The sequence below is a fragment of the Eleutherodactylus coqui genome, chromosome 1 (genome assembly GCF_035609145.1).
Source record: "Eleutherodactylus coqui strain aEleCoq1 chromosome 1, aEleCoq1.hap1, whole genome shotgun sequence".
In the NCBI taxonomy this organism is placed as follows: Eukaryota; Metazoa; Chordata; class Amphibia; order Anura; family Eleutherodactylidae; genus Eleutherodactylus; species Eleutherodactylus coqui.
The window spans coordinates 164,061,351-164,205,529 of NC_089837.1; the positions used below are offsets into that span (position 1 = coordinate 164,061,351).

A 144,179-nucleotide genomic window follows, 5' to 3' on the forward strand; every position below is an offset into this window, starting at 1 on the left:
CTTAAAACCTCCAAATTTTATACATAATCTCAGACCACTTTCAATAAATCAGAAAGCCTACGTTTACAGAAGGAAAATGTGGCTACTACGGTAGTACAGGAACTAATATATCGAAATAGTATTCAATTAATCAAAAAGTAGAAAACAGGAGAAAAGACTGCAATAGAAAGCTGCATGGAGGCCAGGGAATAGACTAATCACTAAATTACTGGCATCTATAAAAGTGCATCTTCAAACATTCAGAACTCGGGAAATTCAGGAAAACTTCTATGCTATATATAAATGTAGCAATACAAGTCCTAATAAACCCCGTTGTCTACCTTGGGTCATGATGCTAATCCTGGGAGTGCCCAGGACGAACACTATGACACATGTCGCCTATCCAGGCTTTGGCAGCCTCCTAGGACTCATATTGTTATATTTAGATATTGGATACAAATTTTCCTGTACATTCCCTGCGTTCTGGATGTTTGAAGAATTTTATAAATATGTACTTTAATAGATCCCAGTGATTTATTGATCGGTTTATGTCCAGCGCCCTCGCAGCTTTTTATCGCGGTCTGTCTTTTTTCCTGTGTTATCTGATATGTCTTTTGGTTAATTGAATAGAAGTCTTTATATTGGTTCCTGTATTAGTGACCATATTTTCCTCCTTTTTTAATGTAGGCTTTCCAGTCACTTCCAAAGGGCCACAATTAGAGATGAGCGAGCATACTCGCTAAGGGCAATTGCTCGAGCGAGCATTGCCCTTAGCGAGTACCTGCCCGCTCGAGAGACAAGATTCGGGTGCCGGCGCAGGGGAGCGGTGAGTTTCGACAGTCAGCAGGGGGAAGAGAGGGAGAGAGAGCTTTTGGACCAATGTGCGATGTCCGTGTGGATGCGAGGCGTTTTTGTGTTAACGCCTTGCATCATTTCGGGGAAGTAGCGATCCTCTGCTTTAGCTTTAACTGTGGCAGAAGATTGCAGAGTGTTTCCAATTGTTTTTAATGGGAAACCTTGCATAGCACAATGTGCAATGCCTTGCTGGCCCCATAAACATCCAGCGATTGTTTGTTTTGGTTTTTTTGTTTGTTTGTTTTTTTTATTTAAATTATTCCACCCACCCCAGTACCGTAATGAGAGAAAACAAATTGCTTGTGTATGACCCCACTTAAAAGAACATGGTTCATAATCGTGCAAGATTCCTGCATATCGCAACACACACCTCTTTGAATTTTCTTGACCGTGTGAAAGCGGATAACAGAAAGTTGTGCATCTAGTCTTTCAAGGTCAAGGCAGCGTCTTTTTTTTTTTTTTTTTAATAGCCATGTATTGTCCTTTTAGCTAGCCCCAGCTTTAAGACATTGAGTAAAAAATTTCGTAAGACCTCTCTGAAGGAAGTTTTATTTTTATTTTTTTTTTCTCCCTGTATCTCACATGCACAGTAATGAACTTTGGCTGTGCATTTTAATGGCAGATATATGTATAAACTTTTCATCACCTGCTGAATTTGTTCTTCACTGCCTGCAAACAAAAACGGGCTTTACAGGTCCGAGTTTAGTGCACAAGGTACATACTTGCTGGTACTCAAAACCTATGAGCCCTATGTCCTTGCTGTACTTGGCTTAAAAAAAAGGTCTCAGCAGTTTTGCATGGGCTAAACTGCTGATGGTGCTAGGTAGGACATGTAATCATACCTGTGCCCATGATTTTATTAGAAGGAGCACAGAGTCAAGTGTTAATTGCTTGTGTGCAGTCGCAAGTGCTAGAAGGGTGGCATTTATTATGGAAAACCACTTGCTCTGTCCAATGAAAACCTGCAGCATACTCATGTTTCCACACTAAATTTTAGTCGCTGTGGTTGGGGTTTGGAAGGCCCATCCACACTTGGTACTGTAAACTGATGTTAGACTTATCAGTTCCGACACACCAATGGACAACAAGATGTGCAGCTTCCCACATCTTTTATTCTCCATTTCTCATTTTGGTCATTGGCTCTATGATCATTGGCCCTTTGATGCGGCCTGGTTGGGCAAATAGATGTTCTCTCCCGATCTCTGGCTGTGTAAAAAGCCCTTAACTAGAACTGTATTGTACACTGCTCTACTTTACCATTGTTCTATAAATGTACATCACTTTGTGGGAATGACTTCCTGCAAGTGATGTAAATGTACAACAGAGGCCAAAAATGGGAATGTATCATTAAAAATCGCTATATTGCCTTATTGATCTCTCGTTACATTATGTTCACAAATTCCTGCAACAGCAATCTGTTCTAAACAATTGGGGTGATTTTTGCAGAGTTTATAGCATGACGCTAGTGGCCTATGCACTATTACACTGGTTTCCTGAAGTCCTCAACCACTATCTGCACACTTACAATGTAGCAAGTAATGTACAAATGTTATGATGTGAAGGAGCAAAGTAATCTGCATTCCTGTCTATACTTCCCTACCTTTACCAGTATGAGCTCCTCTTGGTTCCAGCTCCCAACGCTTGCACTGACAAATAGGTGGTCCCCCACCTATTTGCACTGTGGCATTACATCATAGTGCAGGAGCGATTTGAAGCCTCACTAGTTGTGGTCCCCTTGGAGGAATAAAAGAAAATCTAAAAATAAGAATAAAGTTTAATTCATTATTTACTCCGCACAGTGAACATCGTCCGAAAAAAAATAAATAATGCCAGAAATGTGCTTTTTTTTTTTTTTTGGTCACCCTGTCTCTAAGAAAAAAATGTAATAAACGATGTCAAGGTCGTATGTATTCAAAAATGATAGTAATCGTATTGACCCACAGAATAAATTGGTCATTTCTGTTGCAGCTTGTGCACTGTAGAAACAAGACACAACAAAAGGTGGCAGAATGTGGGGGGGGGGAGGTGTTTTTATTTCTAAAATTTTAGAATTTTTAAAAAGTTTTTCACTACATTATACATTACAACTTATCCCACAAAAAACAAGCTCGCAGACAGCGACGTTGAGGAATAAATAAAGAAGTTATGATTTTTTTTTTAAAAGGGGGAGGAAAAAACAAAAAGCCCTGTCACTAACGGGTTAAATATTTACGCTGTGCTAGTTAATCACTTTATTTTCATGTTTCTATTACAGAATTTTTGTGGGTTAATAAAAATTATATTGACCATCAGCGCGGGGAACGCAGTTAAAATTCGCCCATGGACAGCACCGCTCTGGAGAGCACAGCCACAACGTCTCTGAGTGGAGAATCATAGCGATTCTCTGCTCGGGGGATTCAAATCGCGGCATGCTGCGATTCTCTGCAGCTAGCCTGACAGCTCGTCCCCCGCAGCGGAATATTGCTAGAGGGGGGTGTGGATAGGGGGCCTTAACCCAGAGCTGCACAATGACGATATGTACTTGATTGTTGCACACTCCAAGGGAGTCAGATCAGATGTTTTTGCTCCTTTATAGGGGGTTGCAGGTATCATCCATCTGCAATTTATGGACACACAAAATGTGACATCGGACCATAAAACTGAAGGATGTACCTCATTGTCCCCTGTTCCATGAGTTAAGTAATGACTATATGCCCTAGTTTTCACTGAACATTTTCTTTTGCATGGACCCCTTGCCACCTTTTTATATTAGCCTGCCAATATGTAGTGCCACAAAGTGTATTCCTGCAGTATCCATTGTCTCATACCCTGAACTGCTTAACAGGATAATATTGCAAAGACACTGTCACTGCACAAATTATGGCAGATACAGGCTGCAACCATTTCAGTCTACAAGGTAGAGGGGGAATAATGGTTTGTCTTCTGCCCAACAAACTTGCATCTGCTATTTAAGTTGAGTAGCATATTTAAAAAAAAAATCTTGTATGATTCAGGAATGACCGACTGCAATGTACTAAGATTCTGTTCAGGTTGTCAGGCAGGTGCCTGCTGCTCTTTGCACAGGATGTAAGTATTAGTGTAATATGTCTCTACCGAATGTATGGGAGGAGACATGGGTTGGTATTCCAATGTAGGTAATATCCAGAATGGATGCTGCTTTTTCCTCCCAAAAGCCAACAAGTTTCAGGTGCTTTCCATTTGAACTAACCTTTTATTAGTAAAGAAAGAAGTGCTTGATTAGTACATACCTGCCGTATTGTAGCACTCAACATAGAGCATTAGTATTGTGCAATAAACTTCCTGTGTACACGGAAACTTTTAGCAGATGTTAAAGGGAACCTGTCAGGACATTTGTGCTACCCAAACCCTGAGCAGCATGAAACCCTGATGGGTGCCCACATTACAGACAACTATGGTTTAGGCCTCGTTTAGATGTCAGTGTTTTGCAACAGTGTTTGTAAGCCAAAACCAGAAGAGAAACCTAAAGAGAGAAGGAATAATAAAGTTATCATTTCATGTATTTTTGGCACACTCCTAGTTTTGACGCATAAATAGTGAGCAGAATACTTCAGCGGCAATGGAGTCTTAGTCCGAGATGCTGCAGCATTTCAAAAAAACTGCGTAACCCGTTCCCGCAACAGGGCGTAATCTTACGTCCTGGAGATCCCGCAGCGGGAGCTGGCTGTTAGTCACAGCCGGCGCCCCCCGCAGTTAACCCCTTCCCTGCCGCGATCTAAGTAGATCGCGGCAGGGAAAGAGTTCACAGAGGGAGCGGACTCCCTCTGTGTCTCCGGCCGGAACTCGCGATGTCATCGCGAGAGCCCGGCTTGTCACCATGGCAACACTGGCGTCCTGTATTGCCTATGCCTATGATCGCTGTATAAGCGATAAGGCATGACAGAGCAGTAGCTTTGCCATGCCTTATGACAGCGATCATCAGGGCAGGGGTTAAAGTCCCTCAGAGGGACACAAACAGTGTAAAAAAAAAAAAAAAAAAAATTAAAAATATGAATAAAAAAAACATTTTTTGTTTTTTCTCAGATTAGCATAAAAAAAGTTAAAAAAAATAAAACCCCACATATTTGGTGTTGTCGCGTCCGTAACAACGCGTACAATAAGTTGCACATGCTTTTGACTGTGCACGGAAAAAACGCTAAAAAACAGAGGCAAAATGCTAATTTTTAGCATTTTCCCTCACTAAAAATGCAATAAAAGTGATCAAAAAAGCCGTATGTACCCCAAAATGGTACCAGTAAAAACTACAGCTCGTCTCGCAAAAAATAAGCCCTCATTGGGGGCGCCGTAGATAAAAAAAATTAAAAAGTTACGGGACTTTGAATGCAGCAATTTAGAATAGAAAAAAGATTTCCAAAAAAAAGGGTTTTTATTGCAGAAAAGTGGGAAAACCTAAAAAAAAATGTAAGAATTTTGGTATCGTTGTAACCGTACCGGCCCGCAGAAAAAATGGAATGTCTCATTTATGCTGCATGATTAACGCTGTAAAAAAAAAAAAATCTATGCCAGAATTGATGCGTTTTCTCTCCCTGCTATCATAGAAAAAAAAAAAAAGTTTTGCAATATAATCTATGTACCCAAAAGTGGCACCGATAAAAACTACAGCTCGCCACGCAAAAAACAAGCCCTCATACGGCCGCGTCGACGGAAAAATAAAAAACGTTTTGACTTTTGATAAACGGAGAAGAAAATCCACCAAAAATTGTTGCGTCCTTAAGCCCAAAATAGGCCATGTCATGAAGGGGTTAGGGCTCCCACACACTTGCATTTGCGGTTTTTGTTAACACGATTGTCAATGAGACTTTCTAATGTTAAAAAAGCAACTCAACGCAATGCACCAAAAACGCAGTTGCGTGCGTTGTGTTTTTAACATTAGAAAGTCCCATTGACCATCGCGTTAACAAAAACGCAAGTATGTGGGAGCCCTAAGGGCTCCTGCCCACAAGCGTTTTTCTTGCGTTCTTTTGTTCACGCAATTGTTAATGGGACTTTCTAATGTTAAAAACGCAACGCAAGTTGGTGCTTTGTAATTTTTGTGCGATGTGTTTTTAACATTAGAAAGTCCCATTGACAATTGCGTGAAAAAAACGCAAGAAAACCGCAAGTGTGCAGGAGCCCTAAAGGGGTAATCTGGGCTCTTGTCAATTGATGACCTATCCTTTTGAATAGACTAGTAGTAGTTGATGGGCAGGGGATGCAGCGGCCCACAAATTGTCATCAGGGGAGAAAGTGGGAGCGCCAGCTTCATTCCCATTGAAATCAGTGTGAGTGCTGCACTTCTATTGCACTTCCTGCTCCTGTTATTGACATCCTGTCATGGGCAGGAAGTAGAATAGCAGTGCAGTGTTCCCATTAAGGTCAATGGGACTGAAGCTGGTGCTCCCATTTTTTTCCTCTTTGTGCTGCTGACAACGTCCGTCCCGTTAGCCTGGACAGTGGGCCAAACAATTAGCTGATGGATGGGGATCACCACCGGTGGAATGTAGTCAATCAACTACTGATGACCCAGCTAGAGAATAGGTCTTCACTCAAAGAAGAGCTTGTACTACCCTTTTCAAAGGGAGTTATGAACGTGGAAAAGTTTCATGAGGCTTGTCTTTTCTGGCTTGTTGGGGCGTGACTCACAGCCCAATATTGCACTTGCCAGTGTGAAGGAGCCCTAACACTTTTCTACAGTGTCTCATAGCGTAAAACCTAGATCTCTGGAAAGAGGGTGCCTGTTGGAATTTCATGCCACCTGTGCTTAAAGCAACATAAGTTTAGTGACCTGTTTCCTTTAAAGAGATTGCTGAGTTGTAAACTAGGGATGGCCTATCCTTAGGGTCAGCTATTCTCTGGGCCAGAGCGTTCATACACTTAACTGATTTCTGCAGGAAACGGACAGCTTTGTTCCGACGGCAGTGGGCCAGCTTGGTATTGCAGGCTGAGTTTGTACTGAAATGCGTGAAAACGTGGCCTGTGATACAAAGCCAGGTCAGGGGCTAACCACGCTGACACTTGCTACATCCTTTTCACATATGGACTTTGGAAGTGTGTCCTGGGCTGATGGTGTGTACGATGGATGCTCTGACTTCAGGGGTGGAGATACATGGTCAGGTCTGAATGTGAAAGAGCTGTAGCCAAAGTCATCTATCCTGATCCCAGACCATCAATTGTTTACAACTGGACAACCCTTTGAAGCTAAGACTGCATAGGAAACTCCTATTTAAAAGCAAATGTAAAAATATAGCAGTAAAACAGCAATTCTATTCGGGTTAATTTGTCCATTTTCTTAACTGTTCTAAAGGAAAAAAAAGTTGAAATTTGATTGGTTGCTATGGGCCCAATTGGCATAGTTTTTCTTACCTTCAATACCACTCAATTAAAAATAATATATGTTTAAATGGGTATCACAATGGCTCAGTGGTTAATGCTGCTGTCATGTATCACCGTGGTCCTGGGTTTGAATCTGAATGAAGACTTCTGCGTGCAGTTGCATGCTCTCTTTCGGTAGGTGTGTTTCCTTTGGCATATATTTGCTAACTACATAAAAATGCAAAACTCACGCCATATTTTTTTTTTTAAAAAACAAAACATTTTATTGAACAATAAATATACCATATAGTATATAAGTAGATAACTTTGGATCCAACATGCATTCTTCAAGTTAAGGGAGAATTACACAGGTACATTGTCTATTTCTGATATATAAGTACAATGCACTAGTACATTAGGCTTCCATAACAGTAGAATTTAACAGCTGGCATCCATTTTACTGGTCAGATCTAGGTACAGCCCTATTCCACAAGCCTTGGAGGAGGTCCCGCGTGGGATTTGTGTCTAATGAGCCACACCGCCTCCCCCACACACTGTTAAATTTCTCTGGCCATTTTTTTATTTTTGTTGACTTATCGATCGCAAGAATCTGCCCTTTTCTCACTGTGGACACGCTAAAACCGCTCACTGTTGCCCTCATCCACTCTCAGCTCGATTATTGCAACTCGCTGCTGATAGGTCTCCCCTGCTCCAGGCTCTACCCCCTCCAATCCGTCCTGAATGCGGCAGCCAGGCTCATCTGCTGGTCAGTGCACTGGCTGCCCCTCAAATACAGAATACAATTTAAACTCGCTACCCTCATCCACAAAGCTCTTTACAGCACAGCACCACCCTCCATTGCTTCTCTCATCTCAATTCACTGCGCCCTCCGCTCTCATTCTCGCCTCCAAGACATCTCCAGAGCAGCACCTGTCCTCTGGAATGCACTACCCCAAACTATCCGGGCAATCACTGACACCCTAAACTTTAGGCGTGCTCTAAAAACGCACCTCTTCAGGGATGCATACAATATATCCTAAACCAAACCCCTTTGTATGTTGTCCGATAACATGCTCCTTGTCCTACCGACTGCAGTTGCTGCTAGCCGTAATCAATCAGCACCTGACTATTGTCTATGTGTTTAGCATCTCTCCCTCTCTACCTCGCCATACCATGCACATCTCCAGCCCCTTTACCGTCTGTATCAACCCAGTACTTTTATAATGTAAGCTCGTTGGAGCAGGACCCTCACTCCTAATGTTTCCATCAATTGATTACTTCATGTAACCGTGGTCTTGTTTTATTTCCCTTGTCTTGTAAGCGCTGCAGAATGTGTTGGCGCTATATAAATAACTATTATTATATATAGGTGAAAGCCTTCACTGACTGACTGACTGGCCACTAATTCTCTAACTTCCCGGTGTCGTACAAACATGAAGTTTGGCACAACCATTCTTTAGGTCCTAAATAGGAAAAGTAAGTTGGTCACAACTAGATTATTTAATTCTAAGTACAAAAGTATTGGCACCCCTATATAATGTACTTTGCGGTATCATACAAGCATGAAATTTGGAAAGAGCATTCTTTAGGTCCTAAATAAGAAAAGTGGGTCACAACTTGATTATTCAATGGTAATTGCAAAAGTAAGTGCATCCCTATGTAACTTCCTGGTGTTATACAAGTGTGAAATTTGGTACAAGCATTCTTTACATCCTAAATAGGAAAATTAAAGTGGTCACAACTCGATTATTCAATGCTAATTGAAAAAGTAAGTGCACCCGAATGTAATATAACTTCCTGGTGTTGTACAAGCGTGAAATTTGACACAAGAATTCTTTAGGTCCTAAGTGAGGAGAATGGGAGGTGTGGCACATTCTGCAGAGGGAGAATCTAGTGCTCCTCTATGTGTATACATATTTTATTCCTCGATTCCTCTAAAGTAACCACAATTTCACAACATTTTTCTGTGCGAACAACACGTAAACAGCTGTATCAAATTAACTCAGGCGATATATCCGTGTATATCAGCTAGTCTTTTGATATGGCAATGTGGAATTAAAAATGTTCTGTCACTTTGAGAACGTCGGGGGACGTCTATCCATCCATCTTAAAGCTATCGTCTTGCGAGCCAGAAACAGTGCCTTAATAGGAAATATCTGATCATGAATTCCCAGCAATATCTGGAATATTGTGTAAGGAGTGCTGATTTATATTACAGCAAGCTTAGAATGATTATGAAACAGTGCTAAACCTGCAATGAGAGGTAATTATGTCCATTTACTGAGGGTAATGAGCCTTAAAGGGGCTTCCAGGGTTTGAAAAACATGCTGCTTTCTTCCAAAAACAGTGCCATCCTTGTCCATAGTTGTGTGTGGTATTGCAACTCAGCTCTACTGAAGTGAATGGGACCTGAGATGCAACTACAAAAGCTTAAGTGGGAGCTAGAGAGAAATAGTATGATGGATATATTTGTATCTCCTCCATATTTTGGACCTACTCCTGGTTTCGGGATATAAATGCTGCTGGCGGAATAGGGTTTTAGTAAGAGAGCCTGGAGGGCGCAGGCACAGGGCTGCATTATGCATGTGTGATAGAGCTTTATTATTTTGTTCCCATAGACATCAAAAGGCTCCTATGCATTTTTTCCAACTCTTGAATAGGAGGAATAAGTCCTGTGGCATGCGTAGCAAGCTACAACAATTCTTTTTTAAGTTTGAACATACCCTTTGTGTCACCTCACAATAAAAATGTCAGATACCAGTTCTACTCAGATATGGTGATTACGATGCAGTTACCTCCAGTTATAACAGGTGACATTATCTGAGATTGGCATCATCCATTTTCATCTTTGTTCTCTGGGCCCAGACCCCCATGTAGACTTCTTCCAGCCATGATTTGTCTCTGCACAATCTCCTCATCCTACTGCTACGTACTGCGCTCTTTACAGTCTTGCCTGAAACTTTTCCCTGGTTCCAGATACAGAGTACTCTAAGAGCCAGAGAGGGGGAGGAGTTGGGCTAGGCTATACAGAGCACAGTGTTCAGTGCAACTTAGAACAAGTGAAGAAGAGGCCTTTCCCTGCAGTTAATGTACAGAGCTTTGGGAGTTGGGGAGCAGCAATGGGGTGAAATTGAAACACGTCCTTAGGAACTGTACTGCTGAATTTGGGACATTTTGGTGGCCTGGATTAATCGCTGGGGGTCTGACTGCCGGGATGCCCCTATGGTCATGAGAACTGTGCACCCCAAGTTCGCCTGGTGAATAGAGCAGAGAATATGCGCATGTGATCACCACTCCACTCACTGAAATAGCCGATTACAAGCCCACGCAAGTGGATGGATCTGATATCATGCATGTGCACCACCACTCCATTCACCCAGAAGACTTAGGGTGTGCCATTTGCATGATTGCAGGGGGTCCTAATGGTCAGAAGCCCAAGCAACCAATCATTTATCTACTATCCTGTGGATAGGTAATTATTTTTGTGGAATAACTCCTTTAAGATTTTCCTGTCTCTCATGGTAGGAAGCAGTAGTCAGACGTTGTGGTTTCCTTCGTCAGCATGACTACAAGTAAAACCATATATATAATCAATGTTGCAATTTTCATATAAATTAAGTAAGGCTAAATTCAACCATTTCTGAAATGTAATTTTCCATATGGTGAGTCACTTTAATGTTCTGAGTTGCATGTTGAATTACATAATATGATCTGACCTCACCAGCTACCCTGCTTGTAAATGGTTTCCAAGTTTGGATAGATTTTTTTTTCCCCACATGGCATAAAATAAAAACAAATTGAAAAGTAGATGAAAACAACAATAAAGAAACAGATATGTTACAAGAATGGTAGACCTTACATTTACTGTCTGTAGTCAATGGCAAACGTGTAGCTTCACCCTAGAACATTGAGTTCATTTTCAGATACTTTGCTTTCTGTTATTTTGTTCTGGCTTTAAGTTATATATCATGTATTTTTTTTATTCATACCTATCGCTTCTTTCAAAATTCTGCTAGTTGCAGTGACTCCTTCTCACAGCTCGGCTCTGACACAAAGCTCAGAATATAAAGCACAAAATTCAGATTTTAAATTATATTTAGCAGAGATATTTAATAGAGAAGATAATATAATATACTAGCCCGGGTACCCGATACAGAACGTGTGCAATACAAAAGGTGACATTTTAAGAAAAGATGATATTAAAACACACGCATATGTCAAAGCACACCTTTGCTGATTAATGCTATGTTAATGTATTGGGTATATATTATACTGCTGAGGTAAAATTAAAGCTGTGCTGTGATTGGTTGCTATGGGCAACAGTTTTCAATCCTCAGTGCTGTGGGAAAATGAAAGCTGCTCTGTGATTGGTTGCTATGGTCAACAGTTTTCAATGCTCTTAGTGCTGAGATAAAATGAAAGCTGCTCTGGGCAAAAGTATTTAATCCTCTTAGTGCTGAGGTAAAATGAAAGCTATGCTGTAATTGGTTGCTATGGGCAACAAAAAGTATTTTTTACTATTTGTTGATTTACTGTTAGACAGTTTTGATAAATGAGGGCAGGTGTTCGTAAATTTGCTCCATGTACTCCTGTCTGGGGACATATCATTTCCTGAAACACAAATTGTCAGCGCTCAGTCTGACTCTTCTAGTGGGAATTACTTGTTGGAAATAACCAGGAATACTAAATTGAGTACGTAGAATCCATTGGTGAAAGCAAATTTGGGGGTTGCTGCATTAAAATTTAAGCAAAGACAAAAAATTGCAAATAAGGTTGCCAAGACAACAAATTTTTTAGAATTGTTTTAGACTAAGCTTCTCCGGGTTGAGATTATACTGTGTGCAAAATTTCATGTCAATCGGTTGTATCGTTTGTGTGTGATGCTCAAACAGACCAACAGACTGACAAATATATAGAAGATAAGGTGATTGTAAAGCAACGTATCTGCAAAATAACTCAACTTGTATGTATTGTTCTTTCTTATGTGTTTAAGAGGGTGTCTGCTCTCGAAACCTCCCTTTTTATTTTCAAACACCCCATTATCACATGAGTTAAAGGAGTTGTCTGGAATCAACAAAAAAAGGTGTTAACTGTGGAGAATGCCATCAAATAAAAGAAGCAGTACTTACCTACTAGATCCCTTTCAGTTGAAGATGGCAAGGGATCTAAAGCTATAATTACATTTACATAGCAGATCTGGAATAAAATCCTGGATGAAATAGAAAAGTATGTTGCATTATTTCTCTGTGAAAATCCTGGGCACCATGCTGAAATCCGGACAGACTCCATTATGGTTAATGGGGTCTGGTTGGCACCATTTGGGTCCTGAATTGAAGTGAAGAGGATTCAACCTGCAGAACCAAACGAGCCCACTGTGCAATGTATGTGGTTGTCTGTGTCCTGCAGCAAAACAACTAGAAGTGGGACAGCCAGTTTAAAATAAAGTTTTGGTACCGTGTTAGCTAGTAAAGTTTGATTTTTCTCAGTAAGAGAAACCAGGTAATCTTGTAGATATGATACCTTTTCATGACTAACAAAAATTACATGATGTTACAGCGAGCTTTCAGGTTCTTCTTATTGACCCTTCATCAGTCTAATAAACTGGTTTATATGGGACACAAATATAACATACAAATGCAGTGGGGGGGGGGGGAGGACACCCTTCTTGATGTAAATAAATGTTTACACACAGAAATGTGAGACTTAAAATAACACCAGACAATCTGAGCAAAGAGATAAATACTTAATCAGTCCACTGAGCTGAAGAATGTGACAGTTTTATGATGTCTGTTATCTCTACTTTACAAACTGCAAATAGAAGGCAATGGAAACACTGCCTCTGCAGCACCACCTATTTGATGGCAACATTCTTACAATCAATTTCTGAATTTTTATGAAAAAAAAACAAACAAACAATGATTGGGAAGAGGACCCCCGTCTTGACTTCCTTCAGACCTTTCATATTCTCCACTTATGCAAGAATCCCGGGCTGAGGTTCATTCCATTATTGAGGATATCAACATGGCCATAAACTTATACTCCAAAATTCTTCTGTGACGCTGTGATTTGTAGTTGCCCTTCAGTATGATAACTGTCATCTGCTCTATGCTATGTCTGTGACCACAAAAATGTTTTGCCACAGGTAATACTGTCTTTTCCTCTCTAATGGAGTCCACCATGACTTCTGCTTGGAACAGCAAAAATAGGAACAAGAAGGTGCCTCTAAATATCAAGTTCATAAATGGTTCATCTATTTTAAAGAGACCCTCTTGTCCCAAGGGTGTTTATATCACCTACTTTTGGTTTTCTGTGCTGTTGTCCCTCCAATCATCTGGTTCCAAGCCTCGTTTTCAGGCCACAATCTTCTAACTACCTAACAGACTCTGTGCAATGTTCTCTGATTGGCTAGCAGTGATCATGTGTAGTACATTGATAGTCTAGCACTACTAGTCCACTGTATGGTTTAGGTAGCCAGAAGATTGCAACAGCCATCTTGAATAACTGGAAATGGGGCCCAGAACCAGGGAGCGGGGAGGAACGGGGGTAAGATCTTTCTTTCTCTTTTCCTGCTTCCCCCTGCTCGACCCCGCCAGCACCCGAATCTTTTGAGACGAGCGGGCAGGTACTCGCAAAAGGCAGTATTCGCTCGAGTAATTTGCCTTAGCGAGTACGCTCGCTCATCTCTATTAGCAAGTGTTTCCAATTGTTTTCAATGCTGGTACGATGCTTTTGCCAGACCAACTGAAAACAATGGACGAGGCAATGTGCCCAAAGATAAGACATGCTGCGCTTTTTCTTCTCACGCCGCGATGCTGAAAAAAATTAGCTCATATGTATGACCCCGTTCAAAAGAATGGGGTTCATATTTGTGCAAGTATTGTTCATCTTGCAACGCACAAAGCTTGCATGATTATCTCTGCCGTGTGAAAGTGGCCTAAGGCCTCCCTCACACAGGCATTGCGGTAAGCGTGGAGATTTAAATCACGGCGCTTTACCGTGTTTTACTTTCGTTTTTAGCATTCATCATTGATGAGGAATGCTAAACCCTCAAAAATAGAACACACAGCGCTTGAAAATCACGATGCTGAAAAGTGCTGTGATCGAGCGGCTGTTTGAGCGGTTCCATTGAAAACAATAGGAGCGTTATATCACGATTAGGGCTTATTCCGACGTGTGTATATCGGCCGGGTTTTCATGCCCAGCCGAAATTACGCTGTCTTTTCTCTGCAGGGGGAGGAGGCGGGCCGGGAGCAGTGCTCCACCCCTCCCATTGCAAATAGTGGAAAGGGGGCAGGAGCTCAGTGCACTGCTCTCGGCCCGGCCCGCCTCCTGCCCCTGCAGAGAGGGACAGCGTATATCGGCCGGGCGTGAAAACCCGGTCAATATACGCATGTCGGAATAAGCCCTTAGCATGGTGCTGAAAGCGCCGCGCTAATTGCAATAAAAAACGTCTGTGTGATGGAGGCCTAAGGGTTTACTTTCTGGCTTGTTGTGGAGTATTTTTAATGCTATATATTATGTCCGTCTGTGGCCACCGGCAAACTAATATATTTGGGACCATATACAGTCTGTGTTAATTCACTAACCGCACACAACCACATTATAGTCTATGGGTAATGCACATTAATGGTTTTTCATATGGACCTATAAAATAACTAATTACGTGACCTATTCTTTTTCATATTATGGATGAGAAACGCCAATGCTTGTCTCTGTGCTGAGTCCGTGTGAGTCGGCAGTGCGTACCTGTTCACACAGGGAGATATGCTGCAAAGAATGAGGCATTTTTCTTGCTACACAAATGATACAATCAGCGACAGATTACATCTGATTGTAGCTATATTTACACAGGCAATAATCAGATGAACATTGGTCTGTGTAAAAGAGTCTTAAATGGGTTCTCCCATTCACATGGGGCATTCACCCAAATTTTACAGGGTTCAAAACTAAAAGGTCAAGGTGAGGAATTGTTAGGGTGCCTTCACACTGGCGATGAAATCGCACGATTTCCCAGTGTTGCGAGGCTGCGAGAAATCGCAAAATGAAGAATCCAATGGCTACCAATGGCTCCATTCACATGTGCAATGTTTTAACACTTGCGATGCAGCGTGAAAACAAAATCGCAGCATGTCCATTCTTTTTGCAATCTCGCCCATTGTCTCCAATGGACCGGCTGGAGCAGCGCAGGCCCTATTTAAATCAATGGGAGATGATCACAATCCTCTGCCACTGTTGTGACAGCAGTGGCAGGGGACTCCCTGTGGAGAGGATTTTCGGAGGGGGAGAAGGGCTTGAAATATAAGCCCTACCTTGAAAATAATCCGTAACTGTAGGAAAAAATACATCACCTTAAAAGTGTTGTCATCTCCAGCGCGTCTTCTAGCAGGTTCCCGAAACTCTTCTTCAGCTTTTCTTCTGGACGGGGATTGAAAAATCCCCGCCTCCTGAAAGCGATGTCTCTAATTGGCTGAGCGCTGTGACCAGTCAGAGGTAGCGCTCAGCTGTCAATTTTTCAATCCTCGGCCAGAAGGGAAGCTGAAGAAGAGTGCTAGAAGAAGCATCGGAGATGACAGCGCTTCGAGCCCTGCTGGGAAATGCCTTACATCCAGTGATCTGGATTATGGTTTTCTCCAGCAGGTTTCGGGGTATTTTGTAGCTTCCAAATTGTATAGTGTGCACACATCATCGACCAGATCAGACACAAGCTATCAGTCTCATATCCAAAATGGCTCTCTGGGCAGAAACACCCAGACAGCCCCTTTTATTGTAAAGCATAACACCTGCCCTTTAATGGGCGTGCAACAGATTACATCAGTAACATATAGGATTCTCATTTGTCGGATCATATAGAATCCCCCCTCCTTCCTGCCCACCTTCTCTCAAGTCCAATGTATAAGCAAGTCTTTGTCTTACAAACATGTGCTCGAAACTGAAACTGAAAGCAAGTATCTTTTTGTTGAAGAAGATTCTGTGTGGGGGGATGGGGAAGGACTGGGAAAACACTCAAGATGAACACAAGCAATAACATATAACACTGTGATTTAACTCTTTCCTTATGCAGCAGAGTTCCACATTAGGCTGAAGTCACAAAACACATATCTTTTCACCATGCCATTGTCCGGCAATTACTATAATGAAATTATGCAGTCATTAGCCTCTAAGAGTTAAAGTCACTACAGCTGCGTAATACCTCTAGTTTAGTACAAATCAATAGACATTTTACACTGACTAATCATCATGTCTATCACACCAGGGCTTCAGAAGGATTGCCAGAGCAAAATCGGGGCGTCAATCACATCCCAATATCACTCCCGCCAGTGTGCTGGAGCCCTTAACCCCTTAAGGACATGGCCTATTTTGGGCTTAAGGACGCAATGATTTTTGGTGGATTTTCATCTCGAAAACCATAACTTTTTTATTTTTTGTTGACGCGGCCATATAAGGGTTTGTTTTTTTCGAGGCGAACTGTAGTTTTTATTGATGCCATTTTTGGGCACATAGACTATATTGTAAAACTTTTATTTTATTTTTTTTATGATTGTAGGGAGAGAAAACGCATAAATTCTGCCATGGATTTTTTGGAGTTTTTCTTAAAGCGTTTAGTATACAGCATAAATGACACAATACATTTTTTCTGTATACCAAAATTCTTTTTTTTTAGGTTTTTCCATTTTTCTGCACTAAAAACCCTTTCTTTGGAAATCTTTTTTTTCCCCGAATCTCTGCATTCAAAGTCCTATAACTTTTTTATTTTTTTATGGACAAAGCTCTGTGAGGGCTTATTTTTTGCGAGACTAGCTGTAGTTTAATTTGTACCATTTTGGGGTACATATGGCTTTTTTGTTCACTTTTATTGCGTTTTTTGCCTAAGTTTTTTCGCTTTTCTTAATGCTTTTTGCCGTGCAGGATAAAAAGAATATTCAACTTATTGTACGCATCGTTAGACACGACGATACCAAATATGTGGGATTTTTTTTTCATGCTAATATGAGAAAAAGCACAAAAAGTTTTTTTTTACATTTTTATTTTTTGTACATTATTTTCATCATTTTTTTTAACATGATTTGTGTCCCTTTGGGGGACTTACACCATAGCACCTATGATCACTATGATAAGGCATTGCAGGACTTCTCTCCTGCAATGCCTTATCGCTTCTTACAGCGACCATAGGCAAGGGTAATACAGGACGGCTGTAGGTGGCATCCTGTTACCATGGCAAGCAGCCAGGCTCTCTGCGATTACATCGCGAGCGCGCTCCCTCTGTGAACCCTTCCCATGCCGTAATCTACATAGATCGCAGTGGGGAAGGGGTTAACAGCAGGGGTCCAGCTATCAGTGACAGCTGGCTCCCGCTGCGGGATAGCGCGAGATTTCTTCTGATCTCGCGCTATCCACATGATGTAAGGGTACGTCCAGTTGCTGGAAGTACCCCACTGCCAGGACGTACTCTTACGTCCTGGAGCAGGAAGGGGTTAAAGAGTTAATTGAACTGAAAGATCACTTCCCGCTCTGCTTCTGAGAATTTCAGTGCTCTCATTACTAGTATCCAAGTGTTGATCTCAAATTTGTGGATGACATTCAAGACTTATGGACTATGTACAAGAAAGAACTTAAGAAGATGGGGGCTTCGCAGAAGTCTGGAGCTGGTGTGGAAGCAGCGCCATAACTGGAAAAGGCTGAACTCCGTAGCAGACTTTTGAATGGGCCAAAGGCTTAGCATGAACATTAAAGGGGTTGTCTTGCGCCGAAACGTTTTTTTGTTTTTTTTCCATAGGCCCCCCGTTCGGCCAGGACAACCCCAATGGATGTGTTAAAAAAAAAAACATATTACTTACCCGAATCCCCGCTCTGCGACGTCTTCCTTCTTCCTACTTCTTCCTTCACCAAGATGGCCACCGGGATCTTCACCCACGATGCACTGCGGGTCCTTTCCCATGGTGCACCGTGGGCTCTGTGCGGTCCATTGCCGATTCCAGCCTCCTGATTGGCTGGAATCGGCACACGTGATGGGGCGGGGCTACGATGACCAGCTCTCCGGCACGAGCGGCCCCATTCACCAGGAAGAAGACCGCACAGCGCAAGCGCGTCTAAAAACGCCAGAAGAAAGCGAAATTAGACGGATCCATGGAGACGGGGACGCCAGCAACGGAGCAGGTAAGTGAATAACTTCTGTATGGCTCATATTTAATGCACGATGTATATTACAAAGTGCATTAATATGGCCATACAGAAGTGTCTAACCCCACTTGCTTTCGTGAGACAACCCCTTTAACCATTTATGTTCATTCTACCTTTATTATACAAGTCGTTACAATTCTGTCAATTCTGCATATGTGCATTTTTGCAACACTTTTGCAAAACGAAAAAGGTTGTGGTCTCACATTGCCCCACAAAGTATAGTGGCCCATCTACCCCAAGTCCCAATTAATAGTAGTCCCTCTGCACCCACAAACAAAAATAACAGTGGCCTCTCTCAGTCCCCTTACAAAGCAATAGTGGTTTTGCGATTTGCTATGTTTTGTAGCCCATGTTTCCCTATGGAGCCTTCCTTTGTGTTGCATCACATTGCACAAAAATGCAGTTTTTATGTGGAGCAATGCAACTTTTACAGTAGGAAATTCTACGGTTTTCCCTAAAATAAACCCTAGCTGCATACAAAAAAAACAACAAAACAATACATCACCTAACAGGCGCTGTCTCCTTCTGAAGCTCCGCGGCACTTGTCTGTAGTCTCCAGCCAGCGCTTCCTGGTCAGGGGGTTCAAAAATCCCGCCTTCAGGAAGCACTGGCTCTGATTGGTTCTCGAGCGCTGCAGCTTAGCCAATCACTACAGAGCTCAATGAACCAATCACAGGCATTGCATTGAATGGCTGTGATTGGTTGAGCCACGGCGCTTGAGAACCAATCAGAGCCAGCGCTTTCTGAAGGCGGGATCTTTGAACCCCCTGACCAGGAAGCTGAAGACTACAGACAAGTATAGCACAGCAGGGATTATTCTGTGTGTAAAACTCAATAAAAAGTATAAGGCTGGGCTCATACTGAGCAGAATTTCCATGCAGACCCTCCACATGGAAAAAAAAACGCTGCATTTACAGTAGCAGCAAAGTGGATGAGATTTTCAAAACTGGATTTGGAGACAGGCTTTCCGCGGCTGATCTGCATGGAATGCCTGCTGCGGACACTACGCTGAAAATCAGCCCTGTGGGAGCGCAGCCTAAAGAAACTTTTATTAATAACGTGTTCACTTGGAACAGCTGTGTCTGCAGTGTAGAGAACAGTGCAGGCACAGCCGGAGCGCCCTCTACTGGCTCTGCTATTCAGTGAGGTAAAGATGGAATTCCCTAGCAATAGCAGAAAAGGGGTTGTGGAGGAAAAATGTACAGAATAGACTCATAAAACATATTGCAAAAATGCTTAGAATCCCCCATTCTGTACATTAAGAAACATTTAGATGACAATTACACTCTATGAGCGGCTTCACACAGGAGTATGTATTTTTGTGCGCAACACAGTGCAATGTAGGAGTCTTTTTTCACGCATTTCGGCATATTTTACTGTCCTCTTTGCATTAACAGGACATGGTTTTTCTGCATACGGGACACAACCACGCCCAATTTAAATGGCCATTTAGCCTAATGAGTTCCAGATGTGTGCTTTTTCTCCGAGGAATAGCACAGTGTATTGTGCATACCATTGCATGTATTTGCGCACTCACCATAGGCTTTCATGGGGACCTCTGGTGCGCAAATGCTCACTTGCATACCAATTCTTTTCTGCGCAAGCAAAAATGCGTACACAAGAAAGGGGATGAGAACTAACCCACTGAGATCATCTCGGTATATGGCACACATAAATTTTGCGCACGTAAATACGTCCATATGAATTCGCCTTAAGGCGCCAACGAGGGACAGAAGGACTTAGGTCAAAAATAGGGACTGTTTCTCCAAAAGACACTTAGATATACATATGCTTCTGATTTTACAATGACACAGAGAGGTCGTTCTGCTGCTTCTCACACTCTGCATTGTGGAGGTTGCATATAGAGTGCACACGCAGTCTATAGCTATTTGCAATATATATGTATATACACAGACACTATGGACGGTCCTCTCCACATCACGTAACATGAGCTGATCGGTCACGTGACCGCGCGAGCTCCGCCCTGTACTGCGCCTGCGCACACCCGCAGCCTCTCGTGTCCTGGTCTCAGAGTCAGGAATTTAACGCAGCTGCGCGCTGACGTCATCACTGCGGAAAGGAGCGGGAGGAGGAGGAGGGTCGGCCATCTTCCACTCCGAGGAGCTCTGGGGTCGGGAGCAGGTAGGCGGCAATGACAGACGGCGGCTCCTGGAGACCGTTACTGGCGGTGGTCCGGGCGTCGTTCTAAGTACTACGGGCCGTGTGGTTTCTTCATCCCGTCATGTCTGCGCTGGAGGGTGCAGCTGGCACAGTCGCCGGGCGCGGTCACAGAGCTGCTGCCTGTCAGTCGTGACTGCTGGAGTCGTTCTGCTCCGCCTTGTGATGGAGGCTCCGGCCGTCCGACGGCAGCCATATCGTCTCCACAGAGCTGTGAGGAGAGCGCTCTGGTACCCACAATGCACCGGGCGCTGTAATGTCACCCCACAGACCTCCCGGGTGTGCCCACCTGTATGGTGGCTCCTACCCTTACCATACTACTAGTAGGTGCCCAGAGGCTGCCAGGAGAGGAGCCCACCTGTATGGTGGCTCCTGCCATTAGAGTAGTACTAGTAGGTGCCCTCAGGCTGCCAGGAGAGGTGCCCACCTGTATGGTGGCTCCTACCCTTACCATATTACTAGTAGGTGCCCTCAGGCTGCCAGTAGAGGCGCCCACCTGTATGGTGGCTCCTGCCTGTACTAATAGGTGCCTGCCTGTATGGTGGCTCCTGCCATTAGAGTAGTACTAGTAGGTGCCCTCAGGCTGCCAGGAGAGGTGCCCACCTGTATGGTGGCTCTTGCCCTTACCATATTACTAGAAGGTGCCCAGAGGCTGCCAGTAGAGGCGCCCACCTGTATGGTGGCTCCTGCCTGTACTAATAGGTGCCTGCCTGTATGGTGGCTCCTGCCATTATAGTAGTACCAGTAGGTGCCCTCAGGCTGCCAGGAGAGGTGCCCGCATGCTGCCCCGCCCCATAATGGGGGGGGGGGATGGTATTGCTTTGTCGGTGTTCTCGCGCTGGCTGTAGTGTGTTGCGCTGTATTTACACGCGGCAGGAACATCTGTGACTGTTCCGTCCCCCGTGTGGGACCTGCAGGAACCGCTGCGCTCGGCCCCAAAACTGCCTTGTTCAAATGAACGCATCCTGTATTTGGTCTGTGCCGGCTCTGCCGCAGGCGAATACCACCCGCTGCTGGCCTCCTCAGGTGTGCCGCGTACACTTGGCAACCTGGGGCGGGATATAGGGGTTGTTTTTTTTTTTGTTTGTTTGTTTGTTTTTTTTCTTCCCCAAACTTGTGAATGTAAAAGTGGCGCAGGTGGGATGTCGTCATGTGACTGGCTTAATCTGGAAAACCCCTGTAAAATCTCACCTTCGCCTCCCTATTCTCTGATGAGGCCCTGTTCCTGCAGGACTGGTCTTTGTGAAGGCTTGTTGGTCCCTCACGGCTTTGTCACTGCTTGCTTTGCCTGCAATAAAGGCTCTGTTTTCCTTAATTGTGGCCATTAACTATTTAGATGCAGTTGTCAATTTTGACAGTGACAGCGGAGTCCGTCCGGTGACCCTGCGTACGGCACTAGGCTATATTGCATATGGCTGCGGAGCCTCGGAGGTGGTCCTACTCAGTACAGGTGTTTTTTAGGTGGCTACCCACAGCCTATATGTAGTGTTAATACGGGCAGCTTCCGTTAACATCAATGGAGTCGTCCACACGGAATCCACGTTAAAATAGAGCATGCTATTGTTTTTCTTCCGCTCACAGAATACATGATTTATACCTGAGTGTGAGAAGGGAAAACCTGAAAATGCATGCCTTTCAATCCTGCATCTTACTATAGTTCGTCCGTGAGGGCAGTGCGCGCAATTCACAACTCAAGTCCAGGCGTGTGAGATTGGCCTAAGGACTGACAAGTGAGCAATTTCTCACTCAGTGGCCACATGTACATGGGACGACTATCACTTCTCCATAGAGAGAAGTGGCCGCAGCAGAAACAGCGATAAAATTTACATGCCGCGGCTTTGAATTCCGCACGGTATGTCAATTTCGGCGCGGACTGGCCGCAGCGTGTGGATGAGATCTTTGCAAATCTCATCCACTTTGCTACTTTATCCCAGGATAAAAATTGCTGGTGGAGTTTCCGTGCAGAAACCCCCCCCAGCCTCAGGGCTCCGTGCACAAGGTCTGATTATGTAGAAAAATGAAACTTTGAGTGGTGTTACTACAGCATGTGTCCATGTAAGGTTTTTAATAAAGAACCGGTCAAGAAACCATGTCAAACAACAAGCAAACAAAAAAGTTATTGTTTTGACGTTGTTTCTTGACCGGTTCTTAATTATAAACCTTACGTGGACACATGCTAAATGGCAAATTATGAACCCATGTCGTGTGTTTTTCTTTCTTTTTTAAGGATTGAAATGTGAATCCGCCTTTCAGGTCCCATTGCTATATCTTCTCTTATCGTGGCTCGCAGCATTCTTGTGGCCTTCCATCTCGGTAAACAGATGCTGTGCTGCACGCTGCTCTTATACTTGGCACGTCGCTTTTTTTCTCCCTACACATTATTCTGCTGTCTATATACTAATATTTGGCCCTGTTCATAATGGATTATTTTTGCCTTAGTTTAGATGTTTTCTTTGTTAAAAAAAAAAAAAAAAAAAGTGTGCATGCATCCTTTATAGGAAAGTGCAGAAGATGTCTCTTAGCCAGGGAAGAAAAGAGCACACATGCTGTGACACTATCTGAGCAGAGCCCAAAGTTTATCCTCAGGGCTATCTACTAAATAGATACACAGAAGATGAAGTGCTCTCTGACATGTTGTGCAGAAGACAGGTCTAATTTCTGCTATTGCAAACCTAATTGAAGTAATTTAGAAGAACATACTGTACATGCACGGACCATCCCCCACTTCACAGAATTCCAGAGTTTGTAGTCACTTTCATCTGGAAGGGTTTGGTGTTTTGCTCTCTGTATTGTGTGATACAGCTGTACCCCCCCCCCCCCCCCCCCCCCCACCTGCACTTATTACTCATGTAATATGACCTATGGTTTCTGTGCACCAATGTGTAAGCTCAGCACTTCCAGTTCCTCAGCAGTTTCCTCTGAATTCAGCATTTTCCCTTGAACTTGCTGTGAGGCTCCTGCCTCTTCCTTCCGCTGATCCTGGCAGCAGTGCTGACTGTTCATTGTTGGGGATCTGGGAAGAGACTTGTTATCCCTGCTGGTATGAAGCATCCTTCTGTGCCGCTCCTGCCTTCCACCCCCTCCGTGTCATGTGCTGTAGGCCTACAAGAGCTGACATCCTCTAGTCACTGCTTATCAAACAGTATATAGTTTTCTCTGACGGCTGAATGAATGTAAAAGCTGCAGGTAGGCTGGGGCAAGGTGAAGGGCAATGGTTGGCATGCTGTCTCAGATGTGCAGTAATATACAGGATTACAATGTGTTTCCTTATATGTACTTTCTAGACAATCTGCAATTATGGTTACATTTATGGGTCTCTTGCTTGGTTATATTGGGCAACCATATTCCTAAACCCAGTTTTACTATGATGACCTGGACTCTGGTGCTGATTCAAACCTATTTTATTTATTTATTATTCTTATTTATTTTTTATCCCATCTATCTTAACAGATCTGTTTTAATCATCATGGGAAGAGCAAACTGAAATAAATCCAACATGATCGGAGGGCTATTCATCTACAATCACAAGGGAGAGGTCCTCATTTCCCGGGTGTACAGAGATGACATTGGGTAAGCAGCTTTTATTTATTTATTTTTTCTCAAAGCTGCTTTAACTGGTTGGTGTTGTGTAAAGTCAAAGGCTTTGTTTCACCAAGACAACCCTTGTCTAAGGCCGCCTGCAGACGGGCGGAAATCCCGCAGCGGGATTTCCACCACTAAAAGCCTGCATAGGAGTGCATTACAATACTCACTCCTATGCAGACAGCCGCGCGAAATGTCGCACGGCAAACAAACCGCGGCATGTCCTATTTCTGTGTGGGGCTCGCAGAGCCTCGCACAGAAACGTCACTCACCCGGCGGCCGGCTCCGGTCTGCACATGCGCCGGCACATGAAAGAGCCGAGGCCGCCGGGCGCGGGTGAGTACGCGCTCCTCCCTGCAGGCACTCGGGTCTGGTCCCGCGGCGAGAATTCTCGCCGCTGGATCCGACCCGCCCGTCTGCAGGCGGCCTAAAATGAAGTTTGTACTAATTGCTGTGGTTCTTCTCTCCCTTTGATCAGCAGTCATAGTATTTTCTGGCCAATCATTTCCCCTGCATTATTGCACAGCATTCGTGGATGAGCTGGGTCCACCAGCATGGGGTTTCCAAACAAGCTTCAAGTTTTGTATTTACCCTCCTGCACTTTGTTACATTTGTGACATGTCTTTTTGCATTACAAACAAAGCCACAAGACAAAATGTTTTGCATTGTACCATAGACTATAAAGTGATAGTTGGCAACAAAATGACTATTAAAGATGCTTCAAAAAAGTTAATCTAGCCAGCCTTTTTTTTTTTTTTAACTTGTGCCCTTGCTCTTTGTCCATAGCAGGTTATAAGTGCTTTCAAATAGTGGGAAATGGTTTTCTGATTTCTATTTTTGAGGTTCTAGGCTTTGACATTTTTGTGTATAATACTTTTTATTGCTGGTACGTAAACAGCGAGTGTTTTCCCCATAGTTATTCTATAGCTACAGGGTTGATGCTTTCTGATCCCTTTTGCAATGTATTCTGCAAGGTCACATCTTGCTTCTAAAATCTTCATTAAGGTGGAAAACGTTTAATCCAATAAATCCTCTTCTCTCAACCTCACCCTTCATCCTTCTCATCCCTTGGGGGATATGTAGTTTAGCAGATCCATTTTATAAGGACTGTTATGTATTTTTAGAGCTTTAGACTTGATTTATAGTATGTTGTTCTGTATTTCTTCATTCATAAGCCTTGTCAAGCATTGTTATACTATAAAGTCAAGTTTTGAGACTGACACACATTTTGGTTTTCATAAAGTTTTCTGCTTCAGCTTTTATGGTGGTAATTTGCATTAACTGTAGATTGTTATGAAGAGTGATCAGATGAATTGCAATAAACTTCACTCATTCCTTGCCATCCAAATTAACTTAATCACAAAAACCTGTTTGCACTGAATTTCAGCCCTACAAAAGAATGACCTGACATAATTTCAGTGATCCTTTTGTAGACTCAGGAGAAGGACAAGGCAGCTGATATAATTCAATCAGCATGACAGTGATAACGGCAGATTGGATGCTTTAAAAGGAAGGTGCCTAAAATCATTGCTTTCTGTTAACCATTGTTGCCTCCAAGGAAACAGTCGCTATTGCTTTGCATCGAAAAGGCTTTACAGACAAGGACAATCGACCATTTATCAGATCATCAAGAACTTCAAAGAGAGATGTTTAATTGCTGTGAAGAAGGCTTCAAACTGCCCAAGAAAGTCCAGCAGGTGCGAAGACCATCTCCTAAAGAGGATTCAGCTATGGAATCAGTTCAGCACCAGTGTAGTTTGCTTTTGGGAATGGCAGCAGGTAGGTGTCGTTGCGTCTGCACACACAGTGAGGCAAAGGCTAATGGAGGCTAGCCAGGTGTCAAGCAGGGAAGCAAAGAAGCCACTTCTCCAAGAATCAAAAACAGACCGACATTCTGCAGAGATCTGAGTTGGTTATTGTTCTCTGACGAAGCCCTCTTCAGACATTTGGAAGAATGATTGCCCGGGATAGAAAAGGTGAGCGCTATCATGAGTCCAACAGTAAAGGTGCCTGAGACCATCCATGTTTGGCGTTGCTTTTCATCCAAGGGAGTGACCTCACTCCAATTTTATCTAAGAACGCTGCCATGAATAAATAATGGGATCTAAACAACCTCTAAGAGCAACTTCTCCCAACCATCCAGGAGCAATTTCCAGCATGATGGAGCACCATGTCACAAGGCAAAAGCGATGCTTAAGTTGCTCAGTGAACAAAAGATTGAAATTTTGGGTCCTTGGCCAGAAAACTACCCAGCTGTCAATCATATTGAGAACATGTGGTCAATCCTCAAAGTCGGTGGACAAATAAAAATGCAGAAATTGTGATAAACTGCAAGCACTGATTAAGCAAAATGGGTTGCCGTCATTCAGGATTTGGTCCACGGCAAATCACAGAAGTCTAAGAGGAAATGGGGGGATTCGACACTAAATATTGAATCTTTGTCTAAACTTAATTTATTTGTCAATTTTAAAAACCTAATAAAAAACATATAATTCAATAACCATAGAATCATCTGATTAAGAAATCTAAAAACGCAGAAACACCAAACTTTGTAAAAGTCAAACTTTGGCCGCGACTGTACACTGCATGTTTGTTTGCCGTATTGACTTTCTGATTCTCCATCCTGTCTAACTGCTGAGTAGAGTTCATTAAAGAGCATTTGTAGCACTTGGGTAAAAAGTGTTCCTTATTGCTTGATGCATATAAAAGGGTATGGTCTATGGGAACTGATTTCTCTTAACAGCAGTGCCTTAAAGACAATATTTAACTAGCTTCGCTGCCTCACCAGATTTTTGCGATGCAGAAGATGAACCGGCAGAACCATGCATTTACTGTTTCTTTACACCCTGCATTACAGTCAATAAGGCCTGTTTTGGCACCGTTCAGTTTCGTCATCTAATGGATGTTTTGCCCAGGGAATTCCCCTTTCCTGCTCCCATAATGGAACGGGAAAACTGAATCCTCGAATGCAGATGTGGACGTAACCTAAACAGAAAACTGGTGCAACTCGCTTAACATTGGGTTTCTATGGGATGTATGTTTCAACATTTTTATTCCAGTTCTGCAGCTTTTGGGCCCAATGTCCACAGGCAAATTTCGTTTGCGGAATCCACGTAGGAGATCTGCAAAGCAAACCTTCCATTAGAGAAGCATGGATGTCTGCAAATGGATTAAAAGCATGTGGATTTGATTTGCAGACCTTTTGGTCTGGAAAACAAATCGCAGCATACTCCATTTTTCTGCAGATACCGCAGGGACTGCTTTCATTGGAAGCTGTCTGATCCGCAGGAAGAGTTAAAAAAAACTGTACTGCGCATGTCCGCCAGTGAGCTGAGAGGACTATACGCAGTACAGCGAACCTGGAAGTGAAGGGATCCACACGGATGCCGCTGCTGGGGAAATTGGGTAAGCGGGGCTCACTGGGTGCTGGCGGATTCGGTGCACGGAATCTGCACGTGCCATGGACATGAGGCCTAAATGTGCAATTGTCATCTACAAGTGTTAGAAACTGCATGCATCTTACTGCACATGATCCTATTTATTTTTTTAAATCCTGTTCTAAGTGAAGCCTGTAAAGTTCCACAGCTGAAATCGGGCACCACAAAGCTGATGATTCTTGCTGCAAGGAAAAAGACGCATGTCAAATTTCGTAAAACTGGTATAAATATGTGGATAAAAGCCATGTGGAAACTGTCTTAAAGGGTTTGTCTCAAGATAGACTTTTATTCCCTATCCTATGTATAGGTGACTAGTCTGATTGGGTGGGTCCCTCAGTGATCACAAAAAATCAGGTTCCTGTCTCCAACTTCTTCCCTGCGGTTTCCCACGACACCTGCAGCATTGCTTTTGTCTTTTCTATTGGGCATTGCAGCAGCGATGATTATCTGTATGCCTGATGTGACTGCTGCTACAGCCAAATTGCTCGCTTCAGTGGTATATAATATGAGACTGCTGAGGCGAGGGATCATCTGCTGCAGTCACATGGGGAATACGGAACGGCGCCACTGCAGCCATATAAATAAAGCATGACTGGGAAGACTGAGGTGTGTGTGTGTGTGTTGTTTCACTTTCTGTATTTGCATAATTGTTGTAGTAACTCTGCCAACCCTTTTAAAGGCATTTAGAGATGCTTTACAGCAACATTGGATTGTGTAGTTTAGAGAGGTTTGTCCTCTAGGAAGAGTGTTCTGTGACCTGCAGGTGGGAGGAGGAGGTAAGCTATGACCAACTATTTGTGACTGGTTGATCTGATGTTATCCATATATAGGTGTTACCTTTCTTTTGTAATCTGCCTGTGATAATGAGGTGATTGCTAATATCTTAGCGAGAAATGGAGGACACTATAGAGAGCTTACTGGGCAGTGTAGCTGGTGATCCCCCCCTGCTGTGAGAAAGTGATACACTGGAGCACCATCTCTGTATGTCTCTGGTTCTCTCACTTGGCAGCATGTCATCTGAGCAGCCAATTAGTTGTTTTTTTTAGGTGACTGGAGGAAAGAAGTCTAATAAGCTGAGAGAGAAGCATTTTTCTTTTAACATGTCAGATTCTTAGATTCATTTGTAGTATTAGTCACTTGGCTTTCATAAATTAATATAAAAACTTGATTTAATTTAAATTGATGTTTTGGTCAGACATTCCCTTTATGGGGATTTCCAGCTTATAAAGTGATGGTATATTACTAGGATGCGCCATCACTTTAAGATCTGGGAGTTTGATGACTGGGACCCCCATCAATCCTGAGAATGAGATGCTCTCCCTGCACAATGGAGCTCACAGCTGCGCAGGAAGTTGCAATTGCCCAAATTCACTTGAGAAGATGGGGAAGCCCTTTAATAAGCCTCTTGGGCATCACTTGCCCAACGGCCAGATTACTCAACTCTTTAACCTGTGACATTATTGGGATTGAGCTGAGAGCAGAGAAAGAGGGTCCGGGCATGGCTGTACTGTCACTCTTTACAGGGAATTTTTTTTTTTCTTTCCCTTTTGGTGAGGTTTTTTTCTTTTTTGTGCTATTAGTGAGATCTTTGGTATACTGTAAGTGGCGAAGCTCTTTAACTTCTGCGACTGTGGCATGCATCTGGCATGGGCATTGCTTTAAGATGCTATACTGTGCAGTGAGGATGTCTGCAGTATTCGGTGTGCGCTTCTTTGGGGTCTTTGCTGGAGTGCTATGTTCTTTTAGTATTTTATTTCTAACCCTTTCTTTCATTGCTGTCACTGTCCTTTTCCTTGCTGGTGCCATCTCTTTCCATCTCATCACTTCATTGGCTGCTGTAGCAATAGGTAAGATCTTACTGCTGCGACTTGCCTTGTAGTGCCAGCTTCAACTCTGTGCTTATACCAAATCTGCTGCAGTCTTTACTTTAGAAGCTTCCATTCTCTAACCAGTTTAACTAAAATGTTTTGTGGCTTGAACAAAAGTATTGTAAGTTACTAGCTTCACCCCCCTCCCACTAATTATGTTCTACCTCTGCTAGAGACCTATGAATTGTCCAGCAAATGATGGATTTCTATAGCTATTGGTTGGGTTAGCACACAGTCAAGTTACTAGCTCGCATATTGCACTGAGCTAATATGTCGGTCTCTAGTAGGGAACCTATTGAATTTGCTGTGGTAGTAACAATCATTACTGGTAGCGTTCTTGTCCTTTTGATATCTATTTGGGTGTATTACTGCTAACACATCTTAAAGGTGGTAAATTCTAATCTACTTGGCTTTAAATGTTTGGGTTTTTTCTTTTTCGGTTAATCTAATTTCCATTGCTAACAGTATAAACTTGCAACTTTATAGTTAAATGCTTATTAAGGGGAACCAGTCATGTCCTTTTGGGCACCATAAGGTAAGTTTAAAGGCTCAGAGCAGGGGCCATGAAGTCTGTGTGTGGTTCCTTTTTTTTTTTTTAAATTTATTTTTTAAAGATATATTTATATTCTTACCTGGCAACAATTCCTTTGCTGGACGCCAGGACGCCACTGGTCAGTGTCTGCATTGGACCAAGCAGTGGCTTCCCTGGTAGACGGTGAGGAATAAAGAGCCAGGTAAGTATTTAAAAAAAATCCCCGCATTCCATGGCTCCTGGCCTGTGAGGGGTGTAAGCTTGGTGTATGGTGCTCATGGGGCCTGACTGGTTTCCCTTTAACAATGTGTCTATATAGTCTCCTTTTTCTGTCAATGCTGCCAAAATTGACATTATTGGAGCTCTATCTTCTGTGGACAGATATGGTGATTAAAGTTATAGGCTGTAAGCTTTGATGGCTTGGGCTTGTAACAAAGGTTCATACCTGGGCATAAAGGTCATGAAAAATTATTTTACTTTTAGTGCATGCTTGAAGGACCCATTGGCTCTCCTGACAAGTCTGTTTTAGGACTATTTCATTAGTTAACAATTAGATGGATCTATTAGAAATTTCTGAGATGAAAGCTGGGTGTTACCAGTTGGTGTCCTTGCTCATTCTGACATTGTCCAGTCATTGCCATCTGTCACAGGACACAACACTCTGACAAGTGAAATGGCAACACCTAGTTGTCAGTTTAGTCATGCGTATCCTGGAGGAATAAAAGGAACAACTCTTACACTTTATTTTTTTTAATTGTCTAGAAGTCTTTCATTGGACATGTCTGTTTTTTAAGAACATACTTGTAAGAAGAGCCAAGGATAGGCCCACTTACTTTATTTTGAGGAATGAAAATATATATATTTTTTTATTTTTTTTTTTCTCTTACCATCCAGAAGCCACTTAGTCTGAAGTACTCTCCTATCGTGGTCTTAATGCTTGTATTATGTTTTGCCTTCATGCAGGAGGAATGCAGTGGATGCTTTCCGTGTCAATGTCATCCATGCCCGGCAGCAGGTGCGCTCTCCTGTCACCAACATTGCTCGTACCAGCTTCTTTCACGTGAAGCGCTCAAACATCTGGCTGGCAGCAGTCACCAAGCAAAATGTCAATGCTGCTATGGTATTTGAGTTCCTTTATAAGATGTGTGATGTCATGACTGCTTACTTTGGAAAGATCAGTGAGGAAAACATCAAAAACAACTTTGTACTGATCTATGAGTTGCTCGATGGTAAGAGTCCAAATAGTTCTTTGGTTGATGTATCTTATGACTGATTTATGTTTTTCTTAATGAGCAAGTTGCCAACTAGTCACTTTCTTTTTTTTTTTTTTTTTTTTTTTCTTCTTCTCTCTTCCTTCTGTAACAGAAATCCTGGACTTTGGCTACCCACAGAACTCTGAAACTGGAGCACTGAAAACCTTCATTACCCAACAAGGGATTAAAAGCCAGGTAATTGGCTGCCACAGTCCTCCACATGGAACTTTCCCGACACAAATTGATTTGTGGATTAACAGCATGTTAATTTCTATTTCTACATTGAAAGAGGTTACGGTCAGTTAAGAGTCCAGAGCCCTGGCACAGGTGTGAAAGGGGCCATACACTTGCAGATTTTGCTTTGGCTTCACCGCAGAAAAATTTGCCACCTGTGGACTTGGCCATATCTTTGTAAGATCAGATGTATAGTTGGAATCAAAATCATTCAATTCCTGTTGCAAATTGGGTTTATCTGCCGAATTTACAAACTTTCAGTTGTTTACAAAAACCAAACAACGTGAATAGTTCAACACAGCTAATAAAGTGGCTTTTCCAAATTCAACACAAAAAGCCGCTTTTAATGATTACTACAGTCTCTATTCTATCTTCTGTATAGAATGTTTGCACACATCTGCAGTGCAGGTGTTCTCAAGCACACCTGTTGCAATTAATGATGGTTGCATCAGTCGTGCATGAGAGAAAACATCAAATACTCTGACTAGCTAGGCCTTTGAGGGTGCATTCACGTGGGCGAGAATATTTGTGTAGCGAGACGCACAAATACAACACATTATTTGCAATGGTTGTATTTACGTGACTGACTTTATACTTTTTTTTTATTTTTTTTTTATTTTTTCTCCCGCAGTGATGCTGGGTGACAGAAAAATCGAAACGTGTTCTATTTTCATGCAAGTCTCGCACAAGAATAGAACATGCATATGTGTGGTCCTCCTGCAGATAAACGGGGTCTTCATGCATTGTGCGATGCGAGTCACTTCTGAGGGCATGACTCTCTGTCGCTCGTGTGAATGCACCTTTATTATGATTAATTCTTGTCTAGTGTGTTTTTGACTGCCGGGAAACACAACCACATATGGTCTTATACATAGGCTGCAGTCACATTTAGCGTCTCTTATGTTTTTGTTTTTGTTTTTTTTGCAAAGGTTTCTGAAAAACTGAGAGATGGTTAAACTGGTTTTCCTAGTACTTAAAATTGCTGCACAAGCACTCTGTTCTTCCTGGTTGCTGTCGACCGGGAAATGTGATTTTGGCTGCAGCAGTCATGTGTCCTGGTCAGCAGCAACTAGGAAGGACGAAATGGCTGTGAAGCCATTTTAAGTCCTAGGAAAACCCCTTTAAGTCAAGAGAATGGTCCAAAAAGTTAGAGCAACCCTACAATCCTGGATAAGCAGAGATGGTCAAGCCAATTCTGACTGTCTGTCTGATGCACTACAACTGCTTTGATTGGCGAGTCCTGCCCATGGGAGCGGCATTGGCCAGTCAGATCAGCATGTAGTGTCTTAGACCAGGGGTCCCCAACTCCAGTCCTCAGGGACTACCAACAGGTCATGTTTTCAGGATCTCCTATAGCAGGAACACCTGTAGCAATGTCTGAGGCACCAACAAAAATTACATCACCTGTGTAATACTGAGGAAATCCTGAAAACATGATCTGTTGGCAGTCCCTGAGGACTGGAGTTGGGGAACCCTGTCTTAGACTACCAATGCACAGTGTAGTCGAAGCTGTGCGCCATTTTTATTTGTCGAAGACCATAGTGTCTGTTAAAGAGAAGAGATCATTGCCTTTGAACAAACATGGATAAGGATACTAAAGGGCCCTGGAGATGCAGTTGGAAACGGTTCACTAGCTCAAAGTTAAAGGAACTGCCTGCATATTGCTGAAAGAGGAAGCTATTCCCGGCTGCCACCAGATTCCTGAGGAGGCAAGCAGTTAAAAGACCTTTAGCAAGACTTGGTGGCTGAAAAGTCTGCTCAAAACCATGCAAATAAGCCACGGAAGTTTTGATCTTCTGTTCTGTAGAGTGATTAAACAAAACCAGACTCTTTCAGAACTATAGATCAGTGGTATATCTGGAGGAAAAAGAATGCTTACACTGAAAATGACCACCTGTCTACAATGAAGCATGATAGTGGCTCGGTGGTGATCTGAGGCTGCTTTGCTTTCTCTGGCACTGGAAACCTGCAACATGTGGAGGACAAGATGGATCCAATCAAATGAGGAAATTCTAGGAGAAAACGTCATGCCTCCAGTGGGAAAGCTGAAGCTCGGAGTCATTGGACCTTCCAGCAGGACAATGATCCTATGTATACTTCAAAATCCACCAAGGCTTTGTTTCAGAAGTGGTCCTGGAAGATCTCTGGTGGGATTTCAAGAAGGTTGCTACAGCATGCACACCACTACCTGTGAAGGAGGGTAATATTCTTCAGGAACACTGTCAGACGCTAGTATCTGGTTATGCATCACATTTGCAGCAAGTCATAACAGTAAGGGTATTTTCACATGTACCAGAAATAGAGGTTTTCTGCAAAAAGTCAAAATCCACACAGTGTTCATACTGACACAAAATTCTTTTGTGGAAATGCTGTGGATTTTTCCTTGAGTTCTCTGCCGCAGAACTTCTGCTATGTGTGAACATGCCCTAAAAGGGTATTCTACAAAGTACAAAGACGCCTGTCATGAAGGGATTAAATAAATTTGAAACTGAAGTAGTCAGAAGTGGCATGATGAATTTAGAGAGCGCAACACAACTAATAGAACAAGTGCTATCTAAATAGTTTGAAACGTTTGCAAAAAGCCAAAAAACAGTTTGTGAATTTGGCAAATAATAACTTGCAATGATTGAATAATTTTGGTTGCATTACAAAGGTCTAGTCTCTTCATCCTAGCATCATGGCTTGCATTCAAAACAGAGCTGTGTCAATCCTACAGATGCACACAGGCAGTGATGAAGCCCATTAACTGTCGCCTACAAATCGGGAGCTAATCTCTAATTCTGCGCTGTATCTGAACACGATACTGATGTTACACAGAAATGCACAACTGCAATATTTTCCATTTTTTTACTGAAGTACAACTGGCATTGCAGTAATGTTAACCTATTCCCAGTCTTCTCTTTTGAGCTTTGTCTGCTCTCTTATATATTGTCTTTCAAGGTTCTGCTGTCTTATCTGTGGTGTCTTGCTTTTTATGTTGTGCCTTTTTGTAGTTTGACATACTAACTGCGCTTAGCTGCCACCCTAGACTTCAACTCAACTTTTCTTGTTTTTATCCCTACGTTTCCTGACCTGCTTGTCCGCTCTTCCTGCGTTTGCCTACCACATTGCTTCTCCTCTGCTTCATGTGGCTGGACATGTAGCACCAGGTAGGAGTGAATGGAATATTGCTGGTGATTATCTGTAGGGAAGGGGGGGTGGTAAATTTTTAAAAATATTTTTGCCATACAAAGTCTAGTGGTATAGACTCACTGAAAAACATGGGTGCTCAGTAGCTCTGTAATGTGTGATTGTTGGAGGGGGTCCCAACTGAGACCTTTTTCCCCACCAGGTGAGGCAGCCACTGACTACATGAAGAGCTTGCTTAGCACTTTCTACAATTCCCATAAACTTGATGGGGTGAACCATGCACATGCAAGCCAATCTCTCCATTCTTGTGGCTGCATGCAGCCATTGCTGGCCACTTTGCCTATAATTTTGTGAGATGGGAATAGCCATTTAATCCCTACTTACTGGGTAGCTAACATTGTACTCATTTTTTTTTTGCCTAAAAAGCCTTGTTAGCTTTAATCAGAGAAGGGAAAACGGGGATTTCTTTTGTATCATGTGTAATCACATGTATTTGAAATTAAATTGTACTAATAAAAGCATGAATACATCCCTGATAGCTTCCAGCTGGTAACATAAATCTTTATTTGTGTTCTGTCAGACCAAGGAGGAGCAGTCTCAGATCACCAGCCAGGTGACTGGTCAGATTGGCTGGAGACGTGAAGGCATTAAATATCGTCGCAATGAGCTATTCCTGGATGTTTTAGAAAGTGTTAACCTACTAATGTCCCCTCAAGGTAAGTACAGCATAGTGACTGGTTAAGTTGTAAATTGGGGGGGGGGGGGGGGGGGTGTTAACTTGGTGCTTCTGACTTGAATGTATCAATGTTTGATTTTTCTCCATTGACAGGTCAGGTACTTAGCGCTCATGTGTCTGGACGAGTGGTTATGAAGAGCTACTTGAGCGGCATGCCAGAATGCAAGTTTGGAATGAATGATAAGATTGTAATTGAGAAACAAGGCAAAGGAACAGCCGATGAGACAGGCAAAACGTAAGTGTGGTAAAGTTCTGGAGTACTTATGTACACTAGATACATCATCTTTCCACCTCTATAGATAAATCTATATATGCATGTAAGAAATGGTCCTTTCATAAATATCCCTTATTGAAGACTTGATTTGATGGTAAGTTTACGTGTGATAATTTGTTGTAGAAACCTGTGACTGACATTAGTTTCTATTTACCTGAATGGGTTTGTCTGCAGAATGTGCAGAGATTTCTGCAAACTCCATTCAAATGAATAGGAAAGTAGCTTAAATCAACTCTGCTGCATCTACACTTAGGCCTCATTCAGATGGTCGCATTGTACCTGAGACTCTCGGGCGCAACTTGCATCAGACGGCACACTTACAGGTGTCCATGTGCTGTCTGATCTGCAGGGATCCTGCACGTTTGTTGTATGTCCTATTCTCGCCATGGCTCTGTATGCTGTATGAACTATGCTTAAAAATACACCCGTCTGAATAAGCCTGAACAGGGTTTTACAGCAGTTCTCGGGTCTTCCAGTATTACATGCAGTTACATGAGGTTTTTTTTTTTGGTTTTTTTTTTTTGTGGTATACATTACTCTTTTATTTTGCAGTGGAAAACAATCCATTGCTATTGATGACTGTACATTCCATCAGTGTGTTCGTCTCAGCAAGTTTGATTCGGAGCGCAGTATCAGCTTTATTCCACCTGATGGAGAATTTGAATTGATGAGGTAAAATTTATTAAACTGCTTTTAAACCTCCTTAAAATGAAATGCAAAACACGAAGTTGACTTTTTAGGTAGAATGTCTTTATCTACGGTTCTCTGCACGCTTTTTGTTTCTGAAAATGTAAATACAATGACTGTTTTTAAAGGGGTATTCTGGTATACAAAACATGACTTCTAGTGAAAGTATGTGCTACAAAGTGAAAATCCTCAATGTATAGAAATTAAAACTTTTCAGTAGTTTCCCACATAATCACTTGCCCCCTGGTAAACTAAAATGTGTGAGCTTAATTATTATATTCACCTTAATAAGCTACAGACCAGATCTATACAGTCAGGAGGATTAGCTGTGTTCTCCTCTATTAGAACTGTGTGACAGGAGCAGTGTGAACATCAGTAATTGTGACAGAAATCTGTGTACCCCTGTAGGCAGTTTCTGAGGTAAGTCAGTTTCAGCCTGTGATGCTTTTACATTCACCTAAAATAAGAACAGAACCCCCAAGTAGCTCAGAGCTTGTCAGAACTGAAATCACATGACCATCTGAGGGGGGGGGGGAGGCGGAGTGTTTCAGACAAATAGCTAGCCAACGTAACATTAGCTCACTTGTATATACGGGGCCAGCTTTAGAGAAAGTGTGGCCCTGGGCAAAACTAACGATGGGGACCAAAATACTGAATATCACATTCAAGTTACAAGCGAGTGTGGTCAAGGACCTTTCACAAGAGTCTGCAAGAATCTCCTAAAGACCAAGAAAAGTCTGCACAAAAATCCACATATATACATGTGGATTATATAGCAGAAATCCACAGCAGGGCTGTGGGCGCGTTGCACACGAAGCCCACTGAGGGGTTTTCAACAGATGACAGCTTGGGCCTACTGCAGCGACAGGAAAAAGGCAGCACTTTGTCATTTGTAAGTTTGTGTTAGTGGTGAGGGGGTCCTTTTGGACCCTCCTAGTTTATGGACTCCCAATTTCAACCCCTAATGCTACACCACTGCTCAGGGAGGGTGCTGCAATTGCCCAGTTTGTCTTCCCATAACACCAGCCCTGCTTAGAAGTACTGTGTGCTAGCTACATAATGGGGGTGGGCAGGTGGAGAATCATTGTAGTGGCCCTTTTAAACTAACATTTTTTGTTTCTTAATTTCATTTTTGTTTTCTGATTTATTGTAGATATCGAACCACAAAGGACATAATCCTTCCATTCCGTGTCATCCCACTGGTTCGTGAGGTGGGCCGTACTAAACTGGAGGTTAAGGTGGTCATTAAATCCAACTTTAAACCTTCCTTGCTGGCTCAGAAAATTGAGGTGAGGGATTCTGCAGTGTGGAAAATACTAAGGGAAAGACTTAAAGGGGTTGTCCCGCGAAACAAAGTGGGTCTATACACTTCTGTATGGCCATATTAATGCACTTTGTAATGTACATTGTGCATTAATTATGAGCCATATAGAAGTTATAAGAAATTTTTCACTTACCTGTTCCGTTGCTAGCGTCCTCGTTTCCATGGAGCCGTCTAATTTTCAGCGTCTAATCGCCAAATTAGACGCGCTTGCGCAGTCCGGGTCTTCTTCTTTTCTCAATGGGGCTCCGTGTAGCTCCGCCCCGTCACGTGCCGATTCCAGCCAATCAGGAGGCTGGAATCGGCAATGGACCGCACAGAAGCCCTGCGGTCCACCGAGGGAGAAGATCCCGGCGGCCATCTTCAGCAGGTAAGTAAGAAGTCACCGGAGCGCGGGGATTCGGGTAAGCGCTGTCCGGTGTTCTTGTTTAACCCCTGCATCGGGGTTGTCTCGCGCCGAACGGGGGGGGCTGTTGAAGAAAAAAAAACCCGTTTCGGCGTGGGACAACCCCTTTAAGCAAGTATCTCTGACATTTCTCCTTCATTCATGTCACTTGCCACCCAAAGTACAAAAGATGGGACTACTTTACTTTTTACAGGCATGCTCAAATCGAATATATATTTTATATGTATTGCTTAGAAACCCTCCAATCGGATACTTATCACCTATCTTGTGTAAAAGTTGGCAGAACCCCTTTAATGCTGTTTTCTTTACAGGTTCGAATCCCCACACCACTCAACACAAGTGGTGTGCAAGTCATTTGTATGAAGGGAAAAGCCAAGTACAAGGCCAGTGAAAACGCCATTGTCTGGAAGTGAGTGATTGTAACTGTTTTATATGGACCTCCTGCATTTCTTGAAGCAAACAAATCTGATATGTGCTATTGTGTGTTGTGACACTTCATATAATTTTTCATCATTCAGGATAAAACGGATGGCTGGAATGAAGGAATCGCAGATTAGTGCTGAGATTGAACTTTTGCCAACCAATGACAAGAAGAAGTGGGCACGCCCTCCTATTTCTATGAACTTTGAGGTAAGGTTGCTTTTGTGATCTCACTTTTCAGGGTTATTAATTTAGGGCTCTTTTACACAGAACTAGCATTCCAAAAAATCGCTGGGTAGTGTGAATTTAAACAATAATGGTTCAGTGTAAACCTGGTCAACGACTGAACAAATTTTTTTTCCCACCTCGTTTCTTTTATGCAGACATAATCATTGTTTAGTAACACAGTTACATGTAAACAGTGATTGTTTAGTCATTCACATGCGCTGCTACAATGAATGTGAATGACTGAACAATTTATCAAGCTGCATGAGTGAACTTTCATCGTTTGCTTGCGAGACCGATTAAATCGCCCCGTGTAAAAGAAGTCTTAGTTGGAGTGTTTGCTTAAATTAAAAAAAAGCCTATTATCCAAATGACAATTATAGGCGGTCATTGCAGAAATCTAATTCCAAGCGATTCATTCACTTTTCTTGCAATTGTATTTGTCTTGGGCCTATAACAGCACTGTGGAATATGTTGGCGCTATATAAATAATACCTGTTAAAAGGTTTGCAACCACTCATAAATCACTTATGGAAAGTGTTAAGACTTATTAGCATAATCACAGAAAACACTAATGTTAGCGAATTACATGAAAGCTTTTAACACTTCTTTTCATTCTTCCCTAGGTCCCCTTTGCTCCGTCCGGCCTTAAAGTTCGTTACCTGAAAGTATTTGAACCTAAGCTGAACTATAGCGACCATGATGTGATAAAATGGGTGCGATACATTGGCCGCAGTGGAATCTATGAGACACGTTGTTAATGCATCAATACTTAGAGAGGAGGGAGCCACTTCCATTATTAATGCTGCCCCCCATTGCAGTACATTCCGATGGGGTGAACCCAAGTCAAGAGGCCATTATCTCAGGCTCTAAAGAGTGGAAAATGCTCCTTTCCTTTCTCGCTTCTTCCGCCCGACCATTACAGCCATTTGGCTCATTAACCCCATTCAGTCTGGAGGCTCTGCACAAAGATTTGGCATTGGAAAGGTTAACCACAGTTAGAGATCTAAACGTATAGGGGATCTCCCTGTCCACCTTGCTGCTATGTGGGGGTTTTTTTTTTCACATGCAGCTGCCCCTAACCTTGTATACCACCACAGTGTCTGTGAATATTGCTGGCAGATAGTATTTCTGAATAGTGTAGTGCTTCCTGCACGCTTCCCATCACATCCCTCTTACCAGTAGGTAGCAGCGTCATGTTTACTGTGTTCGAGTATTTTAAGTCATTAACTATTAACGCTGTCGCAGGCCAGCTCGACACCCTGAAAGAATTGGTGAGTTTTAACATCAAAATATGGGATGAGTGATTCAGAGAAAAATCTCTGCTTGGAGGAGTGATTACATCTGGATTTTTGAGGGGGTTTAGTCTGCAATGTTTATGACCAAATGTAGGGGAGGTTCAGTGACTCAGGCCCTTTCACTACTCATTAGTGAAGAAGAGGAGTAAAAGACCACATCATAGACGTCACAGAGAATTCTTTGTCATGGAGTGCAAAAGAATAAAACATATCACTGCCAATGAGCAGTCCCGACTCCTAAAGCAGTATGGATGGGATCCTGTAGCTTCCACTGATGTGGTTTGTGTGGCCCTGTGACTTCTCTCCTCCCTGTCCTCCTTGTGCTGTGATTTTTGCTCTGTTTTTTTTTCTTTGTGATGGTCGAATCATAAATCTAATAAACAGTGTAGAAAACAAAACTGGTGGTCCTGATTTATTTTAAACCCCTTAATGTTGCACGTGTTTCTGACATTAGAGGGGGTTTTGAGTTATTGTTTTTTTTGTTTTTTAAATATAGTTTTGGACCCCAAGTGCTAGTTCAGCACCACAGCATCTGACTGACATTCCTGGGCAAAAGGACTGGTGACCTTCCATAAGCCTGTCACTTAGGCCTCTAATGGAGAAGCCCCAAGGCAGGTTTACAGGACGTCCTTGTCTTGGCCTCTAATTGGCTGCAGCAGTCATATGGGTAGACAACCTACGTGACCGTTGCAGTGCCTGTAAATAGACTGAAGTACAGTGAGCGATGTCTGGTAAGGGGAGTATTTTTGTTTTTTAATATAGTGACCACCCTCACTGCCACCAATGTTGCTGGTACTCAGAACACCCGTTTAAAGGGTTATCCTGCTATCTATTATTATTCCCAATAGCCCAGTACACTCAAGTTCTGAAAACAGTGCCCCATGCTATTGATCCTCTTTTTATCTATATTGATCCTCTAATCTCCCAGTCCTGCAGCCGCCTTCAGAGCAAATGGGGCTGTCCTGCGGCTCCTGTCACCACATGATCTCTGCGTCTTAGGCTGGTGACACACCACCACATTTCAGCCGTGTTTTTGTCTATAATACTGGCATGTAGGTTGCCTGACTTGAACGCTAAGCATTATTGATTCCTATGATAAGAGTTTGGGTCAGGACATACTTCTGTATTACAGATGCAAAAAACGCAGTTGAAATACAGTGGTGTCACCAGCCTTACTGAATACTAAAAGCTCCTAGGAGTGTCATCTCCTCCAGGCAGCATAGTCATTGGTGGATGTTCTGGCCGGGCTTGACTTCTGCTGCATTTTGGGCCATTGGTAACAAATAAAGCTGCTCAGCTGGTAAAAACTCCCTTCAGAAATTATACATACATACTTGCCCCAGCTAGGAAGGGTGATTGTAGTATGGGAGTAGATCTAATTCTCCATTCAGTGCGCTAGTCATGGGGGGGGGGGGGGGGGAGAGAATCAGAATTTCTTAATGTCCAAATTTATAGAAAAGATATATACATTCAAAATTCATTGAAAGTGACCCTGCTTGCTGGTATACTGATACAAAACACTAGGGCAGCAGGTATACACACTCTATTCCAACAGCATACAGATAGGTATAATTACTATGGGGAGGAGCATTGTACAGGAACAAGATACTGACGAACAACCGCTCACATACCTGGCACATTGGGGGGCAATGACTGCTTAGTAGTATACTTGCACATAGATAAGACAGAGAAATGGGTCCAGTCCCAGCAATACGTGCTGTTTACTATACCGGCTTTATAGCCAATTAACAATGCCCTATATGATAAATCCCAGCGGGGTGCCCTGCACCTCTAAGTGATCCACACTGATTCTGACACCCCAGGCTTGGCAGCACTTACAGCCAGACTGCTAAATTTTGAGGTACTGGTTAATATTTTGGCCAAATTATGTAAACCTAATCCATGGAGTGACCGAGGGTCGGTGATGCCCAAGTGCTAGGTTTACATGGATACTCGCTGAACAAATAGTGACAGACATGCTGATTTCTGTGCAGTGTTTTTTTTTTTTTAAGAACTTGCAGCTTGTGCCTAGGAAGAGATGCGTCTAGTGTATTCAAGAAGTGCTGATAGCCCCAACCATCCTCCGAAATCAGCATTTCTGTCACTACTTTATGCTGCCCTCCTTGAAAGCAGCATCGAGGACATGGCAGGTTCCCTCTAAAGCATCACTGTTGTAGCGGGTAATATGAATGGGCTTCTAGTAGAGAACAAGGCAGGATGGCTCCAGCGACCCTGTTTCCCTGAAAATAAGACCTAACAGGAATTTTCAGGATTTTTGAGGATGCAGAATGCTTTTTTAGGATTTTTGAGAATTCTTGAACAATTAGCTGTACTCCAAAATTAAGTTAGTTAATTAAAAAAAGTACATTTAAATTATGTCCAGGCAGCTATATATTTAAAAAGAGAAATCTTCTGGAGCAAAAACTAATAAAGACACTGTCTTATTTTCGGGGAAACAGTAGTTATGGATGTGCTTGAATCGGGCATGGACTTCACATGCTGTAAGTAGGGAAATAAGGGGTGGTGGTAGAGAGGCAAAAGGGAATTTTATGGAGGAAGATTTGGAAGTGGAATTGCCTTGGTGTAATGAATTCTGGCCAGGTAGGTTGGGATGTTACATAAAGCTCCTAATGTTTTGTGGTTGGCTACAAATGTTTAATGCTTAGGCCTCATGTCCACGGGGAAAATCAGATCCGCTGCAGATTCTACATGGAGAATCTGCAGCGGGTCCCTCCTGCCCCGCGGACATGAGCGCTGAAAATAGAAATTTAAAAGCATTTACCTATCCGTAGCGGGCGGCGAAGGTCAGCTGTTCCTCACGGCCGGATCTTCATTTTCGGCCGGCGGATGAATTCCTGACGCCGGCGGCACGTCGCCGGCACGTCGTCGACGTGCCGCGCGCTTGCGCCGGGCACATCCGCCGAGCCGAAGCAAGGGAGATGCGGCCGTGAGGAAGAGCAGAGCTTCGCGGCCCGCTGCGGGTGAGTAAATGCTTTAAATTCCTATTTTAGGTCTCCCGCGGATCCGGACGGCTTCCATAGGCTTCAATAGAAGCCCGCGGGAGCCGTCCCCGCGGGAGACCCGCATGAAAATGGAGCATGGTCCAGATTTTTTCATGCTCCATTTTTTTTTTTAAATGCCTTTTATTGACGATCCGCGGGTATTTATCTACCCGCGGGTGGTCAATGCATCCCTATGGGGTGCAGATCCGCGCGCGGGAGATCCGCTGCGGATTTTAAATCACATTTTGCCCGTGGACATGAGCCCTTATAGACCACAATTAATATGGGTGAAAAAAAAAAAAGCATTCGGACGCTACAACTGTCTAAGCTATATAGCCCATAACACATATATGGAGAAAATAGAAGTACATGGATGCCACATGTCTTGTTGTCTCAAGCTGTGTGGTTTTGGTTTGTTTTTTTTTTTTACTCGGCCTTGTTAGACAGAAAATGATGCCCCCTAGGCCTTAGCAAGAGGTTGCCCACTTCTAGCCTGGAAGGCAAGCATACAGCAATGGTCTATAAGTAGCAACTTATCCTTTTAGGCCCAATGTCCACGGTCACGTTTGATTTGCTGAATCCGCGCAGGGCAACCATAAATCAATTCGCCCATAGGGAAACATGGGCATCCGCAAAATAAATGAAGCATGCAGATTTGATTTCTGGATCTTTTGGTCCGGAAAACAAATCACAGCATGCTTCCCTTATAGTCAATAGAAGCAGTCTGATCTGCGGCCTGTCTGCAATTGAACTGCGAATGGGCCATAGATTCCGTGGGAAAACAGGAGTTAAGAAAACGACGCACTGCCATGCCAGCGTGTGGCCAGCACATCCACAGACCAGGAAATAGAAGACTTAGGCAGGTAATGCAGTGCCATCGGCCACGGTAGGCAGGGTCGGATTCTGCTGCCTGCTCCCACATGCGGAATCCGATCCGCCTGTGGACATCGGGCCTTAACGTACCCTCCTCCCCACTTATTTATTTTTTTAAATCACTGCAGGCTGTATAGATGCTCTTGATGTAATAAGCGAAGTGGCTTCAGGATAAATGGCCCACAATCAAACATGCACACAGGATAAAGAAGCCAGGGACTTCACCTAGTGCTATACTTTGTAAGAGTGCATGCTTGTCAGTGAGAAAACTGTATCCATAACGTATTCATACAGCTACATGGCTAGAACATCCCCTCATATTAGACAAAACCTGTATGGGTGCCGGCTACACAAAATCCTGTTGTATAGGATGATACCTCAACCTTAAAGGGGTTGTCCCGCGCCGAAACGGGGGTTTTTTTTTTTCAATAGCCGCCCCGTTCGGCGCGAGACAAACCTGATGCAGGGGTTTAAAAAAAACAAAACAAAACGGATAGGACTTACCCGAATCCCCGCGCTCCGGTGACTTCTTACTTACCTTGTGAAGATGGCTGCCGGGATCTTCACCCTCGGTGGACCGCAGGTCTTCTGTGCGGTCCATTGCCGATTCCAGCCTCCTGATTGGCTGGAATCGGCACACGTGACGGGGCGGAGCTACGAGGAGCCACTCTCTGGCACGAGCGGCCCCATTCAGAAGGGAGAAGACCGGACTGCGCAAGCGCGTCTAATCGGGCGATTAGACGCTGAAGATTAGACGGCACCATGGAGACAGGGACGCCAGCAACGGAACAGGTAAGTGAATAACTTCTGTATGGCTCATATTTAATGCACAATGTACATTACAAAGTGCATTAATATGGCCATACAGCAGTGTATACCCCCACTTGCTTTCGCGGGACAACCCCTTTAAGCACATATGCTGCCTCTGAATGCACTGTATAGACAGCACATCTTCACTGGGATGAGGGGATTCTATATATACTTGATATCTGGCCCCATGAATGCTATCTGAATTCTGCTCCTTCCCCCATAAATAGTTGTCCATGATCCATACAGGCACATTTTCTTTGATGATGATTCCTTGGTAATGATATCACCCAAAAGAGTAAGACCCTGGTTTCCATATGGTTATACAAATGTATAGTTCTGTAACATTGTTGCTTTAGCAGCTGCATATACTATCATGGGTCATTAAATATGACTTTTGTACTGTTACTTAACAAAATGCACTGTATAAAGATCAATATTCCCAATAACTACACCTACATAGTGACTAAATAATAGTACAATATGGCTGTCGGTGTACAAATACCCAAATGACCACTATATAGTGGTAGACACTAGTTCTATAGAGGAGCTCTACAGGCCATGTCTTCTACTCGCCAACTCCTTGCCATCTGGCTCAGGTTGGCATGAAGACTTCAATCCATGACTTGTGTCTGCTTTCCATACATCTGTTGTCTTATTTTTTTGCACCTTCTTGTGTTGCAGAGTGCCTCCAAATATTTACTTCAGGCATAATGGCTCCTACCCAGATCATACTATACGTAGCCTTACAGCCCCCTGTCCACACGCATGATTTCGCTGGCAATTTGCGAATCACGCCGTCTGAAGCTTTCCATAGCGTTGCTATGGAAAGCGCCGCCCCCCCCGTCCACGAGCGGAGAATCACTGCGATTCTCCGCTCGCGGCCGGCAATTCGCGGCAATCGAAAGGCCTGTGGAACACCTTATTACTCTGGCAAAATCGCGTCTTTGTTCCCGTGGTTATTGGGCGTCAGCAATGTTTTTTTTTTTAGAATAAGCTTTCATCACATTGCTGCCACCTGCAATAAAATCGTGCAATTGGTTTTTGGGTTTTTTTTAAATCGCAAAAGCCAATAGCACTTTCAATAGCTAAAATCACACCGCAACACAAGTTTGTTGCGATGCAATAAAAAGGAGTCTCCATAGGTAAACATGGGAGATAAAAAACAAAGTCAAGCATCGCAAAAAGATAAAACCTGTTATGATTTTCTTTTTTTCCCCCCATTGTCTCAACATCGTATCAGTGAAAACATCGCAGATGGGAAGGAAACTATTGTAAATCATTGGTTTCATAATCTGCCTTTTTACTGACTATCGCAGCAGGCGAAAAACACTAACTTGTGATGTTTGAGGCAACATTGACCCATCCAGATGTCAAAATCTAGAAAAAGCAGCAGCACACTATTGGCGGTATATCTACTTCTGTACTGCCAGGACATTTGGAATTTGCAATTAATCAAATGAAACATGATGTAGAACTCCCTGACCCTATAAGGATGTCTAGCCCCTCTAACTTTATTTTTTTTTTTCTCCCTGTCTTGTGTGCACTAGTTCAGCTGGTTGCATTTTCATTTCTTGGAGGAGACGGCGCTCTTTTTTTGTGTGTGCGTGTGTGCGTGCGCGCGCATATTTTACTTCTATGAATGTGAGTCAGTTGTTAGCACTGTTGCCTTTCAGCGCTGGGGTTCTAGGATCAAATCCCATTAAGGATAACATCTGGATGAACTTTTAAAAACTCCATTCAGATGTTGACCTTGGTCAAATTTGAACCTATAACTCCAGCCCTGCAAAGCAGTAATGCTAACAATTTAACCACCACACTTGTTCCCTCCCTAGTTACATACTAGTACTTTCTAATAAACACAAGAGGTGAGATAGACGTTAAGTTAATTAGTGCTTAATAGAGATGAGCGAACGCGTTCGTCCGAGCTTGATATTCGTGCGAATATTAGGGTGTTCGGGATGTTCGTTATTCGTAACGAACACCATGCGGTGTTCTGGTTACTTTCACTTCCTTCCCTGAGACGTTAGCGCGCTTTTCTGGCCAATTGAAAGACAGGGAAGGCATTACAACTTCCCCCTGCAACGTTTAAGCCCTATACCACCCCCCTGCTGTGAGTGGCTGGCGAGATCAGGTGTTCGCCTAATATAAAAGTCGGCCCCTCCCGCGGCTCGCCTCAGATGCCTGGTGAGTTAGATGAGGGACAGTGCTGTTTATACCGGAGCTGCTGTAGGGAAAGAATTGGTAGTTAGTGTAGGCTTCAAGACCCCCCAAAGGTCCTTATTAGGGCCACTGATAGCTGTGTGTTGGCTGCTGTTAGCAGTGGCATTTTTTTTTTCTCAAAATCGGCTCTGCAGAGCGTTGCACCTGGCATTAGGGACAGAAGTGCTGCATAGGCAGGGAGAGTGTTAGGAGTGAGTGTAGCCTTCAAGAACCTCAACGGTCCTTTCTAGGGCCATATTTATCCGTGTGCAGTACTGTCCAGGCTGCTGTTAGCTGTGCTGCATTTTTTTTTGGGCTTCTCAAAATCGCCTCTGCAGAGCATTCCACCCTCCATTGATACTGCAGGGAAAGAATTGTATAGGCAGGGCCACAACACAGTTATTATTCATAGAATATACGCAGTGCTGCCTTTTGGTGGAAAAACAAGTGAAAACAAATCTATTTGTCCAGCCTCTGTCCGTCCTTACGGGCGGTGGACACGTGTGAGCTGCGTGAAAAACATTGCTAAATCATACGCACCCAGCTACGCTTTACTGCTGGCTTCGCCATTTGCTTTCCTTAATTGGGAAAAAAAATACCTGCTCTGCCAGAGTTATAATAACTCTGCTACCCTCACGTTCTGTGACACATTAGCAGGGACACAGCACAGTTATTAAACTTCTCATGTTCATTGAATATACGCAGTGCTGCCTTTTGGTGGAAAAACAAGTGGAAACAAATCTATTTGTCCAGCCTCTGTCCGTCCTTACGGGCGGTGGACACGTGTGAGCTGCGTGAAAAACATTGCTAAATCATACGCACCCAGCTACGCTTTACTGCTGGCTTCGCCATTTGCTTTCCTTAATTGGGAAAAAAAATACCTGCTCTGCCAGAGTTATAATAACTCTGCTACCCTCACGTTCTGTGACACATTAGCAGGGACACAGCACAGTTATTAAACTTCTCATGTTCATTGAATATACGCAGTGCTGCCTTTTGGTGGAAAAACAAGTGGAAACAAATCTATTTGTCCAGCCTCTGTCCGTCCTTACGGGCGGTGGACACGTGTGAGCTGCGTGAAAAACATTGCTAAATCATACGCACCCAGCTACGCTTTACTGCTGGCTTCGCCATTTGCTTTCCTTAATTGGGAAAAAAAATACCTGCTCTGCCAGAGTTATAATAACTCTGCTACCCTCACGTTCTGTGACACATTAGCAGGGACACAGCACAGTTATTAAACTTCTCATGTTCATTGAATATACGCAGTGCTGCCTTTTGGTGGAAAAACAAGTGGAAACAAATCTATTTGTCCAGCCTCTGTCCGTCCTTACGGGCGGTGGACACGTGTGAGCTGCGTGAAAAACATTGCTAAATCATACGCACCCAGCTACGCTTTACTGCTGGCTTCGCCATTTGCTTTCCTTAATTGGGAAAAAAAATACCTGCTCTGCCAGAGTTATAATAACTCTGCTACCCTCACGTTCTGTGACACATTAGCAGGGACACAGCACAGTTATTAAACTTCTCATGTTCATTGAATATACGCAGTGCTGCCTTTTGGTGGAAAAACAAGTGGAAACAAATCTATTTGTCCAGCCTCTGTCCGTCCTTACGGGCGGTGGACACGTGTGAGCTGCGTGAAAAACATTGCTAAATCATACGCACCCAGCTACGCTTTACTGCTGGCTTCGCCATTTGCTTTCCTTAATTGGGAAAAAAAATACCTGCTCTGCCAGAGTTATAATAACTCTGCTACCCTCACGTTCTGTGACACATTAGCAGGGACACAGCACAGTTATTAAACTTCTCATGTTCATTGAATATACGCAGTGCTGCCTTTTGGTGGAAAAACAAGTGGAAACAAATCTATTTGTCCAGCCTCTGTCCGTCCTTACGGGCGGTGGACACGTGTGAGCTGCGTGAAAAACATTGCTAAATCATACGCACCCAGCTACGCTTTACTGCTGGCTTCGCCATTTGCTTTCCTTAATTGGGAAAAAAAATACCTGCTCTGCCAGAGTTATAATAACTCTGCTACACTCACGTTCTGTGACACATTAGCAGGGACACAGCACAGTTATTAAACTTCTCATGTTCATTGAATATACGCAGTGCTGCCTTTTGGTGGAAAAACAAGTGGAAACAAATCTATTTGTCCAGCCTCTGTCCGTCCTTACGGGCGGTGGACACGTGTGAGCTGCGTGAAAAACATTGCTAAATCATACGCACCCAGCTACGCTTTACTGCTGGCTTCGCCATTTGCTTTCCTTAATTGGGAAAAAAAATACCTGCTCTGCCAGAGTTATAATAACTCTGCTACACTCACGTTCTGTGACACATTAGCAGGGACACAGCACAGTTATTAAACTTAGATTATTCATTCACTAGAGGCAGTGGGGCCTTTCGTTTTCCAAAAAGGGAAAAAATTATATTTGGCCTACAGTCTTGCGCCAATTTATTTCCTGCCTGTGAAATCAAATCACTGGTAATACAGCATGCTGAGGGGTAGGGGTAGGCCTAGAGGACGTGGACGCGGCCGAGGACGCGGAGGGCCAAGTCAGGGTGTGGGCACAGGCCGAGCTCCTGATCCCGGTGTGTCGCAGCCGACTGCTGCGCGATTAGGAGAGAGGCACGTTTCTGGCGTCCCCACATTCATCGCCCAATTAATGGGTCCACGCGGGAGACGGTTATTAGAAAATGAGCAGTGTGAGCAGGTCCTGTCCTGGATGGCAGAAAGTGCTTCGAGCAACCTATCGTCAACACGCAGTTCTGCGCCGTCCACTGCTGCAAATCCGAATCCTCTGTCTGCTGCTCCTCCTTCCTCCCAGCCTCCTCACTCCACTACAATGACACCTGCTCAGGAGCGGGAACACTCCCAGGAACTGTTCTCGGGCCCCTGCTTAGATTGGGCAGCAGCGGTTCCTCTCCCACCAGAGGAGTTTATCGTCACTGATGCCCAACCATTCGAAAGTTCCCGGGGTCCGAGGGAAGAGGCTGGGGACTTCCGCCAACTGTCTCAACAACTTTCTGTGGGTGAGGAGGACGATGACGATCAGACACAGTTGTCTTGCAGTGAGGTAGTAGTAAGGGCAGTAAGTCCAAGGGAGCAGCGCACAGAGGATTCGGAGGAAGAGCAGCAGGACGATGAGGTGACTGACCCCACCTGGTGTGCAACGCTTACTCAGGAGGACAGGTCTTCAGAGGGGGAGTCAAGGGCATCAGCAGGGCAGGTTGCAAGAGGCAGTGCGGTGGCCAGGGCCAGGGGTAGAGGCAGGGCCAGACCGAATAATCCACCAAGTGTTTCCCAAAGCGCCCCCTCGCGCCATGCCACCCTGCAGAGGCCGAGGTGCTCTAAGGTCTGGCAGTTTTTCACAGAGACGCCTGACGACCGACGAACAGTGGTGTGCAACCTTCGTTGCGCAAAGCTCAGCCGGGGAGCCAACACCAACAGCCTCATCACCACCACCATGCGCAGACATATGATGGCCAAGCACCCCACAAGGTGGGACGAAGGCCGTTCACCGCCTCCGGTTTGCACCCCTGCCTCTCCCCCTGTGCCCCAACCTGCCACTGAGATGCAACCCCCCTCTCAGGACACAGGCACTACCGCCTCATGGCCTGCACCCACACCCTCATCTCCGCTGTCCTCGGCCCCATCCAGCAGTGTAGTTCAGCGCACCGTTCAGCCGTCGCTTGCGCAAGTGTTCGAGCGCAAGCGCAAGTACGCCGCCACGCACCCGCACGCTCAATTGTTAACCGTCCGCATAGCAAAATTCATCAGCCTTGAGATGCTGCCGTATAGGGTTGTGGAAACTGAGTCCTTCAAAAGTATCATGGAGGCGGCGGCCCCGCGCTACTCAGTTCCCAGTCGCCACTACTTTTCCCGATGTGCCGTCCCAGCCCTGCACGACCACGTCTCCCGCAACATTGTGCGCGCCCTCACCAACGCGGTTACTGCCACGGTCCACTTAACTACGGACACGTGGACAAGCACAGGCGGGCAGGGCCACTACATCTCCCTGACGGCACATTGGGTGAATTTAGTGGAGGCTGGGACAGAGTCAGAGCCCGGGACCGCTCACGTCCTACCCACCCCCAGAATTGCGGGCCCCAGCTCGGTGGTGGTATCTGCGGAGGTGTATGCTTCCTCCACTAAAGCACCCTCCTCCTCCTCCTCCTCCTCTGTCTCGCAATCAAGATGTGTTAGCAGCAGCATGTCGCCAGCAGTCGGTGTCGCGCGGTGTGGCAGCACAGCGGTGGGCAAGCGTCAGCAGGCCGTGCTGAAACTACTCAGCTTAGGCGATAAGAGGCACACGGCCCACGAACTGCTGCAGGGTCTGACACAGCAGACCGACCGCTGGCTTGCGCCGCTGAGCCTCCAACCGGGCATGGTCGTGTGTGACAACGGCCGTAACCTGGTGGCGGCTCTGCAGCTCGGCAGCCTCACGCACGTGCCATGCCTGGCCCACGTCTTTAATTTGGTTGTTCAGCGCTTTCTGAAAAGCTACCCACGCTTGTCAGACCTGCTCGTAAAGGCGCGCCGGCTCTGCGCACATTTCCGCAAGTCCCACACGGACGCTGCCACCCTGCGCACCCTGCAACATCACTTTAAGCTGCCAGTGCACCGACTGCTGTGCGACGTGCCCACACGGTGGAACTCTACGCTCCACATGTTGGCCAGGCTCTATGAACAACGTAGAGCTATAGTCGAATACCAACTCCAACATGGGCGGCGCAGTGGGAGTCAGCCTCCTCAATTCCTTTCAGAAGAGTGGGCCTGGTTGGCAGACATCTGCCATGTCCTTGGTAATTTTGAGGAGTCTACCCAGGTGGTGAGCGGTGATGCTACAATCATTAGCGTCACCATTCCTCTGCTATGCATCTTGAGAAATTCCCTGCAAACCATAAAGGCAGCTGCTTTGCGCTCGGAAACGGGGGCGGGGGAAGACAGTATGCCGCTGGATAGTCAGGGCACCCTCCTGTCTATTTCTCAGCGCGTACAGGAGGAGGAGGAGGAGCATGAGGAGGATGAGGAGGAGGGGGAAGAGACAGCTTGGGCCGCTGCTGACGGTACACCGGCTGATTGCCTGTCATCCTTTCAGCGTGTATGGCCTGAGGAGGAGGAGGAGGAGGAGGATCCTGAAAGTGATCTTCCTAGTGAAGACAGCCATGTGTTGCGTACAGGTACCCTGGCACACATGGCTGACTTCATGTTAGGATGCCTTTCTCGTGACCCTCGCGTTGCACGCATTCTGGCCACTACGGATTACTGGGTGTACACACTGCTCAATCCACGGTATAAGGAGAACCTGCCCACTCTGATTCCCGAAGAGGAAAGGGGTTCGAGAGTGTTGCTATACCACAGGACCCTTGCGGACAAGCTGATGGTAAAATTCCCAGCCGACAGCGCTAGTGGCAGAAGGCGCAGTACCGAGGGCAAGGTAGCAGGGGATGTGCGTAGATCGAGCAGCATGTACATCCCAGGCAGTGCAACAGTCTTTAAGGGCCTGGCCAGCTTTATGGCTCCCCACCAAGACTGTGTCACCGCTCCCCAGTCACGGCTGAGTCGGCGGGAGCACTGTAAAAGGATGGTGAGGGAGTACGTAGCGGATCGCACGACCATCCTTGGTGACGCCTCTGCCCCCTACAACTACTGGGTGTCGAAGCTGGACATGTGGCCTGAACTAGCGCTGTATGCCCTGGAGGTGCTTGCTTGTCCTGCGGCTAGCGTGTTGTCGGAGAGGGTGTTTAGTGCGGCTGGGGGAATCATCACAGATAAGCGTAGCCGCTTGTCAACCGACAGTGCCGACAGGCTAACACTCATCAAGATGAACAAAGGCTGGATTTCCCCAGACTTCTGTTCTCCACCAGCGGACAGCAGCGATACGTAAGCAATACGTAGGCTGCACCCGCGGATGGAAGCTACGTTCTCTCTCACCATCCAAAACGGGGACATTTCTGCTTCATCAATCTGTGTCTAATATTCCTCCTCCTCCTCCTCCTGCTCCTCCTCCTGAAACCTCACGTAATCACGCTGAACGGGCAATTTTTCTTAGGGCCACAAGGCTCACTCAAATAATTTTTCAGAACAATTTTTATAAGTTTCAATGCGCTTAAAAGCATTGGAACTTTAACTTGAACCAATTTTTCGTTACACTGGGCTGCCTCCAGGCCTAGTTACCACTTAAGCCACATTAACCAAAGCGATTAATGGGTTTCACCTGCCCTCTTGGCTGGCCATGGCCAATTTTTGGGATGTACATTAGTACTGTTGATACAGCAATTTTTGTGGGCCCTCGCCTACAGTGTAATCAAATTAATTTTTAGGCCACCTGCATTACAGCTGACGTTACCTCAGCTGTGTTGGGCAATGCAATGGGATATTTTTGTGTACCGCCGGTGGGTTCCAGGGAGCCACCCATGCTGTAGGTGCACACTGAGTTTTTAATACATCTGTACACTTCTAAAGAACCCGTCTGACTGGGGCATGCAGTGTGGGCCGAAGCCCACCTGTATTACGCACGACATTACTACCTCAGCTGTGTTGGGCAATGCAATGGGATATTTCTATGTACCGCCGGTGGCTTCCTGGCACCCACCCAGGCAGTGGGTCCACAGGGAGTTTAACCTACATGTGTCCACTTGTAAAGAACCCCAGTCTGACTGGGGCATGCAGTGTGGGCCGAAGCCCACCTGCATTAAGCACGACATTACTACCTCAGCTGTGTTGGGCAATGCAATGGGATATTTTTGTGTACCGCCGGTGGGTTCCAGGGAGCCACCCATGCTGTAGGTGCACACTGAGTTTTTAATACATCTGTACACTTCTAAAGAACCCGTCTGACTGGGGCATGCAGTGTGGGCCGAAGCCCACCTGTATTACGCACGACATTACTACCTCAGCTGTGTTGGGCAATGCAATGGGATATTTCTATGTACCGCCGGTGGCTTCCTGGCACCCACCCAGGCAGTGGGTCCACAGGGAGTTTAACCTACATGTGTCCACTTGTAAAGAACCCCAGTCTGACTGGGGCATGCAGTGTGGGCCGAAACCCACCTGCATTAACCCTTTCCAGTCCACTGTGTGACCTGTGAAGACATTAGGGTTTAAGGCTGTACAGCTCCGTTGTTGGTAGACGTCCGTCGGGGTTCTCTTACTGTATATTGCCAGCCTCTCTGCTGTCGGAGCCTATCCTACGTGTCAGCTCATGCAGTACTGGCTTTAGCCAGCATATAGCGCCGTTGTATAACAGCAGAAAAAGAGTAAGCCCCCTAGGAAAACCATGTACAAATTGGATTGGAAAGGGTTAAGCACAACATTACTACCTCAGCTGTGTTGGGCAATGCAATGGGATATTTCTATGTACCGCCGGTGGCTTCCTGGCACCCACCCATGCTGTAGGTGCACACGGAGTTTTTACTACATCTGTACACTTATAAAGAACCCCAGTCAGACTGGGGCATGCAGTGTGGGCCGAAGCCCACCTGCATTAAGCACGACATTACTACCTCAGCTGTGTTGGGCAATGCAATGGGATATTTCTGTGTACCGCCGGTGGGTTCCAGGGAGCCACCCATGCTGTGGGTCGACAGGGACTTCACAATAGGGAGTTGTACCTGCCTGTGTCTATGAATTAAAAAGCCCGGTCTGACTGGGGCATGCAGACACCTTGACAGAATGAATAGTGTGTGGCACATAGGTTCCCCATTGCTATGCCCACGTGTGCAGCTCCTGATGGCGGTGGCACAGGATTCTATTTCTCATTGCTTCTGTACAGCATTGTGGGCTATCGCTCCGCCACTTTTAAAGAGGGTCGCTGCCTAGCCGTGCCAACCTCTGCAGTGTGTGCCTGCGGTCCCTCGTCATGGCAGACGCAATTCTAAATAGACATGAGCGTGGTGTGGCATGAGGGCAGCTGAAGGCTGCCCAGGGACACTTTGGTGTGCGCTGTGGGGGGGGAGGGGGGGCGGTTGGGCAGCATGTAACCCAGGAGAAGTGTCAGTGGAGTGTCATGCAGGCAGTGATTGTGCTTTGTTGGAGGTAGTGTGGTGCTTAGCAAAGGTATGCCATGCTAATGAGGGCTTTTCAGAAGTAAAAGTTGTTGGGAGGGGGAAGGGCCCACTCTTGCCGCTATTGTGGCTTAATAGTGGGACCTGTGAACTTGAGATGCAGCCCAACACGTAGCCCCTCGCCTGCCCTATCCGTCACTGTGTCATTCCCATCACTTTCCTGAATTGCCCAGATTTTCACACATGAAAACCTTAGCGAGCATCGGCGAAATACAAAAATGTTCTGGTCGCCCATTGACTTCAATGGGGTTCGTTGTTCGAAACGAACCCTCGAGCATCACGGGAAGTTCGTTCCGAATAACGAACACCCGAACATTTTGGTGTTCGCTCATCTCTAGTGCTTAACTCACCATTTGTCCTAAAAGTACACAAGAAACTGAAGACAAAAAATAGGTGGGTAGAGCCAGACATGTGCCATCAGCCAGAAGGTGGAGTGCTAACAACTGAGCTACCACACTTGTCTGCTGCTCCAGAGGAGGAGAAGAAAAACAAGAATCATCACAAAGCGAACATAAAAACCCCAGCCAGATATTTCCTTTGGTCAGATTTGAACCTACAGCTCTAGCATTATAAAGCAGCAGCTGCCACCAACTGAGCCACCACACTTGACTGTTCTGCCCCATAGGACTAGGAAAGAACACTGCCTTGCAATGCTGGAGTTGTAGGTTTAAATCTGACCAAGGACATCCGAGCTCTTAAAATTTGTCTGAACCAATTGTGTAAAAAGTGGTCCTCCCAGGCAACAGATTCTGGAAATGATTCCAGATATGAAAGCTGCCTCAGAATACGTGTGATATGTCATTTGACATGTAACTGTCATCTAAGCAGCTTGCTCAATCTAACACCAGGTGAGTAACCTCGAATGGTACCATGACGTTGGAAAATAATTTGGGCTCATTGCCTTTTTCAGCCAGATCATCTATTCGGAGAACAATTGACTACGATCCTAAATTCTTGAATTAATAGAAGGATTTTTTTTCCTAGGTTCTTCAAGAAAAACCTTTCCCTTCTTAGAGAGATGACTTGTTCAATATACAGTAGAATGTGGCGTATCTTCTCCACCTGGTACACAGATTGTAATATTTCTCCTGCAGGAATTCCTTACAAGCAGGCCTAAATGTAAAACACTCTGAGTGCACTTCTCCGCTATAAATGCCTGCCTGGCATTCGAGTTCTCGAATAACCAACTAATTAAATGCTTATTCAAGTGTATTAGAATTTTAAGGCCAAATATGAGATCTCCCTGCCCTGTATGGGATATGACCTGAGGCAGATAACAGCTACACTGTTTAAACCTCTGTAGGACATCAATCTTAAATTTCTGACCTGGAAAGTCCTCTTATATGTAGCTTCTAGTCGTTGCCAAAAGACATGGGGAACTGCAAGCGCTCTCCTCCTGTGAGCCTTATGTTAAATTACTCTCAGACTGTGTTCGGTTAAGAATTATTCCATCCTTCTTACCAAAAGTACTGTCACATTACGATCTAAACCAGGAAATATACTTACTTTCTTTTGCTGTATCTAACTTAGGCCCCCTGCATACGGGCGGAAATTCCGCAGCGGGATATTCCGCAGAATTTCCGCCCGTGCACGCCTGCATAGGATTGCATTAGATAACGCAATCCTAGGCAGACGGCTGATAACACACACGGAAAACAAATCGCGGCATGTTCTATTTCTGTGCGGGCCTGATTCCGCACGCGGGAGCCCTCAGCGGAATCCATCTCTGTGCCCAGCCAGCATCTGCGTGTACCTATCATTTTTAAACCCTTGCTTTTCAAACGTCATCTAGCGATGATGTGGAATCTGCGACCTTTCCACAATGACAATTGCGAAACCGGCTGCAGGATTGGACGGCTTCCATTGACTTCAATGGAAGCCATCCACGTGGAATCCGCTTAAACATAGAACATGCTGTGATTTTTCCTCGCAATTGATTTCCGCTCGTGTGCAGGAATAAGTATTTTTCAATAGCATGCTATGCATGGTATTTGCTGTGGAATCCGGAGGCGGACGCCCGCTCCGGATTCCGCAATGTAAATCCGGATTGTGTGCAGCCAGTGTAATATTGTATTTTCCTTAGCTTATTAAAGTCAAATGGGCTTTTCTCAGCTGACACAGTGCTGCTCACTTACATGGGATTTAGGCTGCATTGAGACGAACGTATATCGGCTCGGTTTTCACGCCGAGCCGATATACGTTGTCCTCGTGTAGGGGGGAGGATGGAAGAGCCAGGAGCAGGAACTGAGCTCCCGCCCCCTCTCTGCCTCCTCTCCACCCCTCTGCACTATTTGCAATAGGGAGGGGTGGGGACAGGGCTAATTCTCGAAACTTAGCCCCACCCCCGGCCCGCCTCTCCCCATTGCAAATAGTGCAGAGGGGCGGAGAGGAGACAGAGAGGGGGCGGGAGCTCAGTTTCTGCTCCTGGCTCTTCCATCCCCCCCCCCCTCCTGCACACGAGGGCAACGTTTATCGGCTCAGCGTGAAAACCGAGCCGATATACGTTCGTCTGAATGCAGCCTTATTGTAGCGTGGACAATTTATTCAGATCTTTATTGGAAAGAAACAAAAGCAAGTAAATATTTGGACTTGGGATAAAACAAATCAGAACTTTCTTACGTAAGGTTCAGATCTGTAATATGTACAATGCTTGCATAAAATTAATACACAAATAATGCTGTTATTGGAATGATGAGCCGGATGCTCGGATAGCAATTGTTCAATATTTGGCTTCAAATTAGTGAGGTATAATCCCAAATCTCCACCTCCAGTGATTTGCAATCAATTTATTTTTTCATAAGAAGATTGGCAACCGCACTAAAATCCCTTTCCACAAGGCATGAAGATGGAAAAGCTATCAAAAACTTTTTTGCAATAGTCCATAATGCAGGATAAGCCACAGGTACGCGCGCGATGCGTTACTGCCGGTATGAAAACTTGTAAACACTTGCACATGAACATAGCACACCAGAAAGTAGATAGGTATAGTTCGCACAAAACTTCTTGTGCTCTGGCGATCACGTGAAAACAATGCGCGGTAGAACTTAATAGGTAAATTAGATGCTGCTCGGGTCTGTTTTCTCTATAGCCAGAGCCCAAGAAGATTTGCGCGAACTCTACATAAACAATTTTATGAAATATCAAAGAGGTAATTTCTATGTCTATTTATACGTATTATGTACACAATCTGTGTAAAGTGTATTGTGTCATTTATAGAATGCCATGATGACCTGCCTAAATGGAGTCCGCTCACATAGACCCCCATTTACATCTCGTGCACCCCCCCCCCCCCCAAAAAAAATTCTTGCTGACACACACCCTCAGCAAGTCTGCTGGGGGCCCATATAGACCACTTTGGGAACCACTGCTCTAGAGGTTCCAGTGTTAGAAGGCATCCAAAATGTGATTGTTCTCAGTAAGAGAAACAAAGTAATCTTGAAGTTATCATACCTTATAATAGAAAGAAGTGGTGTTACAGCAAGCTTTCAAACCTACTTAGGGTTCTTTATCAGGCTTATTAGGATAACTCTGAAGGTGTGTGCGTGCGTGCGTATATATGCATATATAATATAAATATATACACACACACATCTATAAAGAGGCACAGACATGGTGTAATTCATTTGCACTTAAAACAATAACAGAACAGGATGAGCAGAAAAAAAATACACTTAATTAGTCCACAGGTAAGGATGTGAAAGCTTTATGATCTCTAAATTGGTGTTAGGCTCCTTTTCCACCTAACAAGAACCTAAGGATTCTCGTTTGGCCTTTCTAGTGATGTTATTACCAGGTCTTTCACGCTCGGGCATCCTATTTAGACAGGCAAATCATTGTGGGGAATCATGAACTTCTAGTTCACTTATCATTTAGTGTTTCACATTCCTATGTGAAACACTGAACAATCAGTGTTTAAACATAATAAGAAGCCAACGAGCTGACAATGATATTTATGCCGGCTAAAACTCAACTACTTAATAATAGCTTATTAGCGCACAAATAAAGTCTTTAGCTGAATGCAGTTAATAGCTGGAGGGCTCTTATCTGCATTCAGCTCGTTTGCTCTCCACCAGGTGAAATAGCTGACACAATGCTATCAGCACTATCCGCAAAGAACTCTGCCTGCTGTCCTGATAAGATCGCACAATGATTTTTAGGCTGGTTTAAATTTAACGATCAACTGGCAGTGTACGAACAGTCCACGATGGCCGCGCGCTTAGACACAACGATTATCGCTCAAAAGATCGCTTTTGAGCAATCATCTCTCCACGTAAATGGGCCTTAACACCGATTTAGAGAGATTAAAACTTTCGCATGCTTATCAGTGGACTAATTACCGTAAGTATTTGCTCCTCTGCTCATCCTGTTCTGCTATTGTTTTAAGTGCAAATTAATTAAACCATATCTGTGTCATTTAAATGTGTGTGTATGTAAATATATATATATATATATATATATATATATATATATGTGTGTGTATATATGATTGTGGCAGTGTCTGCGTGAGGGGTGGGGTCGGCGAAGACATAGTGTCTCAGTCATAAAAGCCCATCCAAGTTTTATTTTTCTTGTTTTTTTCAGCCAAATGTAAGGAAAACCCAGTGGAAAACACAGCATGCGCTGGCGGCACACACACTTAAGTGTGGCAGACAAAAATAAAACACTTGCCCGTCAAGGTGCTTACTAAATATAGGATGCTTTCCTATCTAACATGGCCTAATGTCTCAATACACCATGGCATTGTCCTTCGTACCATACCCATCCAGGGTGTCAGTCTAGGGGGCGTCTTTCGCCGCCAGACTCCTGGTATTACCACAGCCTGGTCTACACCAGACCTTAAACTTTCAGCCTCCGCCCAGCTTCTCTCTCAGGAAGCTGATTACCCGTCGTTGCTCGTGTATTTTATTTTTAGACACAAAAAAATGTAAATATGCGTGTGTATATATATGTGTGTACTGATTTAATATATTAGTATATGAGGAGGAAGAGGTCATCTGTGTAATATATTACTGCATGAGGAGGAGGTTGTCTGTGTAATAGTATTTGAGGAGGAGGAAGTTGTCTGTGTAAGATATTATCTGAAGAGCGGGAGGTCTGTGTAATACTGGCGTAATTAAAAATCCAAAACTCACCGAGTTCCCCTGTAATTTTTTTTGCCAATAGCAACCAATCACAGCTCAGATTTCACTTGTTATACTGCTGAGGTAAAATGAAAGCAGCGCTGTGATTGGTTGCTATGGGCAACACAGATTTCCTTTTGGACAGCTTTCATAAGAGTGGGTGCTGGGCTCATTTCTGTGTGGTACACAGTGGCTCAATGCTGGTGGGAAGCTGTGTGGTAGTTGAAGCAGAGGAGGAGGTTGTCTGTGTAAGATATTATTATCTGAGGAGCAGGAGGTCTGTGTAATATTAAAGTATTTGAGGAGGAGGAGGAGGTCGTCTGTGTAATAGATTAGTGTATAATGAGGAGGTCGTCTGTATTAGATAAGACTATGAAATAAAAACCATCTGCTCAAGTGCAATTCCAGCATTCCCTTGTGTAGTGTCCCAGAACATCATCCTGGTCCCCTCCATAAATGTCATACATGTTTGTCTTATGTGGATGCACTCTGCAAAGTCTGTTTTATCATATCCAGTGTGTGTGTGTTGCACAGCTGCAGCGCTTGAGAGGTTAACTTTCATAAAATCATAGCATGTAAATGTACCAGTCTGTCATGTCATGTGGTGTGAGTGAAGATATAAATAGGAGTGATTGAGAACGGTAAAGTTCCATCTTGTCTGCTGAGAGTCTACAACACAGAGCCACATGGAAGCACTTTCAGCTTCCTTGTGGTGAAGATGGAAGAGGAGGAGAGACTTCCTGTAGCAAGTGGAGTGAGCCCCAAGTCTAAGAGCAAGCCCTCGTAAGTAATTCTGTAAGACGGACCCAGTGCAGAGGTACTAATCTAAGTCCTTGTTTTCCGTCCAAAGTCAGGATCCCCGCGTAGAAGTACTCTCCAAGTCACATCCACGTGTCTCTAGTGCGGGGTGCAAATCCTAACAAGTTAATAAGTACTATCAGAGTGTCTGTGGAGTGACCCTACCCCCTTCCTCCTCCGGAGTGCTCCCTGTCCAGGAGTGGTACCGTACAGATAACATGGACTGTAGGACCGGTTTCATCCTGTGTATCCTACCTGACCTCTGACCTCTCTTTTTACCTGCACTGTGAAGATTGTACCTGCGTTACCGTGTGAAATCTGTTTGTTCTACAATATTTTCAAGTAAAGTTCATTCTGGGCCCTAAGCGTTCCTGGGAACCTGAGGCACTAGAAATCTATGTCTGTAATTATTCTCCGCTGTGTAGCATACCGATGTGTAGGAACGGTGGTGTCACCCATGACAACTACTACCGCCATCATCCTGTTTATTGGCATTCCCTATCCTAGGGGTGTCAGCTTTGGCCTGCAGTCCTGCTCTGGCCTTGGCTACGTGTCATCTCTCTGGGAAAGGAGCCTGGTAAGTGCCACCATGACAAGCCAACAGTTAACCCTCCCAGCTCCCCACATTTGTCAAGTATCCAGGGTAACCCTCTGGGGTGCTGCACCCTCCTCCGCCCCAGGGGTAGGCGGCTGTCTTATCCCCCCCCCCCCCCCAATTTGTCTCCATGGGATGAGTTATATATGTACCAAGTCTGGTTGATATCGCTCCAGGTGTTCATGAGTTATGGTGGCACATACACATACATACATACATTCAGATAGCTTATATGTAGAACCCCTAAGTAGGTTCGAGAGCTTGCTGTAACATCATCTCTTTTTATTAGCTATTTAACAATATAATTTCTTCTAGATTACTTTGTTTCTCTTACTGGGAACAATCAGATTTTGCTCTACTGGCTAACATGGTACCAAACCTTGTGCTTTTTACCATAATGGATCCATGCTCACTCCACTAGAACCACAGTAGAATAAGAGTTCTTCAATTCATATGTCAAATGGCATGCTGGGCCTCAATATTAACTTTCCTGACGCACTACCATCTGGACATCCTTTCTTCTGAGTGCTCAGCTTTTGGTACAAGAATTTTCAGTAAGGCATTACAAAATTTCTGGCCCTCATCTTCGCTATTTAGCATTTGTGCTATCGAGAATGATGAGGAAAAATAAAATTTACTCACCTAAAATTTTTTTCTTAAATCCAAGGCAGCAAATGCCGGCCCTCTATATCTTTTCTTCAACATTTGCTTGTGTATTATTTCATCTGGACGGGTTGTGCGGTTTGTACAATTAACGTTTTGCTTCCTACTTTGTAGTATGTTCTGTTCAAGATTGTGTTGGAACCAAAGATGCTTTTGTGCTGCCTTTAACACACCTTAATTGTTCTTCTTCTTGAATTCATATTCCTCACTTGTTTTATGGTTGCAATTCTTTTTCCTGCTTCAAAATGGATTATCTGAAGAATATCCAAGACACACTAAAACTTTATCATAATCTTATTATTTGTTTGTGACACGTTTCTATTGAGGTACCACAGACGGCTGGCCTGTGACAGTGGCTCTGCTCTTTTTTCTACACCAATCATAAAGATTAGTAAGTAGTTAGCCTACTGTGATGTAGCTATCAAGGGGAAAATGTCACTAGTACACTGTAGCTGCGGCTCATGGACATTGTTTGTGAATACATAGTATGTGAGGCTGAAAGAAGACAATGTCCATTTTGTTTAGCCTGTTTCTATCCCCTTTGTTGATCCAGAGGAAGGCAAAAAAACCCTAATGAGGTAGAAGCCGATTTAGCCCATTTTTTTGGGGAAAAAAAATCCTTCCCAACACCATAGTGGCAGTCAGAATAATCCCTGGATCAACATTTGCAAAATTCCTACTTGACTACAAGACCCGAATCAACAACCCCGCTGTTTATTTAATGTCTATATCTTGTAATATCGTAGTGTTCTAAAAAAACATCTAGTCCCCTCTTAAACTCCTCAATTGATTTTGCCATCACTACGTCCTCAGGCAGAGAGTTCCACAGTCTCACTGCTCTTACAGTAAAGAACCCTCTTCTATGTTGGTGATGAAACCTGCTTTCTTCCAGACGTAGTGTTACCGTCACAGTCCTGGGTGTAAACAGATCATGGGAGAGATCCTTGTATTGTCCCCTCATGTATTTATACATAGTTATTTTGATTGCCTCTCTGGGTATTCCAGTCCCCCCATTCCGTTTATTAATTTAGTTGCTCTTCTATGGACCCCCTCAAGTGCAGCAATGTCTTTCCTGAGCACCGGTATCCAGAACTGTACACAGTATTCCATGTAAGGCCTGACAAGTGCCTTATATAGTGGAAGAATAATGTTCTCATCCCTCACCCCTATACCTCTTTTAATTTTTTTGCCTTTTCAGCAGCTGACTGGCATTGATTGTCCAGTTAAGTCTACAGTCAAGTAGTACCCCCAGGTCTTTTTCCACATCACTTCCCCCTAGCAGTACCCCATTTAGTGTATATTGGTGACATCCGTTTCTCCTGCCCATGTGCATAACCTTACATTAATCAATATTGAACTTCAGTTGAATAGTGTAGTATGACTGGCACTAATGGTAGCACGGTAGCTAGAACGTATATGGAGGTGGCTGACACTCATTATTATGAGCTCTCACTCACTGTTAAGGGCGCCCACCCACTGGCGATTTTTTTTCCCTGCGAAATTCGCAGCATTTTTTTCTCTGCAGGGGTCTATGGGACTTGTAATGTTAAAATCGCGATCGCGCAAAATCGCGATTTCGCGGTAAATTGCGATTTTGCGCGATCGCGATTTTAACATTACAAGTCCCATAGACCCCTGCAGAGAAAAAAATGCTGCGAATTTCGCAGGGAAAAAAATCGCCAGTGGGTGGGCGCCCTAAGGGGGTGTTATGAAGGTTCTCTAGCTGACAGGGTGTGGGGACAGCACAGGGGGAATGTATTGCAGAAGCAGTACAAGATAACTAATGCAATTTATTTGTAAATTTACCTAACTGTTTATGTACAAGATTATATCTATATTATCTACATATTAAATATGAAATAATGTTTTATGATGGATATATACGTTAATGTAAATGCTTCATTTTCTGTGCTGTAAGCAGTATAGACGGTGTTAAATGTAACATATGGTTATAAATGGCATATTGGAATCTAAGACAAAGAACGGGTTGTTCATCTCTCCACGTGTCCACTAACAAAATACACATGAGTTCTGCAGCCCTTCACTTACTCTTGCACTTTCCTCTTTCGCACTATATTATGCATGCCAGCTTAAGTTTTAGAACTCAGACTTTTATCTATATTTCCTTCCTCCTTCAAACATCCTTGTTCCCTCCTGCTGTAGGATATTTTGTCTGCTTGATCTCCCATCTTTCATCCATATTTTTTCCTGCTTGAGTTTTGATATCGCTGCAATGATAGTGGGATACTCAACAGGAGCATAGCAGCTTGCACTTGACTCTGGTGTCTTTCATATACCTAGAATGGGTTGGATATTTATTGATGGCATGTCTAGTATGTCTATGTATGTTATCACTGGTGCTTCCCTTCTTTTGCTGAGCTTTGGCATTTGGCATCAGCAGGAATCTGTACATGATATGCTGGTGAGTACTGGTGTTCATACTGGCATTTATGATATTGGAGTTATAAAAGAAGTAGATGTATACATCATTTTATGTTGCGTATTAGATATGTTGCTGCTAGATAAGCATCGTCAATAAATTGCCACGCTATACAGAGCTGATCATCATACATGTAGTCAGGAAGGAATTTCTTCTCTTAAATGGGTAAAATTGGCTTCTACCTCATTGGTTTTTTCTTGCATTCCTCTGGATCAACATTGGGGGTAATATGCTGAACTGGATGGGCATCTGTCTTTTTTCGGCCTTACATACTATGTTACTGTGTTACTATATCAGTTCCTGTTCCCATGGTTATTCTTGTACAGACACAGGATGAAAGACAAACTTGTGGTGTTGTCTTTCCATCACAGAGTGGGAGATGGAAACGTTATACTATAAATCCACTGGGACATAAGTGGGATCATTTGAACCTGACGTACAGGTGAGTTGATTTTTCTTTAACTTTTCCTGGAATATACATAAAGTCAGTGGTGCTCAAGGTGATACAGCCTATTAATAGTATATGAATGAGTCATTTCTGCCTCTAAGTAGGCTGAAATATTAGCACATTTTCTGTTGCTGAATTATAAATAATACAATGATATAATGATTGCAGATTTATATTCCATGTTTGCCTATTTTTTACAGGATTGTCCAGTATCCCAATACTTTAAACAGATGGGACACAGATAAAGCATTAGAGATTGCCTTTGGCATGTGGAGTAAAGTTTCCGCTCTAACTTTTCAACATGTACCCCATGAACACAAGTCGGACCTTAGCATTGGTAAGCATTGTCAACTTTGTACATAAAATATATTATCGAGTTGTGTTGATCCCTGTTATTTACCTATACAAAGGTTCTTGACTGTGGAGCAAAATTTGACAACTTTCTTCCATCAACTCTCCACCAATAGTAATGTATTTTTTTGCACCTTGAACAAAAATGTTTACTTACACTAGCATCGTTTTGGAGCACATTCAAAATCTGTCATGTCCCGGTGTCATAAGCTGTTCATTTTAGGTTCTCAGTCATTCTTTTTGGTAGGACACAGTGCAGCGTCCCATAGGGAGACCCCAGACACCTGACATACGTGGGGAGCTGGGAGGGTAAAACGTTGACTTGTCATGGCAGCACTTACCAAACTACTTCTGGGAGGGACACACGCAGCCAAGGCCAGAGTATCGTTGCAGGCCACCGGGGACACCCCTAGGATAGGGAGATGCCCACTAAACAGGATAACAGGAGTTGTAGTTGTCACGGGTGACGCCACCGTTCCTTCACACACCAGTATGACCCTCAGCGGAGAATAAATGCAGCCACAAACATTTCTTGAGTACTACAGGTCTCTAGGAATGGTTAGAGCCCGGAATAAACTTTACTTTAGAACATTTTAAACAGAGAATACAAGGTAGCTCACTTAGAATCTTTGCAGTGCAGACAAGACTAAAGATTTGAGGTCAGGGAGGACACTCAGGATGACACTGCTCCTGCAGTCTACATTATCTGCCAGGAACTGCTCCTGGAAGGAGAACACTTAGGAGGAGGAAAGGGGTAGGGTCACTCCACAGACACTCTGACAGCAATTATTAGCTTGAAGTACCTCCACCCAGCCTTGGAGACGCATGGGTGTGACAATTAAAGGGTGTACCTCTACGCGGTGAACCTGGCTCTAAACAGCCACATAGGAAAATTAGAGGATTTATTAGTATCTCTGCACTGGCCTTGAGAAGAAGTAGCTACTTACAAATGCTCTCTCACTCCATTCACATCCAGAACACAATCAGCATAGGAAATCTCTCCTCCTCTTCCATCTTCACCACAAGGAGACTGAAGGTGCCTCCATGTGGCTCTGTGTTAGGTGGAACTCACGTAGCAGACAAGATGGAAGACCTCTTCCAGCTCTCGAGCACTTCTATTTATACCTTCTATCATAACACATGACATGACAGACTCGATACATTTACATGCAGACTTTGGATTTGATTAAACACCTAACCCTTCTAGCGCTGCAGCTGTGCAATAGAGATGAGCGAGCGTACTCGGCCACGCCCCTTTTTCGCCCGAGCGCCGCGATTTTTGAGTACTTCCGTACTCGGGCGAAAAGATTCGGGGGGCGCCGTGGGTGAGTGGGGGGTTGCAGCGGGGAGTGGGGGGGGGGGGAGAGGGAGAGAGAGGGCTCCCCCCTGTTCCCAGCTGCTACCCCCCGCTCCGCCACACCTCCCCCCGCCCCCCAAATCTTTTCACCCGAGTACGGAAGTACTCGAAAAGCGCGGTGCTCGATCGAGTAATTACTTGAAACGAGTAGGTTCGCTCATCTCTACTGTGCAACACACACACTGGAAATAACAAGACAGCTTTGCACAGTGCATCAACATAAGACAAACATGTATGACATTGATGGAGGGGACCAGGATGATGTCCTGGGCCACTACACACAGAGCCTATGAAAAGCATTCCTCCACCTTGCATGGTTTCATATTTAATTGTTGTAAAACTGAAACAGTGGCTTGAAATAGGCTTTTTTATACCAATTAACAGAAAAGTACTGTTTCAACTGATATTTCAATGCAAAAGCTGAAAAACCCAGGTCTCATTCTGAGTGGGGCCATAAATGGTTGTTCACTTTTCACATTATAATTAGAGATGAGCGAGTATACTCGCTAAAGGCAATTGCTTGAGCGAGCATTGCCTTTATCGAGTACCTGCCCGCTCGAGATGAAACGTTCGGGTGCCGGAGCGGGGGAGCGGTGAGTAGCGGCTGTCAGCAGGAGGGAGGGGGGGGGGAGAGAGGAAGAGAGAGATCTCCCCTCTGTTCCGCTCTCCCCCTCAGCTCCCTGCCTGCCGCCGGCACCCGAACGTTTCATCTCGAGTGGGCAGGTACTCGGTAAAGGCAATGCTCGCTCGAGCAATTGCCTTTACGGAGTATACTCGCTCATCTCTAATTATAATATATTTGAGTGTATGCATTACATGGGTAGATTTGGGGTTAGCGAAGGGCTTTAGTTATATACATATGGTAGATATTTATATATATCGATGTAGCACCCCTAATGCATCTCACATTAGCATGCTGCAGCAAAAGTGTGATGTGACTAAGCTATTTCTGTAAAGTCCAGAAAATAGTAGAGAGCGCCACAGGTTGGTATGATCCAAGGCTGATGGAATATGTATAGACAATCACGGTGAATCCTTTCCTCAAAACTCCGATCCTCTGAGTCAAAGGAGAGCTGCAGATACAAACCGGGGGGTCTGGAACCAGAACTCCCCCAGGTATAACAGAAAATAGGATGTCAGGAAAAAAAAAATCTGCGCTCAATATGGAGTAAAAGCTGAGGACAACTTCACGTACAAGGAATGGTTTGTTATAACACTTACTTGGAAGGAGGGGGGTATGATGCACAGATGCCCCCTCCTATGAGTGTCTTCCACAAAGTACAGAACTATGTTCCAGGGCACATAGTGAAAAATGGGATACTTTAATCAGGCAACGCGTTTCAGTGCAATATACAGCACCTTTCTCAAGCCATACAAACAGATAAGTATACAATACATACATTTATACATAATAAACAATGAGAACATACCCTTCACATGTTTGTCTGTGCCGTGTTCCCGGCGTCTCGGAGGGTAGGCGTATACTGATGACGTCAAGATCGTCATATAGCATGGGGGCGGTGCTCCATGACGTGTATAAGATCTCCGTGCACTATAATGACATATTTGGGCTTCCATGAGGCGGGATGACCCCTATTTACGTGGCCCTAGTAAATATATCATATAAAAGTTTGCTCAATGCTATACACCCCAGACGGTGAAAGCACTGTCCGATCGCCGAGCGGAGGGGGTGGAGTCACGTGACGCGTTCCGCGTCATTATATCACCTAATCATCCTCTATCAACAGTGCCGAGGACAGGGGGCGGGATTTCATGACGCTCCCCAGCATCATTGTGTCACCTGATCATAGGACACGCCCCTCAGATGACATTAGACTAAATAGTTATGATTGAAGGGCTGTGTATTAGCGAAACGGATGTGTTTTAATGCAAATCGCATCCCTGAGCCACCCTGGTGTACCAATAATGGCCAAAGGATGATCATGTGGGGTTGTGTGATATTGACTCACATGACGAGGGGGGTGTGTTTAAGAAACGGCATTAAGACACGTGATTAGTCAATCGCGCCCTTAAGGTGACGTTAGGCCGTGTATTCAGAGCTCACAAGCAGCTTCATGTTGCCATGGCACCCATCATGTGGTGCCGATCATGTGATCCTATCAATTAAAAGGATACTAGCAGAGCGGCTAGATTTATATATTACTAGTCCCGGCTACAAGTAAAGCTCTAATATAGTGACCATTTATAAATAATTATTATATAAATAGTAAATATATATATATATATATATATATATATAAAACCCAAATGTTATATGAATAAATAAAGTTCCATTGTTGAAAAGTATAGAGATGCATGCGTAATCACTCTATAACCAGTGTTCTCATAATAAATAACAATAAATTTTCTAAATACATTAATACATCCCCTCACAATATCATCTATGCAAAAAATAATAATAAAATATGACATATCTCTCTAAAATGAATTCAATTAAATTAATTAATCTAGAAACACATAAGTTAAAACTGTAAAATTTATATAAAAGGCCTCTGGTACTGGTCAAATCTTCTCTAAAACTTCGTTGAGGCCATTAGGCATTAGTGTTTTTAATTTAAAAATCCAGTACATTTCCCTGGCTTTCAGAAGTGAAGCTGAGCCTATTTTTATCTTTTCCACTGGTGTGACCCTGAGACCCGAAGGGTCTCTATTGTGTTTTTCCAGAAAATGTCTTGATACGCCATGTTTCAAGAAGCCCTTTAGAATATTACAACGATGCTTATTAAGTTGGATACGTAGGGGGTTTATAGTGCGGCCTATATATCTGAGGCCACAGGGGCATTCAAGGAGGTATATAATATAAGAACTGCTACAATTCAAGAAGGAACTAATTTTATATGCAGGTTTGTCCGGACTGATCGCGATTTCTTTTCTCGCATGTACGATGGACTGACAGCACTTACATCGAGAGTGACCACATTTATATGATCCTTTCAAAGAACTTAAGTTCGAAAATTTAGATTTTTCAATATTCATTCCTTTGGTTTTCTTTCTGTACGGGCAGGAGGGGGCTACCATATTTTTTATAGTTCTATTTCTCCGGAAGGTAATGCAGGGATTAGTGGGTAAGATCTTCTGTAAGAAAGGATCTTCTTTTAAGAGGTTCCAATGTTTATATAGAATTTTACGTGTATGACTATGTTGATTATTGTACTTGGTGATGAATCTAATAGTTTTCTTGCCCTTTTCATCTATATCACCCTCACTACCCTTCTTCTCTTTTACAATTTTTGTTGGTATACTGTGTACAAGAGCTTTCTCGTATGCTGCTTCAACGAGACTCATTGGGTACCCTTTCTCTATAAAACGCTTCTTCAGGGTTACTGCTTGTCTTGCGAAGTCTTCTGTTTTGGTACAGTTCCTCTTGACTCTTAAGACCTGCCCAAAAGGGATGTTATTTTTCCAGGTTTTAGCATGACAGCTCTTATAATCTAAATAGCTGTTCATATCTGTTTTCTTAAAATGTGTAATCATCTGGATTTGATTGTCATTGATAGAGATGTCAATATCAAGGAAAGTAGCAGAAGTTTCACTATAATTAGCCGTAAACTGCAGACCGCATTCATTGTTGTTCAGTTGAGAAATAAAGTGTATCAGATCTAACTCATTACCCTTCCATATAAGGATGATATCATCTATAAAGCGCTGGTAGAATACAATGTTTTGTTTGTCTATACTTTCTTCGAAGGCCCCCATAAACAAATTCGCGTAAGCCGGTGCGAATTTGGTGCCCATAGCGGTCCCCCTCTCTTGGATATAAAATTGTTTATTGAACGTAAAGTAATTATGATCCAAAATAAACTTAATGCCCTTCAGAATAAAGTCTTTCTGTCTGGCGGGCATTCGGTTTTCCTTCGCAAGGAATGAGCCCACTGCTATCAACCCTGCATCATGTGGGATATTCGAATACAGTGATGTAACATCTAAGGTACAGAGGATATAGTGCACGGAGATCTTATACACGTCATGGAGCACCGCCCCCATGCTATATGACGATCTTGATGTCATCGGTATACGCCTACCCTCTGAGACGCCGGGAACACGGCACAGACAAACATGTGAAGGGTATGTTCTCATTGTTTATTATGTATAAATGTATGTATTGTATACTTATCTGTTTGTATGGCTTGAGAAAGGTGCTGTATATTGCACTGAAACGCATTGCCTGATTAAAGTATCCCATTTTTCACTATGTGCCCTGGAACATAGTTCTGTACTTTGTGGAAGACACTCATAGGAGGGGGCATCTGTGCATCATACCCCCCTCCTTCCAAGTAAGTGTTATAACAAACCATTCCTTGTACGTGAAGTTGTCCTCAGCTTTTACTCCATATTGAGCGTAGATTTTTTTTTTCCTGACATCCTATTTTAAGCTATTTCTGTAGCGCAGCCAGCCATTCAAACTGATGGCAGCAGCTGCGCTATACAATTTGCATAGGAACATTCGCACTCCAAATGAACGTTTGTGGTGTGACAAATGTTTGTCATAAGATGTTACATCTGTACTGTTTGTATGTTTTCCTGTGATGTTGTCACTTCATACTGCGGCATTCCATCTCTTTTTATATGTACATTTTTAACCCCTTAAGGACCAAGCTGTTTTGTACCTTAAGGACCAGACACTTTTTAGGGATTTTACCCATGTGGCGGTTTTACTGCTCTATTTTTTTTCCCTTTAGCTACCAAAATTATTTTTGCTGCGTTTTTCCGTGACATATAGGACTATTTTTTTTATATCTTTTTCACTGACTTTTTTTCCCGTTTTTTAGTTTTATTGTGGGTAAGAAGCTTAAAAAAATCATTTTTTTAACATTTATAATTTTTAAAAAATAATTTTTATATTTACACTAAAATAAAGTATGGGAACGGGTTCCTCTATTTGTTTCAGACATTTTGATATATAGTATGTATGGTTTTGGTTTACAGGGCGCATACGGCGACGGTTTTTGTTGGCGTCGGCTTTGTATTATTTTCTTTCTTATGTATATATTATTGTTTAATTCTGTTATTTTGTTTTACTGATGTATGTAATTGTGTTTTTTACTATCTATGTCCCCCATGATGTCATACAAGACCCCTGGGGGACATTCACATATTTTTTTTTCTTTATTTGACACTTTCCCACTGTAGCTGGGGTGTCCATAGGAGCCCTAGTTACAGGGGAAAGCAACCCCTGTGGTGACATTAGTCACCTGCAAAGCTGCCAGAGTCTAGTCTGACCCTCCAGCTCTGCAGTAGCAGGGAATCCCAGGAGGTCACATGACCCCCCGAGGCTCCCGTAGTGAAAGTACATGTTACTTTCACTTTCCCCATCCAGTGCTCATTGAGCAGCACTGTATATCGGGGAAGCAGAAGGCAGGAAGGGTTAAAAACCCCTCCTGCTTTCTGCTCCGGGTTATCAGCTGTCACTAATAGCTGATACCCCGTTCCTACCTCTGACTGATTGCTGAGGCAGGAGACTTGAAGCACCACCGTAATTTTACTATCGGCGGTGCTCTAAGCCCAGGACCAGCCGCCGTAAATTTACGGTGGCTGGTCCTAAACGGGTTAATATAATGAAATGAATATTTCATATTCCTAGAGTACTCATTCATACTTGTGATTTTCTTTTATGCACAAGTTTGGGATTCTTTAAGATACACAATAGTAATGGGAAGATGCCACACACATCACTATGGCATACATTCGTGTGATCGCTAAGGCATATGTTTGTTTCTGTTGAACATTCGTATGAGGATGTTGGCTCCAGTCTCCATCCCTTGATGATGCTTTGCTTATGAATGCATAAACGAGTAATATCTTCATTGTATTAGATGTATTGCACTTTACTGATGCTAATGCATGGACACAACACAACCATGTTTAATGGACGTACACTACAAGCACTAAGCACTTTGTATTTACAGTGATATTTTATGTGGCTTATGCCTTCATTGATTGTATTTAAGCAACTATGAACAAAACTTTAACACTAGAGATGAGCGAACCTACTCGGCCACGCCCCTTTTTCGCCCGAGCGCCGCGATTTTCGAGTACTTCCGTACTCGGGCGAAAAGATTCGGGGGGCGCCGTGGGTGAGTGGGGGGGTTGCAGCGGGGAGTGGGGGGGTGAGGGAGAGAGAGAGGGCTCCCCCCTGTTCCCCGCTGCTACCCCCGCTCCGCCACGCCCCCCGCCCCCCGAATCTTTTCACCCGAGTACGGAAGTACTCGAAAATCGCGGTGCTCGATCGAGTAATTACTCGAAACGAGTATATTCACTCATCTCTATTTAACACCCCTTACAGTCTCGTTAAAATTGGAAAAACCTCCCCAAAAATGTCACTTTTTTAAATTGTAGATTTTGAATTTATGTCTCATGCAAATATATTCGGCACAGAACTCGCCTTAGGTGTATTTTAACCCCTTAGTGAAATTACTAATTTTAGCCTTAAGAGTCAGTAAATTCTATCCTCTTTTTGTGTTCCAGCAGTCATAATTCTTTCATCAATGTGAATATGACATCTTGTATTCAGTATTCCTGACTTCACTTCAAATGGCTGTAGTTCTGTAAGTGCTACTGACATGCTGTTATTTGGAAGCCAGGAATCTTAGCATTAAATGGCTCCAAAAGCATGTTTCAGGGGCGTAGCTATATAGGGAGTGCAGAGGTAGCAGTTGCTACTGGGCTCTGGAGTTCCAGGGCGCCCAAAGACCCTTCTATCACATAAGAAAACGCGAGCATTATAAATAGTACATGTGTAGTGGCCCAGAGTTGGGTCCCCCACATCACTTATTCAGCTACCTCATGTGGAATGTCTATGTGTGTCAATGTGAGTATGTCAGTGTTATCTAACTTGTATATGGCTGTACCCCTATCTATCTATCTATCTATCTATCTATCTATCTATCTATCTATCTATCTATCTATCATCTATCTATCTATCATCTATCTATCTATCTACAGTATCTCTATCATATCTATCTCTCTCTCTCTCATGTCTATCTATTAATCTATCTCTGAATCTCTCTCATCTATTTATCTATCTATCTATCTCTGTCATATCTATGTATCTATCTCTCTCTCTCTCTCTTTTAGGCCTCATGTCCACTTGCATGCACGGATTTCACTTCTGAATCCCACAGTGATATCCGTGTGTGCCCAGGGCCATGAAGAGGGAAAATGCATTATACTCACCTCTCCGGATGCTGCGGGGCTCTCCTCTGTGCAGGCCGGATCTTCTTTCTTCCGGCCGGCGGATGTACTCGGCACACCGGCAGCGTGTCGCGTGCATGCGCCATGCACACAATTTTTTTTTTAATCTCCCGCTCTTCCGCATATCCACAGCACAGCTGTGCTTCTGATACGGATGGCTTCCATAGGCTTCAATAGAAGCCACGGGAGCCATCCGTGTGGCAGATCCGCAGGAAAATGGAGCATGCTGTGATTTCTTCCCGTGCGTGCGACATGCACGCCAGGAAGTAATCCCATCTGCATGCTTTTAGCTGCCCTACTGATGCGAATGCATCTCTATGGGCAGCAAGACACATGGGGGCCACGCGCTGATTTTATAAATTAAATCCGCACGTGGCCATTGGCCCTCAGGTATAGGTATGGGGGGAGGGGGAAAAGGGCCTGGGGGGGCTAGCTGAACTTTTGCACCCGGGCCCCTGAGCCTTTAGGTACTTCCCTGATCCCTGCCTAATTGTGGAAACAAGCCAGAGCAGACTCCGGGAAGGAGGGCAGGCCTAGAGATCGTGAGTGGATATTATTCCAGCTAGGTCAGAAGTTGGCGCGTCTAGTAAAGCAAGTGAGAGACCGTTAGCTTCCCTCCATTCCTTAACGAACAACCGTCTAAAACAGCCACCAGATAACTTAGACTGGTGGGCACAACTTCCCAAACAGAGAGAAGTTAAAGGGGTTGTCCCGCGCCGAACGGGGGGGCTATTGAAAAAAAAAAACCCGTTTCGGCGCGAGACAAACCCGATGCAGGGGTTTAAAAAAAAAAAAACCGGATAGTACTTACCCGAATCCCCGCGCTCCGGTGACTTCTTACTTACCTTGCGAAGATGACCGCCGGGATCTTCACCCACGGTGGACCGCAGGTCTTCTCCCATGGTGCACCGTGGGCTCTGTGCGTTCCATTGCCGATTCCAGCCTCCTGATTGGCTGGAATCGGCACACGTGACGGGGCGGAGCTACGAGGAGCAGCTCTCCGGCACGAGCGGCCCCATTCAGAAGGGAGAAGACCGGACTGCGCAAGCGCGTCTAATCGGGCGATTAGACGCTGAAATTAGACGGCTCCATGGAGACGAGGACGCTAGCAACGGAACAGGTAAGTGAATAACTTCTGTATGGCTCATAATTAATGCACGATGTACATTACAAAGTGCATTAATATGGCCATACAGAAGTGTATAACCCCATTTGCTTTCACGGGACAACCCCTTTAAGGAATTAATACCTGATATGAGTGTTACCAGCAAATCTGCTGAAGTTGTCGTTGTCTGTAACATCTGCAAAGTGTGAACTGTTTCATAATATTTCAAGTGTCAAGTAAACCGTGTGCCTTCGCTTTTACCAAAGTTTTTTGAGTCTGGATTCTTTATTTTCCTCATGACTGGATACTCACAGGCACTGGCGTCACATGAAACTTTTACTACTGTGGTTTCTAGCCACCCTTGTCACATTCGTCTACTGTATGGGCCTTCGTTCCATGCAGAGTAGCCACCACCATGACTAGGCCTGAGGTATGACAAACTGCTTGAGTTACATCTGCCGACTCCAGCTCGTTGCACATGGATGGTTGAAGGGCCATGTTACAGATTTTGCATTGGGGACCCTTACATTTAGCCTCTTCCTAATCTTTGAAGATTCTAGAATTGTCCCCGCCTGCTGCTGTTGCATTGACAGGTTTCTTATTGTGGTATCCCTGTCTGGTTGTTTCTTCGATAGTTACAAGCTATCTGCTGTATGCTTTTTTGGTTACTTTAAACCTTATCTTAACATAACTCTTCATTCTCCAGGATTTTACTCCTTTAATCACAGTGACTGTTGGGAATCCCCATTGCACCCCTGCTTTGATGGTCTGAATGGAGAATTAGCTCATGCTTTTCTGCCACCAAGAGGCGAGATTCATTTTGATAACCATGAGTTCTGGGTACTTGGACCTTCCCGATTCAGCTGGAAGCAGGGTAAAATCTCTTTCATTTTTTAAGTATAGGTAATGTGACCCAAGCAGTATAGGAATTATATCTTAGAAGCCTGCAGAAACCAAATGCCTTGTATCCTATTAATAAATACACTGAAAACCGACACACTTGGAAATTAATATACAAAGTTAATGAAACGTGTATTATTGAAAGCAAGCTGTAGCGTAATCAGAGACGTAGGCCTCATTCGCACAGGCAAAACCCATGTCAAAAAAATTTGATGCGGATTTGCCCCATAATTCCCATACAGCTGATCGGCAGACCCCCACTGATCTGATATTGATGATCTATTCTGAGGATAGGTCATCAATATCTTAATCCCCCAAAATACCTTTTAATCACAATATCTACCTTTGAAAATATTCTCTTTCTTATGTTTATTTTGAAATAATTTCAACTTCATTATAGTTCTTGTTTGCTATTATTGCTTTCGTTATCTGCTCAGCTCCTTCTCTTCTCACCTTTTTCTTTATCACTCAACAGGTGTCTGGTATAATGATCTAGTCCAGGTGGCAGCACATGAGATTGGTCATGCTCTTGGCTTATGGCACTCTAATAATGTCTTTGCACTGATGCATCCTAATGCTACATACACACGGACTCGGAGATTGGCGCGAGATGATATTTTAGCAATACAGCATCTGTACGGTAACTGTATACTTCTGTGTCGTTTAGTACAAAATTTCGTTAGGGTATGTTCCCTAAGTCCAAAGGACTGAATCGCAATGGAAAATTCCTACCCATATAAAATCTCACTCTATGGTGATTTTTTGTGGATTTTTTTCCAAACCATACAGATGAGATTTGTTAAAATTTCACCTACATGGTCTGCACTGTAAGTACTGCTGATTTTGCTTGCAGCATTTATGTCACATGGGAACATAGCCTTACTATTCCAGGCTTTTTATAATATTGACATCAACAGCTTGTTTTTCCAAGTTTTTATACATCCTAACTAAGGATAAGCGAGTATACTCGCTAAAGCACTACTCGTCCGAGTAATGTGCTTTAGACGAGTATCTCTCTGCTCGTCCATAAAGATTCGGGGACCGCTGCGGCTGACAGGTGAGTCGCGGCGGGGAGCAGGGGAGAGCGGGCGGGAGAGAGGGACAGAGAGATCTCCCCTCCGTTCCTCCCCGCTCTCCCCCGCAGCTCCCCGCTCCGCAGCGGACCTGAATCTTTAAGGATGAGCAGAGAGATACTCGTCTAAAGCACATTACTCATCCTTAATCCTAACCATTGGTAATCCATGACCGTTCATCAAGTTAATGGGGAGATGGAATTCCAATAAAGTCAGTAGCTTGTCAAAAAAAAGTGAAGAGTATAAACTTTGACTTAAAGGGGTTTTCCAGGGAAATAATATTGATGATCTTGATCAGTCGTGCCTGCAGTTACACATGTCGGCCACTACATGGGAGGTTGGCGCGGAGACTTCTGCTACAAATACACATATGTCGGAGCAGAATCCTCCGCGCCGACCTCTGTATAGTGGCCAGCACTTGTAACAGCAGGCACAGCTCCTATTGAATTCAGCGCAGACAGCATGCGACCGCGCAGCTGATCGGTCAGGGTTCCAAACGATAGACCCCAGCTTATCAACTACCGATGACCTATCCTGGTGATGGGTCATCAATAGTATTTCTCTGAAAAAAAAACCTTAAGCCGCTTTCAGGCAAATTTATTTTAACTCCGTATTTGGTCCATTTTTTACGAACCATAATACAGAGCTAATGTAAATCTATGTATCTATTCACATGGCCATTTTTTCTTACATGCTGCATGACCTATTTTTGCCCATTTTCACTTCTACATTGGTATTCTTTTCTAATAGGCTAATACGGATCAGTAATGCTTTTTTTTTGACAGGCTGTCCAGTATCAATATCTAGCTGTGAGGCGCCAAAAGATCAGCAAAGCTGTGGGTTACAGAGTCCATGTTACCAAAAGTGTAATGGTTGTAAGGGTAAGGAAATATTCAATAGAGCTCTCACATACTCCAAACTCATCTGTCTTTGAATCAGTTTTACAAGGTGATTTTCATTTCTTTCTATTAAGAGATGTCTGAAGAAGGTCCAAAATCGCACAAAGTCAAGGTGAAGACATTTTATACTTCTATAGGCAAGACTGTCAACCTCAGCTGTTCCCAAAGAGCATCACAACCGCGCCAACGAATCAGGTAAGATAGGCATGCCTAAGACATAGATTGGCATAGAATTCCTGCAGGAACAACCTATGAAGTTACTTAGGCTGAAGACCTATATTCATTGTATGGAACCATTCATTTAGAATGTCTGCCATGAATTTCTGTAAGGTGGAGGGTAACATTTCTGTGGCCCACACAAATTTAGAGAATGTGTTTTTGCTCAGCTGTTTCAGTAACTTCTGTAGACTTTAATGCAGAGAGCCGTAGACATGCACAGCTATCTCCTAGTTCCTGCATGCATTGGCTGCCTTGGCTTTCCCCAATTCTCCTGATTGATGACCATCACAGATGTAGGACTCCCCCTCTGTTTATGCTTTAAATGTCTACGGTAGTTATTTCAGCTGCAGATAGTTCTCTCAATTTAAAGTACCCAACAGTGACCCCTTTCCAAATTCGATACTTCCCTTCCCAAAGTTAACAAAATAAAAGGGGGAGGAGCTTCTGATATAGCAAATGACATACACATGATATGGAACTAGTAAGAAAACTTTTAAACAATTAATAAAATCACATACACAATATACCCCAAAATATACTCTTTGTCAAAAGAAATCAAGCACCTAGAAGACGTTGCCATTTTGCTGCAAAACTCGGTATGCAGTTACATCTCAGGCAGATATGCTAATTATTAGAGTTGTGACATGACTAGATGAAAAGTCTTGCCACCTTAGGCCCTAAATGTGGTTCCATTCTTGGTCTATAAACCGAGGTTACTTTTGTGTAGTGGACCTATTTTTCCTACTTGTGTAGAACTTGCTTACCGCTAGATGTCCCTATGACATAGAGAAGAAATTTCGCCCAGTTAACAGAGTTTGAGAGAAATGTGAGAAACTGGATGGCCATATCGATGAATTGCCTGTCACCTAGGCCATTCTATCGACACTGTTAGAAAGTGTTGGAACCAGTTGATGTGTGAGGGTGCACACATAAGGTGCCCAGGCTCAAGAAGCCCTCGGCAGACCACCAGTAGAGCTCCAAATGTTTCGTTGTCCGACATCTAGAGATAGATGGAACCATCATTAGACAGGCCCTGTGTCAGTCGGAACTATTTCCAGGCACTTGGCTGAAGGACATTTGGTCTCATGGCGCCCATTACATGTACGGCCTTTGACACGCACCGTTGCCTCCATTTAGAGTGGTATTGTGAACTACAAAACTGTACTGCTACAGAGTTTAACTGGGTTGCCTTCAGCAAGGAATTCAGGTTTAGTTTAGGCACTGACGACAGCTGTGTTTATGTGTGGAGACCTAGGGGTGAGCACCTCAATCCTGCCTTTGCTGTGGAGCAGCACACTACCCCACAACTTTTTTGATGGTCTGGGGGGCCATCACATACCACAATCGGTCATCCCTAGTAATGGTATGAGGGACAATGATAGCTCAACAATATGTTCACCGATATGGACCGATATGATGCAGGACACCATTCGGAACCTGTATGCCTTAATGTCTGCCCGTATCACATCTTACATCCAAGCAGTACAACAGGGTACTAGAGCCTCCCTTCAAGTGTTCAGTTCTTCGCAATAAATTATGCCTTTGCTCTGATATTTCAATCACTTACTTATATCAACGTTACAATCACACAGAGAAAGTTTAATTTGATTCCAACAACTCTCTCTAGGCACTTGATTTTTTTTGACAATAAGTGTACCTGCGGCCTGAGCTAGAAAATCTGGTTGATGGAAAATATGCATTACAATAATCGTCTACAGAAGAAAGTTGTTGCTTCACACTTTTTTTTAAAGATATAACACATTATAGATGTATTGATCTTCACAAAGGGCCAAATAAAATAAGTATTTAAATGATTGCTGTCATTTCAACAAGCTTTGCATAAATGGGATAGTACAAGCAACTGTAAAAGTTTTTAAAATATAATTTATAAGAAAAAAAAAGCCCCTTTTTCCACTTATCAGACTCCTTCACTCCTCCCTCTAAACTATTCACTCACTCTGAATTCACTGCTATATCCATTTTAAAAGACAAAATGGACTGACAGCTCACTGATGGATCAGGTTACATGCTGCTAATAGAAGTCTATGGGAAGGAGTGAGCTGCAGAGTGAGAGGCATAGAGATACACCCAGATGATGCTGCAGCTAATAATGTTTCACTGTTTCACAACTACTAGAATCGCATCTATACTGCTTGGTCCTACTGAAAACTGTCCTCCATGATGCTGCTGTATCTGAGGGTGCACTACGGAGAGATACGGGAGTAGGATCTTCTCTTCTCTATTTTTGTAGTTCATGGGAGACATCGTAGCAACTAGTCTACACCCACTATCTCAGGGAAACATGACAATTAGAGATTGAGCTTGCACAGGTGAAAACTGGTGAAAAATCCAATATTCAAGTTATGTAATGGCCAGCAATAATGTTCTTCCTGATGAAAACTCACATGACAGTTTATTCTAAAAAGTCAATGGAATTGACAGAAACACTTGTGCCAGGGTTAAAATTTACTTTGTATCCACAGGATAGCAGATATGTTTCAGATCAGTGAGGATCTGACCACTGGGACCACCACCAATTCGAAGAACAGGGTGGTAAGGACCGTTACACATGACCGGTCACATTAACCTTTCAAGCCTTGGGTTCCAAATTAGTTTGTACCTGGATGTATCAAGGAGGCCAAAAACTATATAATTTATAGTTATTAGTTCCCACAGATACGTAGAGTTGAGCCGCGGCAGATATACAGCTCACTCTGCTTAAGGCGTGCGTACTCTGAGCGTTTATTGACTTGGTATAGTTCTAATACAGGAAAGGAATACGTCATTAGTCACGGGGTTAATGTCATTGGGTTAGAAAAACATTAAGAAACATGCATTGTTTAACAATCAGTGTAGTGAGAATATATCTGTTATGTTCTGTTTCTCTTCAGCGTTATCTCGTCCTCCCTGGTCCTCCCTTGTATTCACTTTGTTATTCAGGTGGTTGTAGCACAGTCAGTTCCCTTGTCCAAGTCTCTCTGGAGGTGTGGGAGGGCTTTTTCTGATAACAGCTGTGTCCAGGCTTGGTTCTCATGAAAAAGAACAGAGAGACACATCATTAGACATTGCACTGAATATCCTGCTCTAAAGCTATTTCTGCTTGAATTATTGTTTCACTACACACAAGCTTATTTACATCTTATAATGCTCCATTTTGTATCTAGCGGCCATTTTGAGACAGATTCTTCCATTTTATGAGCCTGTACTTTCTCAAGGGTTTCCAAAGGTCCCTGCATGAATAGAGTGGTAGTCAAGCAGGTGCACTGCCACTCCATTCATTTTAGTCGGACTGCCAGGGATAGCACTTGGCTACCTCTGGCAGTTGCATTGAAATAAATGGAGTGGGGATTATCCACTGTGGATAGGTTATACTGAGGATAGTTCATCACTATCTGATTGGTGGAAGTCTGCCGCCCACGACCTCGCTGATCAGCTGTCTGAAGAGGCTGCTGTGCTCATGTGAGCGCTGAGGCCTCTTCTATGCTAACATGTCAGAACAATCCTGTTCCTACTCAAAATGCCATTCTTTTTGCAGCATTGTCCCATTGAAGTAGTACTCAGAACTGCCACCAGGAATTATATGGTGTTCTAAGTATGAACAGGATTGTACTTGCATGTAAACATTGAAGAGGCTGCAGGTCTCACAAGAGTGCTACAGCCCCTTCAAACTACTGATAGGCCATCAATTTGTGTAAACTAGATAATTCCTTTAAAGTGAAAACATACCTTGTAAATAGGGGGCCATTTTTTAATCCTGGCACATCCCATTTAGGGCTCTGTTCATACCAGTATCATAGCTGCCATTCACAACCGAGCCATGATAGGTATAACAGATTAGACTACACTATTTGTTCTAGTCGTAAACACTCAAATTTAAACATGGTTCTAAAAAACTAATAAAAACTTTGGTATTTAATAATCCCTTTGTTTTACAAACATAGCACCCATAAAATATATATCAGTAAGAAGCATGGTGATATAGGTGTTAAATTATTTTTTAATACCTTCATGTCTGATTTTACTTTTATCCCCCATTCTATTACAGTTGGTACAAGGATGGCAGCCGTTTAAATTTGTCAGCCCCAGGAGTGGTCAAAAAGTCTTCAAGTAGACTGCTTATAGAAGCACAAGAATTTACTCAAGGACGTTATACATGTGTTATTCGCCAGGGAATAAAGATCCTGGGGGGAAAGTCATGGAATCTCCATGTCATCTAGCATGTCCACAACCTGACCATGAAGATCATAATTAAACTTATGATTTCAAACAAGCAAGAGTTTGTTCCAGCTAACCTGCCGTCTCCATGTCACCTTCTATCTAACCAAAGTATAAGGCCATGTCCATGGTGAATCCACAGCACAAGGTCGCTCTCATGCCACCAAAAGAGCTCTGACTCATCAATGCGTGAGTTCTGCCAGACTCAAGTCGAAGTCCCATGCACCACTTGATTTACTCTGTGCTTCACTTGTTTCAGTCCTTCACCATACCTTCAGAATAGCCTAGCATAGAGAATCCAAGGCACCAGAGATCTCAATAAAACTTGTATCTGCCCTGGTTTATGCATGGAAAAGTCTCATTTTTGTGTATTTTTTAAGATGACATAAATATTCAGCTTTTATTGAAATTTCTGGTGCCTTGGATTCTGTGTGCTGGACTCTACAAGACCTCTGAAGGTGTCCACTATTAAAGGGGTTTTACAGACAAAATACTATTGCTGATCTATCCTCAGTAGTTGATCAACTAGGATCCATCGCTCAGACTCCGCTGTCAGTGCCGCAATACACAGGGCTCTGACCTCTGTATTGTTGAAATCAATGGAAGTTACATCTGCAATTACAAGCATTAACCACCACTTACACAGGTCAGAGCAGCAGCTTCCAAACCGACCCCAGTATATTGTGGCACTGACAGCGGGCGTCAGATCAGCTGATCGCCTGGGTTCCCAACTGGTTGATTCCAGCCGATCAACTATTAATGATCTATCCTGAGAATAAATCATCAATAGTATTTCGCCTGGAAAACCCACTTAACTATTTCAGCAATTTCTGCTACAGTAGCTCTTTTGTGTGATCAGATCACTCCCCACATGCTTCAATGAGCCTTGAGCACCCATGACCCAGTCGTTGGTTCACCAGTTGTCCTACCTTGGACCATTTTTGGTAGCTACTAACCACAGTATACCCCACAATATCTGCCATTCTGGAGTTACTCTGACCCAGTTATCTAGCCTTCCCAATTTGACACTTGTCAAAATCGCTCACACCCTTACACTTGCTCATTTTTCCTCCTTCGAACACATCAACATAAATAAGCCAGCCCGTAAAAAAATGTAAGATAAAAAAATTGTAATATTGTGATATTGTCAGTATTACCTTCATGTCCCACAGTGCCAATCACTTCTGGTTCCTGTTAAGCTATGTATGAACCAGGCCTCAATGAGGTTTTATTCATAGTGACAGAACATCATGTAGCTACAATGTCCAATCCTTGAATTAACTTCTTACGTTAGTATGGCGACGTTTCTGAGGTCTAGTGTATTTACAGGACCGTTGGGGACAGAAAATATGCGGTTGCATGTGAATGTCAATGTACATGTAATTGTATATTAACATTCAGTTTCTTTATATCTAAAAATGCTTTTTTTGTATTTCAAGGACATATAAAGGAGATCTAATTCAATAAATATTATTTTACCTACAACTCATTTAGTGATACACAAAATCCCTTTACTGCATAATTGCACTACGGTAAAAATAATCATGAAGGCTGTCAGACAGTCCTGACATCTGCTGTTGAGGACAAAGTGGACTGCAAATGGGAATATAGACTTGCAAACCTACTTTTCTTAGTGTAAAGAAGAAACGCAGGTGAATCTTTGTTCTAGTTACAGTCTTGGGTAAAAATAGATCATTACGCAGATCTCTGTATTGACATACACTGACATGCCAAAAGTCATGGGACAGAAACTAATACTTTGTAAGACCCCCTCTAGCCCAGCACAGAGCAGCAATTTGATGTAGCATCGATTTCTCAACTAGACAGAAGACATCTGGAGGGATGTCCTTTGAGCCATTCCACGTGGATGGACAGCAATGGCTCCATGGTATTTGTAGGCGCAGGATCTCAGGGGCAAATGGACCTCCCTACCACGTTCCATAAATGCTCAATTGGGCTTATGTCGGGCAATTGTGCAGGCCACACAATTTGTAGGAACTCTCCAGAATGCTTCTGGAAAAATTTTGCACAACATGGGACTGATGGCAAGGGACATTATCCTGCTGGAATATCTAATCACTACAGGGGTATATGAAGTCCATAAAGGGCTGATATGTTTGGGCAGACCAGTGGACCCAACCCATACCATGAGAACACATCTCACACCAGTAAGGAACCATCACCATTCTGCACAATGCCTTTTTGACAACTGGGGTCCATGGCTTCATGGGGTCTGCACCACACACAAACCCTACCGTCAGCCCCAAACAATTGGTACTGTGCCTCATTGGACCACACCACATGTTGGCAGTCTTCCAGTTCACAACCTCACAAGCCCAGGTGAAGCACTGCCCGGTGTTGTGGTGATAACAGAGGCACTCTAGAGGTTCTGTTGCCATATCCGATGGAAGTGTGAGAGTGGCCTTAAGATAAAACCTCACAACTTATACATGTGTGGACGTTCCCAAGCCGTCACCTAAAGGAACGCCACTTCATAATCAATTTACATACTGCTATCCCATGACTTTTGGCAAGTCAGTATATTAATACATAGTTTTAGGTCACCCTCAGGCTTCTCTCACGTGTTCGGAAAAAAACCACGTCCAAAACCATGGCATTTTACCACGATTTTGCACTGTTTTCAAATGCATTCTCAGCATTTGACAACGTTTTTTAGCACATCAGACAGTAATACAGCAGACAGTGATCAAAAATCACGGAGTTAGAAACGCATTCATACGCTAGTCTGCGAGGCCCCATTGAAATCAATGGGAGCGTTTTACAGCGCTTAGCACAGAGCTTGAGATGCTGTGCTAAACACTGTAAAAAGCGGGCTGTGTGAGAGACGCCATCAGCCTACTCTCACACAGCCAGCTATTTACAGCGGCCTCAGTCAGCTCTCACACAGCCTGTTTTTCACAGAGTCTCAAACGTCGCACTAAGCGCTGTAAAACGCTCCCATGGATTTCAATGGGCCCTCGGAGACTAGCGTCCGAATGCAGTGTTTCTAACGCCGCAGTTTTTAATGCTTTCTGCTCTATTTTCGTGCATTTTAGCACTTTTTAATGCACCTCAATACCCATCACAATGATGGGGTGTGTTTAAAAAAATGCTGTCAAACACTATAGAATGCGTTCGAAAATGCTATGCAAAATCACAGTAAAACGCTGAGTTTTGCGAACGCATGTGTGAGAGCGGCCTCAGGTGTTCTTTTCCTCCAAACATAATATCATGTTATATTAATCTAATGTTGATCATCTTTCTGGGTACTGCAGTTCACCAATTCCATTACAGTGATGTTTCAGTTGCAGCCACTGAAAGAGACAACCAATAGAGAAGGCAGAGTCGTCTTTTACCACCTCTGCCTTTCTGATCACTATATACAGCGAGTGCTGTGTACACAATAGAGTAAGGGTGGTTTCACACCTGCGCTCGGGGTTCCGTTTTCCTGCTCCGTACGGGGATCAGGAAAGGGGAATCCCTGCGAGCCGAACGGCTCCGTCTCAGAGTGGAACGAACAGTGACAAATGGACCCCATTGACTGTAATGGAATCCCTTTTGAGCTGAATCTGCGATGAAACTCTCGGCCGTAGGTTCCAACGCAGATATGAAACCTAAGCGAATGCCATTTACTACATCCAGTCCCAGTGATCAGGTGATCGGTGAGTGATCTTTAATAGCTGAAGCTGCTATGTCTATGCAAACCTGCTAGAGCTCAGAAATGTAAGAAGCACAGTTGTATTTTTCCTTAATTAAAATATCTTTAAGGGGGATCTGTCAGTATTATTGTATCTTGACGCCACCGGAAGCCAGGGGTTTGACAGGGCTTCCATGCAGGAACGCCCCTGTCACACCCCTAGCTCCCAATTGAATCAATTGCACCATGTCCTGGAAGCTGCACAGCAACATACAATAATAGGCATACACCCCGTCGCCGCCATGCTGCGGGTCTGAGCGCTGTGTTTGCCCCACCGGGTCTCTCAGTTGCCTTCTTCCACACCTTCAGGAGCCACATAGACGCTAGGAGTGCAGACATTTGCCCACTGCTGGCTGTCTGTGCTGCCATGCATAAGGAGCCACAGCGAGGCTAGTAATTTAACAGTGGCCCAGCTACAAGCAGCGGAGGTGCCACACTACCACCGCTGGGGAAGCAGGAGCAGCAGTAGGCCAACGGCGCTCAGCAGCACTGACATGTGGGGAGCGGCAGGTCTCTCGGATCCTCCTCCCACACCATCAGGAGCCGCACCAAGGCCAGCAGTCTGACAGCGGCCCAGCTACAAGCAGCGGAGGTGGCACACTGCAGCCGCCGAGAAAGAAGGAGCAGCAGCAGGCAGGCTGCGAAGCCTGCGAGAGGGGCCGGGACCTGGGACTGGAGATCAATACTCGGCTGCCAGCGGGGACCTTCAATCAGGGCCAGGAGCCGGGACGGGAGGCAGCACATAACAATCATAGTGGCCTGTCAGGATTTGCAGAGGAACCTTCTGTGCAGCCAATGAGGTACAGAGGGCGTCACCCCTTTGTCACTTGTCTCCACCAGGCCTTCCTGGTGGCGTCAAGATACAATAATACCGGATCTGTTACCAGACTTCCCAATAAAAAACTGTATACATTAGTAAATAAATCAAATAAATCTGTTAGATCTGATCAGGCTGATATTTAAAGGGAAATTGTCATCAGACTTCATGGGCAAAGGTGGCTAGTAGGCTTTAAGAGGCTGATGAGAAGGCAATCCGGCCATGACCTGAATAATCTCTTCATTCTGGAGAATCCTGATTTACCAGATCAGCGGGCTGGCCAGTGAGTAGTGTGCCCTGCCTGCAAAACTACTGCAACGGCACCGCACAGGTAGAGGCTAAGAGGAACCAGACCGGGCACCACAGCCACTAGGACATGTCAGGACAGGTACACGGACATTATCCTGGCTGATGTAACTACAGATTCATGAGCCGAGTTGCAAAATTTCAGCTTGGAGACTGCAGACAGTAAATCTATAAAATAACTTTTATTATGCAGGAGGCTCAGGTGCAACGGCTCAGCTCTAATAACCCTCTAAATAATGCAGTCGCCATACAAATGATACCAGATCTACACAGAGATAGTGATTCAAATGCAATTACATCCAGTGATCGCCGGTGATGTCTTCTCTGAATGGTGTCATTCCTTTTCAGTTTTCTTCTCTATCTGGGCCCAGACCACCATGACAACTCCTTACAGACATAGCTTGTTTCTGCACATACATTTCAGGCTCATAATTGTAGACAATGAAGGGCCAGCAGTGCACACACGAGCACCATGGCCCCTTCAATTAGCTGTTCGCCAGGGGTCCCAAGTGATGACCTCCACCAATCAGATATAGATGATCCTTATCTTGAGGATAGGCCATCAATATTTAATTGCTGGATAACATCTTTAAGCCAATTCTACACAAATCTACCCTTACAAAGAAGAGTGGTTTAGCTCTGTTCATAGGATAAGCATATGGGCAGGAGGTGCAGGTGTTTGTTTTATTCAAAGAGGGTTAAGGGGTGTCAAACTCATTTTCACAGAGGTTGCCTTCAAAGGGGGGTTGTTTATAAACGCTCATTCACAGGAGGCTTATTTGCACTCCATATTAGGCCGGCTGCACACGGAATTCCGTGGCGGAGCCCGTCACGGCACCCCCCAGAGACCCCAATACTTACCTGCGGATCCGGCGTCATACGTCCCGCAGGACACTTCGGCGTGACGCGCCGCAGCGTCATGTGACACGCCGGCCATGTCACATGACACGCCCACAGCGTCACATGACGCGCAGGCCGCGTCATATGACGCGGCGGCGGTAGGTGGGGAAGCGGTTTCACGCTATCTTCCGCTGTGCAGCGGAAATCCGTCCGTGGGAAGGAGGCCTTACTTGCACATTTTTATGTGTGTAATATGGACAGCTTAAACACCATTGATTTGCATTGGGGTATTTAGACATGCGTTTTTCACACATGTATTTTACACAGCATGTCCTATTTTGGTCCATTTTACGGTCCAAAATTGTCCATTGAAGTCAATAGAATCATGGAAATACGAGGTGAATATACAAGATACATATATATTTATGTATGAAGGCAGGAAAAATCTACAGGACCTTCTTGAGGTTTTTTGCACACATGAAAAATACAGAAAATTTGTGCCAAAAAAAACACAAGGTCCAAGTACGCACAGTTTCGGTCCATGAAAACTGCACATTTCATGGACCAAAAATGCATATGCCCATGTGAATGAGCCCTAAATGTAATTACTCCTTAACATGGCTATCGACCTGTATGCTCTATGATGGTGTTTCTCCCCTTCCACCTCTTCAGCACCATGCTTCCTACCTTGGAGGGTGGCTGGGATGCCCGGGTAAGGCTGTCAGAGCTGTGGCACCACCTGTGGTTTGCTGAACAGAGCGGTATGGAGGTGTAAGTCAGACCTCAGAATCTAAGATGGCACCCGCTTCCTGTGCTGCCGCGGGCCCCTCTGCCAACTGCTGAGGAAAGTGGAAATCTGGTTCTTCTGCGTCCGTACCTTGTCACGGGCCACATAGAATGACATGGCAGGCTGGATTCAGCACATAGATCTTGACTTTGACACATGCGGTTTAAGGCCTACTTCACACAGGCAGTATTCCCACAGCAGAGTTTAACCCGGTGCCCATCCTGTGACCGCTGTGTACCTGTCCGGCGTCTTCTGCGAGTGCTGCGAATGTGCCCGCCGGCACTCCATCACGCATGTGCAGTAGCTGCCGGCAGGGGGTGACGGGTATCCCGTGATACTTCCGCAATGCTCACTGCGGAAGTGCCGTGGGACGGATGACTTCCATTGACTTCAATGGAAGCCGGCCGTACGTAACCCGCACAAAAGTGCAGCATGCTTCGATTTCTTCTCCGCGAGCAGAAAAATCGCATTCGATTTTCGCTCATGGAGATGAAATTGTGTTTTGCCATTGAATGCTATGGAACTGTGTTTGCTGTGGAGTCCGGAGGCGGACACCCACAGCAGACTCCACAATGCAAATACGGCTGTGTGCAGCAATCACCAGCAATCACTTTTTGTTTTTAATTGCAGTACTCCTGCGGCGTAAATCCGCGGGCGTATCTAGCGACGCTCGTAGGCATGAGCCCAAAGGCCCATTGCCCACTGACGAAAATTCTGCAGTGGAATTTCCGCCGTTGCACGCTGTCATAGGATTGCATGCGTGCACGCAATTCTATGCAGACAACCGTGATTTTGATTGCAGAAAATACTCGCTGTAACAAAATCGCGGCATGTCCTATTTCGGTGCGAACCTCTGTGGCTCCTGACCTGTTTTTTGGCTCTGCATTATTTTCCCTCCTCGCCCTGGTGGGTTGTGAACACCAAGAAGCTATTTGGTCTTCATATGCTGCTGATGACTGCTTTGATTCACAGAAACATCACCGCTGACGCGCCGGCTCTGCTCTGCGCATGTGTGGCTGTGCGCCACCTGGCACATCGCAGAGCAGAGAGAGAAGACACCTGACAGGTAAGCGAGAAGTCAATGTAGGGGCACGGGTTGCATCCCGCTGTGAGAATCTCGCAGTCAGAATCCGACCCGGCAGTGTGCATGATGTCTAAGACATTATGTAATTTGTTCTTTAAAGAATATTTTTCAACAACGTACATGGTTACAAAGAGCGACAATCAATTTTCAAATTTTAGAACTGGTCATACAGAAATACACTCATTGTAGAAAAAAAATCAAGCACCTAGAAGTTGTTGGAATCGAACGAAACTTTCTGTGTGATTCTAACGATACAACTGATTACAATTTAAGCAAAAGGATCATTTATTGTAAAAAACTGAGCACTTGAAGGTAGGCTCTAGTACCCTATTGCACCATCTCTAGCTTGGATGCCAGATGTGATCCAGGTGGGCATTAAGGCTCTAGTACCCTGTTGTACCACCTCTAGCTTGGATGCAAGATGTAATATGGGTGGGCATGGAGGCTCTAGTACCCTGTTGTACTGCCTCTAGCTCGGATACAAGATGTGATACAGGCAGGCATGGAGGCTCTGGTACCCTATCGTACCGCCTCTAGCTCGGATACCAGATGTGAGACAGGCGGGCATGGAGGCTCTATTACCCTGTTGTACCACCTCTAGCTTGGATGCAAGATGTGATACGGGCGAGCATGAAGGCTCTAGTACCCTGTTGTACCGTCTCTAGCTTGGATACAAGATGTGATACGGGCGAGCATGGAGGCTCTAGTACCCTGTTGTACTGCTTCTAGCTTGGATGCAAGATGTGATATGGGCAACCATGGAGACATACAGGTTCCTTACAGTTTCGCTCCACATTTGCTGTAACTGAGCCTCTAGATCGTGCAAACTCATAGACTGTTGAAGTTGGTGTCCCAGATGGTCCCATACATGTTCTATTGATTATAAATCTGGCAATCGGGCAGACCACTGAAATGTGGCAACATTTTGGAGGCGTTCCTGTGACACCCTTGCTGTATGCGTCTGAGCGTTATCTTGCCTTTGCTGTGTAGTGCACACTGCCCCCCAGACCATCATACCAGCAGGGGGCAGTGTGCCGCTCTACACCAAAGGCAGGATTGGGACGCTCATCCTAGGTCTCCAGACACAAATATGGCTGTCGTCAGTGCTGAAACTAAACCTGGATTTGTCACTGAAGACAACTTGGTTCCACTACGTAGAAGTCCAGGTTCGTTGTTCATGAGGCCACAGCGAGTGAAGGCGACAATGGGTGTCAAAGGCTGTACATGTAATAGCTACCGTGAAACCGAAATGTCCTTCAGCCAAGCGCCTGGAAATGGTTCTGGCAGACACATGGGCCTGTAACAATTGTGCTTCCTGTCTCTGGATGGCGGACAATTATTGGAGCTGCTCGTGCTTGTCGGACAATCAGACAATCCTGGTGGTCCGTCAAGGGCGTCCTGAAAACGCTTGTGTGTGTGCCCTCACTAGTCACAACACCTCCTAACAATGTGGTCAGAACTGCCCAGGTAGTGACCAATTCATCAATACGACCTTCCATCTTCTCATGTTCAAATAATGCATAATGAAACTCTGTTGACTGGGCCACGTCTCTTTGATTGCATCGTAGAGGCGTCTAGTGGTCAACAGGGTCTACAGGAGCGGAATAAAGAGGTCACTGCACACAAGGAGAATCTGAGAGCCTTTTTATAGGCCAGGGGGGAAACATTTTTAGGGCCTCAGATGGCAATACCGTTCATCTAATCACCCCACAACTCTAATCATTTGTATATCTGTCTGAGATGGAACTGCATGCCGAGTTTTATAGCAAAACGACAACTGTTACAAAATGACTGGTACAGATGACCTACAACAAATGACATAAACCAAAAAGCGTTAAAAAGAACTTTTTAAGTAATTATTTAATCGGCTTGCCAAATAATAATCAGACATAACAGAGTGATGGAAGAAGAGTCCCAGACATTATGTAACATTTATCCAGTGTGAATACCTAGTCTACATATGTACTGGATGGGAAGACCATTGTCCCCTAAGTGAACTGGAGGGACATTGTCTCCTTCTAGGTACTATTTGACATCAGTCTCTGGCCCCAGAGGGATCCCAACCTAATTCCTCATCATCACTGTCCGCTCAGCCCATCCAGTCCACCATAAGGTGCTGAGCAGGAGGACATAGGGGCCGGGCACCGCGGGCGGCACAAGCCGCAGTCACATCGGGACGTCAGCAGGCCGGGCAGCGGACTACATTTCCCGTCGTCCTCTGCTCTTCCGGAGCGCATGATCTCTTTCTAAGCCTGCGTTGTGCTTGCCGGCCAACATGGCGACCTTCGTGGAGATCCTGAGAAGCGAGTTTCCACAGCTGGACGCCGAGCTCTTCCAATACGTGACGGGTAAGAGGGGCAGTGAGCTCCGCGGGGCAGACCGTCAGGTGGCGCCACCTCCGCCGGCGGGCAGCAGTGTCTGGGGGTGCAGTGGGTGTAGATGCGCCGGGTGGCACTGCTGCGGGTCACACGTCCACTGCATGCTTCTCCTCTCAGTGCTGCAGGGTGGTCACAGAATGAAGAGTGGAGCTCCGCCATGTGGGAGGTCAGAGGTGACAGGGAAGCCCCCTGCTGCCGGGGGACCCCGGATAGTCTCCTCTCTGGGGTCACACGGGACCGCGGGGAAATTCTGCCAGATTTGCGCAGCGGAATGTTTGCTTCAAAACTGGCGCCACTTTCAGCAGGTTTGCCATGGCTTCGCCGCCTGTAGCCTGCCGCGGACATCTCTTCCTGAAGAGAGAAGTGAGTCCACAGCGGAAACGGCGACACAACTGACAGGTCGCGGATTTGAATTCTGCGCAACACGCCAGTTTCCGCACGGACTGTCCGCAGCGTGCAAATGAGATGTTTGCAGATCTCTCCCACTTTGCCGCTTAGTCTCAGGTTTAAATGCATGTGAAATGTCCGCACGGAAATTCCACGTCAGTTCGGCCCCCGTGTGAACTGGGCCTATGGGCTGGACCACTGATCTGCTGCCCAGTGGTAGCGCCACGCGGGTGTCTATCACACCTAGCAGCGGGTAAGGCTGCCTCACACCTGCAGCAGGGTGAATCCCTGCAGCCGAACGAATCGTTTTATGATGGAACTGGACAGCTAGAACGGACCCCACTGACTATAATGGGGTCCGTTCGGTTTCCGCTCAGCAGCATACAGCGCTACTTCTTCCAGTAGTCTGTGACGGAACCCCCAACTGGAGGATCCAAGACAGATGTGACCCTGGCCTGTGCCTCCCCCCCACCCGCAGGAGGTGCTGCAGCAGCTGCACTCTATAGGGAGTGTCTGGGATAACCCTGTAGAGAAGATCTGTCATTTCATACCGTATAATGGTGGTTTTCCCGACACAGTGACATATCGTAGAAAAGAGTGGCATAGCTATTGGGGTCACAATTGTGACCTGGGCCCTAAGCCAGGGGGGCCCAGAGGACCCCTCGCAACCACTGGCTCCCCCGCACCTCCGTCCACCAGAACTCAGTCCCCGGCGGGTCAGATTCCACATGTGGGAGCCTGCAGCGGACTCCCACCCTGCCTGCGGCCGAGCACCCTGCATACCTGTGCGGGCAGGCAGTGGTGTCCGCGGATCTCTCTTCTGCCGGGACATCTGTACTGCGGATGGTCGATACGGCTAAACCGCACTGAAATGGAGCATGCTACGATTTGACTTCCGGACCAAAAGGTCTGCAAAACAAATCTGCATGCTTTAAGTAATTTCAGGATGCCGATGCTTTCCTATGGGCAGCTTGATTTGCAGATCTCCTGTGCGGGTGCCCCCTGCAAATCAAATCCGCCTGTGGACATTGGGACTTACTCCTTCACTAAGGCCTCATGTTTGCAGGCACGCACAGATTCCCAGTGCAGAATCCCACAGCAGGTTCCACCTGTGCCCGCAGCCATGAGGCCTTAAAAGACCTTACTCACCTGTCCGGCTGCCGTGGGGGTCTTCTCTGTCGCATATGGACTTCAATGGAAGGCGGCCGTGCGGGAAACCGCAGAAAATGGAGCATGCTGTGTTCGTCCACACGGTTCCACAATGCAGTTTTGCCCATGGACATGAGGACTGACTGCTGTGCGCTCTGTGACTTCCTGATCACTCAGCCTGTTAAGAAAGAAGCCGAGCCGGTCGTCGGCACGATAAACGTGAGGCCCTCGGGACCACCCATTGGACGCAGATGTCTGATCGTCCCACTCATCGGTCCCTGCTTTTACACAGGAACTGGCATCGCTCAGTGAATGGAGGTGCAGCGGCCGGGATTGTCCAGTAGTGAATACTGCCAGTTTATACAGAACGACCCGCGGTGCAGTTTTATATATGCACAAACTGAACGGCGGACGGATTCTCATTTGCCGTTCAGTCGAGGCATACATGTACACCGGACCATGATCTTTCTCATTCCGGCTGGATGTGGGAATCTGAACGATTTATCGGCCCGTGTAAAAGGGTCCTTAGTGAAGGCGTGGCACTGAGCCCTGGTGGACGGAGGTGCGGGAGCGCCGGTTGTATAGACACATCTACTGGAAGAGTGGTGCTGCCTGGCCCTGCAGCATCCATGAAGGCATAGATATATATGTATAATAAGCCTGCCTATGGCCGGTGACAGGCAGTGTATCGTGGCCATGTTTTTGCATCTGTAAGAAGGTTGTGTGTCCCGACCTGACCGTGGGTCCGCTAACTCAAACATTGCTCATCATAAAACTTTATGATACTTAGAGTTTGGGTTGGGAGACCCACGGTCAGGCCGAGACACACAACCTTATTACAGATGCAAAAACATGGCCACGATACGCTGTCGTGTCAGCGGTCATGTGTGGGTATTAATATGTAACCGAGAGGTAACTGCACTGCAATCACTACCACTGTGTAGAACTGCTATCTATGATCTGGTGACTGCACTATTTAGAGGTGCGCTAGAGCTGAGTCGCTATATCTAAGCCCGCCGTGTTACCAGAATTTTCTAACATGATCAGTATGTTTTCTTCTCTTTTGGTGGGCGGGGGGGGGAGAGACGTGTTTCGGAGTTTGCGTTCTTACTCTTTTAAAACTCTAGCACTGCCCCCTTGGTGTTCTGCGGTATCATTGGCCACTTAAGACCCAGCGATGGAGCAGAATGTTTTGGACAGATTGCAGCCATGAAGTAGTAGGGAGGGGGTCCAAGCTGAGCTTCTTGCACCCGGGCTCGTAGGCTTTAGCTATTCCTAGGAGATGTCATCTTGGCGCTGGTGATCTGCGAGTGTTCATGTGACAGGTGTCTATTCAGCCTCCCGGTAAGGCCTAATGCACACGGGCGTATCTGCACTGCGGGATCCAGAGCTCCAGATCCCCCTGCAAATAGAGCCCATAGGACAGGCATTTCCATGCTCACGAGCGGAAATCAACTACGATATTCCGCTCACGGGGTGGAAATAGCGAGCAAGCATGTTTTCTGTGGACTAGTTTTAGTGTGAATCCACATTATAACGGGAAAATCGAGTGATCTGAGTGACTTTGAACAAGGCCTAATCATCAATACTAGACTAACTAGGGCCATGAGCTCAAAAGCTGCCAACCTTGTGGGTCTTCTTGTGTAGCAGTTTCAAGAGTATAGCGAGAATGGTGGGATCGAGGAAAACCACGCAGCGCAGGGGATCCTGTGGACGTAAACAACTGCTCAACGAAAGGGGTCACAGGAGGATGTCAAGAATCCTTTTGACAAACAGTGAAGCAGATGACAGCTGAATACACATTGTTGCTCCAGCTGATGTGTCCGAACACACAACTTGGTTTTCTTTAGCACGGATGGGCCATAACAGCAGGCAGACAGTTAAAGCGCTATTTCTGTCTAGAAGAAACCGGAAGGTGAGAGCACAAGAACATTGGACTACTGAGCACTGGAAATCGTCGTCTGGTCAGGAGAATCCAGGGTTTTGTTGCTCTGTGCTAATTGGAGGGTCTGAATTTGGGGCAAGAAGTGTGAATCAATGGCCCCTTCAGGTCAGCTCTTCAGAGCGTGTCAGCACCTCCATATAATTGGCAGCAGATGAAAGAAACTATTCAGGCCACTATTCCTGCAGAACGCCACCTTTCAGTATGTGTGCGGGTGTAAATATATATTATAATTTATTTTTTTTTATACGTTTTTGGCTGCATAAATAGAAAACAGGAATTTTTATGACATGACAGCTGTAAGTTAGGAGCTCCAAAGTTGGCTGGGCAGAATAAAGTTTTGAGATCCACCCTCACTGGGAGCCCCTGCTCCTCTATGGCTGCTGCTGATCTCCGATTCCAAACTGCAGTAAATCGCATCCAGTGTACACAGCAGTGAACTCCTATGGCTTGCATGGTAAATGACGTCCAGCTTATATTTCTTGCTTCTCAATCTCCCACTTTTTCTAATACTTCTGGATGATTATGTAGGTTCAGATTTCTGTTAATTCTATCAGTCTAAGTTGCGGTTTCTAATCTCCACCATTCCTTCTCCTTCCTAGATGTCCTTGACAGTGGTCAATCTGACTTTGAATCGGAGAATGACTTGTTTGAGGCGGTGGGAGAGCTTCTACAGGATGTGTCTGGAGATACCAAAGATGATGATGACATCCGTGACATCTGTCAGAGGATGTTCAGAACTATGCGTATGTGAGTAATATATATTAGTGTCATACTGGTAGTTCTCATACTGCATTCCTGCACATATATGATGGCCTAACAGATGGATTGAATATGCTCTGCCAGGTAGGAGTGGGCACACAAGCCCTGGTTGTGTCTGTGATTGCTATGAAAATGAATGGAGAGAACCAGCCATATAAACATGCGCTTTTCCGTTCAGCACCCACCCGGATGCAGCGGCAGCCTCACTAGCCCGTTCTAAGGATAGGTGCAGGTCCCAAATGTGGGATCCACATCTATCAGACATTTATGAAAAACAGGAAGGATTATAGAGCTGTAATCAAGCCATATATACAAAAGCATAAGAGCTACAGTGCTCCCTCATCTATCGCGGGGGTTAAGTTCCAGAGACCCTTGCGATACGTGAAAATCACCGAAGTAGTGTCGTTATATTTACACTAAAGAATCTGTCAGGTGAATCGCAAAAGTGAACAAACAGACCGATGCTACAATCAGTGAGCCAATCAGCTCCCAGGATACACTGCACATTCGATCAGCCAATAATGTGCCGTGTACAATCTCGCATTTGCAAGCGTTAGTGGCGTACTGTATTTCCTATATGTACCGCAAAAACAGAATTGTATATGGGCTATCTAAAATCCGCAATGCACTGAAGCCGCAATGATTGAACCGCGATATAGCGAGGGATCACTGTATATAGTTTTCTTCTGCGCAGGCATTGTTCTGTAACAATATTGCCTTCCTTCAATGTGCTGTAGGGAGAATCATCACGTCTCGTCACAAGCACAGGTTCTACTGGACGCTCCCATCCAGCTCTCCCAGATAACGGATTATGGTAAGACTATTACAGCTATGGGATCCTTATCCACATGTCTCATTGTATTGTTAGACACATAGAAGATTGATGACAAAAAAGACCACATGGTCCAACTAGCCTGTGCTCAGATTTCCGTTTTATTTCTCTCCTAGGAAAGATATGTTTATCCCAGGCATGCTTAAAATCGCTTACTGTTGATTTTCCAACCACATCTGCTGGACATGTGTTCCAAGCATCTACTACTCTTTCAGTAAAATAATCTTTCCTGACATTGCTTCTGATCTTTCCTCCAATTAATCTCAGATTGTGCCCCCTTGTTCTAGTGTTTAGCTTCCTAATAAATGCACCTCCTTCCTGAACCTTATTTATACTTGACTGCGGAATCATTTTAAGGCTATCAGAACCCCTAAATCCTTCTCTTCTGAAGTCCTGGATGACACAGAACAGCCGATATAATAGTTACTCCAAGGGTTCCAATATCACTCATGTATGGCCCTATTCAAAAGAATGGGGTTGATATTTGTGCGTCTCACCGCACAGTTTTCGTGCAATTTTAGTGTCCATGTGAAAGCGGCCTCACAAATAGAGGTACTCCCAGGCCCAGTCATATGATTCTGAATGCCACCTGAGAAGATTGGACAAAAGAAGCTGTTCAAACGGTCAGCAATGGCCTTATTTCCATCTTTATAGTTATTTTCTGCATTTCTATTTCCACAATGTTTTTGCCTTCTGTCACTAATATAGGTTTTACGTCCGTCTTTAATAGATTTAGCAATTCTCTTACTTTTTGGGTGTCAACAGATCCCTTGTAAATATTAAATCTACAATGCTATGTCCTGTGGTTGACCCGGGCGTCATTCACATAGCAGTATTCTGGTCAACATTTTCAATCTGTGAACTAAAACCATGAATGAAAACTTCCCAGACAAACGGTTATGGAATGACCTGCATCTTTTTCATATGTTTGACCCACTCCTGGTTTTGGCTTACAAATACTGATGCAAAATATTGACCAAATACTGCCACATGAAAGTGATCTTTAAACAGGTTGTTTCATTCTCCAGATCGGCGAGCGTCTCGTGCTACTCTGAGTGCCTCTCTTAATAGGACCACTCTAGCAAAAACACTTTTTTTCCCCCCATCCTTGCTCCTATTACCTGTTGCATTATGGAGGTGGTCTCTGTGTATTCTAGCCCCCTCCATGCAGTACAGCCCCCTGTCTGATACCTATTGAGTGAGATTTTTTTAAGTTTCAGTTTCACATCTATCTCATGATGCATCAACACAGCTATATCAGTGGCTATATCATTTCTTCCTGGTGGGGGACAGTTTATCATTACCTTCTATATTCTCCTAAATAAGCTACAGACTATAAATATACAGCCAGGATGATGAGCTGTGATCTCCTCTGTTATAACTGTTACAGTAGCTGTGTCATCAGTAACTGTGACAGAAGTCTGTATGCTCCTTTAGGAAGTTTCTGTGGTAGGTGTATTTAACAGCATCACACAAACTGAAACTGATTTAAAGAGACTGTCACCTACTTGACACCTACTTTTCGCCCTATGAGCTAAGTTTATAGGCTGAAAGTAGCTGAGCCATGGATTCCGGGGATGTAAGTGGTATACTCGCCTTCCCTGTCGTTCAATTGATGTGAGCGCCTAATGCTGCTGCATTACACACAAATGTGAGATGGCCATCTGAGGAGAAAGAGGTTGGGGGTTTCAGATAGAAAGGAGTATTTACCAAGGTAACATTAGCTACATAATGAATAAATTCAAGAAATAAATCAGCGGAGTGGCCCTTTTAAGTAGTTCATCATAGATGTCCTGGTGTCTTCCAGTGAAATCTGTCTCTGCACATCACTATTCAACATTTTTGATCAAACTGGAGGTTAGAGCCACGGCACAAGCTAGACATGAAACATTCCCTAAGGAGATGATAAGAAATATTTCCTTTTTTTCTTTCCATGATTTGATCAAAAAATGTATACAGGAGAGCAGTCATTGAAACTGCTTTTATTTGTACTTCATTAGATTGTATCTAATCGTGCTAACTTGCATGAAATGCGGTTTCAGATGCCCGATGGATCTAAAATGTGTCCACGGCCTAAAACACTGTTAAATGGCAACCTCGCACATCTACTTTCTAATGCTTATCAAAAGTTTCTTGTTAAACCTCAAAAAGAGATTTGAAAAGAAATGGCTGTCGCTGGTTAGAGTCCTCCATGTTTTATATTGTATGTTAATTAACGTTAATTTATGTTTTTGTTTTGTCTTTCTGCTTCTTAGATGTTGATCCTCAGGTCTTAAGTGTCTTGCTAATGAAAAAGGACCAGTCTTCAGTAAGATAGATTTTATCTTTCTAAATAAATATATCAACTTAAGGTTAGAGAGTGCAGAGTTATAAGACCTAATCAAAAACATGTGGTACGGTGTTAGCCAGTGGAGCAAAATCTGATTGTTCTCAGTGAGAGAAACCAAGTAATCTTGTAGATATGATACCTTTTAATGGATAACAAAAATACATGATATTAATGCCAGCTATCGGACTTAGTTGTCATAAGTATGTATATAAATATGCATGCCTCTTCAGATCCATTTCATTATGCTTTGATGAAGGACTCGGAGTAAGTCCAAAAGCTCGCTGTAACATCATGTATTTTTGTTAGCCATTAAAAGGTATCATATCTCTACAGGATTACTTGGTTTCTCTTGGAACAATCACATTGAGACCTAATCATTAGCGCATTATCCATGTTAAAGAGGGTTTCCAGGACTTTAAGTACTGCCGAGGGCCGTTCATTGTCATGATGGGCGCGAGTCCTAGTAATCGGGACCATGCATTGCACAGTGCTGCAGAATGCTGACCCTATATAAATAAAAATCAATACTAACATTTAATTGATGAAGGGTCTAAGGATAGACCATCAGTGTTAGAGTCCCAGAAAACTCCCTTAAGCTACTGCTTCTCTGCCATGTCTTAAAGCGACCCTCCAGGCCTGGACAAAGATGGCCACACCACTACTGACTGATGCAAACTGAGCATTACTATGCATCATAAGTCTAACACACTGTACCTGCTTTATTTGACCAGTGCTGACCATTAGAGATGAGCGAGCGTACTCCATAAGGACAGATACTCGAGCGAGTATCGTCCTTACCGAGTACCTGCCTGCTCACCGGCAGGGGTGAGCGCTGTGTTGCGGGGGTGGGGGAAGGGGGGGGGGGGTAGAGAGAGAGATCTCCCTCCCGCTCTCCCCAGCTGCGCCCTGCCGGCACCCGAGTATCTGTCCTTACCGAGTACACTTGCTCATCTCTAGTGACCATTCATACCGAAGCATACTAATGCCCGTGTACATTAGGTAGTCAGAGAAGTGGTGCGGTCTTCTTTTTTTTTTTTTCTATAGCCCCAGATGGTTGCTAGAAGTGTGATCTACTTTTAAATTGTTACACATTTATCATTAATGTTTCATGACAGTGTCATAACAAAAACAACTTGTTTTGATATGTACATATGTGTATGAGGGCATTCTGGAATCGCATGCAGTAGTTTTCTCTTTGAACCCAGTTGAGCATCGGGTGTTGCAGTCTGATGATGTCTTCAGTTTTCCTCTAGTGATTTGGCAGTGAAACATGATAAATTTCTCATCACGTTTTTGGAAAGTTCCCAATTTACTTCAGAACCTGTAGATATGTTTAGATGATCGTGTGCATGTGTTTTATTTTTTTTTCCCAATAACACAATTGTTTCATCTTCAGACTGTTGATGTAAAGAAGCTGGAAAAAGCAGAAGCCAAATTAAAAGCAAAACAAGAAAAGCGCTCTGAACGAGAAACCCAGAAAGGCGGCGGGAATGTGTAAGTGTGACGGTGTTGGTGTCCCGTGTAAGGGTTAAATGAATGTACGGCCGGAATTGTGTAACTGTTAAAAAGTTGTATTCATAAATGCAGTTTAATACATTTTCTTATGCGTTTTTGTTTTTTTTCCCTTTCTCGTAATGCATGCAGTGTGATGGAAGAAGCTTCAGCAAGTCAAGCTGCCAGCAAGAAGGAGAACAGAATAGAATCCAGTGGCAAGAACAAGTCCTACGATATCAGAATCGAAAACTTTGATGTCTCATTCGGAGAGAGGCGAGTATACAAAATATCACATTTATTTAGATTTACCACTGCTCTGTGATCAGATGCAACTTGGAGGCTTCCATAACCCATCATCCACATTGGTGAAGTATGTCTGCCAGTACAACCACTATTACAGAGGACGGGGCTGGGTGCCATACTTCTCAGAAGCTGGTAAAGGCTGTAGCTCCTCTATCACACAGTTCTCATTCTTCTTTGGTGAAGATGCATAGAGTGCTGCTTGTTAAATTCTATGCATGGTCATTTTACAATTTTATATAATGTGGTGTTTATATATAATATATATTAAACTTAAATTACTTTTATAAGCTTGTGTATTGTATAGTTATGTATTCCGTCAACTTCTCATGACAGGGTCCTGTTGACAGGTGCCGAGTTGCATTTGGCATCAGGTCGGCGGTTCGGTTTAGTAGGCAGAAATGGTCTGGGTAAGACAACGTTACTGAAGATGCTTGCAAGTCGCAGTCTTCGTGTTCCTTCACACATCAGCATCCTACATGTGGAGCAAGAGGTGGCAGGAGATGACACTCCAGCCCTACAAAGCGTGCTGGAATGTGATACATTACGTGAGAGTCTTCTTAAAGAGGAGCGAGAGCTTAATGCACGAATTAGTGCTGGAAAGTAAGTGAACATATATTATTGAGGGATGTTTCAAAGACTAATTTTAAATTTAGCTTTCAGTTTCAAGTATTTTTAGTAAAGTGAGACTGACGATTGTATATTGTAAATTTGGGCTTTTGATTTGTAAATTGTACTGTTCTATGGTTATAAGTAGAGATGAGTGAGCATACTCGCTAAGGCTAACTACTCGAGTGAGTAGTGCCTTATTCGAGTACCTGCCCGCTCGTCTCTAAAGATTCGGCTGCCGCCGGGGAGCGGTCGGGGAGAGGGCGGAGGAATGGAGGGGAGATCTCTCTCTCACTCTCTCCCTCCCACTCCCCCCTGCTCACTCCCGCAACTCACTCGAGTAGTTTGCCTTAGCGAGTATGCTCGCTCATCTCTAGTTATAAGTCTTGATGGACAGAAGAACAGATCAGAAAATGTCAGTTCTCTTTAGAGAGCGTTTTACACATGAACTTTGGTCACTGCAAATCACAAGCCCACTTCTCGTAACGCAGTTTGGTTACATCCAGCCTAATAGAATGTAGTACATTTTGAGCAATATTGCTTCATGGCAAGGCATTAATTAAGTGACATATAGATATTTATTTTGTGCATTTGGTTTCTGCTTACCTTTTTAGTACTTCTTTCTTTCCCACAGAGGAGATGGTACAGAGAGCACCCGTTTATCTGAGATCTATGGAAAACTGGAAGAAATAGAGGCAGATAAGGCTCCTGCTAGGTACACCTTAATATAGCTTGGATTTACTTTTAAAGTCTTTTTTTTTTTTTTTTTCCTGATGGCGAATCTATTTCTTTCATGCCTGTTTTCCTTCCTCAGAGCCTCTGTGATCCTTGCAGGATTGGGATTTAAACACAGTATGCAACAACAAGTGACCAAGTGAGTGTACAAGTAATGCAGAATACTATCAAGGTGGGATTAACCCCATTGCACCTAACCTCTCCGTCTCAGATATTCTTCTGTCCTGATTCCTGTCCCTATGCAGTTTTCTGCGCAAAGGATGAAGCTAGCACTGAAGTTACAAAATGTATTGAGTAAAGAGCTTGACTATGGTCAAGAGTTTTCTTGGAAGTTAAGGGGGGTTGGATTTGGCACCCCTAGTTATTAGTGGCTTTTTAATTCCTCCATGGTCATGTGTTATATATCAGTGAGAACTCGAAATCAATTGATCTTATTTATTCAGATATTTGTGTAGGATTTATTTATATATTTATTTTCAAAGCCAGTTTTATTATCTAGTTTTATAACTTTCACTCAAACATTTCTCTGCCTTCAGGGAATTCTCTGGTGGATGGCGTATGAGGTTGGCACTGGCCCGTGCTCTGTTTGGCAGGTAGAGTATTTATTATAAATGTATGAACTGTACTTGCAGAAGAAGGGTTGTACCACTTTGCACTTATTCATTCTGTTTTTTAATGTTGTGAAAAGCACTCACTTCGGGCATTGTGCTTAGCACTGGTGTAAGAGGTTTCCTTCCTGCATTAGGCGACTGCCATGGAAACTTTGATGTTGTAAGGATGGCATGGTGGGGTAGAAGTTGCCCAGAGACCTGATCAATATGCCGATCGCTGCTAATAGTGATCTACCTGCCAGCAACTATTAGATCCCAAATATGTGTGATCTGCACATAAAGGAAATTTGGGATAATGCACACTTGGCTCTCAATCTCCTTCTTTATATGCTGTTACAGCTACAATAATATGTTTTGCACCTGTTTACAGTGTCGTCTGTGAAATGTTAAATATTCAGACTTAGAATGTGTCATTACAACTTGTGAACTTTTTGCTACGGATCGCTCTGTGCAGCAGCTTCTGCAGTATTTTGCAAATATTATTTTTATAGATTGATGCTAAACACCCCCCACCTTTCCTTTTACTCCTGCAATGTCCTGTTGCATATGATGTGTGTATTATGAAGAGTAATGCACCCTCTATTGGAAACTAATGGTGAGGGACCGCGCTCCAACTCAAACGGTGCATGGAATAGTAGTGAGAAAACAATAGCGGGACTTACCCGGTGTCTGTGGGGGTAGGCCCAAGGTAGGGTCCCCCACTGAACACCTTCACGTCCTGGTTAGCGTATAGCCAAAATCACTCCAATGGAAATCCAAAGGTTGGTGCCTTTATCCCTTAGTAAGAAGGAGAGCGACTCGAGACTGATCGTACCTCCAGCCAGGGGGACGATAATATCACAAGGTGTGGAAAACAGAAAAAAGTGGCTTGGCGCTGCAGCGGAACAAACTCCAGATGAAGACCAAAGATCAATTTGTGATCTTTAATAGGAATGTACAACGCGTTTCGTCGTGTTACCGCGACTTTTTCAAGTAGTTGAAAATTGATCTTTGGTCTTCATCTGGAGTTTGTTCTGCTGCAGCGCTGAGCCACTTTTTTCTGTTTTCCACACACTATTGGAAACTAAGAATATAAATCACCCTGCACTTCCATGAACTTAGTGCCTTATAATTGCAATAATTATCTTCTGTGGTACCAACATATTCCACAGGACGTTACAAATGGGTGCTTACATTACCACCTTTTATAATAGATACCTGCTGGTGCATTATTGTGTTGGAGAGGGTCTAATAAAATGTGAATGGAAGGAAAAGGTTTATGTAAATTATGCAATTTATCCTTTCTCTCTTTCTAGGCCTGATCTGCTTTTGCTTGATGGTAAGTATTCTTCTAGTTTAATCTAATTTCAAATGTTCTCTTTTAGTGTTTTTATATTCTTTTTTACTTTTATTGTATTACTTTTCAACAGAACCGACCAACATGTTAGATGTGCGAGCCATCTTGTGGCTGGAAAACTACCTGCAGGTTTGTTTTGCATAAACTCATGTTCACCATTCCTCTTCAGATACAGAGCAGCATGGCAGACATATGACCATGTGTTTTTGTTTTGCAGACCTGGCCTTCCACAATTCTAGTTGTCTCCCACGACCGTAATTTCCTGAATGCAGTTGCAACAGACATATTGCATCTACATAGCCAACGCCTGGAGGCTTACCGGGGCAACTTTGAAAGCTTTTTAAAAACCAAGGAAGAGCGGCTGAAGAACCAGCAGAGGGAATATGAGGCACAACATCAATATCGTGAACATATACAGGTGAACATAAAAATCTTTTATAGAAATTGGAGAAGAGAAATCTGATGCTCCACATGCTGCGGATTTCAGTGTGTTACATTTACTCTCTCTACATTCAACTTCGTAGGTGTTTATTGATCGATTTCGATATAATGCCAATCGGGCTTCTCAAGTGCAGAGTAAGATTAAACTTCTGGAAAAACTGTAAGTTTTATTTTTTAGTTTTCTTCAATGGATCCAGTGGGAAGCCACAGTCTCTAACGCTGGTTACTTGTCACTTCTTATAGACCGGAACTAAAGCCTGTAGAAAAGGAGTCTGAGGTGATATTGAGGTGGGCATTTCTTTATTCTCCTAAATTGGCGAGCATGCTTTTTTTATTTTTTATTTATTTTTTATTCTAAAGTTGCTGCATATAAGAACTTCTGATCTCTGTTGACAGGTTTCCTGATGGCTTTGAAAAGTTCTCTCCGCCAATTTTGCAGTTAGATGAAGTGGATTTCTGGTATTCTGAAGGTCAGCCAGTCTTCAAGAATCTTTCAGTGTCTGCAGATCTGGAGTCCCGTATCTGTGTGGTAAGAGCCCCATGTGTGTACCTCACTGTATTGTAGATCTGGACAAAGAAGAACCACACCGTGTGTTTCTAGGAATTTAATGCAAGTCATGTGAATATCTAAGCGACTTATCCATTCCCTTGCATTCACATCAACATAGAAAAGGAAATGGCATTTGAATTGCTTCTCTAAAAGGATTTTTCTTTTACCCAAGAACGCTGCATTTCTACATTTTATATTTTCTAGAAATGTCAGTTCATAACAGCATAAAGGGGCCTTGCCTTCCTCTGGATCAACACTGGGGGGGCTGAAACAGGCTGAACTGGATGGGCATTTTGTCTTTTTTCAGCCTAGCATGCTATGTTACTATGTTAAGAAAGAAAAGAATAACCCACATAGACTGAGTTTTAGAACTGCTAAGTAGTAGGGGTTTTGAGTATGGATGTGTTTTATTTTTACAGGTGGGAGAGAACGGAGCAGGAAAATCCACAATGTTGAAGCTGCTATTGGGAGAACTATCTCCGGTGCATGGGATTCGTCATGCACACAGGTTAGCTAAATGCAACAAATACTGTAGTCATGTATCATTGTGCTGGAGCAATGGAGCAAAAAAGTGTATGTGTTAGACCGCCCTCAGATGGGCAAGATAATCTCACACGAATATGACCCCATTCTTTTGAATGGGGTCATATACATGAGTGATGTTTCCTTGCATGGCACCACAAAGCGGGAAACAAATCACAGCATGTTCTGTTTTCTGCGTGTGTGCTATTGCATCTCCCTTTGTTTTCAATGGGGTCAGGAGCAGCATCGCACCATTTGCTAGGTACACGCAATGCGAGGTCTCCCACTGAAAATAATGGAAGAAACTCTGCAATCCTCCACCGTGGTTGTCGGCCTTGTTACATTCCCGAAGTGATGCGAGGCTGTTTCGCAATTAAAAACCTGGTTGGCGAGTATATCAGGCCATGAATCATGGTCCGATATCGCGCTCAGCCTTGTGAAGTTGGCTTTAAAGAGCATTATAGACCTGCTGATTGAGAGTGGACGCGGGGCCTTGCATGTTTTGTTTCCAGAATTTTGCAGTTTGCAAACTAATGCAGTTTGTCAAAACTGTATGATGCAATTCATTTTAAAAGAATGCACATTATCTTTATCTTTCATCCAATCTGTATTCTACATTTGCTACTATGCTACAGTAAATGTATCTTCATGTTTGTAAACCACCAGGAATCTTAAGATTGGTTACTTTAGTCAGCATCATGTGGATCAGCTGGATCTGAATGTCAACTCGGTGGAGCTACTTGCAAAACGGTTTCCAGGTAAACCATACACCTCAAAGGGTTTTGAAAGCATTCAAGGGATTCTAGCATGTTTTTATCCAGAAAATAGGAAAATTTGCTAATCTTTCATTTTAAAACCTTTTTCAAAGCCATTTTAGACACTGACCCCTGCACTTTGCTTATTATGCTCCTAGTTGTCTAGTTCACCCCATGTGGGTTCTATTATAGGAAACCTATCACCTTGGAGCAGCACCATAAGCTAAGTTATGGTGCTGTGACAGCAGGGAAAGGAGAGGGGAATGTGTTTTGTATTTTTTTTTTTATTTAACTACTCGCCTGCTTTTTTTCTTTCTGTGCTGTCACCTGGTAAAGATTGCATGCGGTTTAAGGATGTGACTTTCAGACTGTGCATAATCTTCACTGGGTGACGAAGCAGCTACAAAGAGCCGTGATTGAAGGCGGAGGAGGGGGGGGAGACATACATTTCACGGCTCTCAATCACCTCATGGAACAGCACCATAACTTAGTTTGTGATAGTATTCAGACTTAAAACCTGCATATACGATATACACTTTTTTTGTCAATACTACCCTGTTTCCCTGAAAATAAGACATAGCATGATTTTTCAGGCTTTTTGAGGATGCTTGAAATATAAGCCCTGCTCCAAAGTTAAGCCCTGCTAACAGTTAATTAAAAAAGTCAATTTAAATAGTGTCCAGGCAGCTATACATGTAAAAAAGTTTTTGAACAAAAATTAATATAAGCCAGTCCTGGGATGGTGATTATATAGATATTTCCATGCTCAGGAAAATAATACAGTGGAATTAGGAATAATGGGTTTAATGCAAAGACATCAGCTTTTTTAAATACACAAAATACTCAGGGCAAACCAACATGGAGGTCCCATTGCACGTTGCCCCATTGGCCTACTTTTGTAGACGCTGGAAGTTTTTTCAAAAGCCTTCAAAGGTTTTTCTCTTATTCGGTAAATGAACATTCCAATGATGATTGTACAGATTGGAACGGGGAAAAATTAACCCGGCACCGCACTCTTGTAAAAGCAATCTTAAAAAAACAAAACTTTGCCTATAGCAACCAATCACAGCACAGCTTTTATTTTACCTCAACAGTATATAACATGAAAGCTGCGCTGTGATTGGTCGCTATTTCTTACACTGCTGAGGTAAAATGAAAGCTGCGCTGTGATTGGTTGCTATGGGCAACACAGATTTTCTTTTAGGCAGCTTTTATAAGGGTTGTTTCCGGCTACTTTCCCATGGCCCACCCTGTTGATACAACGACGATTGAGTGTAGTTACGTAATGCATACACATGAGGGCAGAGTAGTGTTGATTACAAACTGCCCCACATCGGGGTAAGATGTGTGTATATCATAGATTCTGTGTATTATTAAATGTTCATTAATCGTGCTGCACTGTTTCTATCTTTCATAGGTAAACCAGAGGAGGAATATCGCCATCAACTTGGCAGCTATGGGATCTCTGGGGAACTTGCAGTACGACCTGTAGCTAGTTTGTCTGGAGGCCAGAAGAGTCGTGTTGCTTTTGCACAGATGACAATGCTTTAGTAAGTTAATGTAACCTGCTCTGTAGTAGCTTCTGCAGCAGCTCCTTCTCATAGTGAACTTTTCTTTTGTATGGAGGGCAAAATGAATATTAAGTGGTCTTTATATTTTGTCAGCCCCAACTTTTATATTCTGGACGAGCCGACCAATCATCTTGATATGGAGACGATCGAAGCTTTGGGAAGAGCGCTGAACAAATTCCGGGTAATTGCTCTTTTACCCTCTCTTTGCAACCTTCTGAATATTATTCCTTTTATTTTTTTGGGGGGGGGGGGGGGGGGGGGGTTTGGACATGAAGTGAATGTGTATAAAATGTTCTCCTCTGATGTCATATATAGAATAATAAGGATTCGACTCTATGCAGTGTTAAATCTAGCAGTCCTTAGGTGACTCCTTTCACGGATCCCCCACCTTTTACCATCTTCCATAAGTTGCTCCAGGATACCGCCAGTATTGTGACGCTTTTGCACAGTATATGTTGGTCCATAAACACACAGATATTTTTCCACATTATTGGAGTAGATGTTTGTAGTCCTAATAATTCTGTCCTGTAATTGGCTGACTACATGCTGAATTTGTATTTATACACAGCAGCCAATACAAAAGAGCAGCGCAGCAGTATAAACCATAGTGCAGGAACAGCGACATGGAGGAAAGAACTGAACTGAGAAATGGATTTGTGGCTTCACAAAGTATATGTTTTTAAACTGTAGTCGCTCCTCATTGTTCTGCCCTATTTAATCTGCATTGAAAAGCAGTTGAGAGCCTTATACATACAGTTCAGTATTAGTGCAGTTTCCAAAACTGGGATTGGATTTTAAAAAGTTATTAATATTTAATAGTTTAATCTTATGATGCCAACATTTTGCAGTATTTTATAAATCAGAGGGAACATAAACAGACAAAATAAGACATAGCACACAGTAGTAAACCAATAGACTGTTTGAACAATAGGAGTGAAGGTCCTCCTTACAAAAGCCTACAGACTGAGGAAAAGGCGGTAACACATGAGGTACAAGTGCTTATTCTGTATAGTGGTCCAGCCATGATGTACAAGATGGATAAAAAGGATAGTATGCAAAAAGCCTGTCTTCTGGATCACTTTGCCGTCTGACCCCCCCCCCCCCCCAGTTCCTATCCTGTAGAACTTCAACTCTCATTATCATTGACAACCTAGTCTCCCTTTCTGCCCCACAACTTGCAGCTTCTCCCACACACACACAATTGACTGACTCTCCTTTCTCTCTCTCTCTCCTTTCCCCTACTTCTGAAGACACTCCTGTCTATCGCACACAGAAATCTACAGGCCATTAACACTCAGCAATTTATAGACTCCTTCTAGTCATCGCTGTCTCCAATCTCTTCCTTCTTTTGTCCTGATCTGGCTGCCAAACATTACAGTAAAACTCTCAGAAGTTGCCTGGACCCCCCCTTCCCATATTCCGCCCCTTCCTACACAAGACTGCAGTAACCCTGGCACATGTCCAAACACATTTTATACGCGTTGCTCTTGGTGTTCTGAATGCCTGTGGAGAAATTTGCATGCCTCAGCAGATTTCCTTCATTACACGTTCATGCTCAGCGCTTACAACATAGCCCTTTGCCATGCCATACAAGAGTATTTCACCTCTTATCTCCTCACTACTGATTATTTCTGAAGTACTTTAACACTGTTCACTCCCCCTTCTCCCAGAAGTGTAGCCCCCTCTAACAGAGCTCATTCCTGAAGACCTGGCCACTTATTTCAAAGAGAAAATTGACCGTATCTAGCAAGAAATGGTTTTTGAATCCTTGAGTAGCTTTGATCCCCTTCCTTCATGTGACTCCTCTAGATCACTCTTAGCGTTGGACCCAACAACAGAAGTCATCTCTGGGCTCTTCTCTTCTACTTGCCCTACTAGCTGTATGAGGGAGGGAAGGGGAGCAGAGCTACTCAGGGATTATTTCCTGCTAAATGTCTTCAGCACTGAAATCTGTGACTTTATGCTACTTTCTTTATATTTTATTTGTGTTTTATGTACATTTAACCAATACAGTTCTGTTTTTTTTCCTTGTTGTCATCGGTTGTATCCTTTCTCTAGGGAGGAGTGATCCTTGTTTCCCACGATGAGCGATTCATCCGCCTTGTTTGCCATGAGCTTTGGGTCTGTGAAAACGGTGGTGTGACTCGAATCGAGGGAGGTTTCGATGAATACCGGGAAATCTTGACAGAGCAGTTCCGCAAGGAGGGCTTCCTATAGTTTGAACTCTACAAGAGTTTGCCAATGCTCTTCTGTCTCTCCCTAGCTTCCTGGTGTCCTGTACATACTGATAGGAACTTTGCTGTCCAATGTGAGACTGAGGTTTAAAGAAGTCAGATGTTCTGCAAAGACTGGCTCTAGGACACTACAGCTACTGAAGACCGTCTGATGTTCTGACTGAAAGAAGATATTTATTACTACAGCAGTACAGACTGAGCAGAGATAGCTGTGTTTATGTGAAATTATGTTCTACTGCACATTGCCATTTGATTACTGTATGTAACCAACGCCTTTCTTTTATCTCCCCCCCCCCCCCCCCCTCCCCCTTGACTAACAGCTGGTCAAATCTCATAGGATCCTTTTATTTATTTTAGGTGTATATCAGTCATGACTTAAATTACATAACACAGATGATCAAGGACTCTCTTTCTGTTGCACAGATGTTTATGTATTTTAACTTTATAATGTCTTGGTTCTGCAGTTTTCTGCCATCCCATAAAATACATCAGTTATGAATTGATCCATTATTAGTGGGAGTATATGATGTGTATGACTTCAATGCTTGTTACATTTTGCAGAATTCCTCATTTTCTGGTCACACGTGTTGAATGTACTACAGCAGCCAAGGATTATTCCCCTGTGAGGTTGTTTCTTGTTTATTAAACTTGCCAGTATCCCCCAACCTCTGTATTGACAGAGTGATCTTCTTACCAAGTTCCTTCAGCAGGAGTGTCTTCATCACCCCCTGCATTAGCCCTGTTTGATCCGGGAGACTCTGACCTTGACACCGTGGATTGTTTGCTAGTAATGTGCAGTCAACATCTTGCTGAATGTAAACCGCTATCTCTTGCTTCCTGTTAAGTTATTGAAGGTGCCAAGAGATGGAGATGTGAAGCTAACCAGATGTAAATAAAGAGCAAAATCCTCCTACTGCTTGTGTCTTGTTTGACCTTTTTATTTTTAAAATTTATACCCTTTCCATTAGAAAACAGTGAATACATTTGTATATGTTTCATAACTTGTATACGCATCATGCTAAACATGGTATCTTAGGCTCCAAAGACATGGCCTTCTAGTTCAGCCTATTACCCCTCCCATCCCCCAATGTTCATTCAGAGGAAGGAAGAAAAATGAGGTAGAAGCCAGTTGTCTTCATTGCAGAAAAAAAAGAATTCCTAGCTGACTCTAAGTCTGGCAATCGGAATGATATCTGTATCTACCATATGGTCACTGTATGGGGAGGTAATAATGATCTTTGGATTGTGTGGGTTTTTTCTTTTTTTTTTCTTTTCTTCGGCAACTTTATGATAATACCCCAGACTGGGACCACATATTATCTGGCCCTCATATAATGCTGTTACTCCTCTTTACAATGGTTTGATTCAGTGACCGTACTGTGTGTTATTATTTAGCACTCATTTACTGTTATTGGTAATACTGATCTTTGTAGTGGTCTTTATTCAGTAAGGCCTCCTTCACACGGGTGACAAAGTTGCGCGATTTGGTCACGTTGCTACAATGCTATAAATCGCATATATGTGAAGCCCATGCTTTTCTATGGGTTACTTCACACATGCGATGTTTTGTATCATGTTACAACCTGACAAAAAAAACTCGCAGGCCCAGGGATATGCCAGCAACTCGTGAGGTTTTGTAGCCCATGTTTCCCTATGGAGCCTTCCTCTCTGTTGCATCGCATTGCACGAAAACACGATTTTTGTGCAGTGCAATGTAACTTTGACAGTAAGAAATCCTACTGTCAAAGCCCTAATCTAAGCCCTGTCTGCAGGAAAAAGTACAGTATACATCTCCTTAGAAGCGCTATCAACCCGGCCGCATCTTTTGCCCGACAATTCTTCATCTCTTCTGGCCGGGGATTGAAAAATCCCTGCCTTTTAGAAGCGCTGCCTCTGATTGGCTGATGTTTAGCCAATCATCGAGTGCTGGCTCTGATTAGGCTAAGCGTTAGCCAATCACAGCCAGTGCTGCCAGGGATTTTTTCAATCCGCGGCCAGAAGAGATGAAGACGACCAGTGCCAGTGACCAGGAACAAGCTGCAACGGAGTCCCAGACAGTGCTTCTAGGTGAAGTATACTTTTTTTTTCTTCCCTGCAGTTAGGGCTTATTTTCAGGGTATGGCTTATATTTCAAGTCCTCCCCTGAAAATCCTCACATGTGGTGCTACAAAGTTGCGTGACTTTGAAGTGCCACATGAGACTTTGTAGCACTACAAAATTGCAGTATTGCCTCGAAGACCCAGCGGTATTGCACTGACCAGCGATGCATTATTGCTGCGTTTTTTTTTTTTTTTTCCCTCACGGCAATACCGTGTCGCCTGTGTGAAGGAGGCCTAACAGTATGGTGCTATTAGTCACTATATGATCAAGGTCTGGTGGTAATATTTGACCTTTATACAGTGTTAATACTAATGTTAGTCTTGGTATAGTGGGCAGGACTGGTTTTAGACAAATTGTGATCCTGGGCAAAATTTAAAGAGAAGGCCCTAAATTCTGAAATCTTGTACCATACAGTCACGCTCAGTCAACTCTGTAAATTAAACCAACTAGGGGAATTATATTATAATTCCCATAGAAGTCGGAGATTGATGTGGGCGAGTTAAACTCTGTACAGCACTGACTATATCAGTGCTAAGATTACTTTGCATTCAGTAGACTATGTTGGGCCGGTGTACATTCCATTTCTTTAATGAAATGGTCAAAGGGAGCTGATGAGTGTTAATACTTTTCTCTCGTCCATGTTATTGGGGGGCACAGCTTGCACCATAGGTATAGCTACTGCCCCAAGGAGGTGGACCCTAAGCAGAATGTGTTGGCTCCTTCTATCAGCTATACCCCTTTTGCAGGCACCAAACTAATCAGTTTTAAATTGATGTCCGTAGGAGGCAGACCTTTCCATTACTGGTCTTTGGTCCCCCCCCTATGACTACCTTCAGGAAAACAGGGCAGGCACTAGACTCTCCCTGTTACCCCCACCAAGTAGTACAAACAGCATGGAGCTAACCACCACCCTGTTGTATGCCTGGCCCTCAGAAGAAAAGAATGAATGGTCTGAATTTCTAACCACTTTGACTGTGACCTGCCTGCCATAGTGTGCCGCCTTCCAACAAGCGCATTCCCTCCCTATACAAAGAGTAGGCAAGCACTGGTGCACATGCTGGAGTACAGGAGTCACATCTATGGATGGGTGAGTATATTTCACTATGAGGTAAATATTCTCTCTCCCCCCCCCTTCCTCCTCACTTCTGCACTCCTAACCTTTCTCATCCACTGCATGGGAATCTGCTGACATCTCCTGCTACGATCCCTGTCTCACTCTACAACAACTCTTCCATCACACCTACTTGGATGCTTTTCCAACTGAATTTAGCCCCTTTTCAGGGCTCCTCTCCTGGTGTTCGCAGTTTTAATTTCTTTTGACACCAGTGGAACAGTTTCTTTCCCACCCCCACACACATTGGTGCTCTTCAACACTCCAGGGAGATAGTAACAATCTCAATGACATCCTAGTAAACCCTGGACACTCTAATTTCACATGGATTATCAACTACTGCAAGTCCTCTCTCTTCCCATCTCAGGGTTGGGAATCTCTGGGCCTGGCTGTCAATATAAGTGCTTCTGTTCTGCTACTTTTGCAGAAATTTCGAGTTACTCCAGGCACAGGTGTGCTCCCTCTAAATTCTGACTCCAATCCCCGTTTGACATTACATGAGAGTCCTGGACTTAGTGGTCTGTTTGTTTGAGGTGATCCTCTTCAGTCAATTTAATGATTGACCTCTCCAGTAGATAATCTTTTCCTGATGGGACAAAGCTGTGCACTCGCTGGATAGGAGAATCCTACTTTCCTGGCCCATTCATCACTTCCTCAACTGGTGGCTACAGTCCCCTCTAGTTCACCAGGGGCAATCTTTCCTGACATTACAGTGGTTGGTGCTGACCACAGATACCAGTCTCCTTGACTGGGGAGAGATGTTATATAACTTCACAGTGTTGAGGGTATGGATAGTATAGGAGGAGTATCTGCTGATAAATTTTGCTGGAGTTTTGGACCATACTACTATCGCTCTGTTATTTTGCACGACAGCTGTCTGGGACACGCGGTGGTCATGTACATAAACCATCAAGGCAGAACCGCAGCTCAGCAGTCATGGAGGAAGCAGAAAAAAATCCTTGCATAGGCAGAAGCACATCTCCCAGCGAATTGGCCATTCACATACCTGGCACGGATAACTGCATAACCAACTTCCTAAGCAGAGAGAAGGTCAACCCTGGCGTTGGGAATTCTATCCTGATGTCTTTCAAGACCTGTGACACGAATGGGCCACCTTGATGTCGACATGATGGCAGCCAGAATCAATTGCAGGATTTCAACCTTCGTATACAGATTGGAGGATTCCCATGCGTGGGTGGTGGATGCTCTCGTAATTCCTTGGACAAGCTTCAAGTTCCCCTACGTATTTTCCTTGTTTGCTCTCATTCCTTGCTCCTCAAGAAGCTCAAACCGGGAAGGTCTTCCTGTTACTTGTGGGTCTGGACTGGCCTTGACGTGCATGGTACGCAGATCTAGTCAACTTACTGGTGGTGTCTTCCACTTCGAGACAATCTCTTCTTGCAGGGAACCTCTCTTCCACTTGATTTTTAGCCAAGCTTTGTTGAAAGGCATGGCAGTTAGAGCTGTAATCCTGAGGAATTGGTATTTTACTGAACCTGTCATCCAGACTATGATGAAAGCTAGGAAATCCTCCTCCTTTTAGGTTTAAGACAGAGTGTGGAAAGATTTCTCTCTGGTGAGAACAGCGTGGTTTTCAGCCCATGCGCTTTTCTCTTTGCCGTCTTTTTTTTTTTCTTTTTCCTCCAGGTAGGTGTAGATATGGACTTGGGCTTCAGTTGCCTGAAAGGGCAGGTATCGGCCCTGTACACCCTTTTTTACCCCTCCAACTACTGAACAATAGCCCTCATTCCGCATGTAAGCAAGATCCTTCTCAAAATTATACAGGAAAGACAGAGATCAGTATCCGAAGAAGCACTACCTGATGTGTAGGCAGGATTCCGTGGGGACGCGGCACCAGTGACCACATTGCAAACCTACGATGAACCATGGAAAAAGCTCAAGTATGCCAAAAGAATATCTACATGTGCTTCATCAACTACATCAAGGCCTTTGATTGTGTTGACCATGACAAGCTGTGGCACACCCTACAAGAGTTGGGCGCATCAGCACATCTAGTCAAGCTGATAAAATCATTATATACTAATCAAGAAGCCACTGTGAGAACACAGTATCGAGACAAAGATTGGTCTGGGATCGGTAAAGGTGTCCGATAAGCCTGCATCCTCTCACCCTTCTTGTTTAACCTAAATGCGGAAGTGATCATGTGGAAAATGGTTTTAGACTAATTGGAAATCGGAGTTAGAATAGTTGGCAGAAACATCAACAATCTCAATTATGCAGATGAGATTACTCTGCTTGCAGAAACAGAAGCTGGTCTGAAGCAGCTGGTATGTAAGATTATGGTCCCCTGTCCACGGGCGTTGCGGTATCCCGCGGCAGATCTCCGGTGAAGTAGCCGCCGCCGAATCTCTGCCACTCCGCTCTATCTGATAGGCTGACCGCGGAGAATCGGGGCAATTCGCGAGCAATTGCGGCCCTTTGAACCTATGCAAGACATCCCAACTCACCTTTTGGCATACAAGGTGGTGTTTTTGGTGGCTGTCACCTCCATCCGCTGAGTTTCAGATCTCGCAGCCCACTCGGTTAAGCCTCCCTTCACTGTATTACATCAGTACAAGGTGGTCCTCCGTCCTGTGCCTGCTTTCCTACCGAAGGTAGTGTTATTCCACATCTATGACATTGTTCTATTTTCCTTATGTCTTGCAGACTCTCAATCGAGGGCATATGCTTTCCATAAGCTTGATTTTAACTTATGCCCTGAGAATCTATTTGGCTCAGATGTTTGTTTTCGGGTGTTCTGACTCCCTTTTTGTAATTCCAGATGGTCCTAGAAGGGATCTTGCGGCTTTCATGGCGTTCATTTCATGTTTTATCAGGTCAGCCATGGTAGAGGCGTACCGTGCAAAGGGTAGAGATTAGAGATGAGCGAGCACCAAAATGCTCGGGTGCTCGTTACTCGAGATGAACTTTTCGCGATGCTCGAGGGTTCGTTTCGAATAACGAACCCCATTGAAGTCAATGGGCGACCCGAGCATTTTTGTATATCGCCGATGCTCGCTAAGGTTTTCGTTTGTGAAAATCTGGGCAATTCAAGAAAGTGATGGGAACGACACAGCAACAGATAGGGCAGGCGAGGGGCTACATGTTGGGCTGCATCTCAAGTTCCCAGGTCCCACTATTAAGCCACAATAGCGGCAAGAGTGGCCCCCCCCTCCCAACAATTTTTACTTCTGAAAAGCCCTCATTAGCAATGCATACCTTAGCTAAGCACCACACTACCTCCAACAAAGCACAATCACTGCCTGCATGACACTCCACTGCCACTTCTCCTGGGTTACATGCTGACCAAACCCCCCCCCCCCCACGACCAAGTGTCAACAGCGCACACCAAACTGTCCCTGCCCAGCCTTCAGCTGCCCTCAGGCCACGCCACCCTCATGTCTATTTATAAGTGCGTCTGCCAGAGGAACCGCAGGCACACACTGCAGAGGGTTGGCACGGCTAGGCAGCGACCCTCTTTAAAAGGGGCGGGGCGATAGTCCACAATGCTGTACAGAAGCAATGAGAAATCCAATCCTGTGCCACCTCCATCTGGAGCTGCACACGTGGGCATAGCAATGGGGAACCTATGTGCCACACACTAATCATTCTGTCAAGGTGTCTGCATGCCCCAGTCAGACCGCGGTTTTTTATAAATAGTCACAGGCAGGTACAACTCCGCAATGGGAATTCCGTGTGCACCCACAGCATGGGTGGCTCCCTGGAACCCACCGGCTGTACATAAATGTATCCCATTGCAGTGCCCTGGACAGCAGAGCTAACGTCAGATTAAATGCAGGTGGTCTTCGGCCCACACTGCATGCCCCAGTCAGACTGGGGTTCTTTAGAAGTGGACAGATGCAGTTACAACTCCCTGTGGACCCACAGCATGGGTGGGTGCCAGGAAGCCACCGGCGGTACATAAATATATCCCATTGCATTGCCCATCACAGCTGAGGTAATAATTACATGTTTAATGCAGGTGGGCTTCGGCCCACACTGCATGCCCCAGTCAGACTGGGGTTCTTTAGAAGTGGACACATGCAGTTACAACTCCCTGTGGACCCACAGCATGGGTGGGTGCCAGGAAGCCACCGGCAGTACATAAATATATCCCATTGCAGTGCCCAACACAGCTGATGTAACATCAGCTGTAATGCAGGTGGGCTAAAAATTAATTGGATTACACTGTAGGCGAGGGCCCCCAAAAATTGGTGTACCAACAGTACTAATGTACCTGAGAAAAATTGCCCATGCCCAACCAAGAGGGCAGGTGAAACCCATTAATCGCTTTGGTTAATGTGGCTTAATTGGTAACTAGGCCTGGAGGCAGCCCAGTAAAAATAAAAATTGGTTGAGGTGAAAGTTTCAACGCTTTAATGAGCATTGAAACGTATAAAAATTGTTTAGAAAAATTATATGACTGAGCCTTGTGGGCCTAAGAAAAATTGCCCGTTCGGCGTGATTATGTGAGGTTTCAGGACGAGGAGCAGGAGGAGAAGGAGGAATATTGTACACAGATTGATGAAGCAAAAAGGTCCCCGTTTTGGATGGTGATAGAGAACGATGCTTCCATCCGCGGGTGCAGCCTACGTATTGTTTAGGTATCGCTGCTGTCCGCTGGTGGAGAAGAGAAGTCTGGGGAAATCCAGGCTTTGTTCATCTTGATGAGTGTAAGCCTGTCGGCACTGTCGGTTGACAGGTGGGTACGCTTATCCGTGATGATTCCCCCAGCCACACTAAACACACTCTCTGACAAGATGCTAGCCGCAGGACAAGCAAGCACCTCCAGGGCATACAGCGCGAGTTCAGGCCACGTGTCCAGCTTCGACACCCAGTAGTTGTAGGGGGCAGAGGCGTCACCGAGGACGTTCGTGCAATCGGCTACGTACTCCCTCACCATCCTTTTACAGTGCTCCCGCCGACTCAGCCTTGACTGGGGACAGGTGACACAGTCTTGCTGGGGAGCCATAAAGCTGGCAAAGGCCTTGGATAATGTTCCCCTGCCTGCGCTGTACATGCTGCCTGATCTCTGCGCCTCCCCTGCTACCTGGGCCGCGGAGATGCGCCTTCGGCCACTAGCGCTGTCGGATGGGAAGTTTACCATCAGTTTGTCCACCAGCGCCCTGTGGTATAGCATCATTCTCGAACCCCTTTCCTCTTCGGGAATGAGAGTGGAAAGGCTCTCCTTATACCGTGGGTCGAGCAGTGTGTACACCCAGTAATCCGTAGTGGCCAGAATGCGTGTAACACGAGGGTCTCGAGAAAGGCATCCTAACATGAAGTCAGCCATGTGTGCCAGGGTACCTGTACGCAACACATGGCTGTCCTCACTCGGAAGATCACTTTCAGGATCCTCCTCCTCCTTCTCCTCCTCCTCCTCCTCCTCCTCTGGCTATACACGCTGAAAGGATGACAGGCAAGCAGCATCTGTACCCTCAGCAGTGGGCCAAGCTGTCTCTTCCCCCTCCTCCTCATGCTCCTCCCCCTCCTCCTCCTCCTCCTCTGGCCATACACGCTGAAAGGATGACAGGCAAGCAGCATGGGTACCCTCAGCAGTGGGCCAAGCTGTCTCTTCCCCCTCCTCCTCATGCTCCTCCCCCTCCTCCTCAACACGCTGAGATATAGACATGAGGGTGCTCTGACTATCCAGCGATATACTGTCTTCCCCCGCCTCCGTTTCCTATTGCAAAGTGTCTGCCTTTATGCTTTGCAGGGAACTTCTCAAGAGGCATAGCAGAGGAATGGTGACGCTAATGATTGCAGCATCCCCGCTCAGCATCTGGGTAGACTCCTCAAAGTTTCCAAGGACCTGGCAGATGGCTGCCAACCAGGCCCACTCTTCTGTAAATAATTGAGGAGGCTGACTCCCACTACGCCGCCCATCTTGGAGTTGGTATTCCGCAATAGCTGTACGCTGCTCATAGAGCCTGGCCAACATGTGGAGCGTAGAGTTCCACTGTGTGGGCACGTCGCACAGCAATCGGTGCACTGGCAGATGAAACCGATGTTGCAGGGTCCGCAGGGTGGCAGCGTCCGTCTTGGAGTTGCGGAAATGTGCGCAGAGCTGGTGCACCTTTCCGAGCAGGTATGACAAGTGCGGGTAGCTTTTCAGAAAGCGCTGAACCACCAAATTAAAGACATGGGCCAGGTATGGCACGTGCGTGAGGCTGCCGAGCTGCAGAGCCGCCACCAGGTTACGGCCGTTGTCACACACGACCATGCCCGGTTGGAGGCTCAGCGGCGCAAGCCAGCGGTCAGTCTGCTCTGTCAGACCCTGCAGCAGTTCGTGGGCCGTCTGACTCTTCTCTCCTAAGCTGAGTAGTTTTAGCATGGCCTGCTGACGCTTGCCCACCGCTGTGCTGCCACGCCGCGCGACACCGACTGCTGGCGACGTGCTGCTGCTGACACATCTTGATTGCGAGACAGAGGTTGCGTAGGAGGAGCAGGATGGTTTAGTGGAGGAAGCATACACGGCCGCAGATACCACCACCGAGCTGGGGCACGCAATTCGGGGGGTGGGTAGGACGTGAGCGGTCCCAGGCTCTGACTCTGTCCCAGCCTGCACTAAATTCACCCAATGTGCCGTCAGGGAGATATAGTGGCCCTGCCCGCCTGTGCTTGTCCACGTGTCTGTTGTTAAGTGGACCTTGGCAGTAACCGCGTTGGTGAGGGCGCGTACAATGTTGCGGGAGACGTGGTCGTGCAGGGCTGGGACGGCACATCGGGAAAAGTAGTGGCGACTGGGAACCGAGTAGCGCGGGGCCGCCGCCGCCATCATGCTTTTGAAAGCCTCCGTTTCCACAAGCCTATACGGCAGCATCTCCAGGCTGATCAATTTGGCAATGTGCACGTTTAACGCTTTAGCGTGCGGGTGCGTGGCGGCGTACTTGCGCTCGCGCTCAAATAGTGGCGCTAGCGACGTCTGGACGCTGCGCTGAGAGACATTGCTGGATGGGGCCGAGGACAGCGGAGGTGAGGGTGTGGGTGCAGGCCAGGAGACGGTAGTGCCTGTGTCCTCAGAGCGGGTTGGATCTCAGTGGCAGGTTCGGGCACAGGGGGAGAGACAGTGGTGCAAACTGGAGGCGGTGAACGGCCTTCGTCCCACCTTGTGGGGTGCTTGGCCATCATATGCCTGCGCATGCTGGTGGTGGTGCCTCCCCAGCTGATCTTGGCGCGACAAAGGTTGCACACCACTGTTCGTCGGTCGTCAGGCGTCTCTGTGAAAAACTGCCACACCGTAGAGCACCTTGACCTCTGCAGGGTGGCATGGCACGAGGGGGCGCTTTGGGAAACAGTTGGTGGATTATTCGGTCTGGCCCTGCCTCTACCCCTGGCCACCACACTGGCTCGGCCTGTGCCCACACCCTGACTTGGGCCTCCGTGTCCTCGCCCGCGTCCGCATCCTCTAGGCCTACCCCTACCCCTCAGAATGCTGTATTACCAGTAGTGCAGAAACAGAACGCTGTAATTAAATGTGCCGCTTATTGTCCTGTGGTTGGAGGCTGACTTCGCTTACGGAACGCCAGGAAATAATTTTGCGCAAGCCTGTTGTAACACTTAGCTGGCTGCGTATGAATTTGGAGAACTACTACACCCAGCACAGACCCAGAACACTGAGGACACTCACAGGCAGCCCAAATAGATTTTTTCCCACAAATTTTTTTGCAAAGGCCCACTGCCTATATTCAATCAATAATATGTCTTCTGTCCCTGCCTAAGCACTTCTGGCCCTGGAGTATTACTGCAGGGCGCAATGCTCTGCACGGCTCCTACTGCTTGCATACAAACTGATTAGTTTAGTGCAGTTAGGAGGAGCTAACACTTTTTCTGTTTAATGTCTGCCCCCTAGTGGCAGTAGCTATATCCACGGTCCGAGCTGTGTCCTCGAAAGAACAAGACAAGAAAGGGTAAGCACAAAAATCTTATTTTAGCCACCGTACCCACTTATTGTAACCACTGTATTACAGTGTTAGTAATTGATATGTCTAAGATACCTGCATAGTTATCACTAGGGCTTGGTGTTAGTCAGCTGTGCTTTTTGTCAACTCCAAGGCTGACTATCACTTCCCCCTGACTATTTCCCTGGCCCATCAATTGTGATTGTTTTTTTCTGGGGTGATCGGAGACTGTTGTTTTCAGGATGGGTAGGGTCCAATATCAATGGACCTCTGTATTCTGATAACGCTAGGCCCTGGCTGTCAGTTTTACCTTTATGACAGATTTTTCAATTTTTTTATAATAAATGTGGAGACACCACATAGGATTTTTTGTGTTCTTTATTTAAAATTTAACGATAGGGTTTGAACTATGCTGTAGCTTTTCTACTTCAATCTTTTCTCTTTGACCAACTCATTAGGCTAACTTCACATGGGCAAGCGCGATATCGGCCATGATTCATAGCCCGATATAACGCTCTCTAACATGCGATATTCCCACGGATGTGAGGCGTTTTTATATCAGGATCGGATCCATGAGGGCAGCTGAGCATACTCGCCCTCATCCTCTGCAGTGTCGAGCAGCGATCTGGTCCTCCAGGACCTGACGCCAGTCTTCTGCACATGCGCTCCTGACTTCATTACGTCAGCTGCACACGCAGAAGGCCGGGGGGCCCAGGAAATTTGATCCCCTTATGGATCGTATCCGTGGGGAGAAATGAAATTACATATCCAAGGTCCCCAGATTTCTCCCCCGATCAGATCTTTATCCGTGGACCAGCTTCGATGCATGCGCCCGTCAGCATAATGGTGGACGCAGCGCAAAAGTCAAGCATTGCTCAGAAAATTTAAAATCTCCCTGCTCCTGGCTACCAAAGGTAGCCGAGAACCTGGAGGTGTAAAAGGGAGACTGCGGTATGCGGTTCCAGTTCACGTGATCGGCGTTATCCAATAGATTATGGCGATCACGTAAAAGTTTTTTTTAAAAAGTTGGTTTCATAGTAGGACCTCCTCAGGTGTGAGGGTCTTAGGTGTTCTGCATATTTTATTCATCTTTTCAAGAATTAGCTGCCAAAATGCTTTGATCATCAGGCAATGCCACCATATGTGGAGGAGTGTTCCCTTTTGGGATTCACATCTCCAGCAAATACCTGGCTTTCCAGGGTTTACTTTTGCCATGGAAACTGGTATTCTATACCATCTAGTGATGGTTTTGTATGAATTTTCCCTGATGTGCCAACATTTAGAGAAACCATGGGAAATTCTTAGAATCTTGCCAGCTTCTTCTTTGTTAAAGGTAGTTTCCAAGTCAAAGCTTTGTTCAAAAACGGGTATAAAGAGGATGTATTTTTCAAACATAAAATACATTTTGTATATCACTTATGGAAATCTCATAAAAAACATAATATAAGATATATAAACTCCAACTGGATGTTAAGAAGATTGGTTCTTTAGACATAAGTTATAATTCAGACATATGTTACAATTTATGTTTCTTTGTAAAAAATGTTAAATATAAAATGTAAGATATAGAAATTCAATGCTCAGCATAAAAATATTTAATAAAAATTCTGTTATGTAAAATATATTAATACGTTGTTGAAGAACATTATTTTTAAGAATCATTCAACACAAATGATACAATAAATAATAAATTAGATACAGAATTAATGAATGACACTGCCCAACGATGATTTTGTTTCGGGCTCAAAATTAGTGCATTTCTGTATTTCCATCTATCAGCTGAATTCACAAATCACCATAAAAATGACCAATTAGCTCTTGCTTTGGAGATACAGTGACATGTCATTTTTTAGAGTTTACATTTTTTATTTGTTATACACATTTAACCTACAGACATTATAACAAACAAGAATCTATCAAACTAAAACAAATTATGAACTGTGGTATAGACTACATTATATATTTGCGCTATGTGGGCAGAACCAAGAACCCTTTGAGAATGCGTATATCCAAACACTGTTTCAATATAAAAAACTGGTTTATAAAACACAATGTGTCTCGCCATTTCCGGACTGAGCACAACTGCGATACCTCTGGAGTACGTGTGATACCACTAGAGCACATTAATTCCCGATCCTTTTCTGACCTGAGAACAAAAGAGATGTTCTGGATATTCAGACTGAATACCTTTACCCCTAATAAGTTAGGAGAAATCCTAGAAAAAATATGATTATTGCAGTGATGTCATCACGCAAGTATGAAGCGCACGTCTGCGCTGTTTCTATATTAAATCCAGGTGAAACACATGATGTGTTCCAACTACAAGCTATGTGCTTGACGCAAACTCCTCCTACCCAAACCCGAAAGATGGCAATACGGCATCTGGTGTCTCCTGCATGGAAAGAGTCCACTTTCAAAGTAAGATTGATTGCAATAAGTATTTTATACATAAATATGTGCTGCCTACCGTGCCTATGATGCTTGAAAAAGGCGCATGGAAGCGCTGAAACACGTTGCATTTGATTTTTTTTATCTCTTGCTATAAAAAGCTAATAAACGTGGATTATTAATATATAGTCACAGTGGTAAGACTTTTTTTCCCCAGAACCTTGGAGCGTGGAAGGGATCTTTTGGGGGCCTCTTCTTTTGGGCCACTTTTTGGGGTTTTTTTCTGTTTATATGTATATGTCCATTGAGGACCAATGGATGTACTCCCTTTGGCAGCTCTCCAGATATTCTGGATATGATCGGGATTAAAGCTACACTACCAATACCAAGCGAACCTAGACTCTGCGGTGCGGGCAGGTTGTCCTGGCTATAGGAATCCTGCCTTGCATCAGGTAAGTCCTCTTTTCTATCTACACATAAAAAGAGATGCAATTACACCCAACAAGGCTCCGTTCAACTATCAACACATTATTAGATAGGGAGTGTACCTCAATCCAGTATCTATGTAGTTTTGGAAAACGCCACATCAGCCCCACAGTTTGGGTTTTACAAGGCGTACATAAAGGATTATCTCTAACACCTATATATGCTGAAAAGTGGAGGTACGATGCACCCTATGCAGTAAGTATATTTGTGATAATGTATGAGACTCACTAAAAGACAATTTAAGGGTTATCTGTAAAATTTTAGTCAAAATTTTGTGAATCTTCTATGGGTCCAATATCTTCCTCCCACCTACTTTTGATCATATCTGGGATTCATACATTTAATTGGCATTGTAGGTGAGCATATAACAGTGATACATTCCTTACTGTTGATGAGGATGTACCTATAATCTCAGCTAATGCAAAATTCATAATTTTCTTTTTTTTTGGAAACCAACTGTGCCTGATAGACATGTCTGCAAATATTTGTAAAATTGTGTTCATGGCAGAGCATATTTAGTTTGTAGTTGGTCAAAGGAATGTATTACTATGACCAACAGTATTTGAGAGATACACCCCAAATTCTCTACTCCTCCAATTTTCAAACTCTTTCAGTTTATTTAGTTTTGGCAGCTGTGGGGTGCCCCAAATAAGTGTATATTGTGTGCACTCTGTAATCCCCGTAATATCACTAGCTTTCCACCAGACTTTGTGCATTAAAGAGAGTGTGGGGAAAGGTTTGGCATTACATATAAATCTGTGCATTTCTAGAGCCTCAAAAAGATGCTCTTATTTAAAATATCTCCTTAGCAGCCGAAAGCTAACATCTTGTATTTGCTCTGACTCCCATCCTCTATAATGTTACATCTGTGAAGCTAGAAAATATGTCACAGGGTTGGGCAGAGATAGATTTACAAAGTCTCTCTAATTTTAAGCATGAACATTTGCTGTGCCATATCAGATGTCGGAATAAGCTATGAACTTTATAAAAAAAACATTGAACGATCCATTGTGGTGAGTTATGCAACAGATAGACCATTTGTGGCATCCAAATCATCTTAACTAAGTTCACTCTTCCTACTATCGAAAGAGGAAGTCTACACCACACATCTTGTTTCTGTTTAAAGCTAACAAGCAGTGGATCCAGGTTCAGTTTAGTATAATCAGAAATGGTTTTTCATATATTCACTCCCGAGAACTTAAAAACAGGCGTACAGGTCAATGGGGCATGTTCTATATTGATAGCTACTAGAGATGAGCGAGCATACTCCCTAAGGGCAATTACTCGATCGAGCATTGCCCTTAGCGAGTACCTGCCTGCTCGGAAGAAAAGGTTCGGCTGCCGACGGCGGGGGAGAGCGGGAAGGAACGGAGGGGAGATCTCTCTCTCCCTCTCCCCCCCTCCCCGCTCAGTGCCGCAACTCACTTCTCACCCGCGCCGGCAGCCGAACCTTTTCTTCCGAGCGGGCAGGTACTCGCTAAGGACAATTGCTCGATCGAGTATGCTCGCTCATCTCTAATAGCTATGTTAGGTTTATCTACTACATTAATTTATTCCAATATTTTCAAGACCAGAATCACATCCATATTCATTAATCACATAGATAGCTGTTCCCAATGGTTTCCCAGCGTCACCTAAAAATAGTAATATATCATCCGCATATAGTGGGAAACAAAGTCACAAGCAATATGGAGTGTAGTTGATATATCTTGTCTCTGGATTTGCTTGCAATTGTACCGCCCTCCGCCAAATGCAGATGCTCCATGAAAAGAACGTTTCAACCTGGGGAAAACCCATAGAATGATCCAGGGCAAGCAAAGTCTATGTTCATTCATTAGATGAGACAGAACTCTTCCTAGGCTTGTCGAGCGTACAGCACCATTCATCACCCTATGCAGGATGGTTCAGCAGATCGTTACATTGTAATCAGTAGCTTGCTTCTGAAGGTTTGTCAGTCAAAGGATCTATTTAGATTGCAACATTAGAGTCGGGAAGGAACTTTTTCCTTAAAGTGAGAAAAATTGGCTTCAACCTCGTGGGGTTTATTGCCTTCCCCTGGGTTAACATTAATAGCAATAATAAGAATAATGATGATAATAATCATCATCAACATAGGCTGAAGTAGTTAAATGTCCAGAAGGTATTTTTTCAACCTTACATACCCATTAGGGGGAAATAGCAGCCTACAAAAGTCTAATTGGACGCTGCTGCTGACATTTTTTGAGGTAGGTTCAATTCTTCCAGATAGTGGAATGGGTAGGTTAAGTTCTTCCAGAGTGAAAAATACAGTACTTACGGGCGAGACTTTAAGCCTGACCAGTGGTGTATTGAATGGCAGTAAGGCTCGGCCCACACCATGACCTTGCTGCACGCAGCCCTTGTGTCAAAGCTTGTTGGTCGCAATTGAGGCGTGGCATGTTGGCCACGATGCAGGGACAGACCAGTCACTCTGCCACTATGCAGATCACTGGTTGACACACATTGTGTAGGGGTTTGCTGGCTACTATTAACACCTGTATACTACTTGCTGAGAATCCTCCTTTGAGAGAGGGTTTGGGGTTTGGTTCTTTCTTTGTGCTGTTCAGTTGGTGGTGGTGGTTGGAGCAGGTTGGAGCGTCTATTTTGGGAGAAAGCCGTATACGGTCAGTTAAGTGCTGGTTTTCCTTTCTTTCTGTGTAGGTTTTTATACAAGTTGCTTTGCTGTGTGCAAGTGTTCTCTTCCAGGTGTTTTCATAGGGATAGCCAGGTCCTAAAAGAAGTTCGTAGGGCCGTCCTTTTCAGGACACTAACTCTGCGTTTAGGCAGGGATTCCCTGTTTTCCTGACTAGTGTGAGAGATTTAGTTGGTTCATAGACTTTGGTTCATTCTGCAGATGCCTTTAAGGCCTTCAGAAGAGAACATGCTGCCCTGGTCATGAACCATGTGCTGACTTGTAAAGTCACGTACATTTGCAATCTGTAAAAACAATGTTTATTTGCCAAATTATCTTGAAAATGGTGTCAGGATGCACTAAGAATTGCTGAGTGTGTAGGGGTTATCCTTTAATTGTACTGTTTGTCCCACACCTGCGAATTCCAATGTGTTTATGCCAAATATGATGATCTAAGCCTGGGAAAGTTTTTTCCTAGCCAATGATGTATACACCCTTATATCTTATCTATATGTCATTTGTATAATCCTTCCCATATCCATATGTTAGTAACACCTTTCCTGTCTTCTCAATAAAACTACGGTGTTGGGCGCCTGGTTCGCCAGAACCTCATTACCATTAACTGAATTCAGATTTCTTTACTGAGTTTTTGGTTAATGGCAACGTCACTTGTGACTCTTACTTATTGATTTTACCTGATTTAGGTGTACTTCTTTAAAAAATCTTTGACACTAGTAAGGGGCAAGTTATTTCCATCCTCTGTAGTCTGGTGTAGTATTAATCAGCATAATACTGTGTGCTTTTGCGGTTCTGTGTAAACGCTGCCCTGCGTCTGCGCTGGGAATGGTGTTCTAGGACCATGTGGATGCGACACTATGTATTTGCTGATCAATGTTCTTAGCAACTGTCGGCTCTGAAGCATGAATCGGGGTCTGCCACTAATTAACTAGAAGTGAATATGGGCCACACAGGTTGGTTAAATGGCTTAGCATGAACAATAGGTACCTGGACCGCAACATACACACGCACGATACATTGGTCAGTCAGAACATCATTGTGCTTTTTAGTTACAATGTCTTTAATTTGGGAAACAAAGTCGCAAGCAATATGGAGTGTAGTTGGCAAATCTTGTCTCTGCTTTTGCTTGCAATGGTACCACACTCCGCCAAATGCAGATGCTCAGTGAAAAGAACGTTTTGACCTGGGAAAACCCATAGAATGATCCAGGGCAAGCAAACTCTGAATTCATTCTTAGATGAGATAGAACTCTTCCTAAGCTTGCCGAGTGTGCAGCACCATTCACCACCCTATGGGATAATTCAGCAGATCGTTACATTGTAATCAGTAGCTTGCGTCTGAAGGTTCGTCTGTCAAAGGATCTATTTAGATTGCCACATTTAGGGTCGGGAAGGAACTTTTTCCCTAAAATGAGAAACATTTGCTTCAACCTCATGGGGTTTATTGCCTTCCCCTGGGTTAACATTAATATCAATAAAAAGATATAAAAAGTTATCATCTAATATATATATATATATATATATATATATATATATATATATATATATATATACATATATATATATATTGGATGGCTGTGATTGGTTAATCCAGTGCCGGCTTTCATCGCCTGATGCAGCGCTGGATTAACCAATGAGAGCATTAGCTTGCTGCAGGCGGGGTATCCAAGCTCCGCTTCCAGGACGAAATGCTCTGTCGGCATGGAGAAGGATGCGGCAGCCTGCAGTAGCGCCACAGGCCATCGCGAGGACTGGAATGACGGCGGTAGGTGGGTATTAGACAACCCCCTCTGAGCCAGCCCCTTGTGTATAAGCTTACGAGCTTCTAAACCTGTGAGCAGGCTTGTAACCCGAGGGTGGGCCAAGTAGTGTTTTATCTAAAAATCTATCCCATGTTTCATACAACCATTCAAGGAGAAGAGGAGTTTATTGTGGACAATATTCTGGACTCAAGATTTCATAGAGAGAGTTTGCAGTAAGGTGTAAAGGATACGGGCCAAAAAAGAACTCTTGCCCCCAGACTCATGCAGGACTTTCACTGGAAGTACCCGGGAAAACCAGACCATGGGATGTCTAATCAAGCATCTCTCCCACATACCTGCCCTTCTACAACTGAACATCCATCTCATGTACCAGACCTCGGCTATACCTCCTGACTTCGCTATTGCTTCACCCCTTTGTACTGCACTGCCATCTCATGTACCAGACCTCGGCTACTTCTGGACCATCCGACTTTCCTGTAAGTGGCAACAGCATAAGACTTCAATCCCACGCTAGACTCGTAAACAGGAGTTGCCATTTTGCTGCAAAACCCGGTATGCAGTTAGATCTCACGTAGATGTGCAAATGAAAAGAGTTGTGGTGTGATTAGATGAATGATCATGCCACCTGAGGTTCTAAAAGTGGTTCCTTTCTTGGCCTATAAAAAGGTTCTCAAAGGATGTGTAGTGGACCTCTTTTTTTGCTTGTATAGAACTATCATTTAAATACCAGCGGGCACACCCCAAAAAGGTTTAGTAACTATTTATGGGTTGACAAATATTCACATCTACAGTTCAGAAATCTGTGGCTTTACACTGTCAACAATCTCAAGAGGTCCACCTTACTTTAGGCTATAAAACGATAATTATGCCTGTCTACTGCATCTTGTTTCGATATTAAGATTAGCAATTGCTAGAAGAAGATAGCCACTAGCTATCAATGACAATACATGCTTACATAAAAAAGACAGCATCATAATAAAGTATTTTAATAGCACCTAATTCAATTCAAAACTGTAACTCATAATAATTTAGCATCCAAGCATATGGGGTTTACACTTATACACACAAATGAAATAAATTATTGCTTTATCACTATTACAGTGATTCCAAAAGCCAATGTCTAGTGTATTAAACATGGTTATGGGGTCATACTCATGCTTGCTCAGGTTTATGACCTGACTCATAACTCAGGCAGTAATACTGAAACAGCCGGCCTTTAGTCACCTCTTCATTCCTCAGGGGTGTACACACCTTTATTCTGTACCTCTTCTTTGTAGGTTCCCCCCTGGTTTACATTAGGCAGTACAGCCTCTCTATAGAATATTTCCAGCTTTGGTTCTATGACTTTCCAAAACTCTAGGTCAAACTTCACTGGGATAACTACAGTTTCTTTTTTAGTGTAGACAACAAAGTCTACAATGTGTATGCCAGTAACTGCCATCTGGCACTGTACCTGGGTATAGTAGGCATGTTTTCGTTTCAAACTATAAGAATCTCCATCCAAGGCTAGGCAGAAATCACGGTCTTTGCAGGCTTCATGGATTTTGTGCTCTCTATGTTTAAATGGGCACTTTACCTCTAAAATATTTAGGGTCTCTCCTGTGTGCCTGTCTTTCACAACTCCATCAGGACTTGCTGCCAACCAGTTTGTGACTGGGTGAATGAATAAACCACAAGGTTCCACCAGCACTTCTCTACCTTTACTGATTGATGCCAGTTTCTCATAGGCATTGACAGCTTTTTTCTCATTCCTGATACCCCAGCTCATGGCAGCAGTTTGCACTCTGGGTGCTGAACCCAATATAGCTTTCAGATAGGATTGCGGAATGTCATTGGTCTTTTTATTAGCAAATCTACTGTGAGATATTTGATGCGCTAAAGAAGCGGTAACGCGGTTCTGACGCCAGTAATACCATTCCTGATTCTCTCTCTGCCCAAGGGTCTGTCGTTCTATTTCAGCAATATCTCCTTGAGAAAGTTGATCTGAAAGGAAATGTAGAGATGTCTTTGCTGCTTGTCTTTTAGAGACTTCACGGGCTGGATGAAGAGCCCGAGACTCCTTTGAAGTTGGTGGATGCTTATTTTCAGTGGCTGCTCTTGCAGCCTTTGTAGAGTCTTCTGAGCGTTTGGTGCTTCTTGTTCTTGGATGGACGATTTCTCTGATAAGTGCTTTAGGTGGTTCACTGGCACTGCGTGGCTCTTGAAAAGTTTTACTTGGACCAGGTTTTTCCAGTGCATTACTTTGAGGTTTTCTAGCCGACAAGCTACTATGTGGATTCTCCAATGAAGGTGTACTGCTTTTTACTGGTGCAGCCTTTTGTAATCGTTTTCCTTCTGGTGGTCCCATTATAAGATTTTAAGATGTTCGAACCTGAAGAGAAAAAAAAGCCAAATGATGAGGATTGTTAGGGCTTGTTCACATTAGCATTAGAGGCCCTGCTCGGAGCTTCCACTGATGATTTTCGTTAAAATACAGGACAAAACAGCGCTACTTGCTAGTCTATCCTGTAAAAACCCGGAAAGCATAATGAAAGCTAACTGGGCCAAAAAAAAACGGAATAAAAAAAACAATGAAAAAGGCATCAAGAAAATAGACTGAGTTGCCGTACTGGGCATAACCACTACATAACGTATGGTGCTTCGGGTCTCTCCTGGAGGAGCATGGGACCACTCAAACAATTTATTAGTTAAAGTTGAAAATTGGAGTTGGTTCTTTAAGACATAAGTTAGCCTACAACAAATGTCAGAAACCAAGAACCCAGCATAAAGAAGTTTTATTCAATATTGCACAAATAAACTAAACATAGCGAAAGTTGTAAGTTGGCCTGGATTGTAGGCCTATGTTGATACATGCTGTATACGTTAAACAAAATAAATAAATAAATTTTGAACCATAACGTATGGTGCTGCACCTGGTAAATTATGTAGGGAGTGCTGGCTCAACCACAGCTCCTTCAATCAGCTAATTGTCAGGGCTGCAAGGAGTTGGAACTCTATTAGGCCCAATGCCCAAGGACGGATTATCGCTGCGGAATTCGCAGCAATTTCTGTCCATAGACATGCTATGTTAAAAGATTCTCCCCTGCCCACGAGCGGAAATCAACTGTGATTTTCCGCTCGCGGGGGAGAATCGCAACATGTTTTATTTTGTGCGAAAAATCGCACGAAAAGCTTCTATTGCAGTTAATGGAAGCCGTCCTTCTCGCGATACTTCTGCAGTGAGCACTACGGAAGTATCGCGGGAATCTGCGTCATGCGCTGCATTGCACATGTGTGCCAGCTGAGACACTCACGGTGGATCCGGACAGGTGAGTATAGGGTCTCTGGGGGAGATCGGGTCTGATTCTGCAGTGATATTTCGCAGTCAGAATCCGACCCGCCGTGGGCATGAGGCCTTAATCTGATATTGACATTGCAAGAATACGCTGGTTTGGGCATAAAGCAGTACATCCAAAACTAGATGGAAACTGCATTGTATCAACATGGTATTAAAGGGAAAGGGGTATTTAACCCTTTAAGGAGATGGCCTATTTGGCTATAAGGACGCAATGATTTTGTGGGGTTTTTAATCCCCACTTTTTAAAACACATACCTTTTTATTTTTCCATAAACATGGGTATATGAGGGCTTGTTTTTTGTGTGGCAAACTGTAGTTTTTATTGGTACCATTTTTGGGTACATATAATGTATTGTAAAACTTCTATACATTTTTTGGGAGAGTAGGGAGAGAAATATGAATTCTGCCATTTGTTTGATTATGACGATACTAAAATTAGTTATTTTCTATTTACAATTTTTATGTCCCTGTGGGATACTTGAACCAGATAATGCTTTTAATACTTCTATATTGCCACGCATTATCGTTCACAATAGTGATCACAGGCCATGGCATGCCCGGACATCAGTGTATGGCGTCTGGTTGCCACGGCACATGATCAACTCTTTGTAATTACATCGCGGAGAGCCATTGATGTCACAGATGTACATTGATCGCAGCATGTATGGGGTAAAGGGCTTATTCACACGCCCGGTCGATTTACGGTGTCTCTTTCTGCAGGGGGAAGAGGCGGGCCGGACTGGGAGCAGTGCACTGAGCTCCCGCCCCCTCTACGCTGTTTACAATGGGAGGGCTGTGACAGGGGCGGGGCTACGTTTCACCCCATCTCCTCCTATTGCAAATGGTGGCGAAGGACGGAAAGGGGGCAGGAGCTCAGTGCACTGCTCCCGGTCCGGCCCGCCTCTTCCCCCTGCAGAGAGGGACACCGTATATCGGCTGGGCATGAAAACCTGGCCGATATACGGATGTGTGAATAAGCCCTAAGAGTGGGGATCGGTGATCTCATCAATCCCCACTGTTGCAGCGAGAGGCTGGGTATCAGTCACTGCTGTCCTGTGACATTACGGGCTTAAAGGCAGCCTGTCATGATGTTTGAGCCCATAAACCATATTACACAACTGTCTGTGTGCGTGCTCTCTGAACAGAGTATCACCGTGCACACATTAAGACTTTGCGGGGACACAGTGTTGGAATGGAAGACCAGACCCTCATGTTTGAGCCCCATAACATAGTTTACGCGGCTCAAATGTGATGACAGGTTCCCTTTAATGGGCCTAGCTGCTTCTGTAACTTCCACTGACTGTGTGAATAGAGTTGTGCCGTTCCTGTATAAAACTAGGGGTCAGAAACGCTCTTTTCTCCTTAGGGAGAGCAACTATATACTATAAACTAAGTGAGGAGACTCAAATGGCCACGCAGGCTCCTCTGGGTAATATGCAAATAAGGCTGTATGTACATGGAGTCTGGCTTTGCTTTTGATTCCCAGTCATTGTAACAAGACTTGTATAAAAAGTCCCACTTTGACTCGAAGGAATGCTGCCTTTCAATAGGTGGCACTGTGGAGGATTTATTCCATCTCCCTTATTTGTATAAAACTATTGATGGCCATTGGACCCCTGTTCTCGCAGAAGCAGGTGGGACCCCCATCAATTAAACATTGATGGCTTTTCACCTGAATACACAGCAGATGTCTCTCATGAAAACACTCCTTTAACACCTCAATGACGCGGCCCCTTTTTTTCCCACCATTTTCGTTTTTTCCTCCTCCCTTTTAAAAAATCATAACTGCTTTATTTATCTATCAATGTTGCTGTATGAAAGCTTGTTTTTTGGGGGACGAGTTGTATTTTTCAATGGTGCTATTTAATGTACCATATAATGTACTGAAAAATAAAAAAAAATTCTAGGTGGAGTAAAATGGAAAAATAAAAAGACACTCCGCCATCTTTCAGTGCGTCTTGTTTCTATGGCGGAAAAACTGTAAAATGACATGATAACTTTATTCTATGGGTCAGTACGATTACTACTACACCAAACTTGTAGTTTTTTTGCTTTACTACTTTTATTTTTTTTCAAAGACATTTAGTTTTTTTACATTATTTTCTGCCGCCATCTTCTGCGCACAATAACTTTTTTCTTTTTCCGTCAACGTAGTTGTGCGAGGGCTCCTTTTTTGCGGGATGTCCTGTAGTTTACATTAGTGCCAATTGGGAATACATACAACATTTTGATTGCTTTTTATTGCATTTTTGGGGGGAGACAGGGTGACTGAAAAAGTGCCTGTGTGGCATTCTTTTTTTCGGACGACGTTCACCGTGTGGGGAGAATAATGCACTACTTTGATAGATCGAACTTTTACGGATGCAGCGATACAAAATATGTATTTTTCATTGATTTAGATTTTTTTATTATACATATGGCAAAAGGGGGGTAATTTAGACCTCCTGTTCACTGGCGTAGGGATATCCCGCGGCAGATCTCCACCGCAGGAGCCGCTGCCGGGGAGCGTGGGAGAGCTGACAGTTCTCCGCGCTAAGCGTATCTGATAATCGCATGCTGAGATTTGAATCCCGTGAGCTGAGAATCGCTATGATTCTTCGCTCGTAGACAGGGGATTGAACTTTTCATAGCAACGCTATTGAAAGCATTCACTGCATTACCCGCGGCTGGATTATTGCCGTAGATAAGGCAGTGAACAATCGCCAGTGGACAGGCAGCCCTAAACTGCCTGTCAATTAATAAAACTTTATTGATCTTATTGTTACTTTTTTTTAGCCCCCCTGGGGGACTACAACTAGCGGTGCTTTGATCGCTCCTGCAGTATGATGTAATGCTATAGCATTACATCATACTGCGATTTGACAGGCAGTCTATCAAGCCACCCCATGGGGACAGCTGGCTGCCGCGCTGTATGAAGAGAGGCCACGCTGCTCTCTCTCTACATACATACCCCGAAGCTGCAGGACATAAATGTACGTCTGTGATAGACATGATGATTAGTCAGTGTAAAATGTCTATTGATTTGTATAAACCAAATGTATTATGCTATTGTAATGACTTTTAACTTTGTGGAGGTTAATGGCCACACAATCTCATCATGGTATTTGTTGGACAATGGCATGGTGAAAGATGTGTGGTGTAATGTTAGCTTGGTACATAAGTTGCACAAGCAGCCTCTAAGAGTTAAAGGTCATAGTTAGAGAAGAGCGAACGTACTCGTAATGAGTACTTACGCACCCGAGTACCGCCATTTTCGAGTACTTCAGTACTCGGGCGTAAAGATTCGGGGGGCGCCGGGGGGCTGGGAGAGGCGCGGCGGTGCGGGGGGGAGCAGCGGGGAACAGGGGGGAGCCCTCTCTCTCTCCCTCTCCCCCCCACTCCCCACTGCTACCCCCCATGCCGCCACGGCGCCCCCCGAATCTTTACGCGCGAGTACCGCTGTACTCGAAAATGGCGGTGCTCGGGTGCGTAAGTACTCGTAACGAGTACGTTCGCTCATCTCTAGTCATAGTGTTATACGTATACCTGTATTCAATACTGAGTGTTTTCCTAGCCCTCTTCCACCCCCCACACTGAAGTTATTTAAAGAATGAGTTGTCACGTACACAGGAATTCCTTAAGGTTGCCTGCATGCTAAGAAGACAAAGTCCAAGCTACATCGGACTTGAGGAAGGGTGGGCAGAGAGGCGGGAGATTCTATATGATCCGACAAATGAGAATCTTATATGTTACTGATGTAATCTGTTGCACGCCCATTAAAGGGCAGGTGTCATGTGTTATAATAAAAAGCCTGAGGCTCTACACATTGTAGAGACTCTCCCGGTTTAGACCAGCATTTGTGTCTGATCTGGTTGATGATGTGTGCACACTATACAATTTGGAAGCTACATAATACCCCGAAGCCTGCTGGAGGAAAATATGATCCAGCACACGTCCTGGAGCAGAAAGGGGTTACTGAGATTAAGGCCAGGCTCACTTGGGCGTATGATTACCATGTATTATGTGGGCTCTGTACGCCGTGGGATACGCAGTAACTCACAGGTAATTACATTGCCTTACACAGTTTCAATCACATTAGAGTATCGGAATTGTGTAATATGCAAGCACAAAAAAGAATGCAGCATGCGCTAATGTGCCGTGTGTATATGCAAGATAAAGCCCATTGTTTACTATTGGTGTATATAAACGCGCGCCCATGCGCAATAAAATTGCATATGGGCGATGTATGTATGGGAAATATAAACAAAAAAAACAGGTGTACTGTACATGACAACATGTGTGAGAGATGCCGTTATACACAGTACAATTTTGCTACCAAACGCAGCAGTACGCGGGTCACGGCCAGCTCCAGAGCTGTAAACCGCTGCGTGACCCCCAGTGTTTTATGCTTACGGCTGTGTGGGCCCGGCCTAAATGCTAAAGATGAGATTAAACTACATATAGACGGTTAATAGAGCACATTTCATCCACAGCCTGGGGGGATCTCCGTGTCAGTATAAATAGAAGCCAAGTCTTGTGATGGTGGGCAGCAGAAGTCCTGACTTGTCAGTGAAGCTAATGACTCAGTTCTGAGCAGCTCCCCCTGCAGATTAGGGTGCAGATTTGACTGTGTCTTGTTTCTACAGCACATAAACTGCAACAAATAGGACATGATAACTTCAGTCTATGGGTTGGTACGATAATTATGATACCAAACTTGTATAGTTTTTTTTTTTGCTTTACAACTTTTATTTTTCTTCAAAGACATTTAGTTTTTTAAAATCATTTTCTGCCGCCATCTTCTGCGCGCAATAGCTTTTTTATTTTTTCGTTGGCGTAGTTGTGCGAGGGCTCATTTTTTGCGGGATGTCCTGTAGTTTATGATAGTACCAATTTGGATATATATGCGACATTTTGATCGCTTTTTATTGCATTTTTTGAGGGGAGACAGGGTGACTGAAAAAGTGCATTTGTGACGTTCTTTATTTTTTTTTGACTAAATTCCCCGTGCGGGGTAAATAGTGCACTACTTTGATAGATCTGACTTTTACGGATGTGGCAATACCGAATATGTATTTTTCTTTGATTTAGATTTTTTTATCATAGATATAGCTTATTTATAGATTATTTATTATAGATTATTGATCTTATTTTTACTTTTATTTTCATACCCCCTGGGGGACTACAACTAGCAATGCTTTGATCACTCCTGCAGTATGACGTAATGCTATTGCATTACGTCATACTGCATTCTAACAGGCAGTCTATCAAGCCACCCCACGGGAACAGCCTAATAGGCAGTCTGTTAAGGCAGCCCTGGGGCCTTTCAGATAGACCATGACTGCCATGACACCTGCACGTCTCCCTGCGATCTCACGCGCGGGAAGCCGTACGGACCCCCCGAACATCATTCGGGGGAATTTAAATGCCGCTGTCAGAACTGACAGCAGCATTTAAAGGGTTAATAGCCACTATCGGCCGCACAGCCGATTGCAGCTATTGCCCGTGGCTGTCAGCTGTAATAAACAACTGACACCCGCGCTGTATGAAGAGAGGCCATGCCGCGATCATTCTTCATACATACCCCGACGACGCAGCAGGATGTAAATGCACATCCTGGAGCTGGAAGGGGTTAATGAGATTAAGGCCAGGCTCACTTGGGCATATGATTACTGTGTATTACGTGGGCGCTGTACGCCGTGGGATACGCAGTAACTCACAGGTAATTACATTGCCTTACACAGTTCCAATCACATTACAGTGTCAGAATTGCGTAATATGCAAGCACAAAAAACGATGCAGCATGTTTTATTTTGCTGCGTGTAAATGCAAGATAAAGCCCAATGTTTACTATTGGTGTATATATATGCGCGCCCATGCGCATTAAAAATGCGTATGGGCGACATATGTACGTGCCGTCGCGGGAAATATAAACAAAAAAAACAGGTGTACTGTACATGACAACATGTGTGAGAGATGCGCACTACAATTTCGCTACCAAACGCAGCAGTACGCGGGTCACGGCCGGCTCCAGAGCTGTAAACTGCTGCGTGACCCCCACAATGTTTTACGCTTACGCCTGTGTGGCCCGGCCTAAATGCTAAAGATGAGATTAAACTACATATATACGGTTAATAGAGCACATTTCATCCACAACCTGGGGGGATCTCCGTGTCAGTATAAATAGAAGCCAAGTCTTGTGATGGTGGGCGGCAGAAGTCCTGACTTGTCAGTGAAGCTAATGACTCATCTCTGGGCAGCGCCCCCTGCAGATTAGGGTGCAGCATTTAATAACTCCACCAGGCTGAGCTAGCTGTTTTGTCACCATTGTGAATATACTAATATTGGCACATTATGTGATTCATATCCTCCTTATCTCCTGAAAATGAAGGGCAGTTTGGGGTCTGCTAAGTCTGTGGCACAAAAGACATAAAATACCCATTCTGTAAATATACTAAACTTCTTAGACCCCCCTTCCCCGATACAAAGCCTCCCTACCTTCTATTGATCTCTCGTGGGTGTTCTCGTCTTCCTGCCCTGTAGATGTCTGGCAGGGATGACTTGTGGAGTTTACTTCTCATGTACTTTGTAGCCCTCCCTCTTCTGTGTTCCTCCCTCTCCCCACCCCTAGCCTCACAGCACACTGACAGTAAGGAGAGGACATGTCAGGGCATAGACTGCACTGCTTCAGTAGACCTCATTCACACAATATATGTATTTCCTTAGCCAAAGCCGCAAGTGGATCGTAAAGAGGAGGAAAATATGAAAAAACCCCTCAGCTACTGATACAGCTTTCAGATACAACATGGCCTGTAGTAGATGTAGTACCCAACTTCCTGAAAGCTACTCCACGTTCTTCCGACAACTATACACATATAGCATTTGTTGGAAAAAGTGGTAGATGAGGATGAATATGGGTTTCAGAAAGAATGCTATTCTTTATAATGCAAATATGCTAGAAATTAGCAAAATGAGCCACAATGTATACATAATGTATCAAAACTACAGGGGGTCCGATGCTGGATCTAGCTGTTATATTGCCGATACGCTTTATATAGCTGACAGCAAAACACTCGCTAACAGCTATTCTTCCACCCCCTCCCCATCAACGAGCAGGCTATGTCAAGAGTGCATGGGAGAAGAAAAATAAGTAACTGCCCAATGCTAATGGCAGCAGCTAATCTCCCATGAGAACAAAAGATCAGGCATGTTGAAATGCAGCGTGCCCATCCTCTGGGTCCTTTTAGATGCCCCGATTTATCGTTTCAACGAGTGCATGACATCTGCGTTCACTCGGGCACTCTGTTTTTACAGGCAGATACATTGTTGCTCGTTCAAATAAGAAATTGTTCATTTGTTTATATTTACTGTATTAGGGTGAATGCACATGAAATCCGCCCCTGACCGCGGCTGGTGACCCAGTGTACCTGTCATCTTCTTTGCCGGCATCTGCGCGGACCTGTCTTCTTCCAGCTCTTCTGTACTGCAGATGGTCCACACTGCTTGCCGTCGGACATGCGCGGTACAGATATTTAAAAGAGAACTGCTTTTCACGCAAAACTGCGAGAATGACATTTATGGACGGGCCACGGGTCAGACGGCTTCCATTGACTTAAATGGAAGCCGTCCGTGCGGGAACTGCAGGAAAATGGAGCATGCTGTGATTTTTCATCCGCGAGCGGAAGTCGGAATTGGTTTCCGCTCGTGTGCATGAAGAATCATTTTTCCATAGCATGCTGCAGAGGCCGACGCCAGCCCTGGATTCCGCAGCAAAAATCCACCCGTGTACGTGAGGCCTAAGTGATTGAGAATGACTGAACAATCGCTGTTTAGACCAAAAAATAAGTGAAGGACCTAACAATGATTTTTATTAAGGTGATCAGACATCCTGATTGAGGCGGGACAGTCCCGCTTTGGATCCCTGTGTCTCCCTTCTGCCGGGACCCCAGCCAGACAGGCATGTATCCCCCTTTCGGGACTTTTGTCCCGCTTTCTGGTGATGTCTGGTCACCATTACAGTGATTACCAGCTCGGATGCTGCAGCTCCCCGCAGGTAATCACTCTGAAGCACCGTGGGCCGGATGCACATACTGATGGCAGTGTGTGCATCCGGGATCCTCCTCCCCTCTCATCTTTGGTTCCGCAAGTGAGGAGAAGAGCGTTGGCACTGTGAAGACCAGGAGGAGGGTAAGTATATGGGACTAAGGGGGGAGCACTAGTACTATGGGGTTACTGTGGGGGCAGTCACTATTATTGCTGGGGCTACTGTGTGGGGTTCACTATCATTGCTGGGGCTACTGTGGGGAGGTCACTATTATTTCTGGGCCTACTGTGGGGGGGGGGGTCACTATTATTGCTGGGGGTACTGGGAGGTGTCACTATTATTGCTGGGGATACTGTGGGGGGTCACTATTATTGCTGAGGATACTGTGAGGGGTTAATATTATTGCTGGGGATACTGTGAGGGGTCACTATTGTTGGGGGGTGTTCTGTGGGGGGGGGGTCACTATTATTTCTGGGGCTACTGTGGGGGGGTCACTATTATTGCTGGGCCTACTGTGAAGGATCACTATTATTGCTGGGGATACTGTGGGGACTCACTGTTATTGCTGGGGATACTGTGAGGGGACACTATTATTGCTGGGCTACTGTGCGGGTCACTATTATTTCTGGGGCTACTGTGAGGGGGTCACTATTATTGCTGCGGCTACTGTGAGGAGTCACTGTTATTGCTGGGACTACTGTGAGGGGTCACTATTATTGCTGTGGGGGTCACTATTATTGCTGGGGCTACTGTGGGGTCACTATTATTACTGGGGCTACTGTATGGGTCTCTATTATTGCGGGAGCTACTGTGGGGGTCACTATTAGTACTGAGGCCACTATGTGAGTCACTTTTACTACTGGGGCCACTGTGGAGGTTACTATTACTACTGAGGCCACTCTACACGTGGCAGCGTTCCCTTAAGTTGACTTAGGGTATGTTTACATGTGGCTGAAATGCTGCAAAATGTCCACAGCGGAAATTTCCGCAGCAAATTCCGTATATAATAAAACTGTCAAAATCAGTCAGATTTAATACTATGCGGCACTCCTTTCACCTCCTCTGAACGCTTCCCGCTGTCAGCGCTCCCTGGATTTCGGTTCCTAATGCCCGGTTAGGTCAGGGAGCCAGGGAGTGCTGAAAGCGGGAAACCTACAGAGGTCGTGAGGAGGAGCAAGGCCTAGTACGAAATCAGTTTTGAATAAGTGGCCGATTTCCAGTAAAAATCCGCAACAATGGTACTATTTGCTGCAGAATTGTTCCCTGTCTTTTTTTGAAGCAGCGCTGTAAAATCATACGTCGTGATTAGCCCCGCCCCTGACCACACCCATTTGTCCCACTTTGACCCTGGGAAAATCTGGGCACCTTATTTTTATGCCTGTATAAAATGAACGATGAGCGAAAAGTGACCGATTCTTGTTCATTGTTCGGTCGTTGGCTCGCATTTAGCCTGAACGATTACACTGATAAACAAAGATTTTGCTACTGGGTGTAAAACATGTTGTTTGCAGTAAATCGAGTGCCCTGAATCCAAATCTAAATCCAAATCCGCCCAGGATGTCTGGATCTTACGTTATAGGCCAACTACAGTTCGGTAGATGAGTCCACACACTGATGCATGGCAACATTATAATTGCTGCCCCATTACCTGCATCCTGCCTTCCAGCGCCTCGTGTGTAACACTTTCTGGCAGCAGCCTTCCAGCGCCTCGTGTGTAACACCTCCTGGCAGCAGCCTTCCAGTGCCTTGGGTGTAACACCTCCTGGCAGCAGCCTTCCAGCGCCTCAAGTATAACACCTCCTGGCAGCATCGGGTTCCTGCACGTCTGCGCCTGTCAGTACGCTGATGGCAGCAGTTGCTAGGCCTATATAATACAAGATGGGCCAAGCGCTAGCTTCTAGTGGACAATACTGTGTTCTTATATATCCAATATGTCTGCGTTAGCCCGTAGATGAGCAGGCGGAGCTGTTTACCAACCAGACAATTATTGCTACATTTGTGGTAAATACGACACATGCGTTCAGCGCAAAAACCTGACAAAGAGTGAAGATTCCTTACAAGTATTATATTGGGTGTAAAGCTGGAGATCGAGACAAAAGATGGGCATCTGCTGCACTGTGTGCTACTCTGGCATCACACAGCGGCTCCATGGCAAGAGGAAGGCAATGCCATTTGCCAAGGCAGTAACTAAAGGCTCAAGGACTGGGGTGCAAAGTTTCAGCCGCCTCCTCACCCATACCTAAACCGCTCTGCATACAGCTGCAAAACGAATTTACATACATGATCTAGCCCCTTGGCATAATCTTTCTAAACATGACGCATTTCCTGAACATTTATTTGTAGCCCCTTAGGCTAACTTCACATGGGTGAGCGCTATATGGGGCAGTGAATCCCGCACCGATATCGCACTCCCCACCATGTCAAGTACCAAGGGAAGGGATGTGAGGCGTTTTCATGGGAAAACAGCCTAGCATTACTTGGGGGTGCAGGGATCCTTCGGCTCGTCTGTCACAGCTGTGGAAGAGGATCGCGGAGTTTCTCCCATGGGGCTGCGATGCGAGATCACGCAGCCATATAGAACATGCCGCAATTTGTGTCCCGCATAACATAACATCGCGGTGCCATGCAGGAAAACATCGCTTATGTGTATGAACCCATTCAAAAGAATGGGGATCATATTTGTGCGAGATTAGTGCATCTCAAAGCGCACAAATCTAACTTGATTTTATCGTCCGTGTGAAGCCAGCCTGGGTTTATGCTTTTTGTTGCATTTTTGCACCACAATTAAAATCACATAAAAAACGAATGTGGATTTAAACAATACATGTAGGTGGGCAGGGGGCAGCTGGGCAGGAAGTGGATGGACCCCATTATAGTCAACGGAGTCCATCCAGCGGCGTTCGGGTCCGTCCAGAGACGAAGCTGTTCATCCACGGCGATTCCCCTTTCCCGCTCCCCGAACGGAGCAGAAAAGCAGAATCTCCGAAGCAGATGTGACCCCCCCCCAAGTTTTGGGTATGTCCTGCATATAATTATATATGTGTGATAGACATGATAATTAGTTAGTGTAAAATGTCTATTGATTTGTACTAAACTAAATGTATTACGCAGCTGTAGTGACTTTAACTCTTAGAGGCTAATGACTGCATAATTTCATTATAGTAATTGCTGGACAATGCCATGGTGAAAGATGTGTGTGGTATAATGTTAGCCTAATACAAACGTTCCACAAGCAGCCTCTTAAAGAATTAAATCACATTCCAATACTGAAGAAGAGTATCCAGCCCCTCCTCCACACTAACTTCTGCAACAAAGAGCTGGTTTAATTGAGCACATGTTGGTAGAACAAAGGACTGGCTTACACACTGGACTTTGGAGAGGGATGGGGAATTCTATATGATCCGACAAATGAGAATCCTATATGTTACTGATGTAATCTGTTGCACGCCCATTAAAGGGCAGGTAAAATGTGTTTCAATAAATTGAGGCTGTCTGGGCGTTTCTGTTCAGAGCCATTTTGGACATGAGACTGATACCGCGCGTCTAACTTGGCCAGTGTGCGCATATTGTTTTTCTATACAATTTGGAAGCTACAGAATACCCCGAAACCTGCTGGAGGAAAATATTATCCAGATTATATGTACGGCTTGTGTAAGCTATACATCCTGTACATAGTGATATG

General features: G+C 44.4%; 4 protein-coding genes across 6 annotated transcripts; 3 read left to right on the forward strand and 1 right to left on the reverse strand.

The window, feature by feature from the left end:
- The first annotated feature begins 20,327 nt into the window (after nucleotides 1-20,327).
- AP2M1 (adaptor related protein complex 2 subunit mu 1) lies at nucleotides 20,328-40,299 on the forward strand. The gene is made up of 11 exons (XM_066603129.1): nucleotides 20,328-20,463; nucleotides 23,950-24,069; nucleotides 30,882-31,147; nucleotides 31,284-31,366; nucleotides 35,115-35,250; nucleotides 35,364-35,505; nucleotides 36,097-36,216; nucleotides 37,385-37,520; nucleotides 38,270-38,367; nucleotides 38,477-38,588; nucleotides 39,230-40,299. The coding sequence occupies exons 2-11, from the start codon at nucleotides 23,996-23,998 to the stop codon at nucleotides 39,362-39,364; spliced, it is 1,302 nt and encodes a 433-aa protein (XP_066459226.1). The 5' UTR covers nucleotides 20,328-20,463; nucleotides 23,950-23,995; the 3' UTR covers nucleotides 39,365-40,299.
- Nucleotides 40,300-64,153: 23,854 nt separating this feature from the next.
- Nucleotides 64,154-83,726, forward strand: LOC136611038 (matrix metalloproteinase-23-like). 3 transcript variants are annotated; one of them, XM_066590295.1, is made up of 9 exons: nucleotides 64,154-64,456; nucleotides 64,801-64,916; nucleotides 65,123-65,259; nucleotides 75,654-75,821; nucleotides 76,323-76,487; nucleotides 77,706-77,801; nucleotides 77,894-78,014; nucleotides 80,522-80,591; nucleotides 82,084-82,258. In XM_066590295.1, exons 1-9 carry the CDS (start codon nucleotides 64,337-64,339, stop codon nucleotides 82,147-82,149), a joined length of 1,059 nt encoding a protein of 352 aa, XP_066446392.1. In that variant the 5' UTR covers nucleotides 64,154-64,336; the 3' UTR covers nucleotides 82,150-82,258. The 3 variants fall into 3 exon arrangements, with proteins under 3 accessions (XP_066446392.1, XP_066446385.1, XP_066446398.1); XM_066590288.1 differs by lacking the exon at nucleotides 80,522-80,591 and having other exon boundaries at nucleotides 64,155-64,456; nucleotides 82,084-83,726; XM_066590301.1 differs by lacking the exon at nucleotides 80,522-80,591 and having other exon boundaries at nucleotides 64,155-64,456; nucleotides 64,846-64,916; nucleotides 82,084-83,726.
- Nucleotides 83,727-92,004: 8,278 nt separating this feature from the next.
- Nucleotides 92,005-111,634, forward strand: ABCF3 (ATP binding cassette subfamily F member 3). Its single transcript, XM_066603142.1, has 21 exons — nucleotides 92,005-92,132; nucleotides 96,243-96,390; nucleotides 97,140-97,216; nucleotides 99,490-99,542; nucleotides 100,960-101,057; nucleotides 101,208-101,330; nucleotides 101,694-101,960; nucleotides 102,601-102,681; nucleotides 102,781-102,840; nucleotides 103,238-103,294; nucleotides 104,608-104,630; nucleotides 104,722-104,777; nucleotides 104,866-105,066; nucleotides 105,173-105,249; nucleotides 105,333-105,377; nucleotides 105,486-105,618; nucleotides 106,059-106,147; nucleotides 106,828-106,919; nucleotides 108,334-108,466; nucleotides 108,581-108,668; nucleotides 110,546-111,634. Exons 1-21 carry the CDS (start codon nucleotides 92,060-92,062, stop codon nucleotides 110,702-110,704), a joined length of 2,133 nt encoding a protein of 710 aa, XP_066459239.1. The 5' UTR covers nucleotides 92,005-92,059; the 3' UTR covers nucleotides 110,705-111,634.
- Nucleotides 111,635-130,107: 18,473 nt separating this feature from the next.
- On the reverse strand, nucleotides 130,108-139,048 carry LOC136627774 (uncharacterized). The gene is made up of 2 exons (XM_066603156.1): nucleotides 138,952-139,048; nucleotides 130,108-131,508 (listed from the first exon to the last, which is right to left on the reverse strand). The coding sequence occupies exon 2, from the start codon at nucleotides 131,482-131,484 to the stop codon at nucleotides 130,366-130,368; it is 1,119 nt and encodes a 372-aa protein (XP_066459253.1). The 5' UTR covers nucleotides 131,485-131,508; nucleotides 138,952-139,048; the 3' UTR covers nucleotides 130,108-130,365.
- Between the last annotated feature and the right edge of the window lie 5,131 nt (nucleotides 139,049-144,179).

What these genes read in the sequence shown, in the direction of transcription:
- AP2M1 (XM_066603129.1), top strand. Translation starts at nt 23,996, where the DNA reads ATGATCGGAGGGCTATTCATCTACAATCACAAGGGAGAGGTCCTCATT. An exon ending in GCCGATGAGACAGGCAAAAC is followed by an intron (nt 35,506 to 36,096) that starts GTAAGTGTGGTA and finishes TTTATTTTGCAG; the next exon opens with TGGAAAACAATCCATTGCTA. An exon ending in CTATTTCTATGAACTTTGAG is followed by an intron (nt 38,589 to 39,229) that starts GTAAGGTTGCTT and finishes ATTCTTCCCTAG; the next exon opens with GTCCCCTTTGCTCCGTCCGG.
- LOC136611038 (XM_066590288.1), top strand. Translation starts at nt 64,337, where the DNA reads ATGGGTTGGATATTTATTGATGGCATGTCTAGTATGTCTATGTATGTT. An exon ending in AATCTGTACATGATATGCTG is followed by an intron (nt 64,457 to 64,800) that starts GTGAGTACTGGT and finishes ATTCTTGTACAG; the next exon opens with ACACAGGATGAAAGACAAAC. An exon ending in CAAGTCGGACCTTAGCATTG is followed by an intron (nt 65,260 to 75,653) that starts GTAAGCATTGTC and finishes TTCATTCTCCAG; the next exon opens with GATTTTACTCCTTTAATCAC.
- ABCF3 (XM_066603142.1), top strand. Translation starts at nt 92,060, where the DNA reads ATGGCGACCTTCGTGGAGATCCTGAGAAGCGAGTTTCCACAGCTGGAC. An exon ending in ATGCAACAACAAGTGACCAA is followed by an intron (nt 102,841 to 103,237) that starts GTGAGTGTACAA and finishes CTCTGCCTTCAG; the next exon opens with GGAATTCTCTGGTGGATGGC. An exon ending in GGCTGGAAAACTACCTGCAG is followed by an intron (nt 104,778 to 104,865) that starts GTTTGTTTTGCA and finishes TTTGTTTTGCAG; the next exon opens with ACCTGGCCTTCCACAATTCT.
- LOC136627774 (XM_066603156.1), bottom strand. Translation starts at nt 131,484, where the DNA reads ATGGGACCACCAGAAGGAAAACGATTACAAAAGGCTGCACCAGTAAAA.